This window comes from Rana temporaria, chromosome 3 (genome assembly GCF_905171775.1).
Source record: "Rana temporaria chromosome 3, aRanTem1.1, whole genome shotgun sequence".
In the NCBI taxonomy this organism is placed as follows: Eukaryota; Metazoa; Chordata; class Amphibia; order Anura; family Ranidae; genus Rana; species Rana temporaria.
The window spans coordinates 490,715,585-490,859,763 of record NC_053491.1 but is presented as its reverse complement, the minus strand read 5'-3'; the positions used below and the strand labels follow the sequence as shown (position 1 = coordinate 490,859,763).

The 144,179-nt window shown below is 48.8% G+C and overlaps 3 protein-coding genes across 4 annotated transcripts in view; all 3 read right to left on the bottom strand.

Moving 5' to 3' along the window:
• LOC120933770 (phospholipid scramblase 2-like) overlaps window positions 1-506 on the bottom strand; it is a 48,585-nt gene extending 48,079 nt beyond the window's left edge. Inside the window, exon 1 of the mRNA XM_040347164.1 lies at window positions 378-506. The gene's annotated coding sequence lies outside the window, so the exon portion shown is untranslated. The remainder of the gene's footprint in view (window positions 1-377) is intronic.
• A 10,815-nt stretch (window positions 507-11,321) lies between these two features.
• LOC120933769 (phospholipid scramblase 2-like) lies at window positions 11,322-47,540 on the bottom strand. Of its 2 annotated transcripts, none has more exons than XM_040347163.1 (7): window positions 47,433-47,540; window positions 29,353-29,510; window positions 25,254-25,281; window positions 22,526-22,707; window positions 17,572-17,733; window positions 13,182-13,310; window positions 11,322-12,510 (listed from the first exon to the last, which is right to left on the bottom strand). In XM_040347163.1, exons 2-7 carry the CDS (start codon window positions 29,497-29,499, stop codon window positions 12,454-12,456), a joined length of 705 nt encoding a protein of 234 aa, XP_040203097.1. In that variant the 5' UTR covers window positions 29,500-29,510; window positions 47,433-47,540; the 3' UTR covers window positions 11,322-12,453. The 2 variants fall into 2 exon arrangements, with proteins under 2 accessions (XP_040203097.1, XP_040203096.1); XM_040347162.1 differs by lacking the exon at window positions 47,433-47,540 and adding an exon at window positions 47,081-47,352.
• A 13,820-nt stretch (window positions 47,541-61,360) lies between these two features.
• LOC120933768 (phospholipid scramblase 1-like) lies at window positions 61,361-131,096 on the bottom strand. Its single transcript, XM_040347161.1, has 8 exons — window positions 130,989-131,096; window positions 101,691-101,737; window positions 99,066-99,313; window positions 82,743-82,785; window positions 75,718-75,938; window positions 72,955-73,116; window positions 62,332-62,493; window positions 61,361-61,614 (listed from the first exon to the last, which is right to left on the bottom strand). Exons 2-8 carry the CDS (start codon window positions 101,701-101,703, stop codon window positions 61,555-61,557), a joined length of 909 nt encoding a protein of 302 aa, XP_040203095.1. The 5' UTR covers window positions 101,704-101,737; window positions 130,989-131,096; the 3' UTR covers window positions 61,361-61,554.
• Window positions 131,097-144,179: the final 13,083 nt, after the last annotated feature.

Here is a 144,179-nt window from a genome sequence, read left to right as displayed (position 1 = left end):
ACTATTGGTTAATGTAGAGAGAGAGAGATGTGACCAATGTCCTGATCAATTCAACAAATAATAAGTAATAAGAATAAAATAAGTTTTCATTGAATGTGGACAGAGAGGTGATCAATGTTCTAATCAATTCCATAATAAATAAATAATAATAATGAGAATAGACTCTCAGTAAATGTAGAGAGAGATGTGATCAATACAATAATCAATAAGTAATAATAATAATAATAATAAGAAGAAGAAGAAGAATCTCTCATTGAATGTACAGAGATGTAATGAATGTTCTAATCAATAAGTAATAATATTAAGAATAAATTATTGGTGAATGTAGAGAGAGGTGTGACCAATGTGATCAATACAATAAGAATAAAAGGACTTACATGCTAGAAGATCGGAGTGTGAGGTATGGTGAGAAGGTGGAAGTCAATTTCTACACGGGAAGAGATGAGGTGGAGGAGGTGAGAGTAGGAGGGGATGGGAGGAGGAGATCAGAGGAGGAGGAGATCAGAGGAGGAGGTGGAGGAGAAGATCAGAGGAGGAGGAGGAGATCAGAGGAGGGGGCGGTGGAGGAGAAGATCAGAGGAGGAGCTGGAGTAGGAGATCAGAGGAGGAGGAGATCAGAGGAGGAGGTGGAGGAGAAGATCAGAGGAGGAGGAGATCAGAGGAGGAGGTGGAGGAGAAGATCAGAGGAGGAGCTGGAGTAGGAGATCAGAGGAGGAGCTGGAGTAGGAGATCAGAGGAGGAGGTGGAGGAGAAGATCAGAGGAGGAGGAGGAGGAGATCAGAGGAGGAGGCGGTGGAGGAGAAGATCAGAGGAGGAGCTGGAGTAGGAGATCAGAGGAGGAGGAGATCAGAGGAGGAGGTGGAGGAGAAGATCAGAGGAGGAGGTGGAGGAGAAGATCAGAGGAGGAGGAGATCAGAGGAGGAGCTGGAGGAGGAGATCAGAGGAGGAGGTGGAGGAGAAGATCAGAGGAGGAGGAGATCAGAGGAGGAGGAGATCAGAGGAGGAGGTGGAGGAGAAGATCAGAGGAGGAGGAGATCAGAGGAGGAGGTGGAGGAGTAGATCAGAGGAGGAGGAGATCAGAGGAGGAGCTGGAGGAGGAGCTGGAGGAGGAGCTGGAGGAGGAGATCAGAGGAGGAGCTGGAGGAGGAGATCAGAGGAGGAGGTGGAGGAGAAGATCAGAGGAGGAGGTGGAGGAGAAGATCAGAGGAGGAGGAGAAGTCCCAGGGAAAGGTGAGGATGGTACAATAGCTGGGACTTTCCCGGGCCAGGGAGAGGACATCAGAGGACGGTGTACAGAACTTCCCCAACAATGTAGTTGCCAACAAAAGGTTTCCAGAAATGTCAGATGTCCAGCAAGCTACTGCAGGCAGAGAATGTACTTTAATTAGGGGCGGGGCATTTTATTTAAAATGGGCGTGATTCTACAACAGGTATATCATTAACCCATTTTCCAACCGAGTAGTGAGATATTGTGCACACAGGAAGGTCCTTAGATCATGATAAGGACAGACACAGGTAAGGTGACACCGGTGGTACCAGCTGGTCGGGTCGAAGGTTTTTCTAGTAAAACAAGTCCGGGGGCATTCTGAGTCAGTTGCTCGTGCGCTCCTGTTTGTAGTGACGTAAGTCCTCCTTGGAGTGTTATCTCTGATTGCTGGGATTGTGAAAGGTCTGAAGCTCCCAGAGGAGGGAAGGAAAAGGTGACAGGTGACTGAATACACAACATCCGTATACTGCAACCCTCCTACTCACACAATAACCTACAATTATTGCGTCACGTGGGAGAGTCTGACACATCCAATTCTCACTACAATAAAACTCAACCATTACATTCACCTGGAAGAAGAATCTCAGTGACTATACCAGGGGCGGACTGACAACTCAGGATGAGCCGAACACCCCCCTGTTCGGTTCGCATCAGAACTTGCGAACACACCAAATGTTCGTGTGAACTTTAGAACCCTATTAAAGTCTATGGGACTCGAACATTTGAAATCTAAAGTGCTAATTTTAAAGGCTAATATGCAAGTTATTGTCCTAAAAAGTGTTTGGGGACCCGGGTCCTGCCCCAGGGGACATGTATCAATGCAAAAAAAAGTTTTAAAAACGGCAGTTTTTTCAGGAGCAGTGAATTTAATAATGCTAAAAGTGAAACAATAAAAGTGTAATATTACTTTAAATTTCGTACCTAGGGGGGGTGTAAAGTCAGCATGTGAAAATGCGCATGTTTCCCGTACATAGAACTGTCCCTGCACAAAGTGTCATTTCTGAAAGGAAAAAAGGCATTTAAAACCGGCTTTGCGGCTCTAATGAATTGTCGGCTCCTGGCAATTCAGAGATGATTCATTCATAAAAAAAAAAAAAGCTGGGGGTCCCCCCAAATTCAATTACCAGGCCCTTCAGGTCTGATATGGATATTAAGGGGAACACCGCCATCAATTAAAAAAAAAAATGTTGTGGAGTTCCCCCAAAAATCCACACCAGACCCCTTATCCGAGCACGTTAACACTGTGTTGAAACAGTTCGGGGGACTCCTCAGGAGGACACGGTGGGACTAGGGAAGGATTGTGTGATGCCATTGTGCAGAGGGTAGAGGACGCCTTGGCAGCTGCTTTGCCAGACAAACTATAATCAGTCTGTGTGAGAGAGGATGAGGAGGATGAGGACGGCTTGGTCATCCACTCAACTAATTTCTCAGCATGTTGAGGCTCAACACGGCCAGCTCCCGAAAAGAAGGACGAGCGGCCACGGCCACGTGCTGAAGAGGATGCACCACATCCACCACCAGCGTTGCCTCTAGATGCAGAGCGTGACTCTCTGCCTCTGTTTGTTGTCCTTCCAGACATTTTAATGCATTCAGGTGTAAATAAACAACACACGTGCACTTACAGTAAATGCGTTTAAGTGCGATTAAAGAGCAAAATTGCACTTGCAGTAAATGCGCTTACGTGTGATTAAAGAGCAAAATTGCACTTGCAGTAAATGCGCTTACGTGCGATTAAAGAGCAAAATTGCACTTGCAGTAAATGCGCGCTTACTTTCAATAAAAGAGCAAAATTGCACTTGCAGTAAATGCGCTTACTTGCAAATAAACAGGACACGTGCAGTAACACCCAGTACGTTTAGGTGTAAACTACACAGCACACAGGCAGGCAATGCAACACGTTAGAGCACTGCAGCTATGCACAATCTCCTGCCTGACAAATACTAAGAGCAGATCTAGCTAAGCTATACAGTATATAAATATATTGACAACTCCTAGGGATGTATATATATTCTCTACACACTATGGGCCAGATTCACAAAGAGATACAACGGTGTATCTACAGATACACCATCGTATCTCTGACTTACACTGGTCTTATCTATGCGCCTGATTCATAGAATCTGAGTTACACTGTCGGATCTTTTTTTCAATTTAAAAATGGCGCCGGGGGGCGTTCCCGCTGATTTACGATAAATAATATGTAAATCAGCGAGATACGCAAATTCACGAACGTACACAGACCCGTCGCAGTCTTCTTACGTCGTTTCCGTAGCGGTTTTCCTGTCGTATACTTACCCCTGTTTTTAGCAGGCGCAGCCAATGTTAAGTATAGCCGGCGTTCCCGCGTCGAATTTGAATTTTCCAACGTCGTTTGCGTAAGCCAATTCACGAACACGCGCGTCGCAAGTCCCGCTCACGTCGAAACCACTGACGTCCTAGTGACGTCAGTGGGAGCAATGCACGCCGGGAAATTCCCCGGACGGCGCATGCGCATTTAAATCGGCGCGGGAACGCGCCTGATTTAAATAGTACACTCCCCTAGCCGCGGAATTTGAATTCCGCCGGGGGATTTAGGATCCGCCGCCGCAAGTTTGGAGGTAAGTGGTTTGTGAATTAGCCACTTGCCTCCTAAACTTGCGGGAGCGGATCTTAATTCACGTAGATCGAGCGGATCTATAGATCCGCTGCGCTACGTGAATCTGGCCCAAACTCTCTGTCTCTCTAACTGCTCTCTGTAACAAGCCGGAACACACTACACGAGGCCGCCCGGAAGGCGGCCTTTTATAGTGTGGGGCGTGTGCTAAAGCCCTGAGCCATAATTGGCCAAAGCAACCCAGGCTTTGGCCAATTATGGCTCTTCGTTTTTTGCACGCTGTGATTGGCCAAGCATGCAGGACATACAGCATGCTTGGCCAATCTTTAGCACTCAACGCCGCAGTGAATTATGGGCCGTTTTGCGTCACTCTAATTTGGCGCGAACGACCCGTTTTGTTCGAATTTCGACGAACGATCGAACGACCGATGTTCGAGTCGAACATACGTTCCTAATCGAACGCGAAGCTCATCCCTACCGCTGTGCATGCTGGGGAGGGGTACTTTAGGGACAGACACCATTGGCAAGGGGTCCGTCTGGCCTGAGGTGCGTGTCCTGAATCCTGACTCCGGGACTACGTTGGTCTGGGGTCACGGCTTCGTCTGGTGGGTCCAGTAGTCTGGCTGAGGGTTGCTTTGTGGAGGTGATCCTGCGCTGTCCGTCCTGCCGGAGGAAGCCACTTGATGAAGGAAGCCAGGGGAGGACCTTTCCTGGAGAGGACCATGCAAGAGGCTGGTATCTTGGGAGAAGGCCTGGAAACTTCATCGAAGGATGCACCGTACACTGAGAGGCTGGATGGTGGTCGCCTGTCGGGTTTGAGTTCTACAAAAGTTAGTCTGCTGAATCCTGTGGCAGGGGATTCTGGACCAAAAGTGTCTCCCCATAAAGGAAAGTCTGTGGCAGAGACTGTACTTTATTTCGTGCGCCATCCCGGCTGCTAGGCCAGTGAGAGGGACCTATCCAGGTGAGCGATACCCACTCTGGCTGGAGTGGCGACAACAGAGCTTTTTTTCTCAGAAAATAGGATCAGGAACTCAACCATGACCTCGTTCATATTTCACAAACAGTAGAAGGGTCTTAAAGGGGCATTAAATACCAGAATTGCATTACATACAGAGGGGGGTACACACAGAGTGCAGAGCTGTCACTTGTAAACACAGAAACCACAGAAACCAGACTTCTGTGTTTACAAGTGATTGTGGTGAACGGGCACCAAAGGGTCTGAGCCAGAGGTGGTGGAACTGAGTTCCCCCTGAAAAAAAGCTCTGGGGGGGTGACGAAGGGGGGTAGATGTTATCATGGGCGTCCACTGAATTTTTTTCATGGGGGGGCGCTTCCACAGCGGCGATACACATTTAACCCTTTCTTCAAACGCTAGCAGGGGTTAAAAGCGCCCCGCTAGCGGCTGAATAGCACAGCTAAAACGATGGTAAAGCAGTCCTTTTTAGCGGCGCTTTACCGATAACGCGGCCAGTTGGCAGTGTGAAATAGCTCTTGAGATAATTCAGCTTCACTCCATGCCCATATAAATATAGCCTAGAGAATGTGCAGACCCCACTTCAGCACAGACCACTTCATTCAGCACAGACCCCCCATTCTGCACAGACCACTCCATTCAGCACAGATGGACTCCCCTTCAGCACAGCCCCCCCATTCCGCACAGACCTCTCCATTCAGCACAGACCCCCCTTCAGCACAGACGGACCTCCCCTCCCCCCATCCCATTCAGTACCTCAGATCAGCCATCAGCACGGCCGAGTCACAGCAGGTTCCCTCCCCCTGTGCACACATAAACACTGGAGGGGGAGGCGGCTTCACTCTGCTCGCTGTGTCTGTGTGGCATCCGGCCCGGGACCGCTCAGACAGCCCGCGGCCGCGAGATTCTTTAACACCTTCTCGATTTTACAGGGGGGGGTCAATTGCCCCCCCTTGCTCTATGGAGCGGACGCCCATGGATATTATAAAACCTCCCCATTCAAAACTGCGATCACAGCGTCTGGTAGAGCCAAGTCTTCCAAAAAAGTTCTACTGCGACTTTGAGATGTCATGTGACCAAAAAACTGAGAGGTGCGCAGGAATCTGATGGTGAAAGATGTGAAGGCGTGTCATGATGATAAACTGTTTCTTTTAGGAACATCCACCTTTTACCATGACCACCAACCACTGCGGGCGGCACCATAGCACACATTGCATGGCACATAATATCTGTTTAAGTGGGCTTCACGGTGGACTTCCCACTCTCTTCAGGTGTGAAAAAAATCCCTTTGCGCCGATATGGATCCAAATGCAGAGATTAATGCAAAGACCACATTTTTCAAACATAAGAATTACACTGCAGACTAGATAATATTAGACAAACTTTATTACAAGTAGGTTTTAATAATAAATATAAAATTATTTTGTGTATATATATATATATTTAGTGATCTTCTGGGTGCCACTAAAAATGGCTCAGCGTGCCCACTGCGCCACTCAGACCTGAAGCTGCTGAAGCTAGAAAATAACTACTTTGTGACTTGGTGCAGAATTTTTTACACATTATGGGGCAGATCCACAGAGCAAGTACGCCGGCGTATCTACTGATACGCCGGCGTACTTTCAAATTTCCCGCGTCGTATCTTTGTTTTGAATCCTCAAACCAAGATACGACGGCATCTGGGTTAGATCCGACAGGCGTACGGCTTCGTACGCCTTCGGATCTAAGATGCAATTTTTCGGCGTCCGCTGGGTGGTGTTCACGTCGTTTTCCGCGTCGAGTATGCAAATTAGCTATTTCCGATGATCCACGAACGTACGAGCGGCCATCGCATTCTTTTACGCCGTTTCTAGTCGGCTTTTTCTGGCGTATAGTTAAAGCTGCTGTTTCGTGGCGTATAGTTAAACCTGCTATGTTAAGTATGGCCGTCGTTTCCGCGTTTAATCAGAATTTTTTGTTTTCGTTTGCGCAAGTCGTCCGTGAATCGCGGGATGGACGTAATTTACGTCCAAGTCTAAACAATGACGTCCTTGCGACGTCATTTCGCGCAATGCACGGCGGGAAATTTAGGGACGGCGCATGCGTAGTTCGTTCGGCGCGGGGACGCGCTTCATTTAAATGAAACACGCCCCTTACCCACCCAACTTGAATTCTGCGCCGTTACGCCGCTTGAGATACACTACGCCGCCGTAACTTACGGCGCAAAATCTTTATGGATTCGAACCAAAGACAGGTAAGGTACGGCGGCGTAGCGTATCTCAGATACGATGCGCCGGGGTAGATCTTTGTGGATCTGCACCTATATTGGCACAGTACAATGTAACAGCATCAGTATTCCACCATTCGAAGCATGGATGAATTCAGCAGCCTTACGCAATAAATAATGCCCTGTACACACAATCGGTTCATCCAATGAAAACAGACCGATGGATTTTTTCATCAGATATCCGATGAAGCTGACTTTCATCAGTCTTGCCTACACACCATCAGTTAAAAAAAAAACGATTGTGTCAGAACGCGGTGAAGTAAAACACGACGACGTGCTGAGAAAAATGAAGTTCAGTGCTTCCGAGCATGCGTCGACTTTATTCTGAGCATGCGTTGATTTTTAACCGATGGATTTCCCCATAGACGATCGTTTTTTTTCTATTGCTTAGTTAACCATCAGATAATTTTAAAACAAGTTTCTAGTTTTTTAACCGATGGATAAAAAACCGATGGGGCCCACACACACGATCAGTTAGTCTGATGAAAACGGTCCATCAGACCGTTTTCATCAGACAAACCGATCGTGTGTACGCGGCATAACACACCATGTCCTGCAGAGGCGTAACTAGAATCTTCAGGGTCCCGGTGCAAGAAACCATGAAGGGTCCCCCACCAGGGTTGTTGCTGGGTCTACAAAAGATCTCAGGCTAGAGCCCATAGCAGCAAAGTAAAGAAAGTCATACACTTGGGGGGGCATACACATGTATATAATATATTTGTGTGCAATATATATATATATATATATATATATATATATATATCTACGTTACATATCTGAGTGCAGATCTCCCACTTACATCAGGGTCCACAGAGATCTCCCATTTTCCCATTTACATCAGGGTCCACAGAGATCCCCCACCTACATCAGGGTTCCCAGAGATCCCCCACCTACATCAGGGTCCCCAGAGATCCCCCACCTACATTAGGGTCCACAGAGATCCCCCACCTCCATCAGGGTCCCCAGAGATCCCCCAGCTACATCAAGGTCCCCAGAGATCCCCCACTTTCATCAGGGTCCCCAGAGATCCCCCACTTTCATCAGGGTCCCAGAGATCCCCCACTTACATCAGGGTCTCCAGAGGGCCCCCTCTTACATCAGTGTCCCCAGAGATCCTCCTTACATCAGGGTCCCCAGAGAGCCCCCCTCTTACATCAGGGTCCCTAGAGATCCCCCACTTACATCCGGGTCCCCAGAGATCCCCCTTACATCAGGGTCCCCAGAGAGCCCCCCTCTTACATCAGGGTCCCCAGAGATCCCCCACTTACATCAGGGTCCCCAGAGATCCCCCACGTACATCAGGGTCCCAGAGATCCCCCACTTACATCAGGGTCCCCAGAGGGCCCCCTCTTACATCAGTGTCCCCAGAGATCCTCCTTACATCAGGGTCCACAGAGATCCCCCACCTACATCAGGGTTCCCAGAGATCCCCCACCTACATCAGGGTCCCCAGAGATCCCCCACCTACATTAGGGTCCACAGAGATCCCCCACCTCCATCAGGGTCCCCAGAGATCCCCCAGCTACATCAAGGTCCCCAGAGATCCCCCACTTTCATCAGGGTCCCCAGAGATCCCCCACTTTCATCAGGGTCCCAGAGATCCCCCACTTACATCAGGGTCTCCAGAGGGCCCCCTCTTACATCAGTGTCCCCAGAGATCCTCCTTACATCAGGGTCCCCAGAGAGCCCCCCTCTTACATCAGGGTCCCTAGAGATCCCCCACTTACATCCGGGTCCCCAGAGATCCCCCTTACATCAGGGTCCCCAGAGAGCCCCCCTCTTACATCAGGGTCCCCAGAGATCCCCCACTTACATCAGGGTCCCCAGAGATCCCCCAAGTACATCAGGGTCCCAGAGATCCCCCACTTACATCAGGGTCCCCAGAGGGCCCCCTCTTACATCAGTGTCCCCAGAGATCCTCCTTACATCAGGGTCCCCAGAGAGCCCCCCTGTTACATCAGGGTCCCTAGAGATCCCCCACTTACATCAGGGTGCCCAGAGATCCCCCACTTACATCAGGGTGCCCAGAGATCCCCCACTTACATCAGGGTCCCAGAGATCTCCCACTTTCATCAGGGTCCCCAGAGGGCCCCCCTCTTACATCAGTGTCCCCAGAGGGCCCCTTCCTTACATTGGAGTCCCAAGACAGCTGACTCCCCCCTTCCAGAGGTTCCCCGTGTACCTGGCAGGTGGAGGTAGGAGGTGGCGATCGGCAGCTCTATGGTGTACACAGGCAGAGGGATCTCCCTGGGGCTTGTAGTTCTCTCTTCCTGAGTGTCATTCCCCAGTACACATGAGTGGGTTTCCTGTCGGAAAAAAAACGATGGTTTTCCCGACGGAATTCCTCTCAAGCCTGCCTTGCATACACATGGTCACACAAAAGTTTGTGGAAATTTGGACTGCCACGAACGCGGTGACGTAAGAAGACTACGACGAGCTCAAAAAAATGAAGTTCAATGCTTCTGATCATGCGTCGAATTGTTTTCGAGCATGCGTAGGAATTTTTCACGTCCGGATTTGTACACACAATCAGAATTTTTTTTCCTGATGGGAAAAAGGAGATCCTGCGCTCTTTTTTTTTCCAGCAGTTTTTTACACACGGTCGGGATTCCCAACCAAAGGCTCTCATCAGACTTTTTCCAACAGAAAAACTGATCATGTGTACGGGGCATTAGTGTATGCAGAGGAGAGGAGAGGGGCTTCTGACCCAGGCAGGTATCAGCAACAGTGTACAAGCATAGCGACTCACTTGTACACTGAAAGTGATACATGCCCGGATCAGAGGTCCCTTCCCTCTCCACTGTACACACTGACACTCGGGAGGAGAGAACTGCAAGCCCCAGAAGCACCATAGAGCTGACGATCTCCGCCTCCCACCTCCCCCACTGCATTCTAAATGGCCAGCCAGAGTTGCAGGAAGAGATGCCGGGTCTTACGGGCCCCCCACAGCGGCAGAACGACAGGGCCTAGTCGCAAGTGCGACTGCAGCGACCCCTTTAGTTCTGCCGCTGTGTCCTGTCCAGCCATGTCATCAGCTAGAAGTTCCTTTCCACCAGGAAGTCAGTGGGGTAGATTCAGGTAGCTACGCTATAATTTACGGCGGCGCAGCGTAGTGTATTTACGCTATGCCTCCGCAACTTACAGGAGCAAGTGCAGTATTCACAAAGCATTTGCTCCGTAAGTCGCGGCGGCGTAGCGTAAATGGGGCTGGCGTAAGCGCGCGTAATTCAAATGGGGAAGGGGGGCGTGTTTTATGGTAATATGTGATGACCTGACGTGATTTACGAACGGCGCATGCGCCGTCCGTATACATATACCAGTGTGCATTGCTTCCAAGTATGGCGTAACGACGTATTGGTTTCGACGTGAACGTAAATTACGTCCAGCCCTATTTGCGAACGACTTACGCAAACGACATAAATAATTCAAATTTCGAAGCGGGAACGACGTCCATACTTAACATTGGCTGCGCCTCCTAATAGCAGGAGCAGCCTTACGCCGAAAAAGCCTTAACACAAACGACGTAAAAAACGAACGCCGGGCGCACGTACGTTTGTGAATCGGCGTATCTAGGAAATTAGCATATTCTACGCCGACAACAACGGAAGCACCCCTAGCGGCCAAAGTTATATTGCACACAATTCTACGCCGCCGCAATCAAGTTACGTCGGTGGAGGAAGCCTATTCTTTCAGAGTAACTGCCTTTGAGAATCGGCGTAACGCTACGCGGGCGCGGAATTCAAATTACCGCGGCGTATCTGGAGATACGCCGCCGCAAAAGGTATGTTAATCTACCCCATTGTCTTTAGTATGTTTTGCAAAGTGATCCATCCCCAAACTAGTTGGTTGGTATCTCTCTTAGGAAGGGGATGTCTTCTTGTGATGTGGAAGCCTCAAAAACTGCCTACAGTAGACTGGTACAAACTTTAGGAAGGAGATGTCTGATTGTGATGAGGAGTCCCTCAAAACTCTCTCTGATGGGCTGGTATCTCTGTTATGAATGGGATTCCACTTGTGTTGAATATTTGTCACGCTTAACTCCAACGCAGGTGGTCAGACACTATAGCTGGCTTCTGTGTTCTTCACCTATAGCAGCCTATTTTCCCATAAAGCAAGCAGGCCTACTGGTACTCGTTTACCCCCAGGACTTATACACAATGCTATAGTGCCTGGCCACCAGGCTGGGGCATGCGATAACAAAGCAAACAGGTACTTGCAGTTGGCAGACAGGCAGAGTGGTTTAATGACAGTCAAGGTACAAGTCAGGCAAGATTTAGAATAGTCAGGGTCAAATACATAGTCAAAAGGCAGGCAGAGTTCAGAGAGTAGTCGATATCCAATCTGAGGTCGTCAAACGAGGGAATCCAAACTAACAGAGCAGGTCAGACAAACAGAGAGCTTGGAATATGTGCATAGGACTGCAGGCTTGGCTGGCTTAAACCAGGTTTGGTCTCCACCCAGAGACAGGTACTTGTGGTTGGCAGACAGGCAGAGTGGTTACATGTAAGTCCAGGTACAAGGCTGGCAAAGTTCAGAATAGTCAGGTACAAATCTGTAGTCAAAAGGCAGGCAGAGTTCAGAGAGTAGTCAATATCCAATCTGAGGTCATCAATGAAGGAATCCAAACTAGCAGAGCAGGTCAGACAAACAGAGAGCTTGGAGTATGTGCATAGGACTGCAGGCTTGGCTGGCTTACATCAGGTTTGGTCTCCACCCAGAGACTGGCCACATTAATCACCTTGCAGGTGGACAGACAAGAATGCATCATAGCTAAAACCAGGATGCTGGAACCAGCAGCTATGATGGAGCAGGAGCACAACAAGCTCCTGACAATATTCAATCCAAACTGGCTCTTGTGGGCTAATATCTCTATTGGGAATGAGATCTCTGCTTGTGATGTGGATTCTTTTGAAACGGGCTCTGACAGGCTAGCATCACCATTAGGAATGGGATATCCACTTGTGATGATGAGGATTTCTTCAAAACTGTTACTGGTAGGCGTGTATCTCTATTAGGAAAAAAATGTATGCTTGTGATGTGAATTCCTCCAAATCTGGCTCTGATAGGCAGGTTTCTCTACTAGGAATGAGGTTTTTGCGATCAGGAATCCTCAGTATTGCAGAATCAAAAAGAGCCCAAATATTATCTAAATTAAACCTGGGGTGCATGAACCTAGACCAGCTTTAACCCCAGTGGGCTACAGGACCATCATAGAGTAACTTCAGGGATAGGGACAAAGATTTTTCCAACAAGATACTGAACAGAGTTTCTTATTTTCTGACCACTTAGTATTTGCATCTGTAGTCATGACATGGGAAGACCAGTTCACATCTTGAGACGTCAACATCTGCTTAGTCGCTGCTCGGACGGGTTGCCACGTATCTCCTTTTTTCATTAATAATGGAATCCTGCAGCAGAGAAAAGCACAATTCCAGTCATTATTTTGTATATTTGTACCACTAGTGTGTAACAGTGAGACCCTCATCCAATACAATGCCCAGATATAGTAATAGAGAATGAACTTTAGCCATGAACACTTTTTTAGCATCTCTGTGTATGATGAATTCCCTTTCTATATGAAGAAAGCCTTTGACTAGAATGACCTTACTAAGCTTAACACCAAACGCATGCTAATACCGGAGGGTAGCTAGCCCAGCATGTGCACACCTAGGGTGGGAGTTCTGACAACAATAATGATGTAACATAGGCACCCCCCTTCTCCATTATATCACAGCACTGCCTAAGTGTCTCTAGATCGGTAATAGAGGCCAAGGGCTCAGAACTCTATTGTGGGAAGTATGGAGGAGACGTGGTTAGATTCTGACTTTCACAAAGTCACTGTTTTTACTGGTGGGGGGGGGGGGTGCAGGAGGGTCCCGGGAATGTATTGGATCCACATTTTTAGAAGATGGTAAAATCGGCCCGATTCTGATTCTTCTGGTGCACTGTTACCCATTGGTAATACAGATAGGAGGACAGAGGAATACAAAGCTAATACACATATATTGGGTACGTGCCCCCTAAAACTGTTGCAGTAAATATTACAGAGATGTAAAGAGAAGAATGGAGGCGGCCTTACCAGAAAGAAGCAGGAGGCCATTATCATGGCTTTCATCGTCACCTCCATGTCCATCGGAAATGTGACGATGTACTTGTTCCCCTCACCTTTTATCATCCCCACCACATGCTGCTCATCCCGAGATTTCACCTTAGGGGAAAAAGGGTCACAGAGGTGTCAGAGACAGAAACCCCGGGAGATATGGAGAAAAATACAGAAAATAAGAACCATGGAAATAAATAACCATCTAAATAATGGACAACATAAAATAGCTTTAGATGATTTCAGTTGGGTGTACTAAATACAATAGGGAAGGAGATGGCAGTGGATGATGACAGTTGGGTACACTAGATAAAATAGGGAAGGAGATGGAGGTGATGACAGTCAGGTACACTGCATACAATAGGGAAGGAGATGACAGTGGATGGAGGTGATGACAGTCGGATACACTAGATACAATAGGGAAGGAGATTGCAGTGGATGGAGGTGATGACAGTTGGGTACACTAGATACAATAGGGAAGGAGATGACAGTGGATGGAGGTGATGACAGTTGGGTACACTAGATACAATAGGGAAGGAGATGGCGGTGGATGGAGGTGATGACAGTTGGGTACACTAGATACAATTGGGAAGGAGATGGCGGTGGATGGGGGTGATGACAGTTGGGTACACTAGATACAATAGGGAAGGAGATTGCAGTGGATGGAGGTGATGACAGTTGGGTACACTAGATACAATTGGGAAGGAGATGACAGTGGATGGAGGTGATGACAGTTGGGTACACTAGATACAATAGGGAAGGAGATGGCAGTGGTTGGAAGTGATGACAGTTGGGTACACTAGATACAATAGGGAAGGAGATGGCAGTGGATGGAGGTGATGACAGTTGGGTACACTAGATACAATAGGGAAGGAGATGGCGGTGGATGGAGGTGATGACAGTTGGGTACACTAGATACAATAAGGAAGGAGATGGCGGTGGATGGAGGTGATGACAGTTGGGTACACTAGATACAATAGGGAAGAGAGATGGCAGTGGATGGAGGTGATGACAGTCGGGTACACTAGATGCAATAAGGAAGGAGATGGCAGTGGATGGAGGTGATGACAGTCGGGTACACTAGATGCAATAAGGAAGGAGATGGCGGTGGATGGAGGTGATGACAGTTGGGTACACTAGATACAATAGGGAAGAGAGATGGCAGTGGATGGAGGTGATGACAGTTGGGTACACTAGATACAATAGGGAAGGAGATGGCAGTGGATGGAAGTGATGACAGTTGGGTACACTAGATACATAAGGGAAGGAGATGGCAGTGGATGGAGGTGATGACATTCGGGTACACTAGATACAATAGGGAAGAAAATGGCAGTGGATGGAGGTGATGACAGTTGGGTACACTAGATACAATAGGGAAGGAAATGGCAGTGGATGGGGGTAATGACAGTTGGATAAACTAGATACAATAGGGAAGGAGATGACAGTGGATGGAGGTGATGACAGTTGGATACACTAGATACAATAGGGAAGGAGATGGCAGTGGATGGAGGTGATGACAGTTGGGTACACTAGATACAATAGGGAAGGAGATGACAGTGGATGGGGGTGATAACAGTTGGGTACACTAGATACAATAGGGAAGGAGATGGCAGTAGATGGAGGTGATGACAGTTGGGTACACTAGATACAATAGGGAAGGAGATGGTGGTGGATGGAGGTGATGGCAGTTGGGTACACTAGATACAATAGGGAAGGAGATGGCGGTGGATGGAGGTGATGACAGTTGGGTACACTAGATACAATAGGGAAGGAGATGGTGGTGGATGGAGGTGATGACAGTTGGGTACACTAGATACAATAGGGAAGGAGATGGCAGTGGATGGAGGTGATGACAGTTGGGTACACTAGATACAATAGGGAAGAAGATGGCAGTGGATGGAGGTGATGACAGTTGGGTACACTAGATTCTATAGGGAAGGAGATGGCAGTGGATGGGGGTGATAACAGTTGGGTACACTAGATACAATATGGAAGGAGATGGCAGTGGATGGAGGTTATGACAGTTGGGTACACTAGATACAATAGGGAAGGAGATGGCAGTGGATGGAGGTGATGACAGTTGGGTACACTAGATATAATAGGGAAGGAGATGGCAGTGGATGGAAGTGATGACAGTTGGGTACACTAGATACAATAGGGAAGGAGATGGCAGTGGATGGAAGTGATGACAGTCGGGTACACTAGATACAATAGGGAAGGAAATGGCAGTGGATGGAGGTAATGACAGTTGGGTACACTAGATACAATAGGGAAGGAGATGGCGGTGGATGGAGGTGATGACAGTTAAGTACACTAGATACAATAGGGAAGGAGATGGCGGTGGATGGAGGTGATGACAGTTGGGTACACTAGATACAATAGGGAAGGAGATGGCGGTGGATGGAGGTGATGACAGTTGGGTACACTAGATACAATAGGGAAGGAGATGGCGGTGGATAGAGGTGATGACAGTTCGGTACACTAGATACAATAGGGAAGAGCGATAGATGGATTGAACTTGGATGTTCTAGATGTTGGAAATGATTAGCATAGTCAAGGATTGCATAGGCAAGAAGTACAGTACAGTGATTTTACTCATATCAGTTAAAAAGCATTCAGGTTGCACTGTAAAAATAGGAAAGTCTCACAGTTGTGTCTCAATTATAGTTGAGATAAAAATTTCCTCCAAACATGAAGACAAAAGACAGCAAAAATCACAGTTTACAGATGTACTGTAGTTGGAAGACTGGAGGCACCAATCTTGGAATCCCATCATTGGTCTGATCCCATTGCATACTGATCAGGGTGATGGGGCTGATCTTTAGTTGGGTGGGATACAACAATCATTTAGATCAGGGTTCTCCAAACTTTCTAAACAGGGGGCCAGTTTACTGTCCCTCAGACTTTAGGAGGGCCGGACTATGGCTATTGGGGGTTGAAAAGGTCCCAACGTCAATGGGAATATGAGCAGTAGCCCATCTTTGGTGTCATTGGGAGGAATTGTGCCCCATCATTGGGCCCAATTGTTGGTGTCAGTGGGAGGAATTGTGCCCCATTGTTGGGCCCAATTGTTGGCGTCATTGGGAAGAGTTGGGCGCAATTGTTGTTGTCATTGGGAAGAGTTGGGCCCAATTGTTGGCCTCATTGGGAAGAGTTGGGCCCAATTTTGGTGTCATTGGGAAGAGTTGGGCCCAATTGTTGGTGTCATTAGGAAGAGTTGGGCCCAATTGGTGTCATTGGCAAGAGTTGGGCCCAATTGTTGGTGCCATTAGGAAGAGTTGGGCCCAATTGTTGGTGTCATTGGAAAGAGATGGGCCCAATTGTTGGTGTCATTGGGAAGAGTTGGGCCCAATTGTTGGTGTCATTGGGAAGAGATGGGCCCAATTGTTGGCGTCCTATGGAAGAGTTGGGCCCAATTGTTGGTGTCATTGGAAGGAACTGTGCCCCATCATTGGGCCCAGTTGTTGGTGTTAGTGGGAGGAATTGTGCCCCATTGTTGGGCCCAATTGTTGGCATCATTGGGAAGAGTTGGGCCCAATTGTTGGCGTCATTGGGAAGAGTTGGGCCCAATTGTTGGTGTCATTGGGAAGAGATGGGCCCAATTGTTGGCGTCCTTGGGAAGAGTTGGGCCCAATTGTTGGTGTCATTGGAAGGAACTGTGCCCCATCATTGGGCCCAGTTGTTGGTGTTAGTGGGAGGAATTGTGCCCCATTGTTGGGCCCAATTGTTGGCATCATTGGTAAGAGTTGGGCCCAATTGTTGGCGTCATTGGGAAGAGTTGGGCGCAATTGTTGGTGTCATTAGGGAAGAGTTGGGCCCAATTGTTGGCGTCATTGGGAAGAGTTGGCCCCAATTGTTGGTGTCATTGGGAAGAGTTGGGCCCAATTGTTGGTGTCATTGGGAAGAGTTGGGCCCAATTGTTGGCGTCATTGGGAAGAGTTGGCCCCAATTGTTGGTGTCATTGGGTGTCATTGGGAAGAGTTGGGCCCGATTGTTGGTGTCATTGGGAAGAGTTGGGCCCGATTATTGGTGTCATTGGGAGAAATTGGACCCCATCGTTGGTGTCATTGGACCCCATCATTGTAATTGGGAGGAATTGTGCTCTTTCACTGGTCTCAGTAGGGGGGGTTATGCTCCATTAATGGTATCAGTATATGAAAAAGTGCCGCCAGGGGCGGATAAAGGCAAACAAAGGGAGCAATCTGGCCCCTGGGCCGCAGTTTGGAGACATCTGATTTAGATGGTTGTAAAAATCAGCAACGCCCAGTCAAAAACCATCCACACCCAGTCTGTGAGATCCAACCTGCCTCTGCCAGAACCCCAGCATGGACTGGGATCTATGTTCATTAGAGTTTCCTTTATGAAATACCTCAAAGGTTACATTCCCGAAGATGCTGGTCTGGAAGCTGGGGCCCAGAATAAGAAGAATAACCTCCTTTGAGGGGTTCATGATGGACAAATGGGTGACAAAGGTGTTCCAGTTCAAAGTGACCAATCCAACGAGCCCATATGATGGGACAATCACCTCCACCTAGAACAGACACAAGTATTAGAACGTCAGCAACTGGAACCGACTGTTTTTATCTGAAAAACAATGGCATTTGTTCCACTTCTACTTTTTACAAGTTGGAAGTTTGTAACATTTTGAAAACATTTGCAGGGATGATTTACTTATAATGCCCAACAGGCTACAGCTGCAACCCAAACCCTGTGAAAATACTGCTGAATTGTGTGGTCATGGATACTAATAAAACTCAAATTAATATTTATCTGGGTGTGTGGCATTCATTTGTATTCAGCCCCCTTTACTCTGATAACTAAAATCTAGAGGAACCAATTGCCTTTAGAAGTCACCTAATTAGTAAATAGAGTCCATCTGTGTGTCATTTAATATCAGTATAAATACAGCTGTTCTGTGAAGCCCTCAGAGGTTTGTTAGAGAACCTTAGTGAACAAACAGCATCATGAAGGCCAAGGAACACACCAGACAGGTCAGGGATAAAAGTTGTGGAGAAGTATAAAGCAGGGTTAGGTTATAAAAAAAATCTCCCAAGCTTTGAACATCTCACGGAGCTTCTGTTCAATCCATCATCGGAAAATGGAAAGAGTATGGTACAACCGCAAACCTACCAAGGCATGGCCGTCCACCTAAACTGACCGGGCCGGGCAAGAAGAGCATTCATCAGAGAAGCAGCCAAGAGGCCCATGGTAACTCTGGAGGAGCTGCAGAGATCCACAGCTCGGGGGGGAGAATCTGTCCACAGGACAACTATTAGTGGTCTCTCCACAAATCTGCCCTTTATGGAAGTGTAGCGCCCCCTTACTTTCAGTATGGGCACTACGCTAAAGTTAATGGGGAATGGGAGAGTTATTTTGCTCCCATTCACAATTTACTAAATTTGGGCTGCTGTCATTCCTGAACTGTCCTGTAGGTCAGTCTGCGCTCCAGGGGTGCCTATCCCACCCCTGGGCGACAGTTGGCGCTAGAGGGGTTCTGGCAGAGCAATTTTCCCCAGAAGCCAATTAGAGGAGTTTTCCCTCGCGGGGCATGCTGGGGGAGAGTATATCTGTGGCAGACGCCATTTTTGTTGGTTCTTCGCGGGTTCCAGGTGCGGCACCCACTTTTAGGGTGTGCGCATCCAATGGACCCCAGCGATATGGCCTACCAGGCCGGGGTCGCATGCTACGTGGAGCTCCATGTTGCTGAAAGGGGCCCCAGTGACTTGCTGGGTCCCTCGCTCTATTGAGGAGATCCCAGGCTGGATTCCGCTCGATGGGGGGTCGGCTTTAGGAGAACCCGAAGGCAGGTTGTCCAATAGGGCTTGAACGAACCTTCGGGGATCTGGTGACCGGGACATTGACAGGTACATTTCTACTGTCACCAGGTGACCCCAATTTAATCTACTGGGAGGATTCGCTCAATCCGTTCAGCTCATCCAAGTAATAGGCCTGTGGCAGAGGTCCTTAGAGCCGGGTCTGTGGCAGAGGCCTGTTCCTCCCAGCAATCTAAAGTGACACTTCGGCTGCCATTCGGCTGCCATTAAGCATTGACACTCAATGCGAAACGCGTCAGCTGTTTATCCCACTGTGTGCTGATATCTGTAGTGCATTTTTTCCTGTACCCAATAAAGGGCACGTCTTTTTTCAAGTTACTGGAGTGCGGCTGTCCATATCCTTATTGTTTTTGCACATCCTGTGCATTGCCAGCACCCATCTGCTTCTGAGTGGACATCAATTACCCTAGTGAGCTCACCTGGAGCGGCAGCTCTCTTACCTGCAGGAGTCTGTCCGGGGCACTTTACCCACTCTGGCTAGAGTGGCAACGAACTGTGACTATTACTACTGTGCTGTTGAGAGCAGAATTGCTTGGTTCTTATTCAGGCCTGATACCGCAAGTTCTCTATTGCTTCATCAACCTTTTTGCTCTACCTCATGTTGATGTTGGCCATGTTGGGCCTGGAAATAAAGCATTTAAAAACCTTCTTTTATTGACTGGACATTCGCTCACTACTCTACTCATCAGCTACACCCCTGGACAACACTGAGAGGTAACCTAAATATGCCGATCCCAAAACAAACCAGCGGCCCCTGAGGGGGTAGCGCTACAGAAGAATGACAAGAAGAAAGATATTGGGGAAAGAAAGACATAAGAAGTCCTGTTTGCAGTTTGTGAGAAGCCATGTGGGGGAGGGGACACAAACATGTGGAAGAAGGGGCTCTGGTCACATGACACCAAAATTCAACTTTTCCGCTATGTGTGGGGGAAAACTAACACTGCACATCACCCTGAACACACCATCCCCACCGTCAAACATGGTGGTGGCAGCATCATGTGGTGGGGATGCTTTTCTTCAGAAGGGACAGGTAAACTGGTCAGAGGTGATGGGAAGATGGATGGAGACAAATACAGGGCAATCTTAGAAGAAAACCTGTTAGGCCCCTTTCACACGGACGGATAGAATGGTGCTTTTATCTGCGGATTCTCAAGTTATCTACAGCAGCTAAAAGCACACAATGCTTTCCTATGGCCCCATTCACACAGAGCGTTTAGCTGCAGTTTGGTGCAGATAGAAAAAATAAAATTGACTATGTCCAAGAACGATTTGGCGCAGCTATCTGCACATAACTGCAGGTAATCGCAGTGCACTGTGTCAGCTGCGTTTGGTATGAATCATGAGGGGGAACTCCACGCCAAATTTTAAATAAAAAAATGGCATGGGTTCCCCCTCTAAGAGCACACCAGGCCCTTGGGTCTGGTATGGATTTAAAGGGGAACCCCTACGCCGAAAAATGGGTACCCCCCAAAAGCAATACCAGACCCTTTGGGGATTCAGGCATAAGTATTGAGGGCTCATTCATGTTTTAAGATCAGAAGCCACTCATCATACAAGGAGGTGCCTGTTCTCCGGGAGCAAATGGAGATCATGAACATACAGTAACCAAAGGTTATAAGTAACTTTTAAGTGTATTTGTACTGTTATAGATCACAGGCTGTTCATTTGCTAGGCATTCTGCTTGTTATAGAGATCTGTCATTCTTGTATTGTATTCCTAATATTGTAATATTTTTGTATGTACAGCATCTTTGTATAGTAAAAGCACATTTACACACTGCAGAAGTCTCAGATTCCTTGCTTATACCACAAAGTAACCTTGCTAGATAGACGCAGGCAAAACAGGTTATTGTTCCTGGGACCAAATGTGTTGACTTAGAACATTGGCAATGTAGCTACCGGAGAGCTGGAGAATGTTCCTGGGATCAAGTCCATTGACTTAGAACATTGGCAATGTAGCTACCGGAGAGCGGGAGAATGTTCCTGGGACCAAATCCATTGACTTAGAACATTGGCAATGTAGCTACCGGAGAGCTGGAGAATGTTCCTGGGATCAAGTCCATTGACTTAGAACATTGGCAATGTAGCTACTGGAGAGCGGGGGAATGTTCCTGGGATCAAATCCATTGACTTAGAACATTGGCAATGTAGCTACTGGAGAGCTGGAGATGAATGTTCATTCCCAACAATTAGGGTTGTCCCGATACCACTTTTTTGAGACCGAGTACAAGTACCGATACTTTTTTTCAAGTACTCACCGATACTGAATACCGATACTTTTTTTTAATGTCATGTGACAGTGGCGGTATTTTTTATTTTATTTTTTTTACACAATTTTTATTTTTTACTATTTTTTTTTACAGTGAATTGTCAGTGTGTTTTATTATTATTATTATTATTATTATTTACATTTTATTTTTTAAATTTTTTTTTAATTTTTTTTTCTTTTTTTTAATCAGCCCTGTTGGGGGGGGGAGTTTGGTGAGATATCAGGGGTAGTAACAGACCTCTGACATCTCCCCTTTAAGACAGAGAAAGGGACTAGGGACACAGATTCCCCAGTCCCTTTCTCTGCAGCCTCAGCTGAAATGAATGGAGAGAAGTTCCTTTCCATTCATAAACTGAAGCATCGTAAACACAGGTTACGATGCTCAGTTATGTGAATGAACAGAGTCAGTGATCACTGACTCTGTTCATTCGGAAAAGGTAGGAGCCGGGTTTAGCGGCTCCTACCTCCGCTCTTCATCCTGACAAATTGAGGGGGGAGAGCGGCACGGAGGGGGGAGAAGACGGCACGGGGGAGAACGGCACGGAGGGGGGAGAAGACTGCACGGGGGAGAGAGGCAAGGAGGGGGAAAATACGGCATGCGGGGAGAGGCGCACAGAGGGGGGAGAAGACTGCATGCGGGGAGAGCGGCACGGAGGGGGAAAAGATGGCACGGGGGTAGAGGTGCACGGAGGGGGAGAAGACTGTATGGGGGAGAGCGGCACAGAGGGGGGAGAAGACTGCATGGGGGGAGAGTGACACGGAGGGGGAAAAGATGGCACGGGGGAGAGTAGCACGGAGGGGGAGAAGACATCACGGGGGGACAAGATATCATGGGTGGACAAGATATCACGGGGGACAAGACAGCACGGGGGGACAAGACAGCACAGGGGAGAGCGGCATGGAGGGGGAGAAGACAGGACGGGGGAGAAGACAGCACGGAGTCGAAGACAACATGGGGGAGAAGACAGCACGGAGGAGAAGACAACATGGGGGAGAAGACAGCACGGAGACTTGTAACTCCCCCCATCACACGATAACTGACTGCCCAGGTATCGGGTGAAGCATCGGAGCATTTCCCCCGAGTACAAGTACTCGGGAAATGCTCGGTATCGGTAACGATACCGATACTAGTATCGGTATCGGGACATCCCTACCAACAATAAAGTCTCATTACCAACAGCATTAGTGGTATACACAATAAATAATTTAAAGGCCACTGACCAGATGAGAACAGCGGCACGCACGGCTCTCCAGCAACGCCATGACCTCCTGACCCGCGTTGTCTCGAACCTTCAGATCGTAGAGGGGCCCACAGCACTGCACATACTGGGTGACCTGATACATCCGCTGACCCATCTGATCCAGAACATCAAAGCTCCGCCCCCAGTCTTGTGACACCGTGACTGTGGGAAAAAAAGAAAAGGACATTGGAAGTGATTGCAAAGGAAATTATGCAACCTTAGTAGACATACTTTTTTAAAAAGTGATATAAAGTCCTGTTTTTCGTTCGGTTCGGCCCGAGTATGTCACAGGTGACCCCACCCTCTCTGATGCCACAGATGTTTTCTGCAATTTTCCCGTGGCGTCAGAGGGGGGCGGGGTCACCCGTGTACATCACGGGTGACGCCGCCCCCATCTGACTTCAAAGCATCTTCCCCATGTTGAGGGCATGTAGCCTGGTACGGTTCAGAAGGGGGGGGCGCACTCATGTCCCCCCTCTTTTCCTGCGGCCTGCCAGGTTGCGTGCTTGGATAAGGGTCTGGTATGGATTTTGAGGGGGGCCCCTACGCCATTTTTTTTTTATTTGGTGCAGGGTTCCCCTTAATATTCATACCAGACCCAAATGGCCAGGTAATGGACTGGGGGGGGAACCCATGCCGTTTTTTTCAATGACTTTTATCTGTATTGCCGGGACCCAACAATTCATTATAGCCGCGAGCAGTTTTAAATTACTTTTTTCCTTTAGTTAGTTATTATTTCAGATTTTCCAATTTTCGGGTTTTTGGAATTTACGATTTTTCCAATATTCGGGGGGAAAAATCGTTAAATGCGTTCTCGTTAATTTAAATATTTCGGAATTCGGAAAAAAACAAATTACACATGTCTATCAACTATTTATACTTTAATTCTTGAGAGTGGGTGTGTAAATTAGGGCAGGTTGGTAGGGGCCCCAGTGCATTACTTTGCCCAGGGGCCCATGATGCTATCAAGACAGCTCTGGGTCTCAGTCCTGGTGGGATATATCTCATACAACCTCACTATCTCAACCCCATTACTGTACATGTTTGTATTAGGTGTCCCTCATAGCGAGGTATCGGACTCTATACAACTTCACTACCCCAACCTCTTTCCTTGTAGGTACCTGTCCTGATGAGACATGAGATCTTTACGACCTTACTATCCCAACCTCATTACTCTGCAAGCCTATCGGTAGTTCTCTGTCCTAGTGGGGTATGATATCTTATATAACCTTATTATCCCAACCGCATTACTCTTCCAATCCCCTTTTAGCTTATAGTCCTGGTGGGATAGGAGATCCTATGCAACCTCACTATCCCAACCCCATTACTTTGCAAGTCTCCTGGTAGGTCTCTGTACTGGTCAGATATGAGCTCTTATACAATCTCACTACCCCGTTCCCATTACTCTGCAAGTCTCCTCGCAGTTTTCTGGCCTGGTGGGCCTGGGGAAATGTCCTATTTCTCTATATTGATACTCATCTCCAGGCTCTATGGCCCAGATTCTTGTAGAATGGCGTAAAACTGGGCGGGCGTAACGTATCTGATTTACATTACGCCGCCGCAAGTTTTACAGGCAAGTGCTTTATTCTCAAAGAACTTGCCTGTAAAGTTGCGGCAGCGTAGCGTAAATCACCCGGCGCAAGTCCGCCTAATTCAAATTAGCCGGGTAGGGGGCGTGGAGCATTTCAATTAAGCGCGTTCCCGCGCCGAACGTACTGCGCATGCGCCGTCCGAAGAATATCCCAGGGTGCAATGCTCCAAATGACGTCGCAAGGACGTCATTGGTTTCGACGTGAACGTAAATGGCGTCCAGCGCCATTCACGGACGACTTACGCAAACAACGTAAATTTTCAAATTTCGACGCAGGAACGACGGCCATACTTAACATTGGCTGCGCCTCATAGACCCAGGGGCAACTTTACGCCGGGACAAGCCTAACGTAAACGTCGTAACTTCACTGCGTCGGCCGCGCGTACGTTCGGGAATTTGCGTATCTAGCTAATTTGCATACTCGACGGCGAAAACGACGTCGGCGACACCTAGCGGCCAAAAAAAAATGCATTTAAGATCCGACGGCGTAAGAGCCTTACGCCTGTCGGATCTAATGCTTATCTATGCGTAACTGATTCTATGAATCAGGCGCATAGATACGACGGCCGGACTCAGAGATACGACGGCGTATCAGGAGATACGCCGCCGTATCTATTTTCAGAATCCGTGCCTATGTCTTCTAGCTCCCCACCCTTCCTCCTTCTCTTCAAAGTAATCTCCATACTTAGGCCCGGATTCACAAAGAACTTGCGCCGACGTATCTCAAGATACGCCGTCGTAAGTACAAATGTGCGCCGTCGTATCTATGCGCCGACCCACAAACTAAGATACGCCTAAAAAAAAAAAGGCTTCATCCGACCGAGGTATCTTGCCTGCGCTGGCGTATCATGGGCGCATGTGGCGCTCCCATTGATTTTCTATTCAAATTTGCAAATGAGGCCCAGATTCACATAGAGCGGCGTAATGTGCGCCCACTCTATGTGAATCTGGGCCTCCATGACTGGAGATGAGCTCTACAAGGGCCCTCGTGCAAACAAGAGGAAGTCAGTTTTAAGAAAAGTGAGAACGTTTAATAGAGTTCAACAACAATTCTATCTGATTATATCTTTGTCCGTTATCATCACTAATGGAAAGGAGAAATTGGTGGGATTCTTACATTTCTCTTGCAAGGAGATCTGGTTCATCTGAAAAAACAAGAGAAGAGTTAATTTTCCATTGTGGCCACTGATAGATGACACTGATAGGCAGCACTGCTGAGGAGGCACAGCCAGGCATTACGGATGGGCACTGATTGGCATTTGTGATGGGCACCGATTGACATCTGTGATAGGCACTGTTTGACATTTTTTTATTTGCACTGATTGGCAGCTGATGGGCACAGATTGGCATCTGGGGTGGGCACCTCTGATGGAGGATGCGCTAGAAATCAGCGCAACCCCGTCAGGAAAGTCGCTGATTGGCTCCCCTCTACTTACGCCTTGTTTAGCGCAAACTGAGGAAAGCCGATTACCGGCACTTTCTGGTCACAGCTGATCATGTGGCAAAGAACCTAAATCATAGACTCTTTACCGAGATCGGAGATGCAGTGTGTCACAGCGATGCACTGCACCACGGACAGGGATGGACTGGCCATTGGGACTACCGGGAGTTTCCCCGGTGGGCCGATGGCTCAGTGGGCCGGCTTCAGTGACAGCGGACCGCCGCCCCCTCCACTCCTTTGTCTCTCCCTCCCCGCAGCGCTCACCTGTGGGGGAACAGAGAAGCAGGAGGAGGACAAAAGGAGCAGGGGGGACAGACAGCTGACTCCACAGCTATCGCCTGGGAGTTTCTCACTTCTGCCTAATCTTATTTATTTATTTATTAAAATGCTGTTAAAACAACAGCGCAGTCTTACACACGTGCCTCGATGCGCTGGCGGGATAAAAACAGAACAGAAAAGGGGCAAAAACTACATCGACCAAACAAGTGACAATAAAACAATAACAATCAGCGAATAAAAAATATAAAACATACAAAGCTAAATATAAAAAAAAATTTGAGCTATCAGAATACTTAAAATTTAAGTCACCCCGAAAGCCTGGATATATAGCCATGTTTTTAACAATCTCCTAAACTTTAGGAGATCATTTTCCAGTCTTATGTGAAGGGGCAAGGAGTTCCAGAACTGAGCTCCTTGAACTTCCAGGGTCCTCCCACCGCATTTGTTTTTAGCAAATTTGGTGATGTTCAACAAAGCCAAATTCTCAGACCGCAGCGATCTAGTAGGCACATGACTGATGAATTTTTCTCTGAGATAGCCCGGTCCAAAACCATGGATGGCCTTATGCACAAGACACCCCGTCTTGAACTGAGCCCGTTGTGCCACGGGCAGCCAGTGTAAGGCTTGTAGGGATGGAATGATGTGATCGTACCGGCCCACACCCGTGAGTAACCTGGCAGCCGCATTTTGCACGAGCTGAAGCTTGTGCAAGATGTTCTTAGACACGCCCATATACAGGGCATTGCAATAATCAAGTCGACTACCAACCATTGCATTGACCATAGAGATTTTGTCAGAGTCCTCGATAAAGCGAAACGTAGATCTCAGGAGTCTCAAGTGGAAGTGGCATACACTTACCACTTGATTCACCTGGCTATGCAATGCCAACTTAGAATCAAGGATAACCCCCAGGTCCCTGACCTTAGAGACTGGTACCGGACTCGGTTTAAAGGAGTCTGGCCAGTCGGGCATCTTACTAGGGCAATCATGGTTACTGAAGATCATAGTTTCAGTTTTGGAGCCATTAAGCCTGAGGTAATTGGCTCCCATCCAGGTTCTAATCTCCTCCAAACAAGAGGCAAGATCAACTTGCCTCTCATTGGTCCTGGGAAGGCGGAAGTATATCTGGGTGTCGTCTGCGTAGACTTGGAAGAGAAGGTTATGGCGGCGTATGATGTATAACAATGGTCTCATGTAGATATTAAACAGGATGGGCGATAATGCCGAACCCTGAGGGACCCCACAGGAGAGAGAACTATCAGCAGAGTAATACGGTCCCAATCTTACCCGCTGAACTCTCTCCTGCAGAAAAGAGGCCATCCATACCAAAGCAGTACCATTGTTTTCTGGCCGCCATGGGAGAGACCTGTCAAAATGGGCCGGTCTGGATGAAATCTAGGGCCAAATTTTTGTCCCAGTCCAGCCCTGACCACGGATCATATGATGCCCAGTCAGGATAACTGATCCCCCGCTCGGCAGTCATTCTGCTATTGGCCAGGACAGGATGTGGTAAAGAATGGGCTCATGCGTGTTCAGAGCGAACCTGCCAGGAAGCTGGCACTGCACCCCGAAGGGCAAGCAAACAAGGCTTGCAGCTGGAACCCCCAGCAAGGGTCTTTATCAGAAACTGCCACTGATAGTCCGGATGGTGTTCCTCCAATTATGTGGATAGATTCAAGATCCAAGGAGCATGAAAGAAATATACAGCATATGGTGATGTACCGCAGATGAATCGAATGATAAGCACACCAATGGAAAGCCGCCACTGATAGATATCACCAAATAGGGGGGACTCTTACCAGATATATAACAATAGAATGCTTGTGGCCAAACCCAGCCAGGGCCTTTAAAGATTATCTCCAAACACACCAGCCAGAGCAAACGACTCTCTCAAGCAGCCACAGCAGAGTATATCACCAAAAGAAAAAATGAGATCCACATAGTGATGTACCGCAGATAAGAGGATTTAATAAGAACGCCCGTCCTTCGGGACCTAGACGCAGCACGTCAAAGCGTCTCCTCCTCCCAAAGCGTCTCCTCCTTGGGAGGAGGAGACGCTTTGCCGTGCTGCGTCTAGGTCCCGAAGGACGGGCGTTCGTAGTAGCCGGCCGGCTCGAAATTTTAAATGCTGAAATTACCCCTGTTTTTATGTAAGTGCAATTTTCTTTATTAAATCCTTTTATCTGCGGTACATCACTATGTGGATCTCATTTTTTCTTTTGGTGATATACTCTGCTGTGGCTGCTTGAGAGAGTCGTTTGCTCTGGCTGGTGTGTTTGGAGATAATCTTTAAAGGCCCTGGCTGGGTTTGGCCACAAGCATTCTATTGTTATATATCTGGTAAGAGTCCCCCCTATTTGGTGATATCTATCAGTGGCGGCTTTCCATTGGTGTGCTTATCATTCGATTCATCTGCGGTACATCACCATATGCTGTATATTTCTTTCATGCTCCTTGGATCTTGAATCTATCCACATAATTGGAGGAACACCATCCGGACTATCAGTGGCAGTTCCTGATAAAGACCCTGGCTGGGGGTTCCAGCTGCAAGCCTTGTTTGCTTGCCCTTCTGGTAAGCGCATAGATATTCATTCATCTATTGCACCGGTGGTGGATTTTTGTTTGCCAGTCACGTTTACACCTTATTCATCAATTCACTCACCTGTTTTGAACTTTCACCACGTTTTTTATTTTAGGTCCTTTGGACTTTATGGACACTATTTATATTAATTTATTATTCATCCAATAATTTATACTCACTTATGGTTTAGCGCAACTTATTTTTTCCGTTTTTGATTGTACATTGTGCGTATATCACAATTTTTGTTGCAGCTTATTTATTCTCTGTTTACTTAGTTAGGTAGCGCAGTATCACATTTTCTCTTGGCACTGCACCCCGCCAATTATAGGCAGCGTGTGTCTATACAGCTGCCACTCAGAAAATGCCTCACTAGTCACCACCTATGGTTGGCGGTGTGCAGGACGGCTTCCTGGCAGGGTCGATCCGAACGCGCCCAAACCCGCCGCTACTATCCATCTACTGAGAGTGGAGATTACTGGAGCACCTTGGAAACTCATTCCCCTATTATCTAAAGGCTTGCATTAGTTCTTAATGAGGTGAGAGTTGTGTGAGCCCGGAATGGTCTGCTAGTTTGTAATGGGCCCGAGGTGGAAGCGCACCGTTCAATTCTTTAAGAACATATGTGAATGCTTCCTAAATACAAGAAGGTGGTTCGCATTTGTCACCTTTAAAGTCTAGATTTGGTTCAGCTTATTTTCATGAACTCACTCACTATACAGTGGAACCTCCCGGTACTGCACACCCCATTAGCTTGAATTCTGCTTGTATTGCGAGACAACACTCGCAAACCGAGTCATGATTAAAAAAAAAAGTTGCTTGTCTTTCAAAATGCTTGTTAACCATGTTACTCGTTAACTGAGGTTCCACTGTATTATTATCATGGATGATCATACACATTACAAGGAAGGGTCTCACCTGTAGCAGTCTTTGAAGTCCTGGAGGGACCCCTTTAACCAGCGCACTTTCTCCGGTGTGTGATGAGATCGGGTAGCTCTCGGGAGGGGCGGTGGTTGTGATGGCTTCATAATTAGGAGGAGGATCCTGGTAGGCTTCTTTCTGCATTGTAACTGTTTCTGAAAAAAATATATATTGATATTAAAGTGGCATCGAAACCTTAAATAATAAAAAACCAAACAGACTATCTTCTTCACAGCCAATGAGGCTTGGGAAAAGAGGGACCGACCAATACACAACTATAAAATGGGGAAAAAACATATGTGAAGGCACCAAGGACTGGCCAATGTCTATGACAATGGAGGACCATTGGCTGGGCAATACACGTCTGTGGACACCATGAACTTGACATTGTCTTTAAACCTGGACAATCATTGGCTGGCCAATACACGTCTGTGGACACCATGAACTTGGCATTGTCTATGAACCTGGACAAAGTCACATGACGAACCGCGTCAGGTGACCTACTAGCAAGCCCGTACGTGCGTCTGCACGGCATCTGGCAGCACGCCAACCTTCTCAGCTGTTTACTGCCAAACTTCACATGCACGCCGAAGGAGGACATTACATGGCGGCGGCGGCAGTTTGAAATATACAGCCAAGTGAGATACAGGCGGCCAGCTGTGTGGGCAGTCTTTTATTTTATTTTATTCCTTTGTTTATTTTTGTTTTTAAACAGTTTTTTGCTAATTGTGGGAGGTACCCACTGTCCAGGGACCTTAGCAAAGTGTTTGATTATACACTTTTTATATTTTTATTTTTACAATAAAAATAGTTTTTTGGGCTTTTCCAAAAACTTGAACCTACTACACTATGTGGATTTTTCTTCCTTTTTTTCAACTGCTCTGAGTGACCTCACCACTGGTACTGGATATATATCTGTGGAGATCTTACAACCCGGGAACATAGGAGATCGCTGTGGATCCAACACAGGAAACCGTGTAACAACAACCGGCAAGGTACCACCACCATCCGCTTTTTGCCCCTTGGGGGTGACGACTTCTGGTGAGTGGGGACCTATGAGGGGGAGCACAGCAGTCACCAATACTGGAATATAGCAGATGGGCACCTAACAGTCACCATTTATCCTGTGTTATCTCGCACTTTGGAATCATCTTATTTAATTGGACTTGATATGGTCATTTTTCTAGCTTACACTGCTCATTACTTTTTGCCTTATGGTATATGCTGGGTCCATATATATTGAAGGCTGCATTTATTTTTATTTTATTTTTAGTTGGAGTTTTTGGTAAAACTACAATTTTGCACTTTATACATTGCTAATTGCATAGGATCCACGGATATCATTGGTTATGAGACTTTATCATCATTAATACAACCTTATTTTTATTAGTTCTACTATCACTTACTCAGCCGCCTGGGATTATTCAGCATTGTGCCATTCTAAGGGGCCCCTTTTTTCCTTTCACTTTTTATGAGTATGCACTTACCATTATAACTGCCTTTTTTCACTTATAAGAGCTCACATATTAGCTCCACTTATCACTTGCTCACACCGTACAGTGTACCAGACCCCACATCTGTGATACGTATCACTTATCACTTGCTCACGACCCTTGATGCCTGCACAGGGTCCTGACTTTTAAGTTTTCTGTTGTGTTTTTTTGTTCTTTCACTTCAGTGGTGACACATACACCGTACAGTGTACCGGACCCCACATCTAGGATACGTACATCCACAGTGACACACCTGTCAACCGCCATCCATGTGGCAAAAACCTATTGGCATTATAAACGGGTAATCTGAAGGATTTATACAGCCCTAGTGGGGCACACGAAGGGGGATTCACCCCATTGGATCCACCCTTAATCCAGATACCCAACACCTGTTTATACACAGGGACCTTGAACACCAGTTGGTGATTCAGTTTATTTTGCAGCGCCATTATCCCGTTTACTTTATACAATACACGTGTGTGGACACCATGAACTTGGCATTGTCTATGAACCTGGACAATCATTGACTGGGAAATACACGTCTGTGGACCCCACAAACTTGGCATAGAGAGATACAAAGTAACATTGAGCTAGATTCACAAAGAGTTTACGTTGGCGTATCTATTGATACGCCGCGTAAGTTGAAAGATGCGCCATCGTACCTATGCGCGCTATTCAGGGAACTAGATACGCCTGAATTCGTGCTTCATCCGACCAACGTAAGTCTTAGTACGCCGTCGTATCTCGGGTGCATATTTACGCTGGACGCTAGGGGCGCTTCCGTAGATTTACGCATAGAATATGTAAATGAGCTAGATATGCCGATTCACAAACGTACTTGCACCCACTACGCCGTTTACGTAAGGCTTACGTCCGGCGTAACGTTACCCCTGCTATATGAGGCGCAGCCAATGTTAAGGTATGGACGTCGGAACAGCCGTCTAATTTTACGTTGTTTACGTAAGTGTTACGTGAATGGGGCTGTGCGTAGGTTACGTTATGGCCGACATTTCTTAGGGAGTATATGCAACTTGATTCTGAGCATGCGCAGACATGCGCCGTACGAACGGCCATTCATTTACATGGGGTCATGGCTAATTTAAATGAAGAACGCCCCCCTACCTGCCTATTTTGAATTAGGCGGGCTTACGCCGGCCTATTTACACTACCTTGGCGCAACGTACGGCGCCAGATCTTTGAGAATACTGGTCTGGGATCACTATTTTACGTTGGTGTAGCGCATATGAGATGCGCTACGCCGGCCAAAACATACACCAAGCTACCTGAATCTAGCTCATTGGGCCAGATTCAGGTACCGCTGCGCACTTCTTACGGAGGCGCAGCGTCTCGTTTTTGCCCTGCAGCCCCCGCAAATTATTTGCGCTACGCTTCATTCACGAAGCAGTAGCCACGTAATTTGCATGGGGGCTCCTCAAAAATGCCCGGCGTAAGGGCGCGTAATTTAAATGATCCCGTAGGGGGCGTGGATCATTTAAATTAGGCGCGTTCCCGCGCCGAACGTAGTGCGCATGCTCCGTCGGGAAACTTTCCCGACGTGCATTGCGGCAAATGACGTTGCAAGGACGTAATTTGCTTCAAAGTGAATGTGAATGGCGTCCAGCGTCATTCACGATTCACTTACGCAAACGACGTTAAATTTTAAATTCGCGCCGCGGGAACGACGGGTTTATGTAGCATTGGCTGTCCCAGCCTTACGCAAAAACCGACGTACGCAAACGACGTAAACTGCGTATGCAGGGCTCGCGAAGGGTTGTGAATCAGGAGCATTCGATACGCCGGGGGAAGTAAGCAATTGCGCTGCGTAACTATGGTTACACAGACGCAATTGCTCTCTGAATCTACCCCACTGTTTATAAACATCCCATCCCATTTTATTTTTTTAGAGTTGCATTAAAAAAAACAAAATGTTAATATAAAAAAGCCTTTTTATTTTATTTATAAATAACTTTTTTTGTACTAGAATCATCATTTCAGCGTCCTTTGAAACAGGAAACTTTATCAAATAACATTTCTACTTTTTTTCTACACATTTTTTTTTCTAAATAAATAATAATATTTGTAGTTTTTTTTGTTTTCTTTTGTGTCTGGATTGCATAAAAATAAAGTAATTTTAGCAAAACAATATCAACAAAATAAATCCTTCTTACCCCACCTCCCCCACCCCAAAAAAGATCCATGTTTTACTTTGTAAAGTAGTGTGAAATGTGTTGGTGATAAAACCTGCCCATAGCAGACTATGAAGACTTGCTCCCCTCCATGGGGGGTGGGGTGAACCGGTTACACATACAACGCTTCAGATACTTTTGGATATTTCTGTGCAGCTTTTGTACACAAATGTTTTATTTACAGAGTAAGAATGTGCTTCTGATTTGTATCGATGTTCAGATGTAAGCCTCTGGTAGGTACATTATGGGTGGTGTCTGGGGTAAACTTCTGGTAGGTGCATTATGGGTGGTGTCTGGGGTAAGCCTCTGGTAGGTGTATTATAGGTGGTGTCTGGGGTAAGCCTCTGGTAGGTGCATTATGGGTGGTGTCTGGGGTAAGCCTCTGGTAGGTGTATTATGGGTGGTGTCTGGGGTAAGCCTCAGTCTGGTAGGTGCATTATGGGTGGTGTCTGGGGTAAGCCTCTGGTAGGTGTATTATGGGTGGTGTCTGGGGTAAGCCTCTGGTAGGTGTATTATGGGTGGTGTCTGGGGTAAGCCTCAGTCTGGTAGGTGCATTATGGGTGGTGTCTGGGGTAAGCCTCTGGTAGGTGTATTATGGGTGGTGTCTGGGGTAAGCCTCAGTCTGGTAGGTACATTATGGGTGGTGTCTGGGGTAAGCCTCTGGTAGGTGTATTATGGGTGGTGTCTGGGGGTAAGCCTCTGGTAGGTGCATTATGGGTGGTGTCTGGGGTAAGCCTCTGGTAGGTGCATTATGGGTGGTGTCTGGGGGTAAGCCTCTGGTAGGTGTATTATGGGTGGTGTCTGGGGGTAAGCCTCTGGTAGGTGCATTATGGGTGGTGTCTGGGGGTAAGCCTCTGGTAGGTGTATTATGGGTGGTGTCTGGGGGTAAGCCTCTGATAGGTGTATTATGGGTGGTGTCTGGGGTAAGCCTCTGGTAGGTGTATTATGGGTGGTGTCTGGGGGTAAGCCTCTGATAGGTGTATTATGGGTGGTGTCTGGGGTAAGCCTCTGGTAGGTGCATTATGGGTGGTGTCTGGGGTGAGCCTCTGGTAGGTACATTATGGGTGGTGTTTGGGGGTAAGCCTCTGGTAGTTGTATTATGGGTGGTGCCTGGGGTAAGCCTCTGGTAGGTGCTTTATGGGTGGTGTCTGGGGTAAGCCTCTGGTAGTTGTATTATGGGTGGTGTCTGGGGGTAAGCCTCTGGTAGGTGTATTATGGGTGGTGTCTGGGGTAAGCCTCTGGTAGGTGCATGATGTGTGGTGTCTGGGGTAAGCTTCTGGTATGTGCATTATGGGTGGTGTCTGGGGGGTAAGCTTCTGGTAGGTGCATTATGGGTGGTGTCTGGGGGTAAGCTTCTGGTAGGTGCATTATGGGTGGTGTCTGGGGTAAGCCTCTGGTAGGTGCATTATGGGTGGTGTCTGGGGTAAGCTTCTGCTAGGTGCATTATGGGTGGTGTCTGGGGTAAGCCTCTGGTAGGTGCATTATGGGTGGTGTCTGGGGGTAAGCCTCTGGTAGGTGCATTATGGGTGGTGTCTGGGGTAAGCCTCTGGTAGGTGTATTATGGGTGGTGTCTGGGGTAAGCCTCTGGTAGGTGCTTTATGGGTGGTGCCTGGGGTAAGCCTCTGGTAGGTGCATTATAGTTGGTGTCTGGGGTAAGCCTCTGGTAGGTGCATTATGGGTGGTGTCTGGGGGTAAGCCTCTGGTAGGTGTATTATGGGTGGTGTCTGGGGTAAGCTTCTGGTAGGTGCATTATGGGTGGTGCCCAGGGTAAGCCTCTGGTAGGTGCATTATGGGTGGTGTCTGGGGTAAGCTTCTGGTAGGTGCATTATGGGTGGTGCCCAGGGTAAGCCTCTGGTAGGTGCGTTATGGGTGGTGGCTGGGGTAAGCCTCTGGTAGGTGCATGATGAGTGGTGTCTGGGGTAAGCCTCTGGTAGGTGCATTATGGGTGGTGTCTGGGGTAAGCCTCTGGTAGGTGCATTATGGGTGGTGTCTGGGGGTAAGCCTCTGGTAGGTGCATTATGGGTGGTGTCTGGGGTAAGCCTCTGGTAGGTGCATTATGGGTGGTGTCTGGGGGGTAAGCTTCTGGTAGGTGCATTATGGGTGGTGTCTGGGGGTAAGCCTCTGGTAGGTGCATTATGGGTGGTGTCTGGGGGTAAGCCTCTGGTAGGTGCATTATGGGTGGTGTCTGGGGTAAGCCTCTGGTAGGTGCATTATGGGTGGTGCCTGGGGGTAAGCCTCTGGTAGGTGCATTATGGGTGGTGTCTGGGGGTAAGCCTCTGGTAGGTGCATTATGGGTGGTGTCTGGGGTTTTAGAGGTATATTTCTCTCTGAATTTCTATAAAATAAAAGCTCCCCTGACCCCCCCAGTGAAACATTCCTGCACAGTGGTGTCACCAGGGAGGAAATGAACCCCGGTGGTGGTGACACATTTGTCGGTTGGAGGTCGTATTGCAGAGCAGCCATGTGATGTTTCATAATACAAATGTGATTGTTTTTGAAAGACCGCTGTGCAAATACAGTGTGACGTACAATCAGCTAATACAATAATCATAGCTGAGCTCCTCCATCCCCATAACTGAGCTCCTCCACCTGCCATACCTAAGCTCCTCCACCCCCCATAACTGAGCTCCTCCATCCCATATAGATGAGCTACTCCACTCCCCATAGCTGAACTCCTCCATCCCCCATAATTGACCTCTTCCATACCCTATAGTTGACCTCCTCTATCATAACTGAGCTCCTCCATCCCCCCATAGCTGAGCTCCTCCACCCTCCATAGCTGAGCTCCTCCATCCCCTATAACTAAACTCCTCCATTCCCCATACCTGAGCTCCTCCACCCACCATAGCTGAGCTCCTCCATCCCCCATAACTGAGCTCCTCCACCTGCCATACCTGAGCTCCTCCACCCACCATACCTGAGCTCCTCCACCCACCATAGCTGAGCTCCTCCATCCCCCATAATTGAGCTCCTCCATACCATATAGCTGACCTCCTCTATCATAACTGAGCTCCGCCATCTCCTATAGATGAGCTCCTCCACCCCCCATAACTGAGCTCCTCAACCCCCTATAACTGAGCTCCTCCATCCCCCATAGATGAGCTCCTCCACCCCCCATAACTGAGCTCCTCCATCCCCTATAACTGAACTCCTCCATCCCCTATAACTGAGCTCCTCCATCCCCCATAGCTCCTCCACCCCCCATAACTGAGCTCCTCCATCCCCTATAACTGAGCTCCTCCATCCCCCATAGCTGAGCTCCTCCACTCCCCATAGCTGAACTCCTCCATCCCCCATAATTGACCTCTTCCATACCCTATAGCTGACCTCCTCTATCATAACTGAACTCCTCCATCCCCTATAGCTGAGCTCCTCCACCCCCCATAACTGAGCTCCTCCATCCCCTATAACTGAGCTCCTCCATCCCCCATAGCTGAGCTCCTCCACTCCCCATAGCTGAACTCCTCCATCCCCCATAATTGACCTCTTCCATACCCTATAGCTGACCTCCTCTATCATAACTGAACTCCTCCATTCCCCATAGCTGAGCTCCTTCACCCCCCATAGCTGAGCTCCTCCATTCCCCATAGCTGAGCTCCTTCATTCCCCCATAGCTGAGCTCCTCCATCCCCCATAACTGAGCTCCTCCATCCCCCATAGCTGAGCTCCTCCACTCTCCATAAATGACCTCTTCCATACCCTATAGCTGACCTTCTCTATCACAACTGAGATCCTCTATTTCACATAGCTGAGCTCCCCCACCCCCCATAACTGAACTCCTCCATCCTCCATAACTGAGCTCCTCCACTCCCCATAAATGACCTCTTCCATACCCCATAGCTGACCTCCTCTATCATAACTGAGCTCCTACATCCTCCATAACTGAGCTCCTCCATTCCCCATAACTGACCTCTTCCATACCCCATAGCTGACCTCCTCTATCATAACTGAGCTCCTCCATCCCCTATAACTGAGCTCCTCCATTCCACATAGCTGACCTCCTCTATCATAGCTGAGCTCCTCCATTCCCCCATAGCTGAGCTCCTCCACCCTCCATAACTGAGCTCCTCCATCCATCTTAGTCATTTTGTTGACCTCCACTGAACTCTTTCAAATTCAGTAATGACTTTGCCGAGAATTTGTGTCCAAAACAGAACTTGTAGATGAGGGAGATCCGGTGTTATGAAGAGACCTTGTTACTGCATGAGAGTAGTCTGCAGGCTTTGTTAGCTGCGGCTTCGCATTGCATTTCTAACTCTGTGATCTAAAAACGTGCCCATCCTGGCGAGGGTTACAGCAGACGCTGGCACCTTCACTTGTAGGTTGCATCCTCTGCTCCTCTGTGCTTGCCCCCCCCCATTCCTGTACAGCTTGCCTGCCCAACCCTTCTGCAATGTTTATCTTTTCACAATCAACCTCAGTGCTTCTGGCTGACAGCGAGCAGGATGGAGGCCTGGAGGGGACAACCTTCCTCAGTGACACCGGCATTGCTTGGATTGTAGAAAACTGAGGAACCCCCCCCCACATGGGGAGCAGTTGAGACACTTTGACCAGAAGCTATGTACAATATAGTGTATATGGTACAGGAGCCTGTAGGGGGGAGTGTGGTGATCCAGGGGGTGCAATGCCCAGTGTAGGGGTCCACAGTACATAATGCAAGTGCACAATTCTGCCCACGCAGTGGTGGCCCGTCCATAGGGGGCGCCCGGGCGACGCACCCCCCCCCCTCCTGTAGTCATTAAAAAATAAAAGAAGAAAAAAAACGGGCCCTTTAAGGCTTATGAAAATTTGTTTTGCAGCGCCGCGCAAATAACATACATTCATGCATTGCATGTTATTGTGGCCGCCTATTCAGATAACCGGACATTGGGCGCTGATTATCTGAATAAGGACAGCTGGTTGGCTGTGCGGAAGTGCCTATCAGAGCCAGCGGCTTTCCCAGTACAGCCCTTCAGCTCCCGGATGTCTTATTATCGGAACGTAGTGGGCTACGTCCAGGGGCGTAACTAGAAATCACAGGGCCCCATAGCAAAATGTTGTATGGGCCCCCCCCCGAAAAAAAAATCACGCCCACCAAAATGCCCCACATCCTTTATTTGATATCATTATAACTAAAGAGGACCTGTCATGGCTCTATACATGTATAGGAGTATAAAGAGGACCTGTCAATGCATTATACGTGTATATAGAAGTATAATGAGGACCTGTCATGGCTCTATACATGTATGTAGGAGTATAAAGAGGACCTGTCATGGCTCTATCCTCCTCCAGTCAGTCCCACCCCCCCCCAGTTAGAAACACCTCCCAGGGAACACATGTAACCCCTTCCCTGACAGTGACATTTACACATTAATCAGTGCATTTTAATAGCACAGATCACTGTATAAATGTGAATGGTCCCAAAAATGTGTCAAAAGTTTCTGACCTGTCCACCGCAATGTCGCAGTCTCACAAAAAACAAAACAAAAAAAACAGATCACTGCCATTACTAGTAAAAAAAAAATAATAATAATAAAAATGCTTGAAGTGCATAATTTCTATTATTACATTGTTATATAAAAAAGTTCAACTCACCATATTGCAGAATCAGTAGGAGCCCCGAGCGTGTCACTTGCCAACGTCACCTGCCTTCAGATGCGGAATGTCACTTGCCGCGTCACCAGATGCGGGTTGTCACCTGCCACACATTGCAGATTGTTACTTGCCACGATGTCACACATTGAGGATTGTCACTTGCCACACAATGCAGATTGTCACTTGCCACAACGCCACCTGTCACACATTGTCACTTGCCACGTCACCTGCCACACGTAGCAGATTGTCACTTGCCACAACGCCACCTGTCACACATTGCGGATTGCCACTTGCTGTGTCCCAGAGTAAAGGCAGGCAGCAGAGAGATAATGTAATCTCTCTGCTGCCCGCACAGTGGGGACGGAACTGCAATGATGCAGATGATGTCATCTCTCTGCTCCCCCGCCTGCTGATTGGCAAGCAAGCCCGCTCACCTGCTGACTGTCCCGCCCGCTGACTGTTCCCCTGTTCTGCCCGCAACGCCCAGGTGAATGGAGCGTGCTGGCAAAACAGGTGGAGCGGGCTGGTTGGCAACAATTTGTCTCACAGTGCAGCGGGGAGTGGAGCGGGCTGGCGGAAATTTGCCCCTCAGTGCAGGCAGGGCCGGTGCTAGGCAATTTGGCGCCCTAGGCAAGACCAGCTACATGCCCCCCCCCCCCCCAAAGAAAATGTCCCTGCGTCCATCATATGTAATGTGCACCAGTAAATTTAAGGGGGTGGGGTGGTATGAAGATTACAGGGGGTGGTAGGAAGCTGACAAAGGTGGGTGGCAGGAAGAAGACAGGGAGGATGGAGATGACAGGGGTGGGTGGTAGGAAGCTGACAGGGAGGATGGAGATGACATGGGTGGGTGGTAGGAAGCTGACAGGGAGTATGGAGATGACAGGGGTGGGTGGTAGGAAGTAGACATGGAGGATGGAGATGACAGGGGTGGGTGCAGGAAGCTGACAGGGAGGATGGAGATGACAGGGGTGGGTGGTAGGAAACTGACAGGGAGGGTGGAGATGACAGGGGTGGGTGCAGGAAGCTGACAGGGAGGATGGAGATGACAGGGGTGGGTGGCAGGAAGCTGACAGGGAGGATGGAGATGACAGGGGTGGGTGGTAGGAAACTGACAGGGAGGGTGGAGATGACAGGGGTGGGTGGCAGGAAGCTGACAGGGAGGGTGGAGATGACAGGGGTGGGTGGTAGGAAGCTGACAGGGAGGATGGAGATGACAGGGGTGGGTGGTAGGGAGGTGACAGGGAGGATGGAGATGACAGGGGTGGGTGCAGGAAGCTGACAGGAAGGATGGAGATGACAGGGGTGGGTGGTAGGGAGGTGACAGGGAGGATGGAGATGACAGGGGTGGGTGCAGGAAGCTGACAGGAAGGATGGAGATGACAGGGGTGGGTGGTAGGGAGGTGACAGGGAGGATGGAGATGACAGGGGTGGGTGCAGGAAGCTGACAGGGAGGATGGAGATGACAGGGGTGGGTGGCAGGAAGCTGACAGGGAGGATGGAGATGACAGGGGTGGGTGGTAGGAAGCTGACAGGGAGGATGGAGATGACAGGGGTGGGTGGTAGGGAGGTGACAGGGAGGATGGAGATGACAGGAGTGGGTGCAGGAAGCTGACAGGAAGGATGGAGATGACAGGGGTGGGTGGTAGGGAGGTGACAGGGAGGATGGAGATGACAGGGGTGGGTGCAGGAAGCTGACAGGGAGGATGGAGATGACAGGGGTGGGTGGTAGGAAGCTGACAGGGAGGATGGAGATGACAGGGGTGGGTGCAGGAAGCTGACAGGGAGGATGGAGATGACAGGGGTGGGTGCAGGAAGATGACAGGGGTGGGTGCAGGAAGATGACAGGGAGGATGGAGATGACAGGGGTGGGTGCAGGAAGATGACAGGGAGGATGGAGATGACAGGGGTGGGTGCAGGAAGCTGACAGGGAGGATGGAGATGACAGGGGTGGGTGGTAGGATGCTGACAGGGAGGATGGAGATGACAGGGGTGGGTGCAGGAAGATGACAGGGAGGATGGAGATGACAGGGGTGGGTGGCAGGAAGCTGACAGGGAGGATGGAGATGACAGGGGTGGGTGGTAGGGAGGTGACAGGGAGGATGGAGATGACAGGGGTGGGTGGAGTGAAGCTGACAGGGAGGATGGAGATGACAGGGGTGGGTGGTAGGGAGGTGACAGGGAGGATGGAGATGACAGGGGTGGGTGGTAGGGAGGTGACAGGGAGGATGGAGATGACAGGGGTGGGTGCAGGAAGCTGACAGGGAGGATGGAGATGACAGGGGTGGGTGGTAGGGAGGTGACAGGGAGGATGGAGATGACAGGGGTGGGTGCAGGAAGATGACAGGGAGGATGGAGATGACAGGGGTGGGTGGTAGGAAGATGACGGGGAGGATGGAGATGACAGGGGTGGGTGCAGGAAGCTGACGGGGAGGATGGAGATGACAGGGGTGGTAAGGAGGTGATGGGGAGGATGGAGATGACAGGGGTGGGTGGTAGGGAGGTGACGGGGAGGATGGAGATGACAGGGGTGGTAAGGAGGTGATGGGGAGGATGGAGATGACAGGGGTGGGTGGTAGGGAGGTGACGGGGAGGATGGAGATGACAGGGGTGGTAGGGAGGTGATGGGGAGGATGGAGATGACAGGGGTGGGTGGTAGGGAGGTGACGGGGAGGATGGAGATGACAGGGGTGGTAAGGAGGTGATGGGGAGGATGGAGATGACAGGGGTGGGTGGTAGGAAGATGACGGGGAGGATGGAGATGACAGGGGTGGGTGCAGGAAGCTGACGGGGAGGATGGAGATGACAGGGGTGGTAAGGAGGTGATGGGGAGGATGGAGATGACAGGGGTGGGTGGTAGGGAGGTGACGGGGAGGATGGAGATGACAGGGGTGGTAAGGAGGTGATGGGGAGGATGGAGATGACAGGGGTGGGTGGTAGGGAGGTGACGGGGAGGATGGAGATGACAGGGGTGGTAAGGAGGTGATGGGGAGGATGGAGATGACAGGGGTGGGTGGTAGGGAGGTGACGGGGAGGATGGAGATGACAGGGGGTGATAAAATGTATGACAGGCCTCAGAAGTAGGGTGGTGGGATCATCGTGCTCCTCGTCATCCCCCTGTTCCTGGCATCCCACTGGGATGCCAGGAACAGGAGGATGACGAGAAGCATGATGATGACAGGAGACAGTAGGTGGCATCACAGCATTAGGGCTGTGTGTGAGGTCATCACAGGCAGCTGGTAGCAGGGATGTTTGGGCGCCCTTGTTCAGGGAGTGACGTCACGGGAATCGGATGCTGTCAGTGTCGGGCAGCGGACCGATGATGCACAGTACCTCGAGACTGGCTCGCCGATAATCGCTTTCGCTCTGGCAGGTCTTCCACACTACGGGCGTCCATCCTGGAGTCAAGGAGCTGCTCAGCATTACCCGCGCTCTGCACATGGTACTTGGTAGGAGATTCGCAGAGCGCGGGGGAAGGGGAGGAGCCAGGGAAGGGGGAGCTCACCACCTACTGACCAAACAATTGGATGATCGAGGTTGTGACAACCTCCCAGCACCGCCTCCTCTTCCTCCACAGGACTGCGCGGCGGCAAGGCTTACGATTATTCATGTCACTCACACATTAAACGCAGGGGGAGTGGAGCGGGCGGAAAGGCATGGCGGGGCTCTTCATCCTCACCGGGCCCCACTCGGCTGCGGGCCCCATAGCGCCCGCGTGGGTCGCTATGGCGGTAGTTCCGCCACTGGCTACGTCCCTTGGATAAGACTGACGGCCGTCTCAGCCAATCAGGTTCACTGATTCTGGTTATCAGTAACCTGATTGGCTGAAGCATCATCGAGGGCGGCAGAAGACATCGAGGGACCGTGGAAGGAGGTTGGTGAACCCCAGAAAGGTAAGTGCCGGGCGGGCAATCTGACTGGCAGCATTTTACAGGGCACAGTGGGGACAATTGATGTGGGCACAGTGGGGGACAATTGATGTGGGCACAGTGGCGACAATTGATGTGGGCACAGTGGGGGACAATTGATGTGGGCACAGTGGCGACAATTGATGTGGGCACAGTGGCGACAATTGATGTGGGCAGAGTGGGGGACAATTGATGTGGGCACAGTGGGGGACAATTGATGTGGGCACAGTGGCGACAATTGATGTGGGCACAGTGGCGACAATTGATGTGGGCAGAGTGGGGACAATTGATGTTGGCACAGTGGGGACAATTGATGTGGGCACAGTGGGGGACAATTGATGTGGGCACAGTGGGGACAATTGATGTGGGCACAGTGGCGACAATTGATGTAGGCACAGTGGTAACAATTGATGGCATTGCACAGTGGCTGCGTTTGATGGCACAGTGGCTGTGTTTGGCATGGCACAGTGGTGACAATTGATGGTACAGTGGCGACAATTGATGGCATGGCACAGTGGATGCATTTGATGAGCACAGTGGCTGCCTTTGATGGGCACAGTGAGACTGCAATTGTCTTTTTTTTTTTTTCATTTGTTTGCGCCCCCTTAAAAAATTTTGAGCACCAGCCGCCACTGCTGCCCAGAATTAATGGTTTCCCCCGTTTACCCTTTTTAACCACTTGCCGGCAACGCTATAGCAAAATGACAGCTACCATGCGGTCGGCCAGTTCTGGGAGGGCATCAAAGGGCGTTTATGAGTGCCGTCTATCAGTGCCCATCAGTGCTGCCTGTCGGTGCCCATCAGTGCCCATTAGCACAGCCTCATCAGTGCTCATCAGTGTCACCTATCAGTGCCCATCAGTGCAGCATCATCAGCACACATCAGTGAAAGAGAGAATAACCTGTTTCCAAATTTTTTTTGCACATTATTTATTGCTATATTGGGTACTGGGGGCCCTCCCTGGTGGTCCAGTGTGGGCATCCGAGGGGGGGGGGTTGCACTGATAAACAATCAGCGCCAACCCTCCCCTGTCAGGAGAGCCGCCGATCAGCTCTCCTCTACTCGCGTCTGTCAGACACGAGTGAGGAAGAGACGATCAACGGCTCTTGCTGTTTACATCGTGATCAGCCGTGATTGGACACGGCTGATCACGTGGTAAAGAGCCGAGATCGGAGATGCAGGGTGTCAGACTGACACCCCTCATCACCGATCACCGTGCACCCCCACGGGCTTGCGCCGGCATGTAATCCTGCAGGACGTCAATAGACGTCCAGTCAGGATTTCAGAACCACTTCCCGGACGTCAATATACTATTGACCGGGCGGGAAGTGGTTAAAAACCAAACACATATGAATTACACATGTTCTGGGGCTAATGTTATGCAGGTGAGGCATAGAGTGAGGTTAATTACCACCTTAATCAGCCACAGAACCTGTGTAATTAATATGTGTTTGGTTTTAAAGGGATGAGGTGGCAACCCTAACACTGCCCCTCATTAAATATATAGCCCCCCCAACCCCAAAAGATACAGTGCCCCTTTTACCATACAATGCCCCTCCTCCACACTGGATATACAAGGCCCCTCCCATTGTTGATCAGTGTCCTATACCAGCTCAGTCTTTAACAGTAAAAGTTGGAACACCCCAAGGTGGGCGGTATTATCCCAGTGTGTATGATTTTACCCCAAGGTGGGCGGTATTATCCCAGTGTGTGTGGTTTTACCCCAAGGTGGGCGGTATTATCCCAGTGTGTGTGGTTTTACCCCAAGGTGGGCGGTATTATCCCAGTGTGGGTGGTTTTACCCCAAGGTGGGCGGTATTATCCCAGTGTGTGTGGTTTTACCCCAAGGTGGGAGGTATTATCCCAGTGTGTATGATTTTACCCCAAGGTGGGCGGTATTATCCCAGTGTGTGTGGTTTTACCCCAAGGTGGGCGGTATTATCCCAGTGTGTGTGGTTTTACCCCAAGGTGGGCGGTATTATCCCAGTGTGGGTGGTTTTACCCCAAGGTGGGCGGTATTATCCCAGTGTGGGTGGTTTTACCCCAAGGTGGGCAGTATTATCCCAGTGTGTATGGTTTTACCCCAAGGTGGGCGGTATTATCCCAGTGTGTGTGGTTTTACCCCAAGGTGGGCGGTATTATCCCAGTGTGTGTGGTTTTAGCCCAAGGTGGGTGGTATTATCCCAGTGTGGGTGGTTTTACCCCAAGGTGGGCGGTATTCCCCCAGTGTGTGTGGTTTTACCCCAAGGTGGGAGGTATTATCCCAGTGTGTATGGTTTTACCCCAAGGTGGGCGGTATTATCCCAGTGTGTATGGTTTTACCCCAAGGTGGGCGGTATTATCCCAGTGTGTGTGGTTTTACCCCAAGGTGGGCTGTATTATCCCAGTGTGTGTGGTTTTAGCCCAAGGTGGGTGGTATTATCCCAGTGTGGGTGGTTTTACCCCAAGGTGGGCGGTATTATCCCAGTGTGTGTGGTTTTAGCCCAAGGTGGGTGGTATTATCCCAGTGTGGGTGGTTTTACCCCAAGGTGGGCGGTATTCCCCCAGTGTGTGTGGTTTTACCCCAAGGTGGGAGGTATTATCCCAGTGTGTGTGGTTTTACCCCAAGGTGGGCGGTATCATCCCAGTGTGTGTGGTTTTACCCCAAGGTGGGTGGTATTATCCCAGTGTGTGTGGTTTTACCCCAAGGTGGGCGGTATTATCCCAGTGTGTGTGGTTTTAGCCCAAGGTGGGTGGTATTATCCCAGTGTGGGTGGTTTTACCCCAAGGTGGGCGGTATTCCCCCAGTGTGTGTGGTTTTACCCCAAGGTGGGCGGTATTATCCCAGTGTGTGTGTGGTTTTACCCCAAGGTGGGAGGTATTATCCCAGTGTGTGTGGTTTTACCCCAAGGTGGGAGGTATTATCCCAGTGTGTGTGGTTTTACCCCAAGGTGGGCGGTATCATCCCAGTGTGTGTGGTTTTACCCCAAGGTGGGCGGTATTATCCCAGTGTGGGTGGTTTTACCCCAAGGTGGGCAGTATTATCCCAGTGTGTATGGTTTTACCCCAAGGTGGGCGGTATTATCCCAGTGTGTGTGGTTTTACCCCAAGGTGGGCGGTATTATCCCAGTGTGTGTGGTTTTAGCCCAAGGTGGGTGGTATTATCCCAGTGTGGGTGGTTTTACCCCAAGGTGGGCGGTATTCCCCCAGTGTGTGTGGTTTTACCCCAAGGTGGGCGGTATTATCCCAGTGTGTGTGTGGTTTTACCCCAAGGTGGGAGGTATTATCCCAGTGTGTGTGGTTTTACCCCAAGGTGGGCGGTATCATCCCAGTGTGTATGGTTTTACCCCAAGGTGGGCGCTATTATCCCAGTGTGTGTGGTTTTACCTCAAGGTGGGCACTATTATCCCAGTGTGTGTGGTTTTACCCCAAGGTGGGCGGTATTCCCCCAGTGTGTGTGGTTTTACCCCAAGGTGGGCGGTATTATCCCAGTGTGTGTGTGGTTTTACCCCAAGGTGGGAGGTATTATCCCAGTGTGTGTGGTTTTACCCCAAGGTGGGAGGTATTATCCCAGTGTGTGTGGTTTTACCCCAAGGTGGGCGGTATCATCCCAGTGTGTGTGGTTTTACCCCAAGGTGGGCGGTATTATCCCAGTGTGGGTGGTTTTACCCCAAGGTGGGCAGTATTATCCCAGTGTGTATGGTTTTACCCCAAGGTGGGCGGTATTATCCCAGTGTGTGTGGTTTTACCCCAAGGTGGGCGGTATTATCCCAGTGTGTGTGGTTTTAGCCCAAGGTGGGTGGTATTATCCCAGTGTGGGTGGTTTTACCCCAAGGTGGGCGGTATTCCCCCAGTGTGTGTGGTTTTACCCCAAGGTGGGCGGTATTATCCCAGTGTGTGTGTGGTTTTACCCCAAGGTGGGAGGTATTATCCCAGTGTGTGTGGTTTTACCCCAAGGTGGGCGGTATCATCCCAGTGTGTGTGGTTTTACCCCAAGGTGGGTGGTATTATCCCAGTGTGTGTGGTTTTTCCCCAAGGTGGGCGCTATTATCCCAGTGTGTATGGTTTTACCCCAAGGTGGACGGTATTATCCCAGTGTGTGTGGTTTTACCCCAAGGTGGGCTGTATTATCCCAGTGTGTATGGTTTTACCCCAAGGTGGGCGCTATTATCCCAGTGTGTGTGGTTTTTCCCCAAGGTGGGCGCTATTATCCCAGTGTGTATGGTTTACCCCAAGGTGGGCGGTATTATCCCAGTGTGTATGGTTTTACCCCAAGGTGGGCGCTATTATCCCAGTGTGTGTGGTTTTACCTCAAGGTGGGCACTATTATCCCAGTGTGTGTGGTTTTACCCCAAGGTGGGCGGTATTACCCCAGTGTGTGTGTGGTTTTACCCCAAGGTGGGCGCTATTATCCCAGTGTGTATGGTTTACCCCAAGGTGGGCGGTATTATCCCAGTGTGTATGGTTTACCCCAAGGTGGGCGGTATTATCCCAGTGTGTGTGGTTTTACCCCAAGGTGGGCGGTATTATCCGGCCCCCCTCCAGCCTTTGTGTGCAGGTCCCAAGGTTTCATGTTATCACTCACTGTACTGATTCCTCCACTGTGTCCATTCCTCCTGCATGTGGGTGGGCAGGAAGTTCAATCAGCACGGCTTCTGGAGACTTTGGCAGCAAACACCCCTCCCTGATCATGATGGTTGTTATTCCCCCAACTGTCGCTTTTTACCTTTTTGTCTACAAACCCAAGAAATTCTCCCTCTGCCTTCTAATCCAGTAAATGTGATGAAATGACGGAGAAAACGTTGGTAAAACCCCCTTGGCTCTCTTCTAAAATCTTCCTGAGACAGAAACAGAACCATATCAAACTGTATACAGGATGGGGGAGGGGAGCAGTGACAACCGGGACCCCGTATCCCCCCTCCGAGAAATCCACCTACCTCCGTCCCTGGGTGACCGATACCAGAAATACAGAGTGTTCTGAGCAGGGTGGAGACGGGACTGGAGGAGGGAGGAGAGAGAGAGGGAAATAAGACAGAGAGAGAGAGGGTGGAAAGAGATGAGAGAGAGGGGGAGAGAGAGAGGGAGAAATAGGTGAGAGAGAGGGGGAAGTGTGAGAAAGGATAGAGTGTGGGGGGAGAGAGAGAAAGAAGACAGAGAGAGAGGGTGGAAAGAAGTGAGAGAGAGGGGGAGAGAGAGAGGGAGAAAGAGGTGAGAGAGAGGGGGAAGTGGGAGAAAGGATAGAGTGTGGGGGGAGAGAGAGAAAGAAGACAGAGAGAGAGGGTGGAAAGAGGTGAGAGAGAGGGGGAGAGAGAGAGGGAGAAAGAGGTGAGAGAGAGGGGGAAGTGGGAGAAAGGAGAGAGTGTGGGGGGAGAGAGAGGGTTGAAAGAGGAGAGGGAGATAAGAGAGAGGGGGAGAGATAGGGGGAAGTGGAGAGAGAGTGAGAGAGAGGGGAGGGAGAGAGAGAAGAGGGAGGAGAGATATGGGGAGAGAGAGGAGAGGGAGATGAGAGAGAATGGGGGAGAAAGAGGAAAGAGGAAAGGGAGATGAGAGAGAGAAGGGCGAGGGAGAGGGGAAGAGAGAGGGGGAGTGGAGAAGTGAGGGAGAGAGGGGGGAGAGGGAGAGAGAGATGAGAGAGAGCGAGGAAGAGGAGAGAGGGGGAAGGGAGAGAGAGAGGATGGAGAATAGAGAAGAGAGGGCAGAAAGGAGAGTGAGGGGGAGAGAGGAGAAAGAGAGGGGGAAAGAAAGAAATTAGAGGGTGGGAAAGAGAGGGGGAAGAGAGAGGGGAATTATAGAGGGAGAGAGGAGAAAGAGAGGGAGAGAGGAGAAAGAGAGGGGGAGAGAAAGTGTGAAGAGAGAGAGAGAGAGAGAGGGGGAGATTAGAGAGGAGAGGGGGAGAGAGGGGAAAGAGGGAAGACAGAGAGAGAGGGGGAAGAGAGAAAGGAGAAAGAGAGGTGGGAGAGAGGGGGAGAGAGAGGGAGAGAGGGAGGAGAGAGAGGGAGAGAGGGAGGAGAGAGAGGAGGAGGAGAGAGGGGGAGAGAGGGAGGAGAGAGAGGAGGAGGAGAGAGGGGGAGAGGGAGGAGAGAGAGGGAGATGGGAGGAGAGGGAGATATGAGAGAGAGTGAAAGAGAGGGGGATAGGAGAGAGAGGGAGGAGAGAGAGAGGGGAGAGGGAGATATGAGAGAGAGTGAGGAGAGAGAGAGAGATGGAGATAGGAGAGAGAGGGAGATAGGAGAGAGAAGGAGAGAGGGGGAGAGAGGGAGATAGGAGAGGGAGAAGAGAGTCAGGGAGAGAGGGAGATAGGGGAGAGAGAGGGAGGAGAGAGAGGGAGATAGGAGAGTGAAGGGGAGAGAGGGAGATAGGAGAGGGAGGAGAGAGGGAGATAGGAGAGAGAAGGAGAGAGAGGGAGATAAGAGAGGGAGGAGAGAGGGAGATAGGAGAGAGAAGGGGAGAGATGAAGATAGGAGAGAGAGGGTGAGAGGGAGATAGGGAGAGAGGGGGGAGCGGAGAGGGGGAGAGAGGAGAGAAAGGGGGAGAGAGGAGAGAGAGGGAGGTGAGAGGGGGTGAGGGAGGAGAGAGGGAGGAGAGAGGAGAGGTAGTGGAGGGAGGAAGGGGGGAGAGAGAGGGGAGAGAAGAGAGGGAACAGTGTGGTAGACTATCACAGATATGAACCTCACTCTCATTAATGCATTTCCAGTCACTTTCAGAAATATCTGTCATCCTGTAGGTAGGTGTAGTTTAGTTTTTCCACTGCAGGTGGCGCAGACCCCTTTAAAAGATGACTGGGGGGGGAACCTTTATTCTACATGAGTGGGGCTTTAAATTGTAAGCTCTTGTGGGCAGAGCCCTCTTTAGCTTCTATACATTTTTTGGACTTACAAATAGTGCGGCACCAAAGCTTGTAATAGATATATATTATTATTATTATAATTTTAGTGCTAGCAGTTGGTGTGGCCATCAAATCTAAGCTCAGAGCGCCCCCGTGTGGTCAGATGGACAGGTTTACATTCCTCTGTATGAAATATGACTCCCATACGTAGATTTAGGGGAAGTCCTTATTATACACAAGAGGACTAACCTTCTGAAATACGGACTCTGCTCTAATGGGTCTAGACCAGAGATCTCCAAACTACCACCCTCAGCTGTTGAGGAACTACACGTCCCATGAGGCATTGTAAAACTCTGACATGACTGGGCATGATGGGAATTGCAGTTCCGGAACAACTGGAGGGCCATGGTTTGGAGACCCCTGGTCTAGAAGATCATGAAATGATCAGAAAAGCACCTATGGTCTGGTCTATGTGTGCTTTACTGATTATTTCAGGATTTTCGGGTCTCCTGCTGGCTGTGGCCCTTCACGCCCAGACACATTATGTATTTTCATTTTGCTCTCCATGGTCAAAAACAGCAGGGGCACCAATTTCAACCCCTCAATCCCTCCCTCTGTCCTCGTCATGTGTCCTCTTCTCAGTTTGACTTGTTGACTAGAGATGTACAGAACTGTTCGCCGGCGAATAATTTGCGGCGATTTTTGCGCGTTCTCCGATGCGCACGAACATATGCGCTGTTCGATCCGCCTCCTATTAATTATCATTGAGCAAACTTTGACCCTCTACCTCACAGTCAGCAGACACATTCCAACCAATCAGCAGCATACCCTCCCTCCCTGACCCTCCCACCTCTAGGGCAGCATCCATTTTAGATTCATTCTGAACCTGCATTCCTAGTGAGAGGAGGGACAGAGTTGCTGCTGCTGAATTGATAGGGAAAGCATAGCTAGGCTAGTGTACTCCAGTCCTGAAAGACTCATCTGATCTCTGCTGTAAGGACAGCACCCCAAAAAGCCCTTTTTAGGGCTAGTATATCAGTCAGCGTTTTTTTTCCCCTCTGTAATCTAATTGCAGTTGCCTGGCTGCCAGCGTGTGTCAGGGGTACAGCGTACACTGTGCCCAGTGCCACCCACCACTCATCTATCTTGGTGGCACAGTACATAACATTTAAAAAAAAAAATATTACTGCAATATAATAGTAGTCAGTTGTCTGGCTGGCAGTGTGTGTCAGGGGTACAGCGTACACTGTGCCCAGTGCCACACACCACTCATCTATCTTGGTGGCACAGTACATAACATTTAAAAAAAAAAAATATTACTGCAACATAATAGTAGTCAGTTGTCTGGCTGCCAGCGTGTGTCAGGGGTACAGCATACACTGTGCCCAGTGCCACCCACCACTCATCTATCTTGGTGGCACAGTACATAACATTTAAAAAAAAAATATTACTGCAATATAATAGTAGTCAGTTGCCTGGCTGCCAGCGTGTGTCAGGGGTACAGCATACACTGTGCCCAGTGCCACCCACCACTCATCTATCTTGGTGGCACAGTACATAACATTTAAAAACCCCGAAAATTTAACTGCAATAGAATAGTAGTCAGTTGCCAGCATGTGTCAGGCTCATAGTGTAAACTGTGCCCACTTGCCCAGTGCCACCACTCATATATCTGGTGGCATAGTATATTAAATTTAAAAAGAAAAAACACAATTTTGACTGCAATAGAATAACAGTTAGTTGTCTGCAGGCGTGTGTCAGGCCTACAGCGTCTACTCTGCCAACTTCTGCCAGTGTACAGTGCCACTCATATCTGGTGTCACAGTAGCTTGCACGCATAGTACAACTAAACAAATAAAAAAAATGATGCTAATTAGCTAATGCTAATGGACTGTTTGCAGGTGTTTGCGGTGCGTTAAACGGGGAGTTTGGTCTGTCAGAGTTTGGTCTGTCACTGTGAACCCTATTACAGACAGGGTTAGGGTTACAGATAGGGTTAGGGTTAGAGATAGGGTTAGGGTTACAGACAGGGTTAGGGTTACAGATAGGGTTAGGGTTACAGATAGGGTTAGGGTTACAGATAGGGTTATGGTTACAGACTGTAACCCTAACCCTAACCCTATCTGTAACCCTAACCCTGTCTGTAACCCTACCCTACTCTAACCCTATCTGTAACCCTAACCCTATCTGTTACCCTAACCCTATCTGTAACCCTAACCCTATCTGTAACCCTAACCCTGTCTGTAACCCTACCCTACTCTAACCCTATCTGTAACCCTAACCCTATCTGTTACCCTAACCCTATCTGTAACCCTAACCCTATCTGTAACCCTAACCCTATCTGTAACCCTAACCCTATCTGTAACCCTAACCCTAACTGTAACCCTAACCCTATCTGTTACCCTAACCCTATCTATAACCCTAACCCTATCTGTTACCCTAACCCTATCTGTTACCCTAACCCTATCTGTTACCCTAACCCTATCTGTTACCCTAACCCTATCTGTTACCCTAACCCTAACCCTAAGCCTTACACTACCTGATCGATATAACATCATACTTGATGTTTTAAAGCACGTTATTCCAAACAATTTAGGAATGTTAGGTGATTTATGCCCTTTATGGATTAAAAACGGACTCTGCGACAACTACGTAATTTTCCATGGGAGTTTTGCCATGGATCCCCCTCCGGCATGCCACAGTCCAGGTGTTAGTCCCTTTAAGTTACAATACTTTTTTTTATTGTTGTTTGCATACAAAAAAATACAAAAGATATTACATCATCGTGCATAATATAAAAAATACACAACCATACATTTTTCCCCATTTTCCCGCTATCTTGTCCTCACCTCTTTCTTTGTACCATTTTAAATAAATGAAAGATCTCTTTATTCTAAACTGTCATACCTCGCCTCCCCCCCCCCCACCCCACACACCCTCACCCTCCCACCCACCCTCCCATCACACCGTGAGCCAATTTTGGAGATCAATATACTTTAAGTGAATCTTCCCCATGGAGGAATGCCCGATAGCGGGTTAAGATATTTATTGAATTTGAATGACGACAGTCCTCTTTTTATATAGAGCATCCTGTTTCATCTAGCCAGGGTTTCCACATCCTCACAAACTTTCTATAATTGCCCTGCCTAGTGAGTGTCACTCTCTCACTCCAAATCATTGTGTTAATGGTTTCAACCCAAGATTTAGCAGTGGGTGGTATCTGGGCCTGCCACCTCAACGCAATTAACTTCCTTGCCTGGAAGAGGCATCTCAGTACCACTTCAAGGGAGCTGGCTGGCACTCTATTCTCCTCTATGCTGCCTAATAAGCATATCTTAGACTCAGCTTCTAGCTTAGTTTTAAAAGTTTTATTTATTTTGGCAACCACCTCCTCCCAGTATCTAAATAGCTTAGGACATTTCCACAGCATGTGGATAAGATTGCCTGTCGCTCTGCACCTTGGACATTCGTCAGTGCTTCTCCACCCGAGATTGAACATTCTCCTGGGGGTATAGTATACTCTATGCAAGAGGAACAAGTGTGATACTTTCTGAGATGGGGAGATCGAAACCAATACCCCCCTCCTCAAGATCGCACTCCATTGTTCCGTGGTCATTTGACCTAAGTCTTTCTCCCATCCTGTCCTGCTCTTAGTAAGGCCTGCCCTACTTATGGTTTTAGCTCCTATTCTAGAGTACAGCTCGGATATCAGGCCTTTAGTTGTTTTTGAAGAGGTTATTTTCAGGAGGGTGGGAGCTGGGGACCATACGATGGGTTGTAGCCCAAACTGAGCTTGGATGGCGTGTCGGATCTGGAGATATCTGTAAAATGTTTTATATGTTATGTTGAATTCCTGTCGCAAGTCTGCGAAGGATTTCATCTGTTCTCCGTTGTACAATTGGTTTAAACGGGTTATCCCTTGTCTCTCCCATTCTTTACATCTCTCAATGTTTTTTAATTCTTTTAAGTTTTGATTGCACCAGAGAGGGGTAAAAATTGTTATTCCCTTGTAGCCCATCAATACTTTTGTTGTTTGCCACACTTTAAGGCTAAGTTTTATAGTTGGACATTTATGGACAAACGAGCCCGCCTCAAGTGCCTCCACTATTGTCCTATGTGGTGCCCCAGTTAGCATCAATCTACCGGAGTTCCCACCTCCCTCCAGTTTGCAGTTCGCAAGATGATGTAACTGCGAGGCTAGAAAGTATGTTTTCGGGTGTGGGACTGCCATTCCCCCCTCTTTAGCTGGTAACTGCATGGTCTGGAGACAAATCCTGGCTTGTCCCTTCTTCCAGATTAACTCTCTGAAGAGGAATTATATCCTTTTGAACCATTTTTGATCTATCCAAACTGGGGAGTTCTGGAGGATATAGAGTAACTGGGGCAACCATAGCATCTTTATTAGATTACATCGCCCCGCTATGGATAATGGTGTTAGTCCCTTTGAAACAACTTTTTCATCATTATTGTGGCCGGAAAGAGTCCCTGTGGGTTTTAAAATTTGCCTGCCCATTGAAGTCTATGGCGGTTTGCCCGGTTCGCGCATTCGCGAACATATGCGCAAGTTCACAATCGGCGTTCGCGAATGCAAAATTTTAGGTTTGGGACATCACTATTGTTGACCTGTCTAGATAAATCTCGCAGAGTCTACCAGAATGGCGATGTTGACTTTCAACTTCAGTGACACCAAATATTGGTTTTGGCCGGACACTGGCGAGTCTCCAAGACTGAAATATCCTTCTGAAGCTCTGAAGATAACATTCTTACTGTACTTTGTGTCTCTGCTCCTCCCACAAGGCCATAAGAGAGTGGTACCCACTAGGCCAGTACTCATAAGATGTGCTAGTCCTGAGTATAGATAGTTCACCATTCAGACATCGATAGATGGTATGGGGAGGAGGAGGAGTGGGATGGGGGATGGAGGGGAAATGGAGGACTGAGATGGGAATAAGAGGGGCATTTGCTCACTAGACCAGTGCTAATAAGATATGTTGGCCCTGAGTAGAGATAGTTCACCGTTCAGACATTGATGGAGGGTATGATATACTGTATAATCCCTAATCAGACTTCCAATGAAAGCATCTGCCAGAGGAGGACTGAGATGAGGGGTGGAGGGGCATTTGTCCACTAGGCCAGTACCAATAAGATAGGTTGGCCAGAGTACAGATATTTACCCATTCAGACATCGATGGAGGGTATGATATATCCCCTTCATTCAGACTTGCAATCACAGCATCTAACAGAAGAGTGGGAAGGGGGATCGGTGGGGAATGTACCCACTAGGCCAGTACTAATGAGATATGTTGGCCTGTGAGTAGAGATAGTTCACTGCTCAGACATTGGCGGAGGGTATGATATATCCTCCTTATTCAGACCTGAGATCACAGAATTCAGCAATGGAGGACTGAGATGGGAAGAAGAGTGGCACTTGCTCACTAGGCCTGTGCTACTACGATATGTTGGCCTTGAGTAGAGACAGTTTACCGTTCGGACATTGATGGAGGGTATGATATTTTATGGAGGGTATGATATATTCTCCTTATTCAGACCTGAAATGACAGCATCTGGCAGAGGAGGACTGAGGTGAGGGGTGGAGGGGCGTTTGACCACTAGGCCAGTACCAATAACATAGTTGGCCCCAAGTACAGATATTTACCCATTCAGACATCAATGGGTGGTATAATATATACTTTCTTATTCAGAACTGCCATCACAGGCCCAGATTCACAAAGCACTTACGCCGACGTATAACTCGTTACACCGACGTAAGTGCAAATGTGCGTCGGCGTATGTGTGCGGCAGACCCACAAACCAAAATGCGCCTAAAAACAGGCTATACCCAGCCGACGTAGCTTGCTCACGCCGGCGTAGGGTGGGCACACATTTGGGCTGGACGCATGGTGCCGCTCCCATTGATTAGCCATTCAAACATGCAAATTAGGGAAATACACCGATTCACGAACGTGCGCGTGCCCGGCGCATGCTACGCGAGATGCGCGTAAGTTGTACGTCCGGCGTAAAGTTATTCCCCATAAATGAGGTGCAACCCGGCAACAGACATGCAAAGGTCTGCACCAGGGAACACAAGCCGGCATATTTTACGTTGGACGTGTGTCTGGCTGGGCGTACGTTATGTTCACGGCGTACGCAGTGATCCTGCGTAGCTTAGGCAGTTGTGCCGTTGTGGTTGTAAGCAAGCGCAGGGGGGTGCTGTGCATGCGTCCACGTTACATGCGCAGTTCGTGATACGTACCTGTCTGGCGCTCGGCCCATCATTTCGCATGGGGTCACGCCTCATTTGCATGGGATCACGCCACTTCCACCTATGCCGACGTGCGCCTTCAAAACCCACGCCACGCTGTTGGAAGCACTGGCTTGCTAAATGCAATGCTTGCCTCTCCACGCTGCGTTGGCGTAGCGTACAGTGTTTGCTCTACGGCGGTGTAATGTGCGCCTTGTTCTCTGTGAATCTGGGTCAGTGTTTGGCTGAGGAGCACTGAAATGGGAAGGGGGGTGGGGGAGTGGAGGGACATTTTCCCACTAGGTCAGTACTAATAAGGCATGCTGGCTCAGAGTAGATAGTTCACCATTCATACAGTGATGGAGGGTATGATATATTCTCTCCATTCAGACCTGCGATCACAGCATCTGGCAGAGGAGGACTGGGTTTGGTAGAGTAGAATTTGCCCACTGGGCCAGTACTAATAAGGCATGTTGGCCCTGAGAAGAGCCATTTAGACATTGGAGGGTATAATATATTCTCTTCCTTCAGACCTGCGATTAGAGCATCTAGAAGAGAAGGACGGGGATTGGTATAGAGGGGCATTTGCCCACTGGGCCAGGACTAATAAGGCATGTTGGCCCTGAGTAGAGATCATTTTCTATTCAGACATTGATGGAGGGTATGATATATTCTCTTCATTCAAATCTGCGATCACAGTGTCTGGCAGAGGAGGACAGTGATGATGGCTGAATGGGGCATTACCAATAAAGATATGTTGGGCTGGTGGCCCCAAGTGGAGATACTTCACCATTCAAGTATTGATAATAGCAGGAGAGACACTTAGTTGGTATTATATAGCCTCCTCACCCAGAGCTGTGATCACAGCGTTTGACAGAGGAGGCTGGTGATGGTGGGTAAATGGGGCATTTGCCCCGATAGACCAGTACCAATAAGATATGGTGGGCTGGTGGCCCCAAGTGGAGATACTTCACCATTCAAGTATTGATAATAGCAGGAGAGACACTTAGTTGGTATTATATAGCCTCCTCATCCAGAGTTGTGATCACAGCGTTTGACAGAGGAGGCTGGTGATGGTGGGTAAATGGGGAATTTGCCCGATAGGCCAGTACCAATAAGATATGGTGGGCTGGTGGCCCCAAGAGGAGATACTTCACCATTCAAGTATTGATAATAGCAGGAGAGACGCTTAGTTGGTATTATATAGCCTCCTCACCCAGAGCTGTGATCACAGCGTTTGACAGAGGAGGCTGGTGATGGTGGGTAAATGGGGCATTTGTCCGATATGCCAGTACCAATAAGATATGGTGGGCTGGTAGCCCCAAGTGGAGATACTTCACCATTCGAGTATTGATAATAGCAGGAGAGACACTTAGTTGGTATTATATAGCCTCCTCATCCAGAGTTGTGATCACAGCGTTTGACAGAGGAGGCTGGTGATGGTGGGTAAATGGGGCATTTGCCCGATAGGCCAGTACCAATAAGATATGTTGGGCTGGTGGCCCCAAGTGGAGATACTTCACCATTCAAGTATTGATAATAGCAGGAGAGACACTTAGTTGGTATTATATAGCCTCCTCATCCAGAGTTGTGATCACAGCGTTTGACAGAGGAGGCTGGTGATGGTGGGTAAATGGGGCATTTGCCTGATAGGCCAGTACCAATAAGATATGTTGGGCTGGTGGCCCCAAGTGGAGATACTTCACCATTCAAGTACTGATAATAGCAGGAGAGACACTTAGTTGGTATTATATAGCCTCCTCATCCAGAGTTGTGATCACAGCGTTTGACAGAGGAGGCTGGTGATGGTGGGTAAATGGGGCATTTGCCCGATAGGCCAGTACCAATAAGATATGGTGGGCTGGTGGCCCCAAGAGGAGATACTTCACCATTCAAGTATTGATAATAGCAGGAGAGACACTTAGTTGGTATTATATAGCCTCCTCATCCAGAGTTGTGATCACAGCGTTTGACAGAGGAGGCTGGTGATGGTGGGTAAATGGGGCATTTGCCCGATAGGCCAGTACCAATAAGATATGGTGGGCTGGTAGCCCCAAGTGGAGATACTTCACCATTCAAGTATTGATAATAGCAGGAGAGACACTTAGTTGGTATTATATAGCCTCCTCATCCAGAGTTGTGATCACAGCGTTTGACAGAGGAGGCTGGTGATGGTGGGTAAATGGGGCATTTGCCCGATAGGCCAGTACCAATAAGATATGTTGGGCTGGTGGCCCCAAGTGGAGATACTTCACCATTCAAGTATTGATAATAGCAGGAGAGACACTTAGTTGGTATTATATAGCCTCCTCACCCAGAGCTGTGATCACAGCGTTTGACAGAGGAGGCTGGTGATGGTGGGTAAATGAGGCATTTGCCCAATAGGCCAGTACCAATAAGATATGGTGGGCTGGTGGCCCTAAGTGGAAATACTTTGCCATTCAGACAGCAATAAGAGCCAGAGTGACACTTGGGTGTTATATAAACTGTTTGGGGTGCCAATAGGAGTGAATGGCAGCCAAGCGCTGAACATGTTGCCGCCAATTTTAGCATAATATGGAATCGCGGGCAGGATCGGCAAATGGGGCCTAATAGGATATAAGGCGAATTTCCTTGTCTGTGTTTTTGGATAACATTGGGCATATGGTGTGAATGGGCCTTTAGGTTGTATCTACCATGGAAAAGACCACTTTATTTGGCTCCCCCCCCCCCAAGGACGTGGGTTCCCAGTCCTTCCCTGAGTCCATGATAGGTGGTGTCCCCATGCGATGCATCCAGTTTTCTAATGACTCCCTTCTAATGATATTAGTCCATTGCACCCACATAAATGGAGAAGGTATAAGACTCATCCAAAACCTTAGAAGAACCCCGAGTGACTCCAGACTCCAATGTATATAAAGCCCAAAACATTTGTTGTCAGCTTTAAATGGGGTGGCGATATGTTAGAACCCCTGTCGGGTTTTTATTGCTGCCTTTGGGGCAATGAGTCTCTTTATTTGTCCAGGAAACAATTCTCCTCGGGACTGAGGAGCCTATTGGGCCTTGGAAATATTCACCTCTATGTATTTTCCCTTTTTTTGATGCATTTTTCATTGAAAGCAAAGGAAGTACACGTTGATGGCGATCAATATGCGGCGTTGTGCAGCCATAACACACAGACACTTTGTAGTGCCCCAATGTTGTGTGTCAGTGAGAGGAATAGTGTCCCATCATTGGTGTCAGTGGGAAGAATAGTGTCCCATCATTGGTGTCAGTGGGAAGAATAGTGTCCCATCATTAGTGTCAGTGGGAAGAATAGTGTCCCATCATTGGTGTCAGTGGGAGGAATAGTGTCCCATCATTAGTGTCAGTGGGAGGAATAGTGTCCCATCATTGGTATCAGTGGGAGGAATAGTGTCCCATCATTGGTATCAGTGGGAGGAATAGTGTCCCATCATTGGTGTCAGTGGGGTGAAATAGTGTCCCATCATTGGTGTCAGTGGGAGGAATAGTGCCCCATCATTGGTGTCAGTGGAAGGAATAGTGTCTCATCATTGGTATCAGTGGAAGGAATAGTGTCCCATCATTGGTGTCAGTGGGAGGAATAGTGTCCCATCATTGGTGTCAGTGGGAAGAATAGTGTCCCATCATTGGTGTCAGTGGGAAGAATAGTGTCCCATCATTGGTGTCAGTGGGAAGAATAGTGTCCCATCATTGGTGTCAGTTGGTGAAATAGTGTCCCATCATTGGTGTCAGTGGGAGGAATAGTGTCCCATCATTGGTGTCAGTGGGAGGAATAGTGTCCCATCATTGGTGCCAGGGGGAGGAATAGTGTCCCATCATTGGTATCAGTGGAAGGAATAGTGTCCCATCATTGGTATCAGTGGGAGGAATAGTGTCCCATCATTGGTGTCAGTGGGAGGAATAGTGCCCCATCATTGGTGTCAGTGGGAGGAATAGTGTCCCATCATTGGTATCAGTGGGAGGAATAGTGGCCCATCATTGGTTTCAGTGGGAAGAATATTGTCCCATCATTGGTGTCAGTGGGAAGAATAGTGTCCCATCATTAGTGTCAGTGGGAAGAATAGTGTCCCATCATTGGTGTCAGTGGGAGGAATAGTGTCCCATCTTTAGTGTCAGTGGGAGGAATAGTGTCCCATCATTGGTATCAGTGGGAGGAATAGTGTCCCATCATTGGTATCAGTGGGAGGAATAGTGTCCCATCATTGGTGTCAGTGGGGTGAAATAGTGTCCCATCATTGGTGTCAGTGGGAGGAATAGTGCCCCATCATTGGTGTCAGTGGAAGGAATAGTGTCTCATCATTGGTATCAGTGGAAGGAATAGTGTCCCATCATTGGTGTCAGTGGGAGGAATAGTGTCCCATCATTGGTGTCAGTGGGAAGAATAGTGTCCCATCATTGGTGTCAGTGGGAAGAATAGTGTCCCATCATTGGTGTCAGTGGGAAGAATAGTGTCCCATCATTGGTGTCAGTTGGTGAAATAGTGTCCCATCATTGGTGTCAGTGGGAGGAATAGTGTCCCATCATTGGTGTCAGTGGGAGGAATAGTGTCCCATCATTGGTGCCAGGGGGAGGAATAGTGTCCCATCATTGGTATCAGTGGAAGGAATAGTGTCCCATCATTGGTATCAGTGGGAGGAATAGTGTCCCATCATTGGTGTCAGTGGGAGGAATAGTGCCCCATCATTGGTGTCAGTGGGAGGAATAGTGTCCCATCATTGGTATCAGTGGGAGGAATAGTGGCCCATCATTGGTGTCAGTGGGGGGAATAGTGGCCCATCATTGGTGTCAGTGGGAGGAATAGTGTCCCATCATTGGTGTCAGTGGGAAGAATAGTGTCCCATCATTAGTGTCAGTGGGAAGAATAGTGTCCCATCATTGGTGTCAGTGGGAGGAATAGTGTCCCATCTTTAGTGTCAGTGGGAGGAATAGTGTCCCATCATTGGTATCAGTGGGAGGAATAGTGTCCCATCATTGGTATCAGTGGGAGGAATAGTGTCCCATCATTGGTGTCAGTGGGGTGAAATAGTGTCCCATCATTGGTGTCAGTGGGAGGAATAGTGCCCCATCATTGGTGTCAGTGGAAGGAATAGTGTCTCATCATTGGTATCAGTGGAAGGAATAGTGTCCCATCATTGGTGTCAGTGGGAGGAATAGTGTCCCATCATTGGTGTCAGTGGGAAGAATAGTGTCCCATCATTGGTGTCAGTGGGAAGAATAGTGTCCCATCATTGGTGTCAGTGGGAAGAATAGTGTCCCATCATTGGTGTCAGTTGGTGAAATAGTGTCCCATCATTGGTGTCAGTGGGAGGAATAGTGTCCCATCATTGGTGTCAGTGGGAGGAATAGTGTCCCATCATTGGTGCCAGGGGGAGGAATAGTGTCCCATCATTGGTATCAGTGGAAGGAATAGTGTCCCATCATTGGTATCAGTGGGAGGAATAGTGTCCCATCATTGGTGTCAGTGGGAGGAATAGTGCCCCATCATTGGTGTCAGTGGGAGGAATAGTGTCCCATCATTGGTATCAGTGGGAGGAATAGTGGCCCATCATTGGTGTCAGTGGGGGGAATAGTGGCCCATCATTGGTGTCAGTGGGAGGAATAGTGTCCCATCATTGGTGTCAGTGGGAGGAATAGTGTCCCATCATTGGTGTCAGTGGGAGGAATAGTGTCCCATCATTGGTGTCAGTGGGAGGAATAGTGTCCCATCATTGGTATCAGTGGGATAAAAATAGTATTTTAAGGTGAGATCTTCTTTCCGGCTTTCCCTTTGATTGCAGAGAGAAGGACGGCACACATACAGATGAATATTTATTGTCAAACACATAAAAGTTTAGAATAGATATATCTGTACAAAATAGGTCAGTTTATACAGACCGCTGTAAACTTTGGGGTATATGGCTAGTGGGGGGGGGGGGTATGGAGGGGCAGTTATAGTCAGGAGGGTGTAAACAGGATCATGTAACAAGGGATACAGTCATGAGAAAATCCGTTAACCAATCACGGTGCTGCGCTCCGTCCTGTTGCGTGACCTCTCAAAAAAGGCGTAATCCTGAAAAGAGATAAAAAATGAATGAGAGGCGGATCTATGACATCACAGTGACATCACTCGTAGAAGCAGCACAGAAGAAAGCATAGTGAAGACACGAGACATTTTATTAGAACTTTCCGCATTTGTTATGGGAATTTCGAATATGTGCATCCGTGAGTGCAAAGATATAGACCTATATACAGATCATTCGTGTCTGGCACAGATATTTATTGTTCTATTTGTAAATAGAGAGAGGAATTGGGTTCAGAGTTATGGTTGGGAATGGTGTTAGAGTCAGGGTATGGCTGACATTTTGGTTTGGTTTGCTTCAGTTATGATCATCAACGCCAAACCATCACTTCTTCTTCATCTATACCTGTCCATACCAAACATTAATGGGTGATAAAATGAATTAATCTTCAATTTATAAAGTCTGAAATTTTACAAGCTGATAAAATTCAAGGACTTGACCAACAGCGAGCTAGAAAACACCAGAATCTAGAAGGGCGTCCTTCATCTGCTCTGCGGGGGTTGGGCCCCTTCCCACCAATGGGAGGTGATATGATCTCATATAAGTAAAGCCACCATTCATAGTTTTGTCTTTATTTTGGTTCTGACTGATTTCAGTGATTTTAGGACCTACCGGTGGTCTTTATTAAAGTCTCCCAACAAAATGAGCTGTACACAACCTTAGCCTGTAGGGGGAGCTCTCATGCATGACTGGAAAGAAAGACTCACCAGCAGGAAGCAGGCGCCCAGTAACACTGCTTTCATCTTCACATCCAAATCCTTCGGGAACTGGATCCCAAAATTATCGGCATCTGTGAAGATTTCCTTGGGTAGTCCGGTCCACTGCTTACTGATCCGACCCACACTGCGCGACTCACACAGCGGCTTCACCTGAGACACAGAGAGGGTGAGAGTGAGAGGAGGCCGAGATGGTGAGAGGAGAGGATGAAGTGAGAGGAGGCCGAGATCGGGAGAGGAGAGGATGAAGTGAGAGGAGGCTGAGATCGGGAGAGGAGTCAGAGTTGTCTGAGGCGGGAGAGGAGTCAGAGTAGTCTGAGGCAGGACAGGAGAGGAGTCAGAGTAGTCTGAGGTGAGGAATGATCCAGCCTAGACCTCCGATTGGTAGAATGATCAGATCACGAGATCTCCAGCCAATCCACGAGATCCCAGAATCCAAACGGGATCCAATTGATTGGTGTGAACTTATGTTTATTGTTGCTTTAGACATGTATGGTGTTTTCTTTGGATACATCCTGTCCCCATGTGATTGGTTCAGCCTTCTCCTTCCATACAAGTCATGATTGGATCCCAAACACATCTAAAAAGATATTTCCCCCGACAGCTGCGTTTGACCTTCCCCCGCAGTCTGACCCCCACAGTCTGACCCCCGCAGTCTGACCCCCGTGTATATTGACCTTTAAAGCACACCTGTCATGTGACCATAAATAACCCTCAGCTTCACCCTCAGAATCACCTTCACAAAGAGGTCCTTTGTGTCCCCAAAGTGTTGGTGGAACATTTATTTTTGTCACTGTGAGAACGGGGCCCTGCGTGGCCCTTAAACACGGTGGGCCGGATTCAAGTAGATTTGCGCATTTATTACGGAGGCGCAGGGCAACGATTTTGCCCTGCGCCCCCGCAATTTTTTTGCGCTGCCCTCAATTCACGGAGCAGAAGCTCCGTAAATTGCGTGGGCGCGCCGGCAAAATGCCCGGCGCAAGCGCTCGCAATTTAAATGATCCCGTAGGGGGCGGGAATCATTTAAATTAGGCGCGTTCCTGCGCCGAGCGCATGCTCCGTCGGGAAACTTTCCCGACGTGCATTGCGCCAAATGACGTCGCAAGGACGTCATTTGCTTCAAAGTGAACGTGAATGGCGTCCAGCGCCATTCACGATCCACTTATGCAAATTTTAAATTTCGCGACGCGGGAACGACGGGTATACGTAACATGGGCTGCCCCTGCTAATAGCCTGGGGCAGCCTTACGCAAAAACCGCTGTACGGAAACAACGTAAATTGCGTACGCAGGGCTCGCGCAACGTTGTGAATCGGCGTTAGTATGCAATTTGCATACTATACGCTGAGCACAACGGGAACGCCACCTAGCGGCCATCGCAAGAATGCAGCCTAAGATATGCGGGCATAAGAGCCTTATGCCGCGCATATCTTAGGCTGCAGTCGGCGTAACAAGGTTCCTGAATCAGGAGCACTCGTTATGCCGGGGCAAGTAAGCAATTGCGCTGTGTAACCTATGGTTACACAGGCGCAATTGCTTCTTGAATCTACCCCTGTGGAGACAGGATTTTTTTTGGCCCTTCTTTAACCACTTCAATACTGGGCGGCACTTTCACTCCTTCCTGACCAGGACAATTTTCAGCTTTCAGCGCTGTCACACTTTGAATGACAATTGCGCAGTCGTGCAACACTGTACCCAAACGACTGTACCCAAACAAACTAAAAAAGACCAAAATGTTTGAAAAAAAAAGTTTTTCTTTGTTTCGGTTATACTATTTTGTTTTCTCCTTCACTGATGGGCACAGATGAGGCGACATTGATGGGCACTGATGAGTTGGCACTGATAAGGTGGCACTGATGAGGAGGCACTGACATGTAGAATGGATGGGCACTGATATGCAGCACTGATGGGCACTGACAAGTGGCTGTGAAGGGCACTGACAGGCACTGATGAGGCAAGGCAGTGTTGGGCACTGATAAGGTGGCACTGATGAGGAGGCACTGATGAGTAGAATTGATGGGCAGCACCGATGATGAGGTTTTTGACAGGTGTTACTGTAGGGCACTGATTGGCAAAGTGATGAGCACTGACTGGCAATTTATTGGGCACCAGGGCTGGACTGGGACAAAAATTTGGCCCTGGACGTCATCCAGACTGGCAGGTCTCTCCCATGGCGGCCGGACAACTCCCGCACCCCCCTGGCCACCCAAGCCCCCTCTCCCCCTTCACTAGCCACTAGCCATTCTACTTTATTAGAGTAGAACGGCTGGTACTGATACTCTTATAGGCAGTACCAGTGGGGAAGCTAGACATTATTTCACCCGGGGCAAAGAATCAGTTCGGTGCCCCCCCCCCCCTTATGGGACAAGATTAGGCAGAAGTGAGAAACTCCCAGGCCATAGCTGTTGAGTCAGCTGTCTGTCCCCTCCCCCCATGCTCCTCTGCAATCCCCCCTGCTCCTCTGGTCCTCCCCCTGCATCTCTGTTCCCCCCCAGGTGAGCGCTGCGGGGAGAGAGAGGAGGTGAGCGCTGCAGGGAGGGAGAGACATAGGAGAGAAGGGGGGGGGGGGCGGCGGTCCGCTGTCACTGAAGCCGGCCCACTGACACATCGGCCCACCGGGAAACTCCATGTAGTCCCAATGGCCAGTCCATCCCTGTTGGGCACTGATAGGCAAACATCAGGGGGCACTGTCTGGGTACCTTTTTGGCACATCTGATGGGGGCTCTGCTGATAATCAATGTGCTGATAATCAGCACAGACCCCCCCCCTCTGACAGGGAGAGCCACCGATTGGCTCCAACTGTCTCTCCCTGTCAGCGCAAACCGGGGAATGCACTTCCTGGTTCACACAATGATCAGCTGTGATTGGTCACAGCTGATCACGTGGTAAGAAGCCTCTGACAGGCTTCTTATAACGATCGGAGATGCGGGGTGTCAGACTGAGGCCTCGTACACACGAGGGGACAGTCCGCCGGACCGTTTTCATCGGACATCTCCGCTAGGAGATTTCGGTCTGATGGCTGTACACACCTATACGACACCTACGTTCTCTATCGCGCGAGTTCAATGCTTCCACGCATGCGTCGAATCAATTCGACACATGCGCAGGATTTCGGTCCGCTGATTAGACGTACTAACCAGCGGATATGTCCGACGGACAGCTTCCCAGCGGACATGTTTCTTAGCATGCTAAGAAACATTTGTCCGCTGGAAATCTGTCCGCTAGCCTGTACACACGGTCGGATCTGTCCGCTGACACTGCTCCGCGGACCAGTTTCAGAGGACATGTCCGGTTGTGTGTACGAGGCCTTACACGCCACACTCGCGGTCACCACGTTGCGCGCCCTCGTGGGTGCGTTTCGGCATGTTATCCTGCTGGACGTCATATGACACCCAATCAGGATAACAGAACCACTTCCCGGACGTCATTCTGTATATGGCGGGAGGGAAGTGGTTAAAGAACCCTACCAATAATTGTAATAGGGTCATCTCACTCCTTACGGATACACTATATGACCCACAGGATACGGACACCCCTCCAAATGAGTTCAGGTGTCTCTGGTGAAGGGTACTATCATACAAAGACATTGTAGACAGTTGTGCTCTTCCAACCTTGTGGGAACAGTTTGGCCCTGACCTCATCCCTACTGAACACCTTTGATGATTGTGAGCCAGGTCTTTTTATTTTTTTGGCGCCCAATGCGAGGCAAAACATGTGAGCCAGATTGTCTTATTCAGCATCAGTACCCGACCTCACAAATGAGTCAGCTCCATAAAAAAATGGATTTTCCAGTTTGGTGATGAAGAACTTGCGTGTCCTGCACTCAACCTCTGACCTCCAGTCCTACTCAACACTTTAGGGATGAATTGGAATGGCAATGGTGGGCCATCTCTCCTCATCCAACATCAGTACCTGACCTCACACCTGAGTCAGCTCCAAAAAGGCATGGGCCCGGATTCACATACATCGACGCATATTTATGCCGCCGTAGCATATCTCATATACGCTACGCCGACGCAGCGCAGAGAGGCAAGCACAGAATTCACAAAGCCAGTGCTGCCAAATCTGCGCTGGGTTTCCTAGGCGTAAGTCGTCGTAAGTGGGCGTGACGCCATGCAAATGAGGCGTGACCCCATGCAAATGATGGGCCGAGCGCCATAAAGATACGAATAACGAACGGCGCATGCGCCGTCCCGTGGACGCATCCCACTGCGCATGCTCAGAATCACGTCGGAACTACACCCTAAGATATGACGGATCACTGCTTACGACGTGAACGTAACCTACGCCTAGTCATATTCACGTACAACGTAAACGACATAAGATACGACAGGTTGTGTTCTCTGGTCCATACCTTTGCATGAGTTGCGCCTCCTATATGGGGAATAACTTTACGCCGGACGTACGACTTACACAAACCGCGTATATTATGCGCCGGGCGCAACTACGTTCGTGAATCGACGTATCTCCCTCATTTCCATATTTGAATAGGAAATCAATGGGAGCGCAACTTGCGTCCAGCGTAAATATGCGCCCACGATACGCCAGCGTAGGCAAGTTACGTTGGTCGTAGGAAGCCTATTTTTAGGCGTATCTCGGTTTGTGGGCACGGTGCACAGATACGACGGTGCATATTTGCACTTACGTGGCGTATCTCGAGATACGCCGGCGTAAAGGCTTTGTGAATCCGGCCATGGTTTTTCTAGTTTGGTTTGAAAGAACTTGCGTGTCCTGCACTCAACCTCTGACCTCAAGCCCTACTCAACACCTTAGGGATGAATTGGAATGGCAATGGTGGGCCAGCTCTCCTCATCCAACATTAGGACCTGACTTCACAAATGAGTCAGCTCCATAAAGACGTGTAGGTAGATTCAGGTACATTGGATTAAAGTTACGGCAGAGTAGCTTATCGTGTTTAGGCTACGCCGCTGTAAATTAGCTAGGCTAGTAATGATTCTGGGCCAGATTCTCGTAGATACGGCGCCGGCGTAGTGTAAGTCATTTACACTACGCCGCCGCAACTTATTGGAGCAAGTGCCGTATTCCTCAAGCACTTGCTCCGTAGTTTGCGGCGGCGTGGTGTAAATGGCCCGGCGTATCCCCGCATAATTCAAAGGGGGCGGCTTGTATTTAAATAAAGCGTGCCCCGTGCCGATCGAAATGCGCATGCGCCGGGCTTAAAATAGCCCAGTGCGCATGCTCCAGTTCTCGACGGAAAACGTCAATGACGCCAACGTGAGCGTCATTGACGTAAAGTCGTATTCGTGGACGACTTAGTAAAACGTTGTAACTGACGGAAAAAGCCGACGCGGACCCGACGCCATACTTAACATGGCATACGGCGGACTGGCGTAAGGTTACCCCTCATATAGCAGGGGTAACCTTACGCTTACGGAAACGACGTAAGCGACGGCTACGCGACGCAAATTCATTCGGGAATCGGCGTATCAGGCTCATCTGCATAGTCAAATGAGACCTGAACGTAAACGCCACATCTTGGCCGTATCTATGCGAAAATAATTCTAAGAATCACTCGCATAGATATCCGGGCTCAGAAACAGAGATACGACGGAGTTTCCTGAGATACACCGTCGTAACTCTTCTGAGAAGAGTTCTGGCCCTCTCAATATACTTGCCTGCTAATATACGGCGGCGTAGCCTAAAGCGGGCGGGCGTAAGAGCGCCGAATTGGAATGTGTTGGAGGGGGGCATGTTGTATGGAAATGAGGCTTGACCTCATGTTTTTTACGTTTTTTTTTTAACTGCGCATGCGCCGGGCGCCTACATTTCCCAGCGTGCATTGCGGCTACGTACGCCGCACGGGCCTATTGATTTCGACGTGGACGTAAACAACGTAAATCCCGATTCGCGGTGGACTTACGCAAACGACGTAAAAAATTTGAATCTCGCGGCGGGAACGGCGGCCATACTTTAACATTGTTATTCCACCTAATAGGTGGAATAACTTTAGGCCTGCTAATGCCTTACGGAAACGGCGTAAATCGACTGCGGCGGCCGGGCGTACGTTTGTGAATCGGCGTATCAACTCACTTACATATTCTACGCCGACCGCAATGGAAGCGCCACCTAGCGGCCATCCGAAAAATTGCAATCTAAGATAGGACGGCGCAAGCCGTCGTATCTTAGATATATTTAAGCGTATCTCTGTTTGAGCATACGCTTAAACATACGGCGGCGTAGATTCGGAGTTAGGTCGGCTTATCTACTGATAAGTCGGCCTAACTCTTTCTGAATCTACCTAGTGGTTTATCCAGTTTGGTGATGAAGAACTTGCGTGTCCTGCACTCAACCCGACCTCAAGCCCTACTGAACACCTTTGGGATGAGTTGGAATGGCAATGGTGGGCCAGATCTCCTCATCCAACATTAGGACCTGACCTCACATATGGGCACAAATTCCCAGAGACACCCTCCAAAATCTTGCGGAGAGCCTTCCCAGAAGAGTGGAGGATGTATGGTTGGTGGGCAACTCCAAATTAAGAGCCACGGTCTTGGAATGTGATGACCAACAAGCTCATATGGGTGCGATGGTCAGGTGTCCACAAGCTTTTGGCCATATAGAGAATCTGTTAGTGTTGGGGTACCATCAGTAAAAACTTTCACCAAAGAAAGTCGTGGAAAAAATGTATGGGAAGGGTGGGATCCGCCCAAATTCCTCCGCCCGCACACATTCCACCCTTCACAGTGGAGAAAATTGGGAAATACCGTATAAAATATGAAGGACGGAGAGCATGAGTTTATCTGAGAAATGCTGTAACCATGGGGGGGGGGGGGGGGGTGATGAGAAACAATGATGTGTTTTATATGATCATGAGGAAGATTTTATTTTTCTTTAGCAAGAATTTTGTTTGTTTTTGGCAGTGGGGCCTTATTTGATTGATGTCACTATTTATAGCAACATTAATTCAACATGTTTATAGCTGAAGATTCTACAAGGATATTCATTTTATTTTTGGTGCTTTTAGCCCGATCTGAAATCCGGGAATTTTTTTATTTTGCAATCAAAGCAACAGCTAGTCCATTTATTTTTTATTTTTTTTACTGAATGCAGCATTTCCTGGGCTCAGAGTACCTAGTACAGTGGAACCTCGGTTTACGAGTAACGCGGTTAGCGAGCATTTTGAAAGACGAGCAACTTTTTAAAAAAAAATTCTGACTCGGTTTGCGAGTGTTGTCTCGCAACACGAGCAGAGGCCCAGATTCAAGAAGCAATTGCGCCTGTGTAACCATAAGTTACGCAGCGCAATTGCTTACTTGCTCCGGCGTTACGAATGCTCCTGATTCAGGAACATCGCTACGCCGACTGCAGCCTAAGATATGCGCGGCATAAGGCTCTTATGCCACGCAGATTTTAGGCTGCATTCTTGCGTTGACCGCTAGGGGGCGCTCCCATTGTGATCAGCGTATAGTATGCAAATTGCATACTAACACCGATTCACAATTGTTGCGCGGGCCCTGCGTACGCAAGTTACGTCGTTTCCATACGGCGTGATTAGCGTAAGGCTGCTCCTGCTAATAGCAGGCGCAGCCAATGCTAAGGATACCCGACGTTCCCGCGTCGCGACGTTCGAATTTTACGTCGTTTGCGTAAGTGAATCGTGAATGGCGCTGGACGCCATTCACGTTCACTTTGAAGCAAATGACGTCCTTGAGTTTCCCGACGGAGCATGCGCTTTACGATCGGCGCGGGAACGCGCCTAATTTAAATGATTCCCGCCCCCGGCGGGATCATTTACATTGCGCGCGCTTACGCCGGGCAATTTTGCCAGCGCGCCCTCGCAATTTACGGAGCTACTGCTCTGTGAATCGAGTGCAGCGGCGCAAATTTGCGGGGGCGCAGGAAAAAATCGTTGCCCTGTGCCTCCGCAAAGAAAGTGCAAATCTCTTTGAATCTGGGCCAGAATTCAAGCTAATGGGGACTGCAGTACCGCATTTGGCCAGAGGTGCGGGGGCGCCAGAGCTGAGCAGATCGGATCAGTTCGGAAATACTCAGTTCCCGGGTGTTTTCAAACCTTTCCGAGGAATTCCGAAGTCAGCCGAGCTGTCCCCAGGCCTTTCCGAAGGCTCTCCTGTGCCCCCCCCCCACCTCTGGCCAGATGCGGTATTGCATGCCATTGAAGTCAATGCCTCTCGTCTCAGTACCTGCTCTGTCCGGCTGTTGATGACCTCCTGGCTTACGTCCCGGCTACGCCTCCATCTGCTGACCCAGCAATACGGAGCCACCTGGTTGCTGCCAAGACTCAGCCAGCGCCATCGGCCCTCGTGCCACTCTGTGTCCGTCACTACCTGTCACCACTACCAGGGGGTGTCAGACACGAGGTGCAAGAGAAGCCCCCCTCTCCAGCTTGATCTCCACCAAGTATGTGACACTCACCCTAGAAAGGAAGTGGCTGTGGACATGGGCGTCCGCTCCATAGGGCAAGGCAGGGCGTTTGCCCCCCCCTAGAATCAGTAGTAAGACACTGACACACATTTAGATTTAGCTGCGGCCGCCTCTCGAACCAGCGCCGCCGATTGTCACTGTCTCTCTCATGTCCGCGGCATATCAAGTCAGTCTGTGACTGTGTTTGTTTACCTTCCGCTCCCCGCCCCTTGTTTTCCGGCCAGCCAATTATCGCTCACTCCCCCTAACTTTGCAGTCCAGCCTGGTGCTTGTCCTGGTGGCGTGACGTCACTCACGCCGGGAGGGGATCACGTCGTGATACTGATGGCTGGGAGGAGCGTAGAGAGCCGTACCGAGAGGAGCCTGCACGCTGTTGAGGTAACACAGACACAGACAGTCTGTAAAGCGCTAATTGTTTGCTAATTTTCAGAAGGGACGTCCGTAAAAGCAGGCTGGCTTTGCAGACAGTGCAGTAATGCAACACACATTAGCACACTTTGTACATGTTTGCACTGACATTTTTTTTAATGGCTCCCCAATGCACTAAAGGGCACACCTGCTGCATAGTAATACACTTTGATTTTTACTATATGAAATTGTGATTGTTATTATTCGATTAGTGAGCCATTTTACAAGTGTGTGTGTGTGTGTGACACACACACTTGTAAAATGGCTCACTAATCGAATAATAACAATCACAATTTCATATAGTAAAAATCAAAGTGTATTACTATGCAGCAGGTGTGCCCTTTAGTGCATTGGGGAGCCATTAAAAAAATGTCCGTGCTTTTGCTTTGTAAACTTGATATGAATAATTTTCAATACAAATTATTGGAAAATAAAAAAAATTCAGTGCAAACATTATTATGTGCAAAGTGTGCCAATGTGTGTTGTGTTGCATTACTGCACTGCAAAGCCAGCCTGCTTTTACTGACTTCCCTTCTGAAAATACTAGTTTCTTGGCTGCAAAGCCACCAGAGACAGCCAAACAACTAGCACTTTAAGCAACAAAAACCTTCACATTTTTGTTTGTATATATATATATATACCCTTAAAATGCCAGGAGCCGGGTGCACTGGTCAGTGATCATAGTAACTCATGTATTAATGTCAGTGCAGGACATTTACCCCCCCCCCCCCCCCCCCCCCGCCGCCATGCTGCATATTAAAAAAATCTTCAGACTGCATTCCATATGGCATCATGCCATACGGAATGATGCAGTCTGAAGATTATTAACTGTGATGACTGTCTGTGATTTTTTTAATATGCAGCATAGCGGGGGTGGGGGTAAATGTCCTGCACTGACATTAATACATGAGTTACTATGATCACTGACCAGTGCACCCGGCTCCTGGCATTTTAAGGGTATATATATTATATACAAACAAAAATGTGAAGGTTTTTGTTGCTTAAAGTGCTAGTTGTTTGGCTGTCTCTGGTGGCTTTGCAGGGTGCTGTGTAATGTAAAGGGGTCGAGGGATGCAGGGTGCTGTGTAATGTAAAGGGGTCGAGGGATGCAGGGTGCTGTGTAATGTAAAGGGGTCGAGGGATGCAGGGTGCTGTGTAATGTAAAGGGGGTCAGAGGTGCAGGGTGCTGTGTAATGTAAAGGGGTCGAGGGATGCAGGGTGCTGTGTAATGTAAAGGGGTCGAGGGATGCAGGGTGCTGTGTAATGTAAGGGGTCGAGAGGCGCAGGGTGCTGTGTAATGTAAAGGGGTCGAGGGATGCAGGGTGCTGTGTAATGTAAAGGGGGTCAGAGGTGCAGGGTGCTGTGTAATGTAAAGGGGTCGAGGGATGCAGGGTGCTGTGTAATGTAAAGGGGTCGAGGGATGCAGGGTGCTGTGTAATGTAAGGGGTCGAGAGGCGCAGGGTGCTGTGTAATGTAAAGGGGTGCAGTAATGCAGTTGTGGAGAGGAGGGTACACAGTAGTGATAAAGAGATATTGAAATATGCAGGGGGCACAGTGGGATGTTTTTACATTTCAATGTGGGGGGCGCTTTTAACCCCCGCTAGCGGTCGAAGAAAGGGTTAAATGCGACTGTGTATCGCCAGTGCCGAAGCGCCCCCCCCTGAAAAAATTTCAGCGGACGCCCATGGCTGTGGATACACTATACTGGTAGGATCACCAAAACTGATTTACTTCAAAACAAGAATGACCTTAAAAATGTAGAAGAACAAATTTGGATTGAGGTTGGGGGCGGGGCCTCGTCTCACCTGGAAGTTAATGTCTCCACAGCAGCTGGACATCAGACACGGACCGACCACCTTCAACACCGGCTCCCGGCTCTCCGTCATCAGAGAGTACTTGGGGAGGAACGGGTGCCACGTCTGGGCAACGTAACCGATGGTTTGACCTGGGGGGCTCTGCACCTCCAACTGCACGACAAAAGACAGAAAGGCGTCACAAACGCGGGAAGAGTCATGGAGGACCAAGATATGGATTATATGATATTTTACCGCTCGCTGACCGCCGCGCGCACTTTTACGTCGATAGAATGGCACGGCTGGGCAATTGGGCGTATATATAGGTCCCTTCTAATTTGCCGGCCATGTGGCCGCCGGCGCGCTCGTGACCCTGTTGTGAGCTCTGTGACCATGCCCGCAGGACCCGCGGACTCGATGTCGCGATCGGGTCACAGAGCTGAAGAACGGGGAGATGTCAGTGTAAACACAACGGGGCAGATTCACGTACAGCGGCGCATATTACCGCCGGGCGTAGCGTATCTAATATACACTACGCCGCCGTAACTTACCTTTTTTTTCCGAATCCTCAAAGAATTTGCGCCGTAAGTTACGGCGGCGTAGTGTGTCTTTGGCGGCGTAAGGGCGCGCAATTCAAAACGATGTGATGGCAGCGTGTTTTATGTAAATACGTCGTGACCCGACGTAAACAAATTTTTTTTTAACGCCGCATGCGCCGTCCGTGGGGGTATCCCAGTGCGCATGCTCGAAATTAAACCAGAACAAGCCAATGCTTACGACGGTGACGTCATTTTACGCAAATCCCTATTCGCGAACGACTTACGCAAACAACGTAAAAAATTCAAATTTCGACGCGGGAACGACGGCCATACTTAACATTGAGTATGCCTCATAATAGCAGGGGTAACTATACGCCGGAAAAAGCCGAACGCAAACGACGTAAAAAAAATGCGCCGGCCGGACGTACGTTCGTGGATCGCCGTAACTAGCTAATTTGCATACTCAACGCGGAATTCGACGGAAACGCCACCTAGCGGCCGGCGGAAAAATGCATCTACGATCCGACGGCGTACTAAGATCCGAGATGCAGTCGTAACTTGTTTTGTAGATACAAAACAAAGATACGACGCGGGAAATTTAAAATTACGCCGGCGTATCAAGAGATACGCCGGCGTAATTCTTTTGTGGATCTGCCCCCTCATCTCCCCGTTCCTCCTAGCGGCATGTCACTGATCGTCTGTTCCCTGTCATCGGGAACAACGATCAGTGACGTGTCACTGCAAGCCACGCCCCCTAACAGTTAGAATCACTCCCTAGGGAACACTTAACCCCTTCAACGTCCCCCTACAGGTTAACCCCTTCCCTGCCAGTGTCATTTTCACAGTAATCAGTGCATTTTTATAGCATTGATCGCTGTAAAAATGACAATGGTTCTAAAATGGCGTCAAAAGTGTCCGATGTGCTCGCCATAATGTCGCAGTCACGATAAAAATCGATGATTGCCGCTATTACTAGTAAAACCCAAAAATATTAATAAAAACGCCATAAAACTATCCCCTATTTTGTAGACGCTAGGGGCCGGATTCAGAAAGAAGATACGGCGGCGTATCTCCTGATACGCCGTCATATCTTCGAATCCGGCCGGTCGTATCTATGCGCCTGATTCATAGAATCAGGTTCCGCATAGATCTCCCTAAGATCCGACAGGTGTAACTGTGTTACACCGTCGGATCTTAGGCTGCAATTCTAGGCCGGCCGCTAGGTGGCGATTCTATTGCGGTCGGCGTAGAATATGCAAATAAATAGTTGCGCCGATTCACGAACGTCCGCTTTGCCCGTCGATCTAAATGTACGTTGTTTCCATAGAGATGCGTCGCGTAAAACTAAGCATGCCCTCTAGGTGGTGTAACCCATGTTAAGTATGGCCGTCGTTCCCGCCTCGAAATTTTAAATTTCACGTCGTTTGCGTAAGTCGTCCGTGAATGGCGCCATTTACGTAAAAGACGCCATTTACGTTAGCGTTGAAACCAATGACGTACTTGCGACGTCATTTAGCGCAATGCACGTCGGGTAATTTAAGGGACGGCGCATGCGCAGTACGCTCGGCGCGGGAACGCGCCTAATTTAAATGGTGCCCGCCCCATTTGAATTAGGCGGGCTTGCGCCGGACGGATTTACGCTACGCCGCCGCAAGTTTACAGGCAAGTGCTCTGTGAATCAAGCACTTGCGCTGAAAACTTGTGGCGGTGTAATGTAAACGGGATACGTTGAGCCGCAGCGCAGGTACCTGAACCTGGCCCTATAACTTTTGCGCAAACCAATCAATTAACGCTTATTGTGATTTTTTAGAAGAATATGTATCGGTCCATACTGAGGAATTTTTTATATATATATATATATTTTGGTGATATTTATTATAGCAAAAAGTAAAAAAAAATGAATTTTTTTTTCAAAATTGTTGCGCTATTTTTTTTTTATAGCGCAAAAAATAAAAACCGCAGAGGTGATTAAATACCGCCAAAAGAAAGCTCCATTTGTGGGAAAAAAGGACGTCAATTTTGTTTGGGAGTCACGTCGCACGACCGCGCAATTGTCAGTTAAAGCGACGCAGTGCCGAATCGCAAAAAAGTGGCCCGGTCATTGGCCAGCCAAATGGTCCGGGGCTGAAGCGGTTAATGTAAGAGAGACGAATAGGAAACACACAGGCCTGAAAATATCACTTCAGAAGGAGATCACGATCGGAGTTTTTTTAGCCGCCGGCGCCCGCGGTCTCACCTCCTGTAAGCAGCAGGGGAAGCAGCAGCTGGAACATCTGAGTGGGCGGACAAAGTGGATGACCTCCCGTCCCGTGTAGTCGCAGACGTGCAGATTGAGGGGGCGGAGGGATCCGCAGCAGCAGCGAGCGCACACCGTGCTCCTCTCCTGCACCGAGAAGATGCGCTGGCCCATTATATTGCGCAGCTCGTACTGATTGCAGGTCTCGAAGCCCGTCACCGCTGCAAGGCAACCGGGAGGAACTTGTTACTCATCACTTTTCATTTTATCTGGTAAATAATTTAATACATAAATCCAGACGGAAAAAAAAATTGGACCCCCCCCCCCAAAAAAAAACATCAGCGCCAGTCAACACCTTCCTCAAATATACAAATAGACACAATGCAAAAGAAGTTGTTACAATGAAACTAAAAATGATAATAAAAGTAACAAAAACTTATAATAATAATTTGATGTTTTTCTTGTAGCGGAAATAACGCAAAAAACATACAAATGGCAGAAGACCCGCCCATGAGGGGGGAATGTTTCCTGTACAGTGGAACCTCGGGTTACGGGCAGTGGCCCAGATTCAAGAAGCTATTGCGCCCGCGCAACCATAGGTTGCGCGGCGCAATAGCTGTTTTGCTCCCGCGTAGCGAATGCCCCTGATTCAGGAACATCGCTACGCGGACTGCAGCCTAGGATATGACAGACATAAGCCTCCTTATGCCTTCATATCTCAGGCTGCATTCTTGCGTTGTCCGCTAGGGGGCGCGGCCATTGTGATCGGCGTATAGTATGCAAATTGCATACTACCACCGATTCACAAAAGTTGCGCGGGCCCTGCGCACGCAAGGTACGGAGTTTCCGTACGGCGACTTTAGCGCAAGGTTGCTCCTGCTATAGCAGGGGCAGCCAATGCTAAAGTATAGCCGCCCTTCCCGCTCGTGAAATTTAAATTTCACGTCGTTTACGTAAGTGATTCGTGAATGGCGCTGGACGCCATTCACGTTCACTTAGAAGCAAATTACGTCCTTGCGACGTCATTTGCCGCAATGCACGTCGGGAAAGTTTCCCGACGGAGCATGCGCTGTTCGCTCGGCGCGGGAGCGCGCCTAATTTAAATGATTCCCGCCCCCGGCGGGATCATTTACATTAGGCGCCCTTACGCCGGGCTATTTAGCATAGCGCCCGCGCAATTTACGGAGCTACTGCTCCGTGAATCGCGGGCATATCAAAATATTTGCGTGGGCGCAGAGCAAAAATCGTTGCCCTTTGCCCACGCAAATATTGCGCGGATCTACCTGAATCTGGGCCATTATCCGTTCCAGGAGAACGCTCGTAATCCAAAGCACTCGCATATCAAAGCGAGTTTCCCCATAAAAGTCAATTGAAACGAAAATAATTTGTTCTGCATTGACTTCAAAGGCATGCAATACCGCATGCGGCCATAGGTAGGGGGGGCACTGGAGAGCCTCGGAAATACAGTGGAACCTTGGATTACTCGGGTTGGGCCAGATTCACAAAAGAGATATGACGGTGTATCTCCTGATATGCCGTCGTATCTCTGACTTACACTGGTCCTATCTATGCGCCTGATTCATAGAATCAGTTACGCATAGATAGGGCTAAGATCCGACAGGTGTAACTGTGTTACACTGTCGGATCTTTTTTTCAATTTGAAAATGGCGCCGGGGGCGTTCCCGCTGATTTACGCTGAATAATATGTAAATCAGCGAGATACGCGAATTCACGAACGTACGCGGACCCGACGCAGTGTTGTTACGACGTTTACGTATCGGTTTTCCCGGCGTATACTTACCCCTGCTTCTATGAGGCGCAGCCAATGTTAAGTATAGCCGTCGTTCCCGCGTCGAGTTTGATTTTTTTTTTACGTCGTTTGCGTACGCCGATTCAGAAACCCGCGCGCCGCATGTTACGCTCACGTCGAAACCACTGACGTCCTAGTGACGTCAGTGGGAGCAATGCACGCCGGGAAATTTCGCGGACGGCGCATGCTCATTTAAATCGGCGCGGGAACACGCCTGATTTAAATAGTACACTCCCCCTAGCCGCGGAATTTGAATTCCGCCGGGGGTTTTACGATCCGCCGCCGCAAGTTTGGAGGTAAGTGGTTTGTGAATTACCCAAACTTGCGGCAGTGTATCTTAAATCAGATAGATCGAGCGGATCTATAGATCCACTGATCTATGTGAATCTAGCCCATAATCCGTTCCAGCAGAACGCTCGTAATCCAAAGCACTCGCATATCAAAGCGAGTTTCCCTATTGAAGTCAATGGAAACGAAAAGAATTAGTTCCGCATTGACTTCTATGGCATGCAATACCGCATGTGGCCAGAGGTGGGGGGGTGGCGGAGAGCCTCAGAAAGGGCCGAAAAGCCCTGAGGACAGCTCAGCTGACCTCGGCAAACCTCGGAAAGGCTCATAGTATTTCAGAGACTTTTTTGAGCATTTCCAAATGGCGCCCCCCCCCCCCACCTCAGGCCTAACGAGGTACTGCACACCGCTTTGGCCTGAATCCGAGAAAACACTCGCAAACCGGATTTTTCAAAATACAGTGCTTGTATTGCGAAACGCTCGTTAACCGTGTTACTCGCAATCCGAGGTTCCACTGTATATGATAAAAATGTATTAAAAAAAGGCCCGAATATTAAAAAATACCAGTGACTACCAAATGAATCCCCCAAACACATGGCAGAATTTTCATGTGTATCACAAAAATATCTGAAAAAAAAAACCCTGAATAAAATGACCAGTGACTAAAAAAATTACCCCAAACAAAATGGCCTCCCCCAAAAGCATCACCGCCGGTCAGCGCCCTCCTCATATATACAAACAGATATGATGATAAAAAAAAAGATGTTGTTACAATGAAACTAATAATCATTTTTTTTTTTTAAATCCCATGATTGGGGATTTGGAAAAAATGTGAAAAATGTGTAAATCTAATTCAACAATCATACAGAACACACATCTGGGGGTGTATGGAGGGTCCATGGAGATAGGATTGTATGGGCTGTGATCAATGTTTCTAATGTGATTATTATTATTATTATTATTATTATGATTATCATTTGTATTAATAGAATAATATTTCATTAATAGAGTACATATTGGTTTCTGTAATGGCACTTTAAAAGCCCCCCCCCCCTGAATTCTTCATTTTTGGGTGTGGTGCTTATTTATTATATACTTGTTATTTACTATACGCTGGTTATTTGTTATACATTATTATATACTTTTTATTTAATATATACGTGTTATTTATTATATGCTTTTACTAATTATGTATTATATACTTGTTATTTATTTATTATATGCGTGTTATTTATTTTATGCTTATATCAATATATGCCTAGTATGTATTTATATACTTGTTAATTATTATACGCTTATATTTATTATAGGTTTATTATTTATTATATACTTTTACTTATTATGTATAATATGCTTGTTATTTATTATATACTTGTTATTTATTATATGCTTATATTTATTATAGTTGTATTATTTATTATATACATTTTATTTATTATATGCTTATATTTATTATAATTGTATTATGTATTATATGCTTATATTTATTATATGCTTATATTTATTATAGTTGTATTATTTATTATATACTTGTTATTTATTATATGCTTATATTTATAATTGTATTATTTATTATATGCTTATATTTATTATATGCTTATATTTATTTTATGCTTATATCTATATATGCCTAGTATGTATTTATATACTTGTTAATTATTATACGCTTTTATTTATTATAGGTTTATTATTTATTATATACGTTTACTTATTATGTATAATATGCTTGTTATTTATTATAAACTTGTTATTTATTATATGCTTATATTTCTTATAGTTGTATTATTTTTTATATGCTTATATTTTTTATATACTTATATTTATTATATACTTGTTATGTAATATACACTTGTTATTTATTTAATACACTTGTTATGTATTAGATGCTCGTTTTTTTTTATATTCATTATATACAGTAATTGTTATTTATTAAAGGATTATTCTTCATTATATGCTCATTATTTATTATATACTTATTTTTATTATAGTTGTATTATTTATTATATGCTTTTTATTTATTATATGCTTATATTTTTTATATACATATATTTATCATATACTTTTTATTTATTATATACTTGTTATGTAATATACGCATGTTATTTATTTAATACGCTTGTTATGTATTAGATGCTCGTTTATTTTATTTTTTTTTAATATTCACTATAAACAGTAATTGTTATTTATTAAAGGATTATTCTTCATTATATGCTCATTATTTATTATATACTTATATTTATTATAGTTGTATTATTTATTATATGCTTTTTATTTAATATATGCTTATATTTTTTATATACTTTTTATTTATTATATACTTGTTATGTATTATACGCTTGTTATGTATTAGATGCTCGTTTTCCTTTTTTTTTTTATATTCATTATATACAGTAATTGTTATTTAGTATAGGATTATTCTTCATTATATGCTCATTATTTATTATATCCTTTTTTATCATATATTTATTATTATTTTTCCAACACGTAACATAAACAAATCCTCGTGTTTGTAAACCACTAGATGGCAGCACATCTCCAAAGCTGGTCGCGGTTCTGCGTCATCAAGAAGAGTTCAGATCCCCTCCAAGTCTGTCTCAGCCACACTTCCCACAATGCACCGGGGCCTCTCTATAGTTCACTAAAGTTCCTTCTCTGCAACATGAGATCTGCAAACTAACAATCCTGACTACTCCGCCCCCTTCTATTCACCGCCCCTCCCCCATCATACACACCCCGTCCATACACACCCCGATCATTCACATCCCGATCATTCACATCCCGATCATTCAGATCTCCGATCATTCACACCCCGATCATACACATCCCGATCATTCACACCCCGATCATTCACACCCCGTCCATACACACCCCGATCATTCACACCCCGTCCATACACACCCCGATCATTCACACCCCGTCCATACACACCCCGTCCATACACACCCCGATCATTCACACCCCGATCATTCACACCCCGATCATTCACACCCCGATCATTCACACCCCGATCATTCACACCCCGATCATTCACACCCCGATCATCCACACCCCGATCATTCACACCCCGATCATTCACACCCCGATCATTCACACCCCGTCCATACACACCCCGTCCATACACACCCCGATCATTCACACCCCGATCATTCACACCCCGATCATTCACACCCCGTCCATACACACCCCGATCATTCACACCCCGATCATTCACACCCCGATCATTCACACCCCGATCATTCACACCCCGATCATTCACACCCCGATCATTCACACCCCGATCATCCACACCCCGATCATTCACACCCCGTCCATACACACCCCGATCATTCACACCCCGTCCATACATGATATCCGCAGAGGACAATGTATCACCTCTACATACAATGTATCACCTCTACATACAAAGTATCACCTCCACATAAAATCTATCTACTCTACATACAAAATATCAGTCCTGATCGGAGTCTGGGAAGTCCTGAGCCACATTCAGACTTTGCGTAGAAAAAACAGACGTACAATTTCACGCTTTCGACACATATGGAGGTGTCATTAATTGTTCTCGGCACGAGTGCAGGACGGTACAGTTGGGTGCGGCACGGTACTGTTGAGTACAGTTGGGTGTGGCGCGTTATGGTTGGGTGCGGCATGGTACGGTTGGGTGCGGAACAGTACGATTGGGTGTGGCATGGTACGGTTGAGTACAGTTGGGTGTGGCACGTTATGGTTGGGTGCGGCACGGTAAGGTTGGGTGCGGTACGGTTGGGTACAGTTGGGTGCGGCATGGTACGGTTGGGTACAGTTGGGTGCGGCATGGTACGGTTGGGTGCGGCACGGTACAGTTGGGTGCGGCACGGTACAGTTAGGTACAGTTGGGTGCAGCACGGCACGGTTGGGTGCGGCACGGTACGGTTGGGTGCGGCACGGTACGGTTGGGTACAGTTGGGTGCGGCACGGTACGGTTGGGTGCGGCACGGTACGGTTGGGTACAGTTGGGTGAGGCAAGGTACGGTTGGGTACAGTTGGGTGCGGCACGGTACGGTTGGGTACAGTTGGGTGAGGCAAGGTACGGTTGGGTACAGTTGGGTGCGGCACGGTACGGTTGGGTACAGTTGGGTGAGGCAAGGTACGGTTGGGTACAGTTGGGTGAGGCAAGGTACGGTTGGGTACAGTTGGGTGCGGCACGGTACGGTTGGGTACAGTTGGGTGAGGCAAGGTACGGTTGGGTACAGTTGGGTGAGGCAAGGTACGGTTGGGTACAGTTGGGTGCGGCACGGTACGGTTGGGTGCAGCACGGTACGGTTGGGTGCGGTACGGTACGGTTGGGTGCGGCACGGTACGGTTGGGTGCGGTACGGTAAGGTTGGGTGCGGCACGGTTGGGTGCGAAACGGTACATTTGGTGGCAGTTTGTGTTTGGGGAATGGTCCGGGACATCTGGCTGAACCCCTGAAATTCCACAACACCGCACCCCATTCCATGCAGTTGAAGGATGGGTGTCACCTGCCCCCCCGCTCACTTCATTGGGTCACATTCCCGTCCAATCGGCACGTAAGGCAGCTGGTAAGCCCACAACCCAACCACCACTCTCTTCTACCGCACACCATGCTGTACATGAAGGCTGCAAAAACCCTCGATAGGGTTCAGTGCTCAGCACCACCCAATACAATTCAAGTCAATGGGGAGGCACCACAGCCACCCGGCATCCTGGACTGAACCGTCTTCCTCTGATTTCACTGCACACTGTGAGCTTCTCACAATGTTCATTAGAAGCTGCAGCAAGTCAGGTAGAGCCCCGCCTCATTTCCTGGCTGGAGGACATCCAGCATCATCTAGCTTTTCCTCCCCAGCCTGGCTGCCCCTAGCCCCGCCCCTTTTAATGAATGGATTTCAGTTCTTCCAATCATGGAGGTTCTGGTTCCCCTCACTCACCTTCTAGAAGTTCTGTCTTCTGGTGGATGAGGATTTGGTCTATCTGAAAGAAGAGAAAAAAATGATCAGATAACGGCGCCAGCCGGTCACATGACATTGTGCGCCCCGCCCCCTCCATCCCCTGCTGAGAATACAACAATGTACACATGATTTATTATACAATGTATCCACACAGAGAAACAATGAAAAAGTATTCATACCCCTGGAAATCTTCCACATGTTTATAAACAATGTTACTTTGTATCTCTCTATCTCCCGTCTGATCAATGTTTATAAACAATGTTACTTTGTATCTCCATCTCCCGTCTGATCAATGTTTATAAACAATGTTACTTTGTGTCTCTCCATCTCCTGTCTGATCAATGTTTATAAACAATGTTACTTTGTATCTCTCTATCTCCCGTCTGATCAATGTTTATAAACAATGTTACTTTGTATCTCTCCATCTCCCGTCTGATCAATGTTTATAAACAATGTTACTTTGTATCTCTCTCTCTCCTGTCTGATCAATGTTTATAAACAATGTTACTTTGTATCTCTCTATCTCCCGTCTGATCAATGTTTATAAACAATGTTACTTTGTATCTCTATCTCCCATCTGATCAATGTTTATAAACAATGTTACTTTGTATCTCTCTATCTCCCGTCTGATCAATGTTTATAAACAATGTTACTTTGTATCTCTCTATCTCCCGTCTGATCGATGTTTATAAACAATGTTACTTTGTATCTCTCTATCTCCCGTCTGATCAATGTTTATAAACAATGTTACTTTGTATCTCTCTATCTCCCATCTGATCAATGTTTATAAACAATGTTACTTTGTATCTCTCTATCTCCCGTCTGATCAATGTTTATAAACAATGTTACTTTGTATCTCTCCATCTCCCGTCTGATCAATGTTTATAAACAATGTTACTTTGTATCTCTCTATCTCCCGTCTGATCAATGTTTATAAACAATGTTACTTTGTATCTCTCTATCTCCCGTCTGATCAATGTTTATAAACAATGTTACTTTGTATCTCTCTATCTCCCGTCTGATCAATGTTTATAAACAATGTTACTTTGTATCTCTCCATCTCCCATCTGATCAATGTTTATAAACAATGTTACTTTGTATCTCTCCATCTCCCATCTGATCAATGTTTATAAACAATGTTACTTTGTATCTCTCTATCTCCCGTCTGATCAATGTTTATAAACAATGTTACTTTGTATCTCTCTATCTCCTGTCTGATCAATGTTTATAAACAATGTTACTTTGTATCTCTCTATCTCCCGTCTGATCAATGTTTATAAACAATGTTACTTTGTATCTCTCTATCTCCCGTCTGATCAATGTTTATAAATAATGTTACTTTGTATCTCTCCATCTCTCGTCTGATCGATGTTTATAAACAATGTTACTTTGTATCTCTCTATCTCCCGTCTGATCAATGTTTATAAACAATGTTACTTTGTATCTCTCTATCCCCCGTCTGATCAATGTTTATAAACAATGTTACTTTGTATCTCTCTATCTCCCATCTGATCAATGTTTATAAACAATGTTACTTTGTATCTCTCTATCTCCCGTCTGATCAATGTTTATAAACAATGTTACTTTGTATCTCTCTATCTCCCGTCTGATCAATGTTTATAAATAATGTTACTTTGTATCTCTCTATCTCCCGTATTATCAATGTTTATAAACAACGTTACTTTGTATCTCTCTATCCCCGTCTGATCAATGTTTATAAACAATGTTACTTTGTATCTCTCCATCTCCCGTCTGATCAATGTTTATAAACAATGTTACTTTGTATCTCTATCTCCCGTCTGATCAATGTTTATAAACAATGTTACTTTGTATCTCTCTCTCTCCTGTCTGATCAATGTTTATAAACAATGTTACTTTGTATCTCTCTATCTCCCGTCTGATCAATGTTTATAAACAATGTTACTTTGTATCTCTCTCTCTCCCGTCTGATCAATGTTTATAAACAATGTTACTTTGTATCTCTCCATCTCCCGTCTGATCAATGTTTATAAACAATGTTACTTTGTATCTCTCTATCTCCCGTCTGATCAATGTTTATAAACAATGTTACTTTGTATCTCTCCATCTCCCGTCTGATCAATGTTTATAAACAATGTTACTTTGTATCTCTCTCTCTCCTGTCTGATCAATGTTTATAAACAATGTTACTTTGTATCTCTCTATCTCATGTCTGATCAATGTTTATAAACAATGTTACTTTGTATCTCTCTCTCTCCTGTCTGATCAATGTTTATAAACAATGTTACTTTGTATCTCTCCATCTCCCGTCTGATCAATGTTTATAAACAATGTTACTTTGTATCTCTCTATCCCCGTCTGATCAATGTTTATAAACAATGTTACTTTGTATCTCTCTATCCCTGTCTGATCAATGTTTATAAACAATGTTACTTTGTATCTCTCCATCTCCCGTCTGATCGATGTTTATAAACAATGTTACTTTGTATCTCTCCATCTCCCGTCTGATCAATGTTTATAAACAATGTTACTTTGTATCTCTCTATCTCCCGTCTGATCAATGTTTATAAACAATGTTACTTTGTATCTCTCTATCCCCCGTCTGATCAATGTTTATAAACAATGTTACTTTGTATCTCTCTATCCCCGTCTGATCAATGTTTATAAACAATGTTACTTTGTATCTCTCTATCCCTGTCTGATCAATGTTTATAAACAATGTTACTTTGTATCTCTCCATCTCTCGTCTGATCGATGTTTATAAACAATGTTACTTTGTATCTCTCCATCTCCCGTCTGATCAATGTTTATAAACAATGTTACTTTGTATCTCTCTATCTCCGGTCTGATCAATGTTTATAAACAATGTTACTTTGTATCTCTCTATCTCCCGTCTGATCAATGTTTATAAACAATGTTACTTTGTATCTCTCTATCTCCGGTCTGATCAATGTTTAGGGTCTTTGTCCTGCTGGAAGCTCCTGTGTACAAATATGGATGTGACTGTGGGGGGGGGGGGGAGGGGACATTAGAGTGTAAGCTCCTCTGTACAGAGACTGATATGACGGTGTGGGGGGAGGGGACATTACGAGTGTAAGCTCCTCTGTACAGAGACTGATGTGATGTGGGGGGAGGGGACATTACGAGTGTAAGCTCCTCTGTACAGAGACTGATATGACTGTGTGGGGGGAGGGGACATTACGAGTGTAAGCTCCTCTGTACAGAGACTGATGTGTCTGATTCAGTCATCTCTGTACAGCACTGCAGTATATGTCAGAGCTATATAACATAAATAAAGCACTGTTGATATGTACACAGTAGGCAGTAGTACGGGGAGTGGATGGAGTTTGGTATTCTCGGAGTCGGGCGCGGTGCTCAGGGTCGGGGTGTACAGTTTCGGTCTGGTTTCTTTTGGGGTCGGGCGCAGTGCTCAGGGTTGGGGTGTACGGTGTCAGTCTGGTTTGTCTCGGAGTCGGGCGCAGTGCTCAGGTTTGTGGTGGACGGTGTCGGTCTGGTTTTTCTCGGAGTCTGGAGTGGTGCTCAGGTTTGGGGTGGACGATGTCAGTCTGTTTTTTCTCAGAGTCGGGCGTGGTGCTCAGGATCAGGGTGGACGGTGTAGGTCTGATTTTTCTTGGAGTCGGGCTTGGTGCTCAGGTTTGGGGTGTACGGCGTCGGTCTGTTTTTTCTCGGAGTCGGGCATGGTGCTCAGGTTCGAAGTGGATGGTGTCGGTCTGATTTCTCTCAGTGTCGGGCGCAGTGTCCGGGGTGTACGGTGTCGGTCTGTTTTTTCTCGGAGTCGGGTGTGGTGCTCAGGGTCGGGTGTACGGCGTCGGTCTGGTTTTTCTCGGAGTCAGGCGTGGTGCTCAGGGTCGGGTGTACGGCGTCGATCTGGTTTTTCTCTGAGTCGGTAGTGGTGCTCAGGTTCGAAGTGGATGGTGTCGGTCTGATTTTTCTCGGAGTCGGGCGCGGTGCTCAGGTTTGGGGTGGACGGTGTGGGTCTGGTTTCTCTCAGAGTCGGGCGCGGTGCTCAGGGTCGGGGTGGACGGTGTCGGTCTGGTTTCTCTCAGAGTCGGGCGCGGTGCTCAGGGTCGGGGTGTACGGTGTCGGTCTGGTTTCTCTCGGAGGCGGGAGTGGTGCTCAGGTTCGGGGTGGACGGTGTCGGTCTGGTTTCTCTCAGTGTCGGGCGCAGTGCTCAGGTTCGGGGTGGACGGTGTCGGTCTGGTTTCTCTTAGGCCCCATACACACGACCGAGTTTCTCGGCAGAATTCAGCCAGAAACTCGGTCGGAGCTGGATTCTGCCGAGAAACTCGGTTGTGTGTACACTTTTCAGCGAGGAAGCCGACGAGGAACTTGTCAGGCCGAATAGAGAACATGTTCTCTATTTCCTCGTTGTTCAATGAGGAAAGTCGGCCCGCAGAGATCCTCGGCGGCTTCCACACTGAACTCGCCGAGGAACTCGATGTGTTTGGCACGTCGAGTTCCTCGGACGTGTGTACGGGGCCTCAGAGTCGGGCGTGGTGCTCAGGTTCGGGGTGTACAGTGTCGGTCTGGTTTTTCTCTGGGTTGGGTGTGGTGCTCAGGTTCGGGGTGTACGGTGTCGGTCTGTTTTTTCTCAGAGTCAGTGCTCAGGTTCGGGGTGTACGGTGTCGGTCTGGTTTTTCTCTGAGTCAGGCGCGGAGCTCAGGTTCGGGGGTGGACGGTGTCGGTCTGGTTTTTCTCGGAGTCAGGCGCAGAGCTCAGGTTCGGGGTGGACGGTGTCGGTCTGGTTTCTCTCGGAGTCGGGCGCGGTGCTCAGGTTCGGGGTGGACGGTGTCGGTCTGGTTTTTCTCGGAGTCTGGAGTGGTGCTCAGGTTCGGGGTGGACGGTGTCGGTCTGGTTTCTCTCGGAGTCTGGAGTGGTGCTCAGGTTCGGGGTGGACGGTGTCGGTCTGTTTTTTCTTGGAGTCTGGAGTGGTGCTCAGGTTCGGGGTGGATGGTGTCGGTCTGGTTTTTCTCAGCGTCGGGCTCGGTGTTCAGGTTCGGAGTGTACGGTGTCGGTCTGGTTTCTCTCGGAGTCAGGCGTGGTGCTCAGGTTCGGGGTGGACGGTGTCGGTCTGGTTTCTCTCGGAGTCGGGCGCGGTGCTCAGGTTCGGGGTGGACGGTGTCGGTCTGGTTTTTCTCGGAGTCGGACGCGGTGCTCAGGTTCAGGGTGGACGGTGTCGGTTTGGTTTCTCTCGGAGTGTGGCGTGGAGCTCAGGTTCGGGGTGGATGGCGTCAGTCTGGTTTCTCTCGGAGTCGGGCGCGGTGCTCAGGTTTGGGGTGGACGGTGTCGGTCTGGTTTCTCTCAGAGTCGGGTGCGGTGCTCAGGTTCGGGGTGGACGGTGTCGGTCTGGTTTTTCTTGGAGTCGGGTGTGGTGCTCAGGTTCGGGGTGGACGGTGTCGGTCTGGTTTCTCTCAGAGTCGGGCTCGGTGCTCAGGTTCGGGGTGGACGGTGTCAGTTTGGTTTCTCTCGGAGTCGGGCGCGGAGCTCAGGGTCAGGGTGGACGGTGTCGGTCTGGTTTTTCTTGGAGTCGGGCGTCAGTCTGGTTTGAGGTGGACGGTGTCGGTCTGGTTTCTGTCGGAGTCTGTTTCGGTGCTCAGGTTCGGGGTGGACGGTGTCGGTCTGGTTTCTCTCGGAGTCGGGCTCGGTGCTCAGGTTCGGGGTGGACGGTGTCGGTCTGGTTTTTCTCTTAGTCGGGCGCGGTGCTCAGGGTCGGGGTGGACGGTGTCGGTCTGGTTTCTCTCGGAGTCGGGCTCGGTGCTCAGGTTCGGGGTGGACGGTGTCGGTCTGGTTTCTCTCGGAGTCGGGCGCGGTGCTCAGGGTCGGGGTGGATGGTGTCGGTCTGGTTTCTCTTGGAGTCGGGCGTCAGTCTGGTTTGAGGTGGGCGGTGTCGGTCTGGTTGCTCTCAGAGTCGGGCTCGGTGCTCAGGTTCGGGGTGGACGGTGTCGGTCTGGTTTCTCTCGGAGTTGGGCTTGGTGCTCAGGTTCGGGGTGGACGGTGTCGGTCTGGTTTCTCTCGGAGTCTGGAGTGGTGCTCAGGTTCGGGGTGGACGGTGTCGGTCTGGTTTCTCTCGGAGTCGGGAGTGGTGCTCAGGGTCGGGGTGGACGGTGTCGGTCTGGTTTCTCTCGGAGTCGGGCTTGGTGCTCAGGTTCGGGGTGGACGGTGTCGGTCTGGTTTTTCTTGGAGTCGGGCGTCAGTCTGGTTTGAGGTGGACGGTGTCGGTCTGGTTTCTCTCGGAGTCGGGCTCGGTGCTCAGGTTCGGGGTGGACGGTGTCGGTCTGGTTTCTCTCAGAGTCGGGCGCGGTGCTCAGGGTCGGGGTGGACGGTGTCGGTCTGGTTTCTCTCGGAGTCAGGCTTGGTGCTCAGGTTCGGGGTGGACGGTGTCGGTCTGGTTTCTCTTGGAGTCGGGCGCGGTGCTCAGGTTCGGGGTGGACGGCGTCGGTCTGGTTTCTCTCGGAGTCGGGCTCGGTGCTCAGGTTCGGGGTGGACGGTGTCGGTCTGGTTTCTCTCGGAGTCGGGCTCGGTGCTCAGGTTCGGGGTGGACGGTGTCGGTCTGGTTTCTCTCGGAGTCGGGCTCGGAGCTCAGGGTCGGGGTGGACGGTGTCGGTCTGGTTTCTCTCGGAGTCGGGCTCGGTGCTCAGGTTCGGGGTGGACGGTGTCGGTCTGGTTTCTCTCGGAGTTGGGCTTGGTGCTCAGGTTCGGGGTGGACGGTGTCGGTCTGGTTTCTCTCGGAGTCTGGAGTGGTGCTCAGGTTCGGGGTGGACGGTGTCGGTCTGTTTTTTCTTGGAGTCTGGAGTGGTGCTCAGGTTCGGGGTGGATGGTGTCGGTCTGTTTTTTCTTGGAGTCTGGAGTGGTGCTCAGGTTCGGAGTGTACGGTGTCGGTCTGGTTTCTCTCGGAGTCAGGCGTGGTGCTCAGGTTCGGGGTGGACGGTGTCGGTCTGGTTTTTCTCGGAGTCGGACGCGGTGCTCAGGTTCAGGGTGGACGGTGTCGGTTTGGTTTCTCTCGGAGTGTGGCGTGGAGCTCAGGTTCGGGGTGGATGGCGTCAGTCTGGTTTCTCTCGGAGTCGGGTGCGGTGCTCAGGTTCGGGGTGGACGGTGTCGGTCTGGTTTTTCTTGGAGTCGGGTGTGGTGCTCAGGTTCGGGGTGGACGGTGTCGGTCTGGTTTCTCTCAGAGTCGGGCTCGGTGCTCAGGTTCGGGGTGGACGGTGTCAGTCTGGAATCTCTCGGAGTCGGGCGCGGAGCTCAGGGTCAGGGTGGACGGTGTCGGTCTGGTTTTTCTTGGAGTCGGGCGTCAGTCTGGTTTGAGGTGGACAGTGTCGGTCTGGTTTCTGTCGGAGTCTGTTTCGGTGCTCAGGTTCGGGGTGGACGGTGTCGGTCTGGTTTCTCTCGGAGTCGGGCTCGGTGCTCAGGTTCGGGGTGGACGGTGTCGGTCTGGTTTTTCTCTTAGTCGGGCGCGGTGCTCAGGGTGGGGGATGACGGTGTCGGTCTGGTTTCTCTCGGAGTCGGGCTCGGTGCTCAGGTTCGGGGTGGACGGTGTCGGTCTGGTTTCTCTCGGAGTCGGGCGCGGTGCTCAGGGTCGGGGTGGATGGTGTCGGTCTGGTTTCTCTTGGAGTCGGGCGTCAGTCTGGTTTGAGGTGGGCGGTGTCGGTCTGGTTGCTCTCAGAGTCGGGCTCGGTGCTCAGGTTCGGGGTGGACGGTGTCGGTCTGGTTTCTCTCGGAGTTGGGCTTGGTGCTCAGGTTCGGGGTGGACGGTGTCGGTCTGGTTTCTCTCGGAGTCTGGAGTGGTGCTCAGGTTCGGGGTGGACGGTGTCGGTCTGGTTTCTCTCGGAGTCGGGAGTGGTGCTCAGGGTCGGGGTGGACGGTGTCGGTCTGGTTTCTCTCGGAGTCGGGCTTGGTGCTCAGGTTCGGGGTGGACGGTGTCGGTCTGTTTTTTCTTGGAGTCGGGCGTCAGTCTGGTTTGAGGTGGACGGTGTCGGTCTGGTTTCTCTCAGAGTCGGGCTCGGTGCTCAGGGTCGGGGTGGACGGTGTCGGTCTGGTTTCTCTCGGAGTCAGGCTTGGTGCTCAGGTTCGGGGTGGACGGTGTCGGTCTGGTTTCTCTTGGAGTCGGGCGCGGTGCTCAGGTTCGGGGTGGACGGCATCGGTCTGGTTTCTCTCGGAGTCGGGCTCGGTGCTCAGGTTCGGGGTGGACGGTGTCGGTCTGGTTTCTCTCGGAGTCGGGCTCGGTGCTCAGGTTCGGGGTGGACGGTGTCGGTCTGGTTTCTCTCGGAGTCGGGATTGGTGCTCAGGTTCGGGGTGGACAGTGTCGGTCTGGTTTCTCTCGGAGTCGGGCTCGGAGCTCAGGGTCGGGGTGGACGGTGTCGGTCTGGTTTCTCTCGGAGTCGGGCTCGGTGCTCAGGTTCGGGGTGGACGGTGTCGGTCTGGTTTCTCTCGGAGTCGGGCGCGGTGCTCAGGGTCGGGGTGGACGGTGTCGGTCTGGTTTCTCTCGGAGTCGGGTGCGGTGCTCAGGTTCGGGGTGGATGGTGTTGGTCTGGTTTCTCTCAGAGTCGGGCGCGGTGCTCAGGTTCGGGGTGGAAGGTGTCGGTCTGGTTTCTCTCGGAGTCGGGAGTGGTGCTCAGGTTCGGGGTGGACGGTGTCTGTCTGGTTTCTCTCAGAGTCGGGCGCGGTGCTCAGGTTCGGGGTGGACGGTGTCGGTCTGGTTTTTCTTGGAGTCGGGCGTCAGTCTGGTTTGAGGTGGGCGGTGTCGGTCTGGTTGCTCTCAGAGTCGGGAGTGGTGCTCAGGGTCGGGGTGGACAGTGTCGGTCTGGTTTTTCTCGGAGTCGGGCGCGGTGCTCAGGGTCGGGGTGGACGGTCTCGGTCTGGTTTCTCTTGGAGTCGGGCGCGGTGCTCAGGGTCGGGGTGGACGGTGTCGGTCTGGTTTTTCTTGGAGTCGGGAGTGGTGCTCAGGTTCGGGGTGTACGGCGTCGGTCTGGTTTGGCTGGTTCTGGTTGGATGTATGTAGGGAGATCAGTCCTCCTCCTCTGCATTGTTTGGCTGGGTGTCAGAAATAGCTGAATGTCCTTCTCCTCCAGTCTGAGGAATCCCTCCCCACCCCCAATACACACACTGTACAGAGCTATGACACCGACATAGGAGGAGGGGGCGCCGGAGGAAGTGACATCTGTCCCTACTTATAACACAGTGACACCGAGGACCAGCGAGCCCAGAACTTCCCCTCCCCCGACCCCCCCCGTCCGTCCTGTGTGACAGAACTCTACCGACTCTCCACAACATGTATAGGAAGTTATTACATTATTTGTGTAATAAGAAAATAATAATAAATATAATAAATGTGTAAAGCACTCAGCAAATTGTTAACCCTTTACAAATACTAATAAATGTAATAAATGATGATTACTAATATACTAAAAAATATATATATAATAGATATTACATACATATATACATTTATTATCTATCTTTATATATTATAATTGTTATTTTTATTTTTTTATCATCATCCTGATTTTTTATTTATTTATATAAATTAATTCTACACACTATATTACCAAAAGTATTGGGACGCGTGCCTTTACACACACATGGAGCCAGATTCATAAAGACTTACGACAGGCGTATCAGTAGATACGCCGTCGTAACTCCGAATCCGCGCCGTTGTTTCTTTAAGCGTATGCTCAAACTGAGATACGCTTAAATGTTGCTAAGGTACGACCGGTGTATGTCTCCTACGCCGTCGTATCTTAGCTGCCTATTTACGCTGGCCGCTAGGGGCGTGTACGCTGAGTTACTCCTAGAATATGTAAATCAGCTAGATACGCCTATTCACGAACGTACGCCCGGCCGTCGCAGTAAAGATACGCCGTTTACGTAAGGCGTTTTCAGGTGTAAAGATAAACCACCAAAAAGATGGCGTAGCCAATGTTAAGTATGGACGTCGTTCCCGCGTCGAAGTTTGAATTTTTACATAAGTTGTCCGTAAATGGGGCTGGGCGTAATTTACGTTCACGTCGAAACCAATAGGTCTTTGCCGCGTAATTTGGAGCAATGCGCACTGGGATACGTCCACGGACGGCGCATGCGCCGTTCGTAAAAAACGGCAATCACATCGGGTCACTAATCATTTGCATAAAACACGCCCACCCACTCACAATTTGAATTAGCCGCGCTTAGGCCGGCACAATTACGCTACGTCGCCGTAACTTAGGAGGCAAGTACTTTGTGAATACAGCACTTTCCTCTCTGACTTACGGCGGCGTAGCGTAAATACGATACGATGCGCTATGCCGGCTAAAAGATACGCCGCCCTACCTGAATCTGGCTATTAGTCTGTAGGGTTCAATGTTGAGTTGGCTCCACCCTTTTCAGCTATAAACAGCTTCAACTCTTCTGGGAAGGCCGTCCACAAGGTTTAGGAGTGTCTATGGGAAGGTTTGACCAGAAGAGCATTTGTGAGGTCAGGCACCGATGTGGATGAGAAGGCCTGGCTCACAGTCTCTGCTCAAATTCACCTCAAAGGTGTTCTATCAGGTTGAGGTCAGGACTCTGTGCAGGCCAGTCAAGTTCCTCCACCCAAAACTCTCCCATCCATTTCTTTATGGACCTTGCTTTGTGCACTGGTGCGCTGTCATGTTAGAACAGGAAGGGGCCGTCCCCAAACTCCTCCCACAAAGTTGGGAGCATTAAATTGTCCAACATGTCTTGGTGTGCTGACGCCTTAAGGAGTTCCCTTCACTGGAACTAAGGGGCCCGACCCCTGAAAAACCCCCCACCATAATCCCCCCTCCACCAAATGATTTGGACCAGTGCACCAAGCAAGGTCCATAAAGACATGGATGAGCGAGTTTGGGGTGGAGGAACTTTACTGGCCTGCACAGAGTCCTGACCTCAACCCAATAGAACACCTTTGGGATGAATTACAGTGGAGAGTGTGAGCCAGGCCTTCTCGCCCAACATCAGTGCCTGACCTCACAAATGCTCTTCTGGTCAAACATTCCCATAGACACCCTCCTAAACCTTGTGGACGGCCTTCCCAGAAGAGGTGAAGCTGTTATAGCTGCAAAGGGCGGGGCCAACTCAATATTAAACCCTACAGACTAAGACTGGGATGCCATTAAAGTTCATGTGTGTGTAAAGGCCGGCGTCCCAATACTTTTGGTCATATAGTGTGTGTGTGTATTGTGGTTTTGCCATATCAGGGCTCGTAGGAACGAAGTGCTGTGATCGGTGTGATCGGTGATCTGTTTGTTTTTTATTTCCAGCTTCCCGGGCCTCAGACCTCCTCCTGAGATGGAAGCAGAGCTGAGATTCCAATGTGTCAGCAAAATGTGACGGAGAAATCTGCAAAGATATCGATCTCCGAGGAGGAAAACACAAAGACAGAGGTAATACAATCAGGAGAGACAGGTCAGATGAGGAGAGGAGAGGGAGGGGAGAGAGGAGAGGGGGTAGAGAGAGAAAATAGGGAGGGGGAGAGAGAGGGATAGAGAGGAGAGAGAGAGAGAGAAGAGGGGGGGAGAAGAGAGAGAGAGAGAGAGAGAGAGAGAGGGAGAAGAGAGAGAGGAGGGAGGGGGAAGAGAGAGAGAGGGGGAAGAGAGAGAGAGAGAGAGAGAGAGAGGGGGGGGAAGAGAGAGAGGAGAAAGGGGGATAGAGGGGGAGAGGAGAGAGGGGGGGAAGAGAGAGAGGAGGGAGGGGGAAGAGAGAGAGGAGGGAGGGGGAAGAGAGAGAGAGGAGGGAGGGGGAAGAGAGAGAGAGAGAGGAGGGAGGGGGAAGAGAGAGAGAGGAGGGAGGGGGAAGAGAGAGAGAGAGAGAGAGAGAGGAGGGAGGGGGAAGAGAGAGAGGAGAGGGAGGGGGAAGAGAGAGAGAGGAGAGGGAGGGGGAAGAGAGAGGAGGGAGGGGGAAGAGAGGGAGGAGAGGGAGGGGGAAGAGAGAGGAGGGAGGGGGAAGAGAGAGGAGGGAGTGGGAAAGAGAGGGAGGGGGGAAGAGAGAGAGAGAGGAAGGAAGAAGAGAGATGATGGAGGGGGAAGAGAGAGGAGGGAGGGGGGGAAGAGAGAGAGAGGGGGAAGAGAGAGAGAGAGAGAGAGAGGGGGGAAGAGAGAGAGGAGAAAGGGGGATAGAGGGGGAGAGGAGAGAGAGGGGGAAGAGAGAGAGGAGGGAGGGGGAAGAGAGAGAGAGGAGGGAGGGGGAAGAGAGAGAGAGAGAGAGGAGGGAGGGAGGGGGAAGAGAGAGGAGGGAGGGGGGAAGAGAGAGGAGGGAGTGGGAAAGAGAGGGAGGGGGGAAGAGAGAGAGAGAGGAAGGAAGAAGAGAGAGGAGGGAGGGGGAAGAGAGAGGAGGGAGGGGGGGAAGAGAGAGGAGGGAGGGGGAAGAGAGAGGAGGGAGGGGGGGAAGAGAGAGGAGGGAGGGGGGAAGAGAGGGAGAGGAGAGAGGGGGGAAGGGGGGGGAAGAGAGAGGAGGGAGGAAGAAGAGAGAGGAGGGAGGGGGAAGGAGAGGGAGGGGGGAAGAGAGAGGAGGGAGGGGGAAGAGAGAGGAGGGCGGGGGGAAGAGAGAGGAGGGAGTGGGAAAGAGAGGGAGGGGGGAAGAGAGAGAGAGAGGAAGGAAGAAGAGAGAGGAGGGAGGGGGAAGAGAGAGGAGGGAGGGGGGGAAGAGAGAGGAGGGAGGGGGAAGAGAGAGGAGGGTGGGGGGGAAGAGAGAGGATGGAGGGGGAAGAGAGAGGAGGGAGGGGGAAGAGAGAGGAGGGGGGGAAGAGAGAGGATGGAGGGGGAAGAGAGAGGAGGGAGGGGGGAAGAGAGAGGAGGGAGGGGGGAAGAGAGGGAGAGGAGAGAGGGGGGAAGGGGGGGGAAGAGAGAGGAGGGAGGAAGAAGAGAGAGGAGGGAGGGGGAAGGAGAGGGAGGGGGGAAGAGAGAGGAGGGAGTGGGAAAGAGAGGGAGGGGGGAAGAGAGAGAGAGAGGAAGGAAGAAGAGAGAGGAGGGAGGGGGGAAGAGAGAGGAGGGAGGGGGGGAAGAGAGAGGAGGGAGGGGGAAGAGAGAGGAGGGTGGGGGGGAAGAGAGAGGAGGGAGGGGGAAGAGAGAGGAGGGAGGGGGAAGAGAGAGGAGGGGGGGAAGAGAGAGGAGGGAGGGGGGAAGAGAGAGGAGGGAGGGGGGAAGAGAGAGGAGGGAGGGGGAAGAGAGGGAGAGGAGAGAGGGGGGAAGGGGGGGGAAGAGAGAGGAGGGAGGAAGAAGAGAGAGGAGGGAGGGGGAAGGAGAGGGAGGGGGGAAGAGAGAGGAGGGTGGGGGGGAAGAGAGAGGAGGGGGAAGAAGAGAGAGTCCAGAGGCGAGGATGGTCATAAAAACTTGTGTTTAGTGACCTACTGAGGTCACCATGTAAGCTGGCCATTGATCGATCGTTTTTAGGTCATCATCTAGCGGGCTGACGGGTTTAAGCCTATCAGGCCTTAGTCTTATGACTGGGTTATGAATAAGGCCTTATAGGCTGAAACCCGTCAACTGTTTTTATCTGCGTTCGCACACTATGGCCTTTCAATGAAATTACGATTTTGAGGAGAAGTCTTACCTGTCACAGGGAAAGGAAGTGAGGAGCAATCTGCCCAATGGGGGTCACAGGGACAGAAAGTGAGGAGCAATCTGCCCAATGGGGGTCACAGGGACAGGAAGTGAGGAGCAATCTGCCCAATGGGTGTCACAGGGACAGGAAGTAAGGAGCAATCTGCCCAATGGGGGTCACAGGGACAGGAAGTGAGGAGCAATCTGCCCAATGGGGGTCACAGGGACAGGAAGTGAGGAGCAATCTGCCCAATGGGGGTCACAGGGACAGGAAGTGAGGAGAAATCTGCCCAATGGGTGTCACAGGGACAGGAAGTGAGGAGCAATCTGCCCAATGGGTGTCACAGGGACAGGAAGTAAGGAGCAATCTGCCCAATGGGGGGTCACATGGACAGGAAGTGAGGAGCAATCTGCCCAATGGGGGGTCACAGGGACAGGAAGTGAGGAGCAATCTGCCCAATGGGGGGTCACAGGGACAGGAAGTGAGGAGCAATCTGCCCAATGGGGGGTCACAGGGACAGGAAGTGAGGAGCAATCTGCCCAATGGGGGTCACAGGGACAGGAAGTGAGGAGCAATCTGCCCAATGGGGTGACGGGGACAGGAAGTGAGGAGCAATCTGCCCAATGGGGGTCACAGGGACAGAAAGTGAGGAGCAATCTGCCCAATGGGGGTCACAGGGACAGGAAGTGAGGAGCAATCTGCCCAATGGGGGGTCACAGGGACAGGAAGTGAGGAGCAATCTGCCCAATGGGGGGTCACAGGGACAGGAAGTGAGGAGCAATCTGCCCAATGGGGGTCACAGGGACAGGAAGTGAGGAGCAATCTGCCCAATGGGGGTCACGGGGACAGGAAGTGAGGAGCAATCTGCCCAATGGGGGTCACAGGGACAGAAAGTGAGGAGCAATCTGCCCAATGGGGGTCACAGGGACAGGAAGTGAGGAGCAATCTGCCCAATGGGGGTCACAGGGACAGGAAGTGAGGAGCAATCTGCCCAATGGGGGTCACAGGGACAGGAAGTGATGAGCAAACTGCCCAATGGGGGTGACGGGGACAGGAAGTGAGGAGCAATCTGCCCAATGGGGGTCACAGACAGTAATAAGAATATTCAGGAACTTTTAACTCTTTTCCATTCTATCCAAATAAATGAAATACTGAAATGATATTTTCCACAGCAGATTACTCGGCACCACTGAGTGATGAGGCCCCGGCAGTATTTTCAGGTCCCCCCAGGAAGTGCCGGAGGGGCCCCTCAGGGAAGGTCTGACATCACACACAGGCTCTGACCTCACTTTCCTCTACTGCAGGTAAAGCAAAATCATCCCGGTCAGGAACCGCCCCTCCCCCGGCCTGTGATTGGATAGGGGAAGAGCGGTATCTAATGAGGCCACCTGGTGCTCTCCCATCCAATCAGGCAGCTCCCTGTGCTGTGTAGTAGAGCCTGATTGGCTCCTATTGATGCCCCTCCTCCTCTCCTAGTCTGAAGCTGAGGGACATCAGGGAGCTCTACATCTATTAGTGGCGAGGGGCGTCACAGACAGTACTCACTGCAGGTAGGTATCAGACATGGAGTATACACACACAGGTAGGTATCAGACATGGAGTATACACACACAGGTAGGTAGGTATGGAGTATACGCACACAGGTAGGTATGGAGTATACACACAGGTAGGTAGGTATGGAGTATACACACAGGTAGGTATGGAGTATACACACAGGTAGGTAGGTATGGAGTATACACACAGGTAGGTAGGTATGGAGTATACACACACAGGTAGGTAGGTATGGAGTATACACACACAGGTAGGTAGGTATGGAGTATACACACAGGTATGTATGGAGTATACACACAGGTAGGTAGGTAGGTATGGAGTATACACACAGGTAGGTAGGTAGGTATGGAGTATACACACAGGTATGTATGGAGTATACACACAGGTAGGTAGGTATGGAGTATACACACAGGTAGGTAGGTATGGAGTATACACACAGGTAGGTAGGTATGGAGTATACACACACAGGTAGGTATGGAGTATACACACACAGGTAGGTATGGAGTATACACACACAGGTAGGTAGGTATGGAGTATACACACACAGGTAGGTATGGAGTATACACACACAGGTAGGTAGGTATGGAGTATACACACAGGTATGTATGGAGTATACACACAGGTAGGTAGGTATGGAGTATACACACAGGTAGGTAGGTATGGAGTATATACACAGGTAGGTAGGTATGGAGTATACACACAGGTATGTATGGAGTATACACACAGGTAGGTAGGTATGGAGTATACACACAGGTAGGTAGGTATGGAGTATACACACAGGTAGGTAGGTATGGAGTATACACACAGGTAGGTAGGTATGGAGTATACACACACAGGTAGGTATGGAGTATACACACACAGGTAGGTAGGTATGGAGTATACACACACACAGGTAGGTAGGTATGGAGTATACACACACAGGTAGGTATGGAGTATACACACACAGGTAGGTAGGTATGGAGTATACACACAGGTAGGTAGGTATGGAGTATACACACAGGTATGTATGGAGTATACACACAGGTAGGTCGGTATGGAGTATACACACAGGCAGGTAGGTAGGTATGGAGTATACACACAGGTAGGTAGGTATGGAGTATACACACAGGTAGGTAGGTATGGAGTATACACACAGGTAGGTAGGTATGGAGTATACACACAGGCAGGTAGGTCGGTATGGAGTATATACACAGGTAGGTAGGTAGACAGACAGGTAGTTACCTGACTCAGGTATTCCAAGGCATTCGGGTTGCTCCCGCTGCTGACGGGCATATAAGGTGCTCCCCCTGCTGGCTCCAGCTGTGGGCGGGGGTGCATGTGGTGCTGTGGGGGGACGCTGCACCCACCTCCGGGGTAATCATGGAATCCAGGAGAAGGAGGTAGAGGTGCGGGCGGGGCGGAGGGGGCGGTGGGATACGGTGGAGAGGGGTATGGGGGGTTGGGGTATCCCGGAGCAGGTGAGGAGTAACCTGAGGAAGGAAACACAGAATTACATGGAAAACCAATCCAGTGTATACACTATGACATCATACAGAGAGGAGATCATCACCATCATCACCACCGCCTTTATCATTTCCATGACCACCAATCATTATCCATCATCATTATCTCACTACCACCACCATCATCATAATAGTTACCATCACCACCATTATCTCCACCATCATCATCATCATCATCATCCTCTCCAACACCACCACCATCATCTTCACCGTCAACACCACCACAATGATCTCCATCATCTCCACCATCATCTTCTCCACCACCACCACCATCATCTTCTCCACCACCATCAACATCATCTTCTCCACCCCCACCATTATTATCTCCACCACCACCATCACCATCATCTTCTCCACCCCCACCATTATTATCTCCACCACCATCACCATCATCTCCACCACCATCATCTTCTCCACCCCCACCATTATTATCTCCACCACCATCAACATCTCCACCACCCCCACCATTTTCATCCCCACCCCCACCATTTTCATCTCCACCACCATCAACATCATCTTCTCCACCCCCACCATTATTATCTCCACCACCATCACCTCCACCACCATCAACATCTCCACCAACATCATCTCCACCGCCATCAACATCATCTTCTCCACCCCCACCATTATTATCTCCACCACCATCAACATCATCTTCTCCACCCCCCCCATTATCATCTCCACCACCATCACCATCATCTTCTCCACCCCCCACCATTATTATCTCCACCACCATCACCATCATCTTCTCCACCCCCACCATTATTATCTCCACCACCATCAACTCATCTTCTCCACCCCCCATTATTATCTCCACCACCATCAACATCATCTCCACCACCCCCACCATTATTATCTCCACCACCATCAACATCATCTCCACCACCCCCACCATTTTCATCCCCCCCCCACCATTTTCATCTCCACCACCATCAACATCTTCCCCCGCCACCATCATCTCCACCCACTCAACATCATCTTCTCCACCCCCACCATTATTATCTCCACCACCATCACCATCATCTTCTCCACCCCCACCATTATTATCTCCACCACCATCACCATCATCTCCACCACCATCATCTTCTCCACCCCCACCATTTTCATCTCCACCCCACCATTATTATCTCCACCACCATCAACATCTCCACCACCCCCACCATTTTCATCCCCACCCCCACCATTTTCATCTCCACCACCATCAACATCATCTTCTCCACCCCCACCATTATTATCTCCACCACCATCAACATCTCCACCACCATCACCTCCACCACCATCAACATCTCCACCAACATCATCTCCACCACCATCAACATCATCTTCTCCACCCCCACCATTATTATCTCCACCACCATCAACATCATCTTCTCCACCCCCACCATTATTATCTCCACCACCATCAACATCATCTTCTCCACCCCCACCATTATTATCTCCACCACCATCAACATCTCCACCACCATCACCTCCACCACCATCAACATCTCCACCAACATCATCTCCACCACCATCAACATCATCTTCTCCACCCCCACCATTATTATCTCCACCACCATCACCATCACCTCCACCACCATCAACATCTCCACCACCCCCCACCATTATTATCTCCACCACCATCAACATCTCCACCACCCCCACCATTTTCATCCCCACCCCCACCATTTTCATCTCCACCACCATCAACATCTTCCCCCGCCACCATCATCTCCACCACCATCAACATCATCTTCTCCACCCCCACCATTATTATCTCCACCACCATCACCATCATCTTCTCCACCCCCACCATTATTATCTCCACCACCATCACCATCATCTTCTCCACCCCCACCATTATTATCTCCACCACCATCACCATCATCTCCACCACCATCATCTTCTCCACCCCCACCATTTTCATCCCCACCCCCACCATTTTCATCTCCACCACCATCAACATCATCTTCTCCACCCCCCACCATTATTATCTCCACCACCATCAACATCTCCACCACCATCACCTCCACCACCATCAACATCTCCACCAACATCATCTCCACCACCATCAACATCATCTTCTCCACCCCCACCATTTTCATCTCCACCACCATCAACATCTTCTCCACCACCACCAACATCATCTCCACCGCCATCATCTTCTCCGTCACCATCATCGTCGCCATCATCTTTACCACCACTATCATTATCAGAACATCATCACCCCCCACGACCAGAATCCTCATCATCCCAGTGGTGCTCCTGGAAGTATATCACCGTCTAGCGGCGCTCCTCTCCTAGCAGCTTCTCAGATATTTGAATACAGTTGATCCCTCCCCCCGATGTGATGTCATCCTCTTACCTGGAGCCGCCATGTTTATGTCCTTGCTGTCCCACACATCCGATGACCTGCAAGACACAGAAGAGGGAGGGATTAGGGGGAGGCGCTGATGACACGGGTCAGTATGGACTCCCTGCGGCTACACGACCCTGTACACAACAACCTGCGAAGCCCTGTGTGTTCTCACACCTTTCTATCACCACCAGCATTCACTTTATCAGCAATTGGAGCTCCAGAAGCTCTTCCATTGGATGGGACACCCACAGGGCTTAGTCATGGGGACTGACGAAGCCCTGTGGGTGGGGTGAAACACGTTGGAGGGGAAGTGTGGCCTGGACGGAATCTAAACTGAGGCTGTTTGCTCTCTTTACACACGGGGGGGGGGGGGGGGGTTTCCTTTTCTTCTCATTGAGGCCTACGAAGCTGGGAGGAGCTCCTTCGCGGTCTGAAAACAGACGAGGACCTGTCAGAGGCCTCGAGCGGCACCCTTTGTTTTGTGTATGGGTTCACATCGAGTACATCCAATTATTCGATCAGTAAATAATCACGAAGGTGACATCACGACGCTGAGGATCGGATTTGTCCAGAAGGGGGCGATACAGCAATTCAGTACTTTACTATGCTGGATATTTGTGTTTTGTTTTTTTGAGCCCTCATAGTACAATGTATGGCGAAGAGCACTAGGAGCTCCTTTATTTCTGTCCGTTCTGCCATAAGCCGGGTACAATGTGAACGTCCTGAAGGAAAGAGGGGTGTGGTTCTGATCGGTGCTTATATTTAACCCTTGAGTTAGAGAACAGGTGCAGGCACTCCCCTCCTCTTAGTTTTCCCCCTTGTCTCCGCCCCCTACCCTCCTCTGAGGAACGAACCTTAGTTTCAACCCCACCCTCCTCTGAGGAACGACCCTTAGTTCCACCCCCTACCCTCCTCTGAGGACCGACCCTTAGTTCCACCCTCTTCTGAGGACCGACCCTTAGTCCCTACCCTCCTTTCCTCCTCTGAGGATCGACCCTTAGTTCCACCCCCCTACCCTCCTCTGAGGACCGACCCTTAGTTCCACCCCCCTACCCTCCTCTGAGGACCGACCCTTAGTTCAACCTCCCTACCCTCCTCTGAGGAATGACCCTTAATTCCACCCCCTACCCTCCTCTGATGACCAACCCTTAGTTCCACCCCCTACCCTCCTCCTGAGGACCGACCCTTAGTTCCACCTCCCTACCCTCCTCTGAGGATCGACCCTTAGTTCCACCACCTACATCGCCTCCCAGTACCGCCCCAAGTATCATTTTGTGGTGCTGAATAATTTGTATGGAATTCGGAAAAGAATATAAAAAACAACAACCCCTGCAACAATAGATCCCTCACACCCCAACAGGCTCCCCCAGAAACAATAGATCCCCCAGCAACAACAGACCGCACCTCAGCAACAATTGATCCCTTACACCACAACAGACTCCCCCAGAAACAATAGGTCCCACTAAAAGCAACATATCCATCTATCAATAGACCTCACTTCAGCAACAATAGACCCCCCAGAAACAACAGACTTCACCTCAGCAACAAAAGATACCTCACACAATAGACTCACCCAGCAACAATAGGTCCCCCCAGAAGCAACAGATCCCTCCAACAATAGACCTTACTTCAGCAACAATAGATCCCTCACACAACAATAGACCACCCCAGCAACAATTGGTCTCCTCAGAAACAATAGGCCCCACTCCAGCAACAATAGTTCCCCCACACAACCAAAGACCCCCTTCCCCACAGAAACAATGGACCACCCACCACAAAATACCACCCCCGGTAACAAAAGATGTACTCCAGCAACATTAGACCTCCCAGCAGCAACAACAGATCTCCCAAAAGCCAACAACAATAGACTCCTCCCTCAATACTGGATTCCTACCAAAAACATAGGACCCCCCCCCAGCAACAATAGACCCTCACACAAAAACAGATCCCCACCAGTGACAAGAGACCCTCCAGCCCACCACACTACCCTTGCCATTACATACATAAGTATACACTGTATATAGTTTGGCACTCATTTTTGTAGAACCTCTGAAGGGAGGGATCCGGAATCCGGCGCCAGGAAACTGAGGTCACGGTGAGTATTAATACCGACATGGAACTACGTATTGAAGGAGAGGAAGGAGAGGGAAGGGGAGGGAAGGAGAGGGAAGGTATACAAAAATATATACTGTGCTCATCCAATATAGTGTCAAACGTGGCAGCCAACACAACAAAGGAATAAATTGTGTAAACAAATAAAAAATAAAAAGTGCAGCTGCACTTTTTATTTTTTAAGGAGAGGAAAGGGGAGGAAGGAGAAGGAAGGGGGAGGAAAGAGAGGGAAGGGGAGGAAGGAGAAGGAAGGAGAGGAAGGGGAGGAAGGAGAGGGAAGGAGAGGGAAGGAGAGGGAAGGAGAAGGAAGGAGAGGGAAGGAGAAGGAAGGAGAAGGAAGGAGAGGAAGGGGAAGGAGAAGGAAGGGGAGGAAGGAGAGGGAAGGAGAAGGAAGAAGAGGGAAGGAGAAGGAAGGAGAGAAAGCAGAGGAAGGAGAAGGAAGGGGAGGGAAGGAGAAGAAAGGGGAGGAAGGAGAGGGAAGGAGAATGAAGGGGAGGAAGGAGACGAAAGGAGAGGAAGGAGAGGGAAGGAGAATGAAGGGGAGGAAGGAGAGGGAAGGAGAATGAAGGGAAGGAAGGAGAGGGAAGGAGAATGAAGGGAAGGAAGGAGAGGGAAGGGGAGGAAGAAGAGGAAGGGGAATGAGAAGGAAGGAGAGGAAGGTAGGAAGGAAAAGGAAGGGGAAGGAGAATGAAGGGGAGGAAGGAGAGGGAAGGAGAATGAAGGGGGGAGGAGAGGAAGGGGAGGAAGGAGACGGAAGGGGAAGGAGAAGGAGGAAGGAGAATGAAGGGGAGGAAGGAGAGGGAAGGAGAAGGGAGGGGAAGGAGAGGAAGGAGAATGAAGGGGAGGAAGGAGGGGGAAGGGGAGGAATGAGAGGGAAGGAGAATGAAGGGGAGGAAGGGGAAGGGGAGGGAAGTGGAGTAAGGGGAGGGAATGGGAGGAAGGGGAGGGAATGGGAGGAAGGGGAGGAAGGAGAGGGAAGGGGGAGGAAGGAGAGGGAAGGGGGGGGAAGGGGGAGGAAGGCGAGGAAGGAGAAGGAGAGGAAGAAGAATGAAGGAGAGGGAAGGAGAAGGAAGAAGGAGAGGAAGGAGAATGAAGGAGAGGGAAGAAGAGGAAGGAGAGAAAAGGGGAGGAAGGAGAAGGAAGGGGAGGAAAGAGAAGGAAGGGGAGGAAGGAGAGGGAATGGGAGGAAGGAGAAGGAAGGGGAAGGAAAGGGAGGAAGGAGAAGGAAGAAGAGGGAAGGGGAGGAAGGGGAGGAAGGAAAGGAAGGGGAGGAAGGAGAAGGAAGGGGAGGAAGGAGAGGAAGGAGCAGGAAGGAGAAGGAAGGGGAGGAAGGAGAGTGAAGGGGAGGGAAGGAGAATGAAGGGGAGGGAGGAGAAGGAAGGGGAGGAAGGAGAGAAAGCAGAGGAAGGAGAAGGAAGGGGAGGAAGGAGAAGGAAGGGGAGGGAAGGAGAAGAAAGGGGAGGAAGGAGAGGGAAGGAGAATGAAGGGGAGGAAGGAGAGGGAAGGAGAATGAAGGGGAGGAAGGAGAGGAAGGAAGGGGAAGGAGAGGAAGGAGAGGGAGAGGAAGGAGAATGAAGGGGAGGAAGGAGAGGAAGGGGAGGAATGAGAGGGACGGTGAATGAAGGGGAGGAAGGAGAAGGAGAGGAAGGGGAGTAAGGGGAGGGAATGGGAGGAAGGAGAGGGAAGGAGAGGAAGGAGAAGGAGAGGAAGGGGAGGAAAGGGGAGTAAGGGGAGGGAAGGAGAGGGAATGGGAGGAAGGGGAGGGAAGGAGAGGGAAGGGGAGGAAGGAGAAGGAAGGAGGAGAGGAAGAGGAAGGGGAGGGAATGGGAGGGAAGGAGAGGGAAGGGGAGGAAGGAGAAGGAGAGGAAGGGGAAGGGGAGGAAGGAGAAGGAGAGGAAGGAGAATGAAGGAGAGGGAAGGAGAGGGAGAGGAAGGAGAATGAAGGGGAGGAAGGAAAATGAAGGAGAATGAAGGAGAAGGAAGGAGAGGGAAGGAGAGGAAGGAGAAGAAGGAGAGGAAGGAGAAGGAGAGGAAGGAGAATGAAGGAGAGGGAAGGTGAAGGAGAGGGAGAGGAAGGAGAATGAAGGGGAGGAAGGAAAATGAAGGGGATGAAGGAGAATGAAGGGGAGGAAAGAGAGGGAAGGAGAGTAAGGAGAAGGAGAATGAAGGAGAGGGAGAATGAAGGGGAGGGAAGGAGAGGGAAGGGGAGGATGGAGAAGGATCTGCTCATTATTTGATAAGAATAAGATAAGAAAACTAGGGCTGTTACTGATCAAAATTTTTCTGTTTGATTAATCGTTTTTTTTTTTTAATCGATTATTCGACTAATTTCGATTAATTATAACACACATACAGATCCAACTACTTTTAGCTGATCTCCTTGCAGGCTGACTCCCAGTGCAGCTACCAAGCACTGGAAAAATGGATAGCAGGATACAAAAAACACACAAAGGCAGAAACTTTTATAGTCTTCAAGTAGGTAACCAAATAAACATCGCACTGGAGATAAAATCGCTGTAGCTACATAAACTGTAAAAATGGTGCGAGTAATACCAAACGGTACCAAAAGCAGTCATACAAACATGTAGCTAAGTATGATACTGGTATAAAAATGTGTACAACGATACCACTGCTGAATACAGATGAAGAGAGGTTAACATCAGTCCGTCGGCATGTAGATGTCCCGTGAAGGGAACTATCACAACTCCCAGTGGATGGTTGTAGAACCCCAGATTGATAGAGGGAAGTGATAGAGGGAAGTGTAACAGCCCTTGCGTGTGGCAGATAGTAAGGTCCTGCTGGCATGCAGATAGGAAGGCACAGCAAAGGAGCCCTTCAGATGGACACGGCAAGCCCCGCCGGAGTCCGTGACGTCACCGGATCTCCGACGGAACTCCCTGAAGGCCCAGAAGCCGGAGGAGAGGTGAGTACCGATCAAAATAATTTTAATCGATCAAAAAAATTAAAGATTAATTGATTAATTAAAAATTAATTTGCACAGCCCTAAAGAAAAGAAAAACTAAGAATTTCCATTTTACTGAGAAAAACAGGAAATGATTCATCGGAGCGCACTCATTGGACGGGGGACATCAGCTGACCTCTGACCTCCCATTCAGCCTTGCATAGTTGTAGCGGCTCCTCTCCTTCTCTTATTTTCCTGCACACTAAGAGCTTCTCACAATGTGCATCAGAAGCTGCAGCAAATCAGAGAGAGCCCCGCCTCATTTCCAGGCTGTAGGACGTCCAGCATCATCTCGCCCTTTCCTCCCCAACCTGACTGTCCCTGCCCCCCCCCCCCTTCATTCACTTGATTTCAGTTCCTTCAGTCATGAACCCATGTGGGCGTTACCTATGCAAATTAGGTCTGCCTGGGAACGCCCACTCCTCCAGACTGATAACCACCCATCAAGGTATGTCAATATTCACATAACTCCTCCCATTCGCTTGCGTCAGACCCGAGGGCTCCTAAGAGGAGGAGTACGGAGGCCGTGGGCTGGGGCTTGGGATCTTTCCATAATTGCCACTCCCACCCGCCTGATCTGCCTGCCTTGCATAGAGGAGCACAGAGACCCGGTGATGTCATAAAAACAGAACGTCGTCTATGTAAATGTCATGATCGTGTTATTAGTGGGGGAGGGGGAGGCAAAATATAAACCTTCACCTTCAGTAATGGGCCTTGGATGGTTCCTGAAGGCCCCCCCAGACCGGATTTAACCCTCTGGGACCGGAATCAGCAGCTTTACTCTCATAGGTTTTATTCTATTTATTTTCAATAAAGAAGAAGAGGAAGAAGAAATTAAAGTGACAGTACACACTTAATTATTTGTCTCCGGCCGGAGTTCCGCTCATCCTAAAAGCATAGGGGTGCTCCCCGAAACTCCAACACACACGTGTGGGAATGTGGGAATAGATATATTCAGACACACACTCTCTCTTTAAAGAGTTTTTTTAAATGTTGAATACATTTTACATCTTATGGCAGAAGGGAGAAAGGGGGAAGTGAGAGAAATGGGGGGGGTGAGAGAGAGAGAGAAGGGGGTGAGAGAGAGAGAGGGGGTGAGAGAGAGAGAAGGGGGTGAGAGAGAGAGAGGGGGTGAGAGAGAGAGAGGGGGTGAGAGAGAAGGTGGTGAGAGAGAAGGGGGTGAGAGAGAGAGAAGGGAGAGAGAGAGAGAGAGAAGGGAGAGAGAGAGAGGGGGTGAGAGAGAGAGAAGGGGGTGAGAGAGAGAAGGGGGTGAGAGAGAGAGAGAGAGAATGGAGTGAGAGAGAGAGGGGGGGTGAGAGAGAAGGGGGTGAGAGAGAAGGGGTGAGAGAGAGAAGGGGGCGAGAGAGAGAGAGAGAAGGGGGCGAGAAAGAGAGAAGGGGGTGAGAGAGAGAGAGAGAAGGGGGTGAGAGAGAGAGAGAGAAGGGGGTGAGAGAGAGAGAGAGAAGCAGGTGAGAGAGAGAATGGGTGAGAGAGAAAGGGGTGAGAGAGAGAGAAGGGGGTGAGAGAGAGAGAGAGAAAGGGGTGAGAGAGAGAAAGGGGTGAGAGAGAGAAAGGGATGAAAGAGAAGCGGTGAGGGAAGGGGGTGAGAGAGAGAGAAGGGGGTGAGAGAGAGATAAGGGGAAGAGAGAGAGAGAGAAGGGGATGAGAGAGAGAAGGGGGGTGAGAGAGAGAGAAGGGGGTGAGAGAGAGAGAAGGGGGTGAGAGAGAGAGAGAAGGGGGTGAGAGAGAGAGAAGGGGGTGAGAGAAAGAAGGGGATGAGAGAGGGAGAGAAGCGGGTGAGAGAGAAAGGGGTGTGAGAGAGAGAGAAGGGGGTGAGAGAGAGAGAGAAGGGGTGAGAGAGAATGGGGTGAGAGAGAGAATGGGGTGAGAGAGAAGGGGGTGAGAAAGAGAGAGAGAAAGGGTGAGAGAGAAGGGGGTGAGAGAGAGGGGGGGTGAGAGAGAGAGAGAAAGGGGTGAGAGAGAGAGAAGCGGGTGAGAGAGAGAGAAGGGGGTGAGAGAGAAAGAAGGGGGTGAGAGAGAGATAAGGGGATGAGAGAGAGAGAAGGGGATGAGAGAGAGAAGGGGGGTGAGAAAGAGAGAAGGGGGTGAGAGAGAAGGGGGTGAGAGAGAGAGAATGGGGTGACAGAGAGAGAATGGGATGACAGAGAGAGAGAAGGGGGTGAGAGAAAGAGAGAAGGGGGTGAGAGAGGGAGAGAAGCGGGTGAGAGAGAGAAAGGGGTGTGAGAGAGAGAGAGAAGGGGGTGAGAGAGAGAGAGAGAGAGGGGGGTGAGAGAGAGAGAAGGGGCGAGAGAGAGAGAAGGGGTGAGAGAGAAGGGGGTGGGAGAGAGAGAAGGGGGTGAGAGAGAGAGAAGGGGGTGAGAGAGAGAGAGAGAAGCAGGTGAGAGAGAGAATGGGTGAGAGAGAGAGAGAAGGGGTGACAGAGAGAGAGAAGGGGTGAGAGAAAGAAGGGGATGAGAGAGGGAGAGAGGCGGGTGAGAGAGAAAGGGGTGTGAGAGAGAGAGAAGGGGGTGAGAGAGAGAGAAGGTAAAAGAGATGTGAGGGGGTGAGTGGGGTAGGGGTGATATGGATTACTTTGGGTGTGTAGTGTAATGACAGGGCACAGTGGGTCCCCCTTCCCTTGGGTCCCATTTGTCCCACACACGTCTGTACACTGGATGGCACTAGTGCATGGGGTGATTAGGGGTTGCCCAGGCCCACCTGGCACCCCCCCCCCCCTGTGCACACCTATGCCTGAAAACGTGTAGAAGATACACACTGAACGGGCCGTTCTCGGGTCGCTCTTCATACTTCCGCTCTCCAGCAAACACGACTTCTATAAATATTATTACCATGGAGAGGTCGGCGGCAGAGAAGCGGGAAGGGTTAATGAGCGGGGGGGGGGGTGGGAAGGGAGGTGGGGGGATGGGGGGGATGAGGTCACAGTTTGGCCCCCTGCACAGGAAATGAGAAGAATTCATTGATAGAAGGACATTTCCTTCCCAGCCTTGGATAGAGACACAGGGGGGCGCCACATCCTCTGTTACTGATATCCAGAGGTGTGGATGGGGGTCCCTCTGATTGGGGAGAAGTCGCCTCTTCTCATGTACTAAGAACACCCCCAAAAGAACGAGCAAGGTCTATACACGTTATCTCACAAAAGTAAGTACACCCCGCACATTTTTTGTTCTATCTTTTCATGTGACAACAAGATAGAAGAAAATATTGACAGAAATGTGAGGGGTGTCCTTACTTTTGTGAGATACTGTATATGAGAAGCAGTGTCGGGGGGGGGGGCACACCACTGGTCGCAGAGCCCAGCTCAGAAGTGATTATTAAAATCAGAGATCCAACGCATTTCGCGGGGGTTCAAAGCATTCAGACAACAGAAAGTACTGCATGTGGCCACTAGGTGGTGCGAAGTATCAAATGAAGATCCTACGCTGCTCAGCTCCATCTAGTGGCCAGATGCAGTATTTTCTGGTTTTAAATGAATAGTTTCGTTTTTTTTTTATAAATGCACCCCTAAACTTCAGAATGTGCCCACATTGACAGCAACCCCCCCCCCCCCACACCCTAGCCCAGGGTCTGGTGTAAGGGATACACGGGAGGGTGGCAGGAAGGGCACCCAACACACCCCGCGGGGGGCACACCGGATCAACGCCGACTCTCAGGCAGAGCAGAAAACACAACAACAACAATTCTCAGAACCCGGAATCTGGAGAAATGAAAGTTGTGAAATTGCAGAAGATAAGATCAGGCGTTCGCTCAGCCGCTTCGCCGCAGGAAGCGATGACATCACCTTCCAGAAATGTCGCGGTCACATGGCCCATGGGCGCCCGGATAATGTACACACTCATACCATGCTTAAAGGGAAAGACGGCGCAGGGCCGGCGGAAAGTAAACACTCAGAGCTACAGGGGCCAATCGGAGCTTGGCGTCCTGGTGCGTTTTACATTAAGGCGGGCCAATCACATGAATGGCTGGCAATGCGCTAAAATAACCCCTCCCCCCAAAAAAAAGAACAGACATTCCCCATTTTTGCCAATGTGGTGCGGCCAACCCTAGGCGGTGATTACCGTGTGTAGAGGCGCTCAGTGTAGGCGCTTAGTGTCGGGACGGGTCTCCTCCCACACTCCAGGCTGGTCACACAACTGGCCCCCATCTATATTTGCCCCTGACTAGTTTGGCCCCCTGACTAGTTTGGCCCCCATCTATATTTGCTCCTAATGAGTTTCGCCCCCTGACTAGTTTGGCCCCCTGACTAGTGTTGAGCAGAATATGCCATATTCGATTTCGCGATATATCTCGAATATATATTCGAATATTCGAGATATATTCGCTAAATTCGAATATTCGTGATATTTTATCGAAAGTAAATGATTGCGATTTTTCGCTATTGCGAATGCGAAAATAATTGCGATTTTTTTGATAACTGCGGTAGGAGCACTCTGATTGGCTCAGAATATTCGTGATATTTTATCGAAATATCGCAACATGCGAATGCGATATTTATTGCGCAATTTCGAGAAATGCTGGAGGAGCGCTCTGATTGGCTCAGAATATTCGTGATATTTTATCGAAATATCGCAACATGCGAATGCGATATTTATTGCGCAATTTCGAGAAATGCTGTAGGAGCACTCTGATTGGCTCAGAATATTCGTGATATTTTACAATACAAAATAATTGCGAATATTCGGCAAATGCGGAAGGAGCACTCTGATTGGCTCAGAATATTCTTGATATTTTACAATACAAAATAATTGCGAATATTCGGCAAATGCAGAAGGAGCACTCTGATTGGCTCAGAATATTCTTGATATTTTACAATACAAAATAATTGCGAATATTCGGCAAATGCAGAAGGAGCACTCTGATTGGCTCAGAATATTCTTGATATTTTACAATACAAAATAATTGCGAATATTCGGCAAATGCGGAAGGAGCACTCTGATTGGCTCAGAATATTCGTGATATTTTACAATACAAAATAAAAAGTGTTTTGCATTGGTGGTGATTCTTTACTCTATCCATCTGTCACAGCCGTTTGTCAATCAAACACCTTGAAGATTGAACACGTTCATGCTGCATGCTTTGGACTTTTTTTCACTTCACATATCAAAGACATTTTTATGAAAGATTATTTTTCTATTATTGGGACTATATTTCTTTATATATTTGTTTCACTGTGTATTTCACAAGTTATTTGCGCTTGCTTATTTTATAATTTGCCCACATGTCTTGTCACTAGACATATTTTTTATTCTTGTAGAGCGACTCCATTTTCTGTCTTGTATTAATTTATGTTGTATAACATTTTTGAGTTGCTGCTGTATTCTCCCCTTTTTTAAGGTATGCGCAATTTTTTCCTTCTTACAAAAAATAATAATATCAAACATACAAATATTCATAACATACACATACACATACACAAAGCCCCCCCCTTTTGCATCAGAGACAATCAGAGTTCTCCTACCACAGTTATCGAAAATTCGCAATCATTTTCGCATTCGCAATAGCGAAAAATCGCAATTTTTTTTTTTTCAATTTGGCAACATAATAGGATCGCCTCAGCTTAGCTACTCGGCCCAGGGTCTCTAATCATACCAGCAATGCTTTTAGACGTCGATAGGATGTGATCTGTTTTAAAAATCAAATTGAAAAAATGCGAATATTCGGAATTGCGAATATTCACCGCGAAATGCGAAATATAGCGCGATTTCTCGAATATGCTATATTCGAGTCGAATATTCGCAATGCGAATATTCGTGAGCAACACTACCCCTGACTAGTTTGGCCCCTGTCGATATTTGCCCCTGACTAGTTTGGCCCCTGTCGATATTTTCCCCTGACTAGTTTGACCCCCTGTCGATATTTGCCCCTGACTAGTTTGGCCCCTGTCGATATTTCCCCCTGACTAGTTTGGCCCCCTGACTATATTTGCCCCTGACTAGTTTGGCCCCTGTCGATATTTGCCCCTGACTAGTTTGGCCCCTGTCGATATCTCCCCCTGACTAGTTTGGCCCCCTGACTATATTTGCCCCTGACTAGTTTGGCCCCTTGTCGATATTTGCTCCTGACTAGTTTGGCCCCTGACTATATTTCCCCCTGACTAGTTTGGCCCCCTGACTATATTTGCCCCTGACTAGTTTGGCCCCGTCTATATTTGCTCTGGACTAATTTGGCCCCTGACTATATTTGCCCCTGACTAGTTTGGTCAGGGGCAAATGAGTTTGGCCCTCCTGACTAGTTTGGCCCCCTGACTAGTTGGCCCCTGTCTATATTTGGCCCCCTGACTAGTTTGGCCCCCATCTATATCTGCCTCTAACGAGTTTGGCCCCCTGATTAGTTTGGCCCCGTCTATATTTGCCCCCGGTCCCGCCCCCACCTATGAGTGGCCCTCACAGCAAGGAGCACATGGAAAGGCAAAAGCATGAAAGACAAAAACAGAACATTCCATAACTCACCAACCAGAATAACCCGTCCAACAGTCTGTTATATACCGGGGGTTAGTGCGCACATCTTTGTAAACGCATGCGTGGGCTGCGAGACCCCCTCCCCCCCCCTGTATTACCTGCAGTCCCAACACTACTGAATGTATGAGAGTCTCCACTATGGAAGCGCAGGCATCCCATGGATAGGCGAGGGGCAGCCCAATCCCCCTAAAGGAAGTTTGGCCCCTGACTAGTTTGGCCCCTGTCTATATTGGCCCCTGACTAGTTTGGCCCCTTTCTATATTGGCTCCTGACTAGTTTGGCCCCTGTCTATATTCATTCCTCACTAGTTTGGCCCCTGTCTATATTTGCCCCTGACTAGTTTGGCCCCTGTCTATATTTGCCCCTGACTAGTTTGGCCCCTGTCTATATTCATTCCTCACTAGTTTGGCCCCTGTCTATATTTGCCCCTGACTAGTTTGGCCCCTGTCTATATTTGCCCCTGACTAGTTTGGCCCCTGTCTATATCGGCCCCTGACTAGTTTGGCCCCTGTCTATATCGGCCCCTGACTAGTTTGGCCCCTGTCTATATCGGCCCCTGACTAGTTTGGCCCCTGTCTATATTTGCCCCTGACTAGTTTGGCCCCTGTCTATATCGGCCCCTGACTAGTTTGGCCCCTGTCTATATCGGCCCCTGACTAGTTTGGCCCCTGTCTTTATTGGGCCCTGACCAGTTTGGCCCCTGTCTATATCGGGCCCTGACTAATTTGGCCCCTGTCTATATCGGGCCCTGACTAGTTTGGCCCCTGTCTATATCGGCCCCTGACTAGTTTGGCCCCTGTCTATATTCATTCCTCACTAGTTTGGCCCCTGTCTATATTTGCCCCTGACTAGTTTGGCCCCTGTCTATATCGGCCCCTGTCTATATCGGCCCCTGACTAGTTTGGCCCCTGTCTATATTCATTCCTGACCAGTTTGGCCCCTGTCTATATTGGCCCCTGTCTATATTGGCCCCTGTCTATATCGGCCCCTGACTAGTTTGGCCCCTGTCTATATTGGCCCCTGTCTATATCGGCCCCTGACTAGTTTGGCCCCTGTCTATATTCATTCCTGACCAGTTTGGCCCCTGTCTATATTCATTCCTCACTAGTTTGGCCCCTGTCTATATCGGCCCCTGACTAGTTTGGCCCCTGTCTATATCGGCCCCAATGATGATGAAGAGTTATAGTTTGCGTGGAGAAGGAAGGGTCTGGGAAGACTACAGAACACCTCCCCTCTAGTTATGGAGATAAGGAGAGGGGGAGGTGTTCTATAGTGCTGCCCACATGTGACAACACCGCTCCTCCACAGACACAGCGCAGTGACCAAGTGTTTTCTGCTTTAAATCAATAAAAAACATTCGATCTGCACAGGGAATAGCCTCATAACATTCGTTATTTCCTCTATTTGCACAGAGCGAAGGTTTTCCTGGGCGACTCGCTATGCGAATGTTTTATTCACACATCCCTTGGAGTAGAAGTTTGGGCACTAGAACTCCAATCCCCCCCAGTACCCCACTAGCATCATTGCCTGTTATGGTTCAGGTGACCTCCTGTGTCCCAGCAACCAATGGCACTGTGCTGCCGACAGCATCCTAGCAACCAACAGTGCCTTGCTGCCTACAGCATCCTAGCAACCAACGGTGCCGCGCTACCGACAGCATCCTAGCAACCAACTGTGCCGTACTGCCGACAGCATCCTAGCAACCAATGGCACTGTGCTGCCGACAGCATCCTAGCAACAAAAGGTGCCGCGCTACCGACAGCATTCTAGCAACCAATGGCACTGTGCTGCCGACAGCATCCTAGCAACCAACGGCTCTGTTCTGCTGACAGCATCCTAGCAACCAATGGCACTGTGCTGCCGACAGCATCCTAGCAACCAACGGTGCCGAGTGCCGACAGCATCCTAGCAACAAAAGGTTCCGTGCTGCCGACAGCATCCTAGCAACCAACGGTGGCGCGCTACCGACAGCATCCTAGCAACCAACTGTGCCGTACTGCCGACAGCATCCTAGCAACCAATGGCACTGTGCTGCCGACAGCATCCTAGCAACAAAAGGTGCCGCGCTACCGACAGCATTCTAGCAACCAATGGCACTGTGCTGCCGACAGCATCCTAGCAACCAACGGCTCTGTTCTGCTGACAGCATCCTAGCAACCAATGGCACTGTGCTGCCGACAGCATCCTAGCAACCAACGGTGCCGAGTGCCGACAGCATCCTAGCAACAAAAGGTTCCGTGCTGCCGACAGCATCCTAGCAACCAACGGTGCCGCGCTACCGACAGCATCCTAGCAACCAACTGTGCCGTACTGCCGACAGCATCCTAGCAACCAATGGCACTGTGCTGCCGACAGCATCCTAGCAACAAAAGGTGCAGCGCTACCAACAGCATCCTAGCAACCAATGGCACTGTGCTGCCGACAGCATCCTAGCAACCAACGGTGCCGCGCTACCGACAGCATCCTAGCAACTAACAGCTCTGTTCTGCCGACAGCATCCCAGCAACCAACAGCACTGTGCTGCCAACAGCATTCCAGCAATCACTGCTCCATGCTTCCAACAGCATCCTAGCAACCAACGACTCTGTTCTGCTGACATCATCCTAGCAACCAACCACTCTGTTCTGCTGACAGCATCCTAGCAACCAACGGCTCTGTTCTGCTGACAGCATCCTAGCAACCAACGACTCTGTTCTGCCGACAGCATCCTAGCAACCAACCGCTCTGTTCTGCTGACAGCATCCTAGCAACCAACGGCTCTGTTCTGCTGACAGCATCCTAGCAACCAACGACTCTGTTCTGCTGACAGCATCCTAGCAACCAACCGCTCTGTTCTGCTGACAGCATCCTAGCAACCAACCGCTCTGTTCTGCTGACAGCATCCTAGCAACCAACGACTCTGTTCTGCTGACAGCATCCTAGCAACCAACCGCTCTGTTCTGCTGACAGCATCCTAGCAACCAACCGCTCTGTTCTGCTGACAGCATCCTAGCAACCAACGGCTCTGTTCTGCTGACAGCATCCTAGCAACAAACGGCTCTGTTCTGCTGAAAGCATCCTAGCAGCCAACCACTCTGTTCTGCTGACAGCATCCTAGCAACCAACCACTCTGTTCTGCTGACAGCATCCTAGCAACCAACGGCTCTGTTCTGCTGACAGCATCCTAGCAACCAACGGCTCTGATCTGTTCCGAGTCCATGATAGACATCTTCTCCACAGCTGCCCCTCCCCCTCCTTCCTCCCCCTCCTTCCTCCCCTTTAAAAACATACAGTATATTCTGCCCGACAACAGCTGTAAAAAAATACAAATGCCTGCGACCGATTGGCCAGCCCCCGTGCTGTAAGCTCCACCTTCCGCCTTGTATACAGCAGACCAATCGGTGTTGAAGACTAAAGCCGGGTTCGCTTTTACCGTTGGATTTTGGAATGAATGTCATTTCCCGAAATGAAAACCACATTCACTGTTGGGGGAAAATGAAAGTTTGTTCCTGAAAAGTTTTCCATCCTGCTCCTTCCAATTATTTTTTATCAGTTTGGTCAAAAATGAAAACGGATTTCCCCTTAATAACGTTTAGAAAAAAAATTTGGGTGGGTGTGAAACATGTTGGAGTTGTGGTCTGGATGAATCGAGCTGAGCATGATTAAGCCCCGGAGGGTGGGGGTGAAACATGTTGGAGTTGTGATCTGGATGAATCGAGCTGAGTATGATTAAGCCCCGGAGGGTGGGGATGAAACATGTTGGAGTTGTGATCTGGATGAATCGAGCTGAGTATGATTAAGCCCCGGAGAGTGGGGGTGAAACATGTTGGAGTTGTGATCTGGATGAATCGAGCTGAGCATGATTAAGCCCCGGAGGTGGGGGTGAAACATGTTGGAGTTGTGATCTGGATGAATCGAGCTGAGCATGATTAAGCCCTGGAAGTGGGGGTAAAACATGTTGGAGTTGTGATCTGGATGAATCGAGCTGAGTATGATTAAGCCCCGGAGAGTGGGGGTGAAACATGTTGGAGTTGTGATCTGGATGAATCGAGCTGAGCATGATTAAGCCCCGGAGGTGGGGGTGAAACATGTTGGAGTTCTGGTCTGGATGAATCGAGCTGAGCATGATTAAGCCCCGGAGGTGGGGGTGAAACATGTTGGAGTTGTGATCTGGATGAATCGAGCTGAGCATGATTAAGCCCCGGAGGTGGGGGTGAAACATGTTGGAGTTGTGATCTGGATGAATCGAGCTGAGTATGATTAAGCCCCGGAGGGTGGGGATGAAACATGTTGGAGTTGTGATCTGGATGAATCGAGCTGAGCATGATTAAGCCCCGGAGGTGGGGGTGAAACATGTTGGAGTTGTGATCTGGATGAATCGAGCTGAGCATGATTAAGCCCCGGAGAGTGGGGGTGAAACATGTTGGAGTTGTGATCTGGATGAATCGAGCTGAGGTTGCTTTTACTTGCTTACCACTCGGGCCGGGTGAGGTGTGCAGTGGTAGGGCTACCTTTGTTGTGCAGCATCATCTCTTATTCCCCAATATCATCCGGTATCTCCTCCATTACCTGAGAAATGTTTCCCCTTTTTTTCTCACTGTCCTTTTATATTACAAATATTACACAGCGTCCCCAAATATTACACAGCGTCCCCAGATGAGAAAATAGGGGACACCGGGTGATATTTGGGACAATAGGGTAACATTGGATGATATTGTATCATAAAAGGGCAATAGGGTGACAGTGGGTAATATTGGGTTATATGGGAGAAAAGGTTGACACCAGGCTATATAGGACAATAGGGTGACCCTCCCCAGGTTATATAGAATAGGGTGACACCAGGTTATATGGGACAATATGGTGACACCAGGTTATATGGGACAATAGGGTGACCCTCCCCAGGTTATATGGGACAATAGGGTGACCCTCCCCAGGTTATATGGGACAATAGGGTGACCCCGTGATATATGGGACAATAGGGTGACCCTCCCCAGGTTATATGGGACAATAGGGTGACCCTTCCCAGGTGATAGGGGACAAAAGGGTGACCCTCCCCAGGTTATATAGAATAGGGTGACACCAGGTGATATGGGACAATAGGGTGACACCAGGTTATATGGGACAATAGGGTGACACCAGGTTATATGGGACAATATGGTGACCCTCCCCAGGTTATATGGGACAATAGGGTGACCCTCCCCAGGTTATATGGGACAAAAGGGTGACCCTCCCCAGGTTATATAGAATAGGGTGATACCAGGTTATATGGGACAATAGGGTGACCCTCCCCAGGTTATATGGGACAATAGGGTGACCCTCCCCAGGTTATATGGGACAATAGGGTGACCCCTGGTGATATTGGGCTATATAGGACAAAAGGGTGACACCAGGTTATATGGGACAATAGGGTGACACCAGGTTATATGGGACAATAGGGTGACCCCAGGTAATATTGGGCAATATGGGACAATAGGGTGACACCAGGTTATATGGGACAATAGGGTGACCCCAGGTAATATTGGGCAATATGGGACAATAGGGTGACACCAGGTTATATGGGACAATAGGGTGACCCCTGGTGATATTGGGCTATATGGGACAATAGGGTGACACCTGGTTATATGGGACAATAGGGTGACCCCAGGTGATATTTGGCTACATGGGACAATAGGGTGACACCAGGTGATATGGGACAATAGGGTGACCCCAGGAGATATGGGACAATAGGGTGACCCCAGGTGATATTGGGCTATATATTGGGCTATATGGGACAATAGGGTGAGACCAGGTGATATGGGACAATAGGGTGACACCAGGTGATATTGGGCTATATGGGACAATAGGGTGACCCCAGGTGATATGGGACAATAGGGTGACCCCAGGAGATATGGGACAATAGGGTGACCCCAGGTGATATGGGACAATAGGGTGACCCCAGGAGATATGGGACAATAGGGTGACCCCAGGAGATATGGGACAATAGGGTGACCCCAGGAGATATGGGACAATAAGGTGACACCAGGAGATATGGGACAATAAGGTGACACCAGGAGATATGGGACAATAAGGTGACACCAGGAGATATGGGACAATAGGGTGACCCCAGGAGATATGGGACAATAGGGTGACACCAGGAGATATGGGACAATAGGGTGACACCTGGTGATATTGGGCTATATGGGACAATAGGGTGACACCAGGTGATATGGGACAATAGGGTGACCCCAGGAGATATGGGACAATAAGGTGACACCAGGAGATATGGGACAATAAGGTGACACCAGGAGATATGGGACAATAAGGTGACACCAGGAGATATGGGACAATAGGGTGACCCCAGGTGATATGGGACAATAGGGTGACCCCAGGAGATATGGGACAATAGGGTGACCCCAGGAGATATGGGACAATAGGGTGACCCCAGGAGATATGGGACAATAGGGTGACCCTCCCCAGGAGATATGGGACAATAGGGTGACCCCAGGAGATATGGGACAATAGGGTGACCCCAGGAGATATGGGACAATAGGGTGACCCCAGGTGATATGGGACAATAGGGTGACCCCAGGTGATATGGGACAATAGGGTGACCCCAGGAGATATGGGACAATAGGGTGACCCCAGGTGATATGGGACAATAGGGTGACCCCAGGTGATATGGGACAATAGGGTGACCCCAGGTGATATGGGACAATAGGGTGACCCCAGGTGATATGGGACAATAGGGTGACCCCAGGTGATATGGGACAATAAGGTGACACCTGGTTATATAACAATAATCTGACACCAGATAACACTGGGTGTTGAAGCTCCAGCAGGCGGGCCGGTCGGGACGGTCGGGTTTTGGTGACTCATGATCTGGCTGGTAGGTTGATGTTGAACTTGTGACGCCGCCGGTGCTCCTGGACGAGGTTTGGGTGGGTGAGGACAGGCTGGTCGGGTGTGGTGCGTCTCGTCTTACATAAAACTGATTGTTAGAAACCATCTGAGGAATCTGAGTTGTGATTCATCGTCTGTGGAGCGAGAGAAGCTGGTGGGAGGGGTGATGGAAAAACATAAACCGCAGAGACAAGAACAACGAGGAGGAAAAACAAAAAGAGAACAACAAAGAACAATGGAGGCCACATGGAGACCTCCTCATAAACCAGACTACTTCATCCTTCCCAATGTGACATTTCATGTCTGGGTGGAGGCCGATCCCTACATCACACACCGATCACTTATATCTCAAGGCCTCTTCACATGGGTGGTCTGGCACTTTTTGGCTCATGCTCAAAGACAGACCGCAATGGATCCCATAGGTGGTCAGATGTAGGTGGAGACCTATATGGGTCTGTCCAGATTCATTTTGCATCCAGGTCCACTTTTTTGACCCGATTGCAGGCTGGTATAGATGCTAGTCTACTTACATCCGGCCACCCATAAGGATTACATGGGTCCAAGTCACTCGTTAGTGTTACAAGGTCTCAGGTGTGAATGGGGAGCAGGTGTGTTAAATTTGGTGTTATCGCTCTCACTCTCTCATACTGGTCACTGGAAGGACAACATGACACCTCATGGCAAAGAACTCTCTGAGGATCGGAAAAAAATAATTGTTGCTCTACATAAAGATGGCCTAGGCCAGTGATGGTGAACCTTGGCACCTCAGATGTTTTGGAACCACATTTCCCATGATGCTCATGCATTCTGCAGTGTAGATAAGCATCATGGGAAATGTAGTTCCAAAACATCTGGGGTGCCAAGGTTCTCCATCACTGGCCTAGGCTACAAGAAGATTGGCAAGACCCTGAAACTGAGGTGGCCAAGACCATACAGCGGTATAACAGGACGGGTTCCCCTCAGAACAGGCCTCGCCATGGTCCACCAAAGAGGTTGAGGTCACGTGCTCAGCATCATATCCAGAGGTTGTCTTTGGGAAATAGACGTATGAGTGCTGCCAGCATTGCTGAAGGGGTGTGGGGGGGGGGTGAGCCTGTCAGTGCTCAGACCATACGCCGCACACTGCATCAAATTGGTCATCCCAGAAGGAAGTCTCTTCTAAACATAATAAAAAACAAGAAAGTCCGCAAACAGATTGCTGAAGACAAGCAGACTAAGGACATGGATTACTGGAACCATGTCCTGTGGTCTGATGAGACAAGATAAAGGTATTTGGTTCAGATAATGTCTAGTTTGGCGGCCACCTATGGGGACCACATGGGTCCACTTTAAACTCTATCAGGGTTTCATCCAAGGTTGTCCTGCTGGGACAGAACAGAAGAGGTTCATGGGAAAGGTTCCTCAGACAGGGTGTTGATCGAGAGGTGTGAAACTTTGCCAGAGAGTCTTACTTATCCAATTGCATTTTCCATAATGTTAACCTAATTATAGGAGCGAGGAGACGCTCATCCGAGACGTTCTGGCTGGGGGTTAGTCGGCGTTCTCGCCCCCCCCCCCCTCCCTTGGGACTACATCCCTGCGGGGAGACGCTCGTCCGAGCCGTTCTGGCTGGGGGTTAGTCAGCGTGCTCGCCCCCCCCCCCCTCCCTTGGGGCTACATCTCTGCGGGGAGACGCTCATCTGAGCCGTTCTGGCTGGGGGTTAGTCAGCGTGCTCGCCCCCTCCCTTGGGACTACATCCCTGCGGGGAGACGCTCATCCGAGCCGTTCTGGCTGGGGGTTAGTCAACGTGCTCGCCCCCTCCCTTGGGACTACATCCCTGCGGGGAGACGCTCATCCGAGCCGTTCTGGCTGGGGGTTAGTCGGCGTGCTCGCCCCCCCCCCTCCCTTGGGGCTACATCTCTGCGGGGAGACGCTCATCTGAGCCGTTCTGGCTGGGGGTTAGTCAACGTGCTCGCCCCCCTCCCTTGGGACTACATCCCTGCGGGGAGACGCTCATCCGAGCCGTTCTGGCTGGGGGTTAGTCAACGTGCTCGCCCCCTCCCTTGGGACTACATCCTTGTGAACACAGCGTCTCCCCGCAGGGATGTAGTCCCAAGGGAGGGGGCGAGCACGCTGACTAATCCCCAGCCAGAACGGCTCGGATGATCGTCTCCCCGCAGGGATGTAGTCCCAAGGGAGGGGGCGTGCACGCTGACTAACCCCCAGCCAGAACGGCTCGGATGATGGGGGCACAGCATCTCCCCGCAGGGATGTAGTCCCAAGGTGGGGGGCAAGCACGCCAACTAACCCCCAGCCAGAACGGCTCGGATGATGGGGCACAGCGTCTCCCCGCAGGGATGTAGTCCCAAGGTGGGGGGCGAGCACGCCAACTAACCCCCAGCCAGAACGGCTCGGATGATGGGGGCACAGCGTCTCCCCGCCGGGATGTAGTCCCAAGGCGGGGGGCGAGCACGCCAACTAACCCCCAGCCAGAACGGCTCGGATGATGGGGGCACAGCGTCTCCCCGCAGGGATGTAGTCCCAAGGCGGGGGGCGAGCACGCTGACTAACCCCCAGCCAGAACGGCTCGGATGATGGGGGCACAGCGTCTCCCCGCAGGGATGTAGTCCCAAGGCGGGGGGCGAGCACGCTGACTAACCCCCGGCCAGAACGGCTCGGATGATGGGGGCAAGCTTACTGAGGAGGAACAGTAAGTGAGAAGTTCAGACAAAGAGAAAAAGACATTTAGAAGGGAAAAGGAAGGAAAAGGTAAGAGAACCAACAATGCACGAGCTTAAAGGAACCAATTTAGAAAATAAAAACCTTTACAACCCCTTTAAAGCAAAATCCAACAGACACAAGACGAGACCCCCTTTAGGAGGCGCATCAGAAAGTTGAAGCTGGACGGTACAAAAATCTCACCATTGGAGCACCAGGTGGGCATGGAAAGCCAAGAGGTGAGTCAATTTATGGGTGGATTGGCCCTTCTGGAGCTGTAGTTGGGCCAAACTAGATACAAAGATGGTCAGGAGGACAGAAATGGGCCTTCTCATACACTTTTGATCACCTTGGCCCACATATAGACGCTCATCCGCCTACGAAGAACTCTTCTGCCCCGTACACACAACTGAATTTTCCAAAAGCAAAAGTCCAATGTGAGATTTTGAATGGAAATTCCGACCGTGTGTAGGCTCCATCTGACTTTTGCTGTCGGAATTTCCGCCAACAAAAGATTGAGAGCTGGTTCTCGATTTTTCCGACGGAAAAAATTCCTATCGGAAATTACAATCGCCTGTAGCAATTCAGACGCATGCTCGGAAACAATTTGACGCAGGCTCGGAGGCATTGGACTTCATTTTCTTGGCTCGTCATAGCGTTGTACATCACCACGTTCTTGACGGTCGAAAGTTCAGAGAACTTCTGTGTGACCGCGTGTATGCAAGCCAAGCTTGAGCGGAATTCCGTCTGAAAAACCATCCAAGGTTTTTCCGACGGAAAAATCCGATCGTGTGTACGGGGCGTTAAAGGGTCATGACTGGAGACCGTGTGCCATGGTGGTGGTGACATCACAGGAAGTGTTAATAATAACAGTGATGGTGCAGCTGGAGGGGGCCTGGCAGAGAGAGAGAGATATGATGTTGCTAAGGAGATTGTTGACTTCCTGGCAAACTAAAGCCGGGTGGCTCCGGGGAAAGAGGACCTGTCAGTGCAGGAGGCGGGAGTGGGATTCATTCTCTGCATTGAGGCCTCTGCAATCCACCACCCAACATATTACTAGACATAAAGATCAGCCTATTACTAGACATAAGGATTGGCCTATTACTAGACATGAAGATCGGCCTATAACTAGACATGAAGATCGGCCTATTACTAGACATGAAGATCAGCCTATTACTAGACATAAAGATCGGCCCAGGGCTCGAGTCCTGCGGGAACGCATGGGAACGACGTTCCTATACCTTTTCCACAGCAGGAACGTCGTTCCCATAGTAACCGGGGCGCGTCTGTCCTCCCCTCCCTCGGTCCGCCTATTCCTCCTCCTCCAGCGGCTGCCGTAACAAAGTCTCGGCTCTAGTGGTGGGGTGCAGTTCACCCTAGCACCTGCAGAGGTGGGGCGCCAAAGTGCCATAATGCTCCCTTCCATCCTCCCTCTCCTTGTTTGTTTCACACACGAGTCGGGCTGTATCTGCTTGTCTTCCTAGCTCATCCCCCACTCGGCCGTCTGTCCAATCCAAATTCCTCCTCCCCTTTGTTTCCGCCCACAGTCCAGCCTGCATGGAGCCTCCAGCATGGACTTATATGACTAACCAGAGTTGTAAGGTACGTGAGCTATCTGCAAAACCCCCTCTCCTCCCTGAATTATTTTTTCTTTGCCTCTGCTTCTCTCTCATTTCTTCCCCGTGCAACTGGGGGGGGGGGGCGTTGCGGTAATTGTGCAGACTGAGGGAGTAATTGTGAGGGATGGGGGATGGGGGGGAGTAATTGTGGGGGATGGGGGGGGGAGTAGTTGTGCAGACTGGGGGATGGGGGGGGAGTAGTTGTGCAGACTGGGGGATGGGGGGAGTAGTTGTGCAGACTGGGGGATGGGGGGAGTAATTGTGCAGACTGGGGGATGGGGGGAGTAATTGTGAGGGATGGGGGATGGGGGGAGTAGTTATGCAGACTGGGGGATGGGGGGGGAGTAGTTGTGCAAACTGGGGGATGGGGGGAGTAATTGTGCAGACTGGGGGATGGGGGGGGAGTAGTTGTGCAGACTGGGGGATGGGGGGGGAGTAGTTGTGCAGACTGGGGGATGGGGGGGGAGTAGTTGTGCAGACTGAGGAAGTTTATTTGTTAAAAAAAAGTAGTACATAAAACACACACATGCAATTTAAATTTTTTTGAGGCGGGTGGGGAATCTTGGGTGAGTTCCCACACTTTTTTCCCCAGGACTTGACCCCTGGATCGGCCTATTACTAGACATGAAGATCGGCCTATAACTAGACATGAAGATCGGCCTATAACTAGACATGAAGATCGGCCTATTACTAGACATAAAGATCGGCCTATTACTAGACATGAAGATCGGCCTATTACTAGACATGAAGATCGGCCTATTACTAGACATAAAGATCGGCCCATTACTAGACATAAAGATCGGCCTATTACTAGACATGAAGATCGGCCTATTACTAGACATAAAGATCGGCCTATTACTAGACATGAAGATCGGCCTATAACTAGACATGAAGATCGGCCTATAACTAGACATGAAGATCGGCCTATTACTAGACATAAAGATCGGCCTATTACTAGACATGAAGATCGGCCTATTACTAGACATGAAGATCGGCCTATTACTAGACATAAACATCGGCCTATTACTAGACATGAAGATCGGCCTATTACTAGACATAAAGATCGGCCTATTACTAGACATGAAGATCGGCCTATTACTAGACATAAAGATCGGCCTATTACTAGACATGAAGATCGGCCTATAACTAGACATGAAGATCGGCCTATTACTAGACATGAAGATCGGCCTATTACTAGACATAAAGATCGGCCTATTACTAGACATGAAGATCGGCCTATAACTAGACATGAAGATCGGCCTATTACTAGACATGAAGATCGGCCTATTACTAGACATAAAGATCGGCCTATTACTAGACATGAAGATCGGCCTATAAAGGTCCAGATTTACAGAAGAAGTACACCGGAGTATCTACTGATACTCCGGCGTACTTTCAAATTTCCCGCGTCGTATCTTTAGTTTGAATCTTCAAACCAAGATACAACGGCTTCTGGCTTCGATCCGACAGGCGTACGCCTTCGTACGCCTTCGGATCGTAGGTGTAATACTTTGGCGCCCGCTGGGTGGAGTTTGCGTCGTTTTCCGCGTCGGGTATGCTAATTAGCTTTTTCCGGTGATTCACGAACGTACGCGCGGCCGTCGTATTCTCTTACATTGTCGCTAGTCGGCTTTTCCCGGCGTATAATTAAAGCTGCTATTTCGTGGCGTATAGATAGACCTGCCATGTTAAAGTATGGCCGTCGTTCCCGCTTCGAATTTAGATCATTTTTTTTTTGCGTAATTCGTCCGTGAATAGGAAAGGACGTAACTCACGCCGACGTTCAAAAAATCACGTTGGTGCGACGCAATTTCGCGCAAAGCACGGCGGGAAATTTCAAAACGGAGCATGCGCAGTACGTTCGGCGCGGGAACGCACCTAATTTAAATGATCCACGCCCCCTACCCGGATCATTTGAATTAGGCGGGCTTGCGCCGGAGAGATTTACGATACGTCGCCGCAACTTTACAGGCAAGTGCTTTGTGAATCAAGCACTTGCCCATAAAACTTGCGGTGGCGTAACGTAAATGCGATACATTACGCCGCCGCATATGTACCTGAATCTGGCCCAAAGATTGGCCTATTACTAGACATAAACATCGGCCTATTACTAGACATAAACATCGGCCTATTACTAGACATAAAGATCGGCCTATTACTAGACATAAACATCGGCCTATTACTAGACATAAACCATCATTACAAAGTATAACAAAGACGTCTAATGAAGACACAGCACCGACAAAGAACACCCAAACAATGACTGCGGCCCGTGCCAGAACATGATTCAGGAACAAAGAGAAGACACAAATCAGACCATCCCGAGACCGGAGAGAGATGGAGAAGTGAGAGGAGAGAGGGGGGAAAGAAAGAGGAAAGTACAGGACGAGGGGGTGAGGAACAAAGGACGGTCGGAGGGGGTGGAAGAAGAAGTGTGGTGACCGATATGTAAAAAGTTGTGGAAAAGTAAGAAGAACAGACAGGAGATGAGTTGATGGGATGGAGAGGGGTCAGGGTAGTAGGCGAGGGGTACAATAGAATAACAGGGGCACATTAGAACGAGAGGGGTCAGTATAGAGGGATACAATGGAACAACTGGGGTTCAGTGGCAGCAGAGGGGATAATAGGAGAGGGGTACAATGGAACAATTGGGGTTCAGCAAAAGGAGAAGGGTCTGGATAGTAGAAGAGGGGTGCAATTAAAAAACAATTGGGGTTTGGGGAAAGGAGAATGATCTGGATAGTAGGTGAGGGGTACAATGGAAAGATTGGGGTTCAGTGGAAGGAGAGGTTCAGGAAAGTAGGGGAGGTGTGCAATGGAACAATTGGGGTTCAGTAGGAGAGAGGTCTGTATAGGAGAGGGGTCTGGATAGTGAAGAGGGGTACAACAGAACAGTTGGGGTTCAGTAGGAGAGGGGGGTCAGGATATTTGGAGAGGGGTACAATGGAACAATTGGGGTTCAGTGGAATAAGAGGGGTCAGGATAGTAGGAGAGGGGTACAATGGAACAATTGGGGTTCAGTAGGAGAGAGGTCTGGATATTAGGAGAGGGGTACAATGGAACACTTGGGGTTCAGTGGAATAAGAGGGGTCGGGATAGTAGGAGAGGGGTACAATGGGACAATTGGGGTTTGGGGAAAAGAGAACAGTCTGGACAATAGGAACAATTGGGGTTCAAAAGGAGAGGGGTCAGGATATTAGGAGAGGGGTACAATGGAACAATTGGGGTTCAGTAGGAGAGGGGTCAGGATATTAGGAGAGGGGTACAATGGAACAATTGGGGTTTGGTGGAAGCAGAGGGGTCTGAATAGTAGGAAAGGGGTACAATGGAACAATTGGGGTTCAGCGGAAGATGAGGGGTCAGGATATTGGGAGAGGGGTACAATGGAACAATTGGGGTTCGGTGGAAGCAGAGGGGTCTGAATAGTAGGAAAGGGGTACAATGGAACAATTGGGGTTCAGCGGAAGATGAGGGGTCTGGTAATTGGGAGAAGGGTACAATGGAACAATTGGGGTTCAGTAGAATGAGAGGGGTCTGGATATTGGGAGAGGGGTACAATGGAACAATTGTGGTTCAGTAGGAGAGGGGTCTGGATATTGAGAGAGGGGTATAATTGAACAATTGGGGTTCAGAAGGAGAGCGGTCAGGATATTGGGAGACGGGTATAATAGAACAATAGGGGTTCAGTAGGAGAAAGGTCTGGATAGTGGAGAGAGGTACAATGGAACAATTGGGGTTCAGTAGTAAAGGGGTACAATGGAACAATTGGGGTTCAGTAGGAGAGGGTCAGGATATTAGGAGAGGGGTACAATGGAACAACTGGGGTTCAGTGGAAGGAGAGGGGTCTGGATATTAGGAGAGGGGTACAATAGAACAATTGGGGTTCTGTGGAAAGAGAGGGGTCTGGATATTAGGAGAGGGGTACAATGGAACAATTGTGGTTCGGTGAAAATAGAGGGGTCAGGATATTAGGAGAGGGGTACAATGCAACAATTGGGGTTCATTAGGAGAGGGGCCTGTATAGTAGGAGAGGGGTACAATAGAACAATTGGGGTTCAGTAGGAGAAGGGTCTGTATAGGAGAGGGGTCTGTATAGTAGGAGAGGGGTACAATGGAACAATTGGGGTCCAGTAGAAGGAGAGGGGTCTGGATATAAGGAGAGGGGTACAATGGAACAATTGGGGTTCAGTAGGAGAGGGGTCTGGATATTGAGAGAGGTACAATGGAACAATTGGGGTTCAGTAGGAGAGGGGTTACGATATTGGGAGAGGGGTACAATGGAATAATTGGTGTTTCGTGGAAGGAGAGGGGTCTGGATATTAGGAGAGGAGAACAATGGAACAGTTGGGGTTTCATGGAAGGAGAGGGGTCTGTATAATAAGAGAGGGTTACAATGGAACAATTGGGGTTCAGTGAAAATAGAGGGGTCAGGATATTAGGAGAGGGGTACAATGGAACAATTGGGGTTCATTAGGAGAGAGGTCTGTATAGTAGGAGAGGGGTACAATTGGGGTTCAGTAGAAGGAGAGGGGTCTGGATAGTGGAGAGGGGTACAATGGAACAGCTGGATAGTAGGAGAGGGGTCTGGATATTAGGAGAGGGGTACAATGGAACAGTTGGGGTTCAGTAGAAGGAGAGGGGTCTGAACATTAGGAGAGGGGTACAATGGAACAGTTGGGGTTCAGTAGAAGGAGAGGGGTCTGGATATTAGGAGAGGGGTACAATGGAACAATTGGGGTTCAGTAGGAGAAGGGTCTGTATAGTAGGAGAGGGGTACAATGGAACAATTGGGGGGTCTGTATAGTAGTAGAGGGGTCTCGATATTAGGAGAGGGGTACAATGGAACAGTTGGGGTTCAGTAGAAGGAGAGGGGTCTGGATATTAGGAGAGGGGTACAATGGAACAATTGGGGTTCAGTAGGAGAGGGGCCTGGATATTAGGAGAGGGGTACAGTGGAACAGTTGGGGTTCAGTAGAAGGAGAGGGGTCTGGATATTAGGAGAGGGGTACAATGGAACAATTGGGGTTCAGTAGGAGAGGGGTCTGGATATTAGGAGAGGGGTACAATGGAACAGTTGGGGTTCAGTTAAAGGAGAGGGGTCTGGATATTAGGAGAGGGGTACAATGGAACAGTTGGGGTTTAGTAGAAGGAGAAGGGTCTGGATATTAGGAGAGGGGTACAATGGAACAGTTGGGGTTCAGTAGAAGGAGAGGGGTCTGGATATTAGGAGAGAGGTACAATGGAACAGTTGGGGTTCAGTAGAAGGAGAGGGGTCTGGATATTAGGAGAGGGGTACAATGGAACAGTTGGGGTTCAGTAGAAGAAGAGGGGCCTGGATATTAGGAGAGGGGTACAATGGAACAGTTGGGGTTCAGTAGAAGAAGAGGGGTCTGGATATTAGGAGAGGGGTACAATGGAACAGTTGGGGTTCAGTAGAAGGAGAGGGGTCTGGATATTAGGAGAGGGGTACAATGGAACAGTTGGGGTTCAGTAGAAGGAGAGGGGTCTGAACATTAGGAGAGGGGTACAATGGAACAATTGAGGTTCAGTAGGAGAGGGGCCTGGATATTAGGAGAGGGGTACAATGGAACAGTTGGGGTTCAGTAGAAGGAGAGGGGTACAATGGAAGCTTGGTAGAAGGCCATGGTCGGGGTGCACAAGGTATCAGGCGTCCCGTAGATCTCCGATGTGAAACTACAAGCCCCAACATGTTCTTCTAGCTACAGATCAGACAGGGAGCTGATGGAATATGCTGGGAGTTGTAGTTCTTCACCATGTGGCGATGTGTTGGCTGCCCGTTGTCTGCTGCCGTACGGAGATACCACACAGGAAGAACACGGTGTGGACAACACAATCATTCTTTCACAGAAGGAGTAGTAGATGTGTGGAACCAACTCCCGGCAGATATAACTGAATGTAACCCCCCCATCCCCCCCCGTCCTGAGCCCAATCCATTCACAAGCCGAGTAGCGGCGGGGTCTGGGGATCCCCCACCAGAGTCTTGTGACTCCCCCACAGATATGACACAAGGCTCCAGGAAAGAAGACAAAGAACGGAGCCGTTCGGAGCGGAGGAGAGACGGGGGGGTCTGATTAATAAAGAGGGGTGCAGAGGGGTAACATCATCATATAAAGGGGTGCAGAGGGGTAACACCATCATGTAAAGGGGTGAACACCATCATAAAAAGGGGTGCAGAGGGGCAGCACCATCATATAAAGGGGTGCAGAGGGGCAGCACCATCATATAAAGGGGTGCAGAGGGGTAACACCATCATATAAAGGGGTGCAGAGGGGTAACACCATCATATAAAGGGGTGCAGAGGGGTAACACCATCATATAAAGGGGTGCAGAGGGGCAACACCATCATATAAAGGGGTGCAGAGGGGCAACACCATCATATAAAGGGGTGCAGAGGGGTAACACCAGAAGGGGTGCAGAGGGGTAAGTTGAGGGGTAAGTTGAGGATACAAGTTTCCAAAGTTGGAAGAAGAAGGAGAGGGAGAAGGGAAAAGAAGTCAGGCACCGGGCTGAAAAGTTGGGGGGTCCCCCATATCAGGGGGTCCTGGGGCACTGTCCTACCTTGTTGCCCTCCCCCCAGGCTGCGGATGGTGGGGGTCTCCCCCTCTCTGTCAGTCTTGTCTTCCAGTTGAGGATAATCTGTGTCTGTGGAGGGGAGTGACTGAGTGCGGAGATGGAGGAGGGGGGGCAGAGCAGGGCGGGGACTCCCCTGGGGCAGATTGGAGGAGGGGGGGGAGTGCGAGGAGTGTTATATTCAGGTAGAAGTAGACAGCTGACACAGAGGGGGGGGGAGCAGGAAATGACTCCGAGAAACATGTATTGGGAGGAGGACACACTTATTGCTGGGGGGGCAGGTGTGAAAAGTAATTTTCTTGTCCTGGGGCGCCCCCTAGTGCAGAGATCTGGTAGTGCAGCCCTCTTGGATCAGATTCTTTCCATCTGATTGTATAATAGATTCATTGTTTCCATATGTCTGCGAGGAGGGGAGGGAGGGCTGGGATATTCCCAGCTGCTGGGTCAGCAAACTTCGCTCTACTGTAACTTCACCGGGGGCCAAACCTAGGAAGACACGCGGGGCCCCGGGGGGTAACTTCACCGGGGGCCAAACCTAGGAAGACACGCGGGGCCCCGGGGGTAACTTCACCGGGGGACAAACCTAGGAAGACACGCGGGGCCCCGGGGGTAACTTCACCGGGGGCCAAACCTAGGAAGACACGCGGGGCCCCGGGGGTAACTTCACCGGGGGCCAAACCTAGGAAGACACGCGGGGCCCCGGGGGTAACTTCACCGGGGGACAAACCTAGGAAGACACGCAGGGCCCCGGGGGTAACTTCACCGGGGGACAAACCTAGGTAGACACGCGGGGCCCCGGGGGTAACTTCACCGGGGGCCAAACCTAGGTAGACACGCGGGGCCCCGGGGCAGAACTTCACCGGGGGCCAAACCTAGGTAGACACGCGGGGCCCCGGGGGTAACTTCACCGGGGGCCAAACCTAGGAAGACACGCGGGGCCCCAGGGGTAACTTCACCGGGGGACAAACCTAGGTAGACACGCGGGGCCCCGGGGGTAACTTCACCGGGGGCCAAACCTAGGAAGACACACGGGGCCCCGGGGGTAACTTCACCGGGGGCCAAACCTAGGAAGACACACGGGGCCCCGGGGGTAACTTCACCGGGGGCCAAACCTAGGTAGACACGCGGGGCCCCGGGGCAGAACTTCACCGGGGGCCAAACCTAGGTAGACACGCGGGGCCCCGGGGGTAACTTCACCGGGGGCCAAACCTAGGAAGACACGCGGGGCAGAACATGGACCCAACAGGAGTAAAATAATAGTTATATAATATTAGTAATTATAATAAAGAAATGTTTCTATTCTCACAGTGAAATCCTCCAGGTGTCTTGTGATTGGACGTCCAGAGTCATCATTATAGATTGCAAGCTCTTGTTCCTCATAATTTATTACTCCAGCAACACTTACTGTCCCCCGATGGGCCCCCCCCTGTCTATAAAGTCTTTCCAGTATCAGGATTTCAGTATTTGCTTAAAAAAATAATTAGAACCCCCAAACATTATATATAGATATCAATATCAGTATTTGTTGCTAGACAATTAATTAATTAGAACCCCCAAATTAATACATTTTCTAGCAACAAATACTGATGATGAAAATAATAATAATAATAATAATAAAAAAAAAATATATATATATATATATATATATATATATATATATATATATATATATATATTTTTTTTTTTTTTTTTTTTTTTTTTCAAATATATAAAATGTTTGTTTGGGGGTTCTAATTTATTTATTTTCTAGCCACAAATACTGATATATACTTATAATTAAAAAAATAATAATATATATTATACATATGTATGTATAATGTTTGGGGGTTCTAATTTATTTATTTTCTCGCAACAAATACTGATATATATATATATATTTATAATAATTTATATATATATATATATATATATATATATATATATATATATATATATATATATATATATATATATATATATTTTTTTTTTTTGTTATTATTTATTATTATTATTATTATTATTATTATTATTATTATTATTAATTATTTAAAAAAACATATCAAATATTTGGGGGTCCTATCTTATTGATTTTCTAGCAACAAATACTGTTTTATATTTTTATATATATATATATATATATATATATATATATATATATATATATATATATATATATATATATATATATATATATATATATATATATATAAAAAACAGTATTTGCTGCTAGAAAATAAATTAATTAGAACCCCCCAAACATTATATATAGATATCAATATCAGTATTTGTTGCTAGACAATTAATTAATTAGAACCCCCAAATTAATACATTTTCTAGCAACAAATACTGATGATAATAATAATAATAATAATAATAATAATAATAAAAAATATATATATATATATATATATATATATATATATATATATATATATATATATATATATATATATATATTTTTTTTTTTTTTTTTTTTTATTATATAAAATGTTTGTTTGGGGGGTTCTAATTTATTTATTTTCTAGCCACAAATACTGATATATACTTATAATTAAAAAAATAATAATATATATTATACATATGTATGTATAATGTTTGGTAGTTCTAGTTTATTTATTTTCTAGCAACAAATACTTATATATATATGTATGTATGTATGTATATATAATGTTTGGGAGTTATAATTTATTTATTTTCTAGCAACAAATATATATAGATATATATCAGTATTTCTTGCTAGAAAATTAATTAATTAGAACCCTCAAACATTTTATATATATATATATATATATATATATATATATATATATATTTTTTTTTAGCTGAGACCCTACAGAATAAAATGGCGATTGTTGCAGATTTTTTATGTCACACGGTATTTGGTCACCAGTTTCTCAAAGGCAATTTTTTTTTTTGGGGGGGGGGGGGATACACTTAAATAAATCCTAATGCATTAAAAAAAAAAACGCACGCACACACTATGTAACCCAATTTTATTGTTAAAATATTAGAGTTGATGTTGCAAAGAGTAAATAGATACCCAACATGTCACGGTGTAAAATTGCGCACACTACGTAAAAATCTCCAAGAGGCGATGCTTTAAAAATTACTATATGAAAAAATCGCCACAGGTGGAGCTTTGAATTTTTTTACAGGTTACATGTTTAGAGTTACAGAGGAGGTTTAGTTCTAGAATTATTGCTCTCGCTCTGACGTTTGCAGCGATACCTCACATGTGTGGTGTGATCTCTGTATATATATATATATATTCGTGTGCGACTTACATATGTGTCCCCTTCTGCAGGCAAGCTTTAACATTGTTCCATTTTTTTACACTGTCTCTGAGCACATCACACAGTGGGCACACCACACTACATGACATGGTGGGCACACCACACTACATCACACAGTGGGCACACCACACTACATGACATGGTGGGCACACCACACTACATCACACAGTGGGCACACCACACTACATGACATGGTGGGCACACCACACTACATGACATGGTGGGCACACCACACTACATGACATGGTGGGCACACCACACTACATGACAAAGTGGGCACACCACACTACATGACATGGTGGGCACACCACACTACATGACACGGTGGGCACACCACACTACATGACATAGTGGGCACACCACACTACATGACATAGTGGGCACACCACACTACATGACACGGTGGGCACACCACACTACATGACAAAGTGGGCACACCACACTACATGACACGGTGGGCACACCACACTACATGACATAGTGGGCACACCACACTACATGACATGGTGGGCACACCACACTACATGACATGGTGGGCACACCACACTACATGACAAAGTGGGCACACCACACTACATGACACGGTGGGCACACCACACTACATGACATGGTGGGCACACCACACTACATGACATGGTGGGCACACCACACTACATGACAAAGTGGGCACACCACACTACATGACATGGTGGGCACACCACACTACATGACATGGTGGGCACACCACACTACATGACATGGTGGGCACACCACACTACATGACATAGTGGGCACACCACACTACATGACATGGTGGGCACACCACACTACATCACACAGTGGGCACACCACACTACATGACATAGTGGGCACACCACACTACATGACATAGTGGGCACACCACACTACATGACATGGTGGGCACACCACACTACATGACATGGTGGGCACACCACACTACATGACATAGTGGGCACACCACACTACATGACATGGTGGGCACACCACACTACATGACATAGTGGGCACACCACACTACATGACATGGTGGGCACACCACACTACATGACACGGTGGGCACACCACACTACATGACATGGTGGGCACACCACACTATATGACATAGTGGGCACACCACACTACATGACATGGTGGGCACACCACACTATATGACATAGTGGGCACACCACACTACATGACATGGTGGGCACACCACACTATATGACATAGTGGGCACACCACACTACATCACACAGTGGGCACACCACACTACATGACATGGTGGGCACACCACACTACATGACATGGTGGGCACACCACACTACATGACATAGTGGGCACACCACACTACATGACATAGTGGGCACACCACACTACATCACACAGTGGGAACACCACACTACATGACATGGTGGGCACACCACACTATATGACATAGTGGGCACACCACACTACATGACATAGTGGGCACACCACACTACATGACATAGTGGGCACACCACACTATATGACATGGTGGGCACACCACACTACATGACATGGTGGGCACACCACACTACATGACATGGTGGGCACACCACACTACATGATATGGTGGGCACACCACACTACATGACATGGTGGGCACACCACACTACATGACACGGTGGGCACACCACACTACATCACACAGTGGGCACACCACACTACATGACACGGTGGGCACACCACACTACATGACACGGTGGGCACACCACACTACATGACACGGTGGGCACACCACACTACATGACACGGTGGGCACACCACACTACATGACATGGTGGGCACAGCGTATTAGATATGAGCACACTACATAATATGATGGGCACACCACACGTGGGCACACCGCAGCACAGCACATTACACATGGGTATACCACACCACATGACATAGTGGGCACAGCACATTACACATGGGTATACCACACCACATGACATAGTGGGCACAGCACATTACACATGGGTATACCACACCACATGACATAGTGGGCACAGCACATTACACATGACATGGGGGTAGCAGAAGTCTCCCCCCCAGTACAATAATTACACCCCCCAAGAGGTGTACAATCCTCCCTGTTTACCGACCTCATCTCAGCTGCATGGGAGACTTCCTTCCTTCCTCACGGCTCCTGCTGGGTAGGATGACATCAGAGCCCCTCCCCCAGACATCTGTCTGCATCTCCCGGACCCCGAGGATCTGTGTGCGGATCATGTGATGAGCACTGACACCTCTTCTTCTACAGTGTGAGGAGCAGTGGCGGCTGGTGCTCTATTTTTTTGGGGGGGCGCAAACAAAACCCCAGTCAACCCCCGCCACTCGCAGACAATGGGACCTGCAGACAGACAGAGAGACAGATAGATAGATAGACAGACAGATAATAAAACAAATAGATAGATAGATAGATAGATAGATAGATAGATAGATAGATAGATAGATAGATAGATAGATAGATATAGATAGATAATTAGATAGATAAATAGATAATTAGGCAGATAGCTATAGATAGATAGATAGATAGATAGATAGAGGGAGGGGGAGGGAGCGAGAGATAGAGCTATATATAATTAGATAGATAATTAGATAGACAGACAGACAGATAGATAGATAGAGAGACATAGCTAGATAGAGCTATAGATAAATAGATAATTAAACAGATAGATAGATGGAGGGAGGGGGAGAGAGATAGAGCTATAGATAATTAGATAGATAGATAATTAGACATACAGATAGATAATTAGATAGATAGATAGATAGATAATTAGACAGACATATAGATATAGATAATTAGATAGATCGATAGATAGATAGATCGATAGATAGATAGATAGATAGATAGATAATCAGACAGACAGATATAGATAGATAATTAGATAGAGAGCGATAGATAGATAGATAGATAGATAGACAGACAATTAAACAGATAGAGAGAGACAGAGAAAGAGAGAGAGAGCGCGATAGATAGATAGATAGATAGATAGATGGATAGATAGATAGATAGATAGATAGATAGATAGATAGATAGATAGATAGATAGAGCTGTAGATAGATAGATAGATAGAGCTGTAGATAGATAAAGAGATAGAGCTGTAGATAGATAATTAAACAGACAGATATATAGATATAGATAGATAATTAGATGGATATAGATAGATAGATAGATAGATAGATAGATAGATAGATAGATAGATAGATAGATAGATAGATAGATAATCAGACAGACAGCTAGCTATAGATAATTAGATAGACAGACAAATAGATAGATAGATAGATAGATAGATAGATAGATAGATAGAGACATAGAGATATAGATAGATAGATAGATAGATAGATAGATAGATAGATAGATAGATAGATAGATAGATAGATAGAGACATAGAGCTATAGATAGATAGATAGATAGATAGATAGATAGATAGATAGATAGATAGATAGATAGATAGATAGATAATTAAACAGACAGACAGATAGATATAGATAGATAATTAGATAGATAAATAGATAATTAGGCAGATAGCGATAGATAGATAGATAGATAGATAGATAGATAGATAGATAGATAGATAGATAGATAGATAGATAGATAGATAGATAGATAGATAATTAAACAGACAGATAGATATAGATAGACAGACAGATAATTAGATAGATAAATAGATAGATAATTAGACAGAGGTAGCTAATAGATAGATAGATAGATAGATAGATAGATAGATAGATAGATAGATAGATAGATAGATAATCAGACAGACAGCTAGCTATAGATAATTAGATAGACAGACAAATAGATAGATAGATAGATAGATAGATAGATAGATAGATAGAGACATAGAGATATAGATAGATAGATAGATAGATAGATAGATAGATAGATAGATAGATAGATAGAGACATAGAGCTATAGATAGATAGATAGATAGATAGATAGATAGATAGATAGATAGATAGATAGATAGATAGATAGATAGATAATTAAACAGACAGACAGATAGATATAGATAGATAATTAGATAGATAAATAGATAATTAGGCAGATAGCGATAGATAGATAGATAGATAGATAGATAGATAGATAGATAGATAGATAGATAGATAGATAATTAAACAGACAGATAGATATAGATAGACAGACAGATAATTAGATAGATAAATAGATAGATAATTAGACAGAGGTAGCTAATAGATAGATAGATAGATAGATAGATAGATAGATAGATAGATAGATAGATAGATAGAGACATAGATAGATAGATAGAGACATAGATCTATAGAGAGAGAGAGAGAGATAGATCTATAGAGAGAGAGAGAGATCTATAGAGAGAGAGATAGATAGAGCTATAGATAGATAGAGCTATAGATAGATAGAGACATAGAGCTATAGATAGAGAGAGAGATAGATAGATCTATAGATAGATAGATAGATAGATAGATAGATAGATAGATAGATAGATAGATAGATAGATAGATAGATAGATAGATAGATAGAGAGGTAGATAGATAGATAGATAGATAGATAGATAGATAGATAGATAGATAGATAGATAGATAGATAGATAGATAGATAGATAGATAGATAGAAAGATAGATAGAGAGAACGGACAGGCAGGACAGTCAGATAGATTAGATAGACAGACAGAGATAAGAGATTTGTAAAGCACAGCTGCAGGAAGCAGGTACTCTATGGCGCCCTCACACACAGACAGGAGATGTGAAGCACGGCACCCTCCCCCTCCCTCCTGTCCTCTCTCAGTCCGATCACAGTACAGGCTGAGCATACAGCACAAGGTACTGGACATGGATGGGGTGGACAGGGACACTGGACAGGACAGACAATGAGACAAATAAAGTATTTTAATAAAGTTACTTACCTTAGTCCTCCTGGAGTCAAAAGCGAAAGTAACACTGCCCTGGGGAAAGCACCGCCCATTTCCTTCTGCAGTGAGGAAGCAGCAGGACCCAATTAGAGAGGAGAGTGGAGACACTGGAGAGTGATTGGCTCATGGCGCACAGCACATAGCCACAGAGCTTAAAAAAAACTGCAAATGAAGCGTCTTGCCTGCTGCATTGGCATGACGCTTCAATGATGCTATAGCAGTGCTCTGAGTCTTTGACCGGCGCTCACCCTGAACATGCACCGTCTTAAAGGACCTTTTTTTTTTCTTAAAGGGCCCAAAAAATTTTTTTTTATTTTTTTATTTTTTTACTGGCTTTGGGGAGAGGGGGGGCGGCGCCCATGCGCCCCCTATGGACGGGCCGCCACTGGTGAGGAGGAGCACACAGTGGGTCCCTCTTCCATCGAGAACACCCCCCCCCCCAGCTCCATGTGTGTGGTACCTGGATAGACCCCCCCCTGTCTGGTACCTGAGGCAGACCCCCCAATGTGTGATACCCGAGGCAGACCCCCCAATGTGTGATACCCGAGGCAGACCCCCCAATGTGTGATATCCGGGGCAGACCCTCCATGTGTGATACCCGAGGCAGACCCCCCAATGTGTGGTATCCGGGGAAGACCCTCCATGTGTGATACACGAGGCAGACCCCCCCAATGTGTGATACCCGAGGCAGACCCCCCAATGTGTGGTATTCGGGGAAGACCCCCCCATGTGTGGAACCCGGGGCAGACCCCACAGCTCCATGTGTGGTACCTGGACAGACCCCCCCCCCGTCTGGTTCCCGAGGCAGACCCCCCCCCAATGTGTGGTATTCAGGGCAGACCCCCCATATGTGTTGTACCCAGGACAGACTCCCTTGTCTGGTACCCGAGGCAGACCCCCCAATGTGTGGTATCCGGGGCAGACCCTCCATGTGTGTAACCCAGGGCAGACCCCCCATGTGTGGTACCCAGGGCAGATCCCCCATGTGTTGTACCCAGAACAGACTCCCCTGTCTGGTACCCGAGGCAGACCCCCCAATGTGTGGTATCCGGGGCAGACCCCCCATGTGTGTTACCCAGGGCAGATCCCCCCATGTGTGGTACCCAGGGCAGACCCTCCATGTGTGGTACCCAGGGCAGACCCCCCCCCATGTGTGGTACCCAGGGCAGATCCCCCCATATGTTGTACCCAGAACAGACCCCCTGTCTGGTACCCAAGGTAGACCCCCCTAATGTGTGGTATCTGGGGCAGACCCCCCCCATGTGTTGTAACCAGACCAGACCCCATATTAACCTTGCGCATATAAACCTCTCCATATAAACCCTCTCCATATAAACCCCGCCCATATAAACCTCCCCATATAAACCCCACCCATATAAACCCCACCCATATAAACCCTCTCCATATAAACCCCGCCCATATAAACCCCACCTATATAAACCCCACCCATATAAACCCTCTCCATCTCCATATAAACCCCACCCATATAAACCCTGCCATATAAACCCCACCTATATAAACCCCACCCATATAAACCCTCTCCATCTCCATATAAACCCTGCCATATAAACCCCACCCATATAAACCCTCTCCATCTCCATATAAACCCCACCCATATAAACCCTGCCATATAAACCCCACCCATATAAACCTCCCCATATAAACCCCACCCATATAAACCCCACCATATAAACCCCCCCATATAAACCCTCTCCATATAAACCCCGCCCATATAAACCCCGCCCATATAAACCCTCTCCATATAAACCCCCCCATATAAACCCTCTCCATATAAACCCCACCCATATAAACCCCACCCATATAAACCCCGCCCATATAAACCCCGCCCATATAAACCCTCTCCATATAAACCCCGCCCATATAAACCCCCCATATAAACCCCACCCATATAAACCCCGCCCATATAAACCCTCTCCATATAAACCCTGCCATATAAACCCTCTCCATATAAACCCCGCCCATATAACCCCCACCATATAAACCCTCTCATATAAACCCCGCCCATATAAACCCTCTCCATATAAACCCCGCCCATATAAACCCTCTCCATATAAACCCCACCCATACAAACCCCCCATATAAACCCCGCCCATATAAACCCCACCCATATAATGCCCGCCCATATAAACCCCGTACATATAACCCGCTCATATAAACCCTCTCCATATAAACCCCACCCATATAAATCCTCTCCATATAAACCCCGCCCATATAAACCCCGCCCATATAAACCCCACCCATATAAATCCTCTCCATATAAACCCCGCCCATATAAACCCCACCCATATAAACCCTCTCCATATAAATCCTCTCCATATAAACCCTCTCCATATAAACCCCGCCCATATAAACCCCACCCATATAAATCCTCTCCATATAAACCCCGCCCATATAAACCCCACCCATATAAATCCTCTCCATATAAACCCCGCCCATATAAACCCCCCCATATAAACCTCGTCCATATAAACCCTCTCCATATAAACCCCACCCATATAAACCCCGCCCATATAAACCCCACCCATATAACCCCCCATATAAATCCACCCATATAAACCCTCTCCATATAAACCCCACCCATATAACCCCGCCCATATAAACCCCCCCATATAAACCTCGTCCATATAAACCCTCTCCATATAAACCCCGCCCATATAAACCCCCCCATATAAACCCTCTCCATATAAACCCCACCCATATAAACCTCGTCCATATAAACCCTCTCCATATAAACCCCACCCATATAAACCCCACCCATATAAACCCCGCCCATATAAACCCTCTCCATATAAATCCCCCCATATAAACCCTCTCCATATAAACCCCACCCATATAAACTCCACCCATATAAACCCCGCCCATATAAACCCTCTCCATATAAACCCCACCCATATAAACCCTCTCCATATAAACCCTCCCCATATAAACCCTCTCCATATAAATCCCCCCATATAAACCCCACCCATATAAACCATCTCCATATAAACCCCGCCCATATAAACCTTCCCCATATAACCCCCCCCCCCATATAAACCCCACCCATATAAACCTCTCCATATAAACCCCCCCATATAAACCCCACCCATATAAACCATCTCCATATAACCCCCCCCCCATATAAACCCCACCCATATAAACCCCACCCATATAAACCCCCCCATATAAACCCCGCCCATATAAACCCTGCCCATATAAACCCCGCCCATATAAACCCCCCCATATAACCCCCACCCATATAAACCCCACCATATAAACCCCCCCATATAAACCCTCTCCATATAAACCCCGCCCATATAAACCCCGCCCATATAAACCCTCTCCATATAAACCCCACCCATATAAACCCCACCCATATAAACCCCCCCATATAAACCCCGCCCATATAAACCCTGCCCATATAAACCCTCTCCATATAAACCCCGCCCATATAAACCCCCCCATATAAACCCCACCATATAAACCCCCCCATATAAACCCTCTCCATATAAACCCCACCCATATAAATCCTCTCCATATAAACCCCGCCCATATAACCCCCACCCATATAAACCCTCTCCATATAAATCCTCTCCATATAAACCCTCTCCATATAAACCCCGCCCATATAAACCCCACCCATATAAATCCTCTCCATATAAACCCCGCCCATATAAACCCCACCCATATAAATCATCTCCATATAAACCCCGCCCATATAAACCCCCCCATATAAACCTCGTCCATATAAACCCTCTCCATATAAACCCCACCCATATAAACCCCGCCCATATAAACCCTCTCCATATAAACCCCGCCCATATAGACCCTCTCCATATAAACCCCACCCATATAAACCCCGCCCATATAACCCCCCCCCCCCATATAAACCTCTCCATATAAACCCCACCCTTATAAACCCCACCCATATAAACCCCACCCATATAAACCATCTCCATATAACCCCCCCCCCCATATAAATCCCGCCCACATAAACCCCACCCACATAAACCCCACCCACATAAACCCCACCCATATAAACCCCACCCATATAAACCCCGCCCATATAAACCCCACCCATATAAACCCTCTCCATATAAACCCCACCCATATAAACCCCACCCATATAAACCCTCTCCATATAAACTCCGCCCATATACCCCCCCATATAAACCCCGCCCATATAAACCTCGTCCATATAAACCCTGCCCATATAAACCCCACCCATATAAACCATCTCCATATAAACCCCGCCCATATAAACCCCGCCCATATAAACCTCGTCCATATAAACCCTGCCCATATAAACCCCACCCATATAAACCCCGCCCATATAACCCCCCCATATAAACCCCGCCCATATAAACCTCGTCCATATAAACCCTGCCCATATAAACCCCACCCATATAAACCCTCTCCATATAAACCCCGCCCATATAACCCCCCCCCATATAAACCCCGCCCATATAAACCTCGTCCATATAACCCTCTCATATAAACCCCGCCCATATAAACCCTCTCCATATAAACCCCGCCCATATAAACCCCGCCCATATAAACCCCGCCCATATAAACCCTCCCCATATAAACCCCGCCCATATAACCCCCCCCCATATAAACCCCGCCCATATAAACCTCGTCCATATAACCCTCTCATATAAACCCCGCCCATATAAACCCTCTCCATATAAACCCCGCCCATATAAACCCCGCCCATATAAACCCCGCCCATATAAACCCTCCCCATATAAACCCCGCCCATATAACCCCCCCCCATATAAACCCCGCCCATATAAACCTCGTCCATATAACCCTCTCATATAAACCCTGCCCATATAAACCCCGCCCATATAAACCCTCCCCATATAAACCCCGCCCATATAAACCCTCCCCATATAAACCCCGCCCATATAATTTATTTGTGCTTGGGGGGATTTGGGGGCACAGAGATTTGTGCTGGGAGGAGGGATTTCAGCAGGAGGGTGGATTTGTACTGGGAGGAGGGGCATTCATGAAGATTAGTGCCCAATTGTTTT

Excerpts from the sequence above, each read along its gene's own strand:
- LOC120933769 (XM_040347162.1), bottom strand. The coding sequence starts at position 47,117 with ATGCAGGAGGAATGGACACAGTGGAGGAATCAGTACA. Across the intron at positions 29,511-47,080 it reads ACAGTGGAGGAATCAGTACA|AAACAGTTACAATGCAGAAA; the intron begins GTGAGTGATAAC and ends TATTTTTTTCAG. Across the intron at positions 12,511-13,181 it reads TGGCCTCCTGCTTCTTTCTG|GATTCCATTATTAATGAAAA; the intron begins GTAAGGCCGCCT and ends TCTCTGCTGCAG.
- LOC120933768 (XM_040347161.1), bottom strand. Across the intron at positions 75,939-82,742 it reads GAAGACAGAACTTCTAGAAG|CGGTGACGGGCTTCGAGACC; the intron begins GTGAGTGAGGGG and ends GTTGCCTTGCAG. Across the intron at positions 62,494-72,954 it reads GTGGAGACATTAACTTCCAG|GTGAAGCCGCTGTGTGAGTC; the intron begins GTGAGACGAGGC and ends TCTGTGTCTCAG.